At 44.4% G+C, this 144,179-nt stretch overlaps 2 protein-coding genes across 10 annotated transcripts; one reads left to right on the forward strand and one right to left on the reverse strand.

The window, feature by feature from the left end:
* The first annotated feature begins 24,584 nt into the window (after nt 1–24,584).
* Nucleotides 24,585–96,571, forward strand: foxred2 (FAD-dependent oxidoreductase domain containing 2). 6 transcript variants are annotated; one of them, XM_048521229.2, is made up of 10 exons: nt 24,585–24,695; nt 43,074–43,336; nt 44,979–45,519; nt 53,975–54,226; nt 61,075–61,356; nt 65,226–65,392; nt 75,057–75,222; nt 77,058–77,299; nt 77,642–77,812; nt 78,754–96,571. In XM_048521229.2, exons 3-10 carry the CDS (start codon nt 44,987–44,989, stop codon nt 78,852–78,854), a joined length of 1,914 nt encoding a protein of 637 aa, XP_048377186.1. In that variant the 5' UTR covers nt 24,585–24,695; nt 43,074–43,336; nt 44,979–44,986; the 3' UTR covers nt 78,855–96,571. The 6 variants fall into 6 exon arrangements, with proteins under 6 accessions (XP_048377186.1, XP_048377188.1, XP_048377184.1 ...); XM_048521231.2 differs by lacking the exon at nt 24,585–24,695 and adding an exon at nt 26,496–26,732; XM_048521227.2 differs by lacking the exon at nt 24,585–24,695 and adding an exon at nt 40,872–41,076.
* Nucleotides 96,572–101,677: 5,106 nt separating this feature from the next.
* On the reverse strand, nt 101,678–129,795 carry txn2 (thioredoxin 2). 4 transcript variants are annotated; one of them, XM_048521263.2, is made up of 4 exons: nt 129,586–129,795; nt 125,650–125,927; nt 107,737–107,860; nt 101,678–105,222 (listed from the first exon to the last, which is right to left on the reverse strand). In XM_048521263.2, the coding sequence occupies exons 2-4, from the start codon at nt 125,925–125,927 to the stop codon at nt 105,112–105,114; spliced, it is 513 nt and encodes a 170-aa protein (XP_048377220.1). In that variant the 5' UTR covers nt 129,586–129,795; the 3' UTR covers nt 101,678–105,111. The 4 variants fall into 4 exon arrangements, with proteins under 4 accessions (XP_048377220.1, XP_048377219.1, XP_059496432.1 ...); XM_048521262.2 differs by having other exon boundaries at nt 129,539–129,655; XM_059640449.1 differs by lacking the exon at nt 129,586–129,795 and adding an exon at nt 128,898–129,181.
* Between the last annotated feature and the right edge of the window lie 14,384 nt (nt 129,796–144,179).

Raw genomic sequence — 144,179 nt, forward strand, 5'->3', positions numbered from 1 at the left:
CCCAAAGTGAGTCCACCGCCATGTTAGACCCAGCTGCTCTGTGAGCATCCAACAAGCTCACAAGATATATTTAAACCATTTCCCACCCTGAGAGTTCCTCAGGCACTGGGCAATCTGTCAGGTGTGTTAGGCCTTAACTGTCACTTTGGCTATTCGTACACCAGGGGCCTCATCGTTCAACCTGTCTTTTTCCCTATCTGACACCATCCGTAATTACTTGCAAGAAGTTCCCAGACATTTGGTGTGTGTGTCTGTCTGTCTGTGTGAATGTGTGTGTGTGACGGTGTGTGTGTCTGTTGGGATGTGTGCTGGTGTGTGTTGGGATGTGTGTGTTAGGATGTGTGTCGGTGTGTGTGTCTGTTGGGATGTGTGTGTTAGGATGTGTGTCGGTGTGTGTGTGTTGGGATGTGTGTCTGTTGGGATGTGTGTGTGTTAGGATGTGTGTGTTGGGATGTGTGTGTTAGTATGTGTGTCGGTGTGTGTGTGTTGGGATGTGTGTGTGTTAGGATGTGTGTGTTAGGATGTGTGTGTTGGGATGTGTGTGTTGGGATGTGTGTGTTAGTATGTGTGTCGGTGTGTGTGTGTTGGGATGTGTGTGTGTTAGGATGTGTGTCGGTACGTGTGTCTGTTGGGATATGTGTGTGTTAGGATGTGTGTCGGTGTGTGTGTGTTGGGATGTTTTGTTAGGATGCGTGTCGGTGTGTGTGTGTTAGGATGTGTGTCGGTGTGTGTGTGTGTGTGTTGGGATGTGTGTGTTAGGATGTGTGTCGGTGTGTGTGTGTTGGGATGTGTGTGTTAGGATGTGTGTCGGTGTGTGTGTGTTGGGATGTGTGTGTTAGGATGTGTGTCGGTGTGTGTGTGTTGGGATGTGTGTTGGTGCGTGTGTCTGTTGGGATGTGTGTGTGTTAGGATGTGTGTGTTGGGATGTGTGTCGGTGTGTGTGTGTTGGGATGTGTGTGTTAGGATGTGTGTCGGTGTGTGTGTGTTGGGATGTGTGTGTTAGGATGTGTGTCGGTGTGTGTGTGTTGGGATGTGTGTGTTAGGATGTGTGTCGGTGTGTGTGTGTTGGGATGTGTGTCGGTGCGTGTGTCTGTTGGGATGTGTGTGTGTTAGGATGTGTGTGTTGGGATGTGTGTGTTGGGATGTGTGTGTTAGGATGTGTGTGTTAGGATGTGTCTGTTAGGATGTGTCTGTTAGGATGTGTCTGTTAGGATGTGTGTGTTAGGATGTGTGTGTTAGGATGTGTGTGTGTTAGGATGTGTGTGTGTTAGGATGTGTGTGTTGGGATGTGTGTGTTAGGATGTGTGTCGGTGTGTGTGTGTTGGGATGTGTGTGTTAGGATGTGTGTCGGTGTGTGTGTGTTGGGATGTGTGTCGGTGCGTGTGTCTGTTGGGATGTGTGTGTGTTAGGATGTGTGTTGGGATGTGTGTGTTAGGATGTGTGTCGGTGTGTGTGTGTTTGGATGTGTGTGTGTTAGGATGTGTGTGTTAGGATGTGTGTGTTAGGATGTGTGTGTTGGGATGTGTGTGTTGGGATGTGTGTGTTGGGATGTGTGTGTTAGTATGTGTGTCGGTGTGTGTGTGTTGGGATGTGTGTGTGTTAGGATGTGTGTCGGTACGTGTGTCTGTTGGGATATGTGTGTGTTAGGATGTGTGTCGGTGTGTGTGTGTTGGGATGTTTTGTTAGGATGCGTGTCGGTGTGTGTGTGTTAGGATGTGTGTCGGTGTGTGTGTGTGTGTTAGGATGTGTGTCGGTGTGTGTGTGTTGGGATGTGTGTGTTAGGATGTGTGTCGGTGTGTGTGTGTTGGGATGTGTGTGTTAGGATGTGTGTCGGTGTGTGTGTGTTGGGATGTGTGTGTTAGGATGTGTGTCGGTGTGTGTGTGTTGGGATGTGTGTTAGGATGTGTGTCGGTGTGTGTGTGTTGGGATGTGTGTCGGTGCGTGTGTCTGTTGGGATGTGTGTGTGTTAGGATGTGTGTGTTGGGATGTGTGTCGGTGTGTGTGTGTTGGGATGTGTGTGTTAGGATGTGTGTCGGTGTGTGTGTGTTGGGATGTGTGTGTTAGGATGTGTGTCGGTGTGTGTGTGTTGGGATGTGTGTCGGTGCGTGTGTCTGTTGGGATGTGTGTGTGTTAGGATGTGTGTGTTGGGATGTGTGTCGGTGTGTGTGTGTTGGGATGTGTGTGTTAGGATGTGTGTCGGTGTGTGTGTGTTGGGATGTGTGTGTTAGGATGTGTGTCGGTGTGTGTGTGTTGGGATGTGTGTGTTAGGATGTGTGTCGGTGTGTGTGTGTTGGGATGTGTGTCGGTGCGTGTGTCTGTTGGGATGTGTGTGTGTTAGGATGTGTGTGTTGGGATGTGTGTGTTAGGATGTGTGTGTTAGGATGTGTGTGTTAGGATGTGTGTGTGTTAGGATGTGTGTGTTAGGATGTGTGTGTGTTAGGATGTGTGTGTTGGGATGTGTGTGTTAGGATGTGTGTCGGTGTGTGTCTGTTGGGATGTGTGAGTTAGGATGTGTGTCGGTGTGTGTGTGTTGGGATGTGTGTCGGTGCGTGTGTCTGTTGGGATGTGTGTGTGTTAGGATGTGTGTGTTAGGATGTGTGTTGGGATGTGTGTGTTAGGATGTGTGTCGGTGTGTGTGTGTTGGGATGTGTGTGTTAGTATGTGTGTCGGTGTGTGTGTGTTAGGATGTGTGTCGGTGTGTGTCTGTTGGGATGTGTGTGTTAGGATGTGTGTCGGGATGTGTGTGTTAGTACGTGTGTTGGTGTGTGTGTGTTAGTATGTGTTTCGGTGTGTGTGTGTTGGGATGTGTGTGTGTTAGGATGTGTGTGTTAGGATGTGTGTGTTGGGATGTGTGTGTTGGGATGTGTGTGTTGGGATGTGTGTGTTAGTATGTGTGTCGGTGTGTGTGTGTTGGGATGTGTGTGTGTTAGGATGTGTGTCGGTACGTGTGTCTGTTGGGATATGTGTGTGTTAGGATGTGTGTCGGTGTGTGTGTGTTGGGATGTTTTGTTAGGATGCGTGTCGGTGTGTGTGTGTTAGGATGTGTGTCGGTGTGTGTGTGTGTGTTAGGATGTGTGTCGGTGTGTGTGTGTTGGGATGTGTGTGTTAGGATGTGTGTCGGTGTGTGTGTGTTGGGATGTGTGTGTTAGGATGTGTGTCGGTGTGTGTGTGTTGGGATGTGTGTGTTAGGATGTGTGTCGGTGTGTGTCTGTTGGGATGAGTGTGTGTTAGGATGTGTGTGTTGGGATGTGTGTGTTAGGATGTGTGTGTTAGGATGTGTGTGTTAGGATGTGTCTGTTAGGATGTGTCTGTTAGGATGTGTCTGTTAGGATGTGTGTGTTAGGATGTGTGTGTTAGGATGTGTGTGTGTTAGGATGTGTGTGTTGGGATGTGTGTGTTAGGATGTGTGTCGGTGTGTGTCTGTTGGGATGTGTGTGTTAGGATGTGTGTCGGTGTGTGTGTGTTGGGATGTGTGTCGGTGCGTGTGTCTGTTGGGATGTGTGTGTGTTAGGATGTGTGTTGGGATGTGTGTGTTAGGATGTGTGTCGGTGTGTGTGTGTTGGGATGTGTGTGTTAGTATGTGTGTCGGTGTGTGTGTGTTAGGATGTGTGTCGGTGTGTGTCTGTTGGGATGTGTGTGTGTTAGGATGTGTGTCGGGATGTGTGTGTTAGTATGTGTGTTGGTGTGTGTGTGTTAGTATGTGTGTCGGTGTGTGTGTGTTGGGATGTGTGTGTGTTAGGATGTGTGTGTTAGGATGTGTGTGTTAGGATGTGTGTGTTGGGATGTGTGTGTTGGGATGTGTGTGTTGGGATGTGTGTGTTAGTATGTGTGTCGGTGTGTGTGTGTTGGGATGTGTGTGTGTTAGGATGTGTGTCGGTACGTGTGTCTGTTGGGATATGTGTGTGTTAGGATGTGTGTCGGTGTGTGTGTGTTGGGATGTTTTGTTAGGATGCGTGTCGGTGTGTGTGTGTTAGGATGTGTGTCGGTGTGTGTGTGTGTGTTCGGATGTGTGTCGGTGTGTGTGTGTTGGGATGTGTGTGTTAGGATGTGTGTCGGTGTGTGTGTGTTGGGATGTGTGTGTTAGGATGTGTGTCGGTGTGTGTGTGTTGGGATGTGTGTCGGTGCGTGTGTCTGTTGGGATGTGTGTGTGTTAGGATGTGTGTGTTGGGATGTGTGTCGGTGTGTGTGTGTTGGGATGTGTGTGTTAGGATGTGTGTCGGTGTGTGTGTGTTGGGATGTGTGTGTTAGGATGTGTGTCGGTGTGTGTGTGTTGGGATGTGTGTCGGTGCGTGTGTCTGTTGGGATGTGTGTGTGTTAGGATGTGTGTGTTGGGATGAGTGTCGGTGTGTGTGTGTTGGGATGTGTGTGTTAGGATGTGTGTCGGTGTGTGTGTGTTGGGATGTGTGTGTTAGGATGTGTGTCGGTGTGTGTGTGTTGGGATGTGTGTCGGTGCGTGTGTCTGTTGGGATGTGTGTGTGTTAGGATGTGTGTGTTGGGATGTGTGTGTTAGGATGTGTGTGTTAGGATGTGTGTGTTAGGATGTGTGTGTGTTAGGATGTGTGTGTTGGGATGTGTGTGTTAGGATGTGTGTCGGTGTGTGTCTGTTGGGATGTGTGTGTTAGGATGTGTGTCGGTGTGTGTGTGTTGGGATGTGTGTCGGTGCGTGTGTCTGTTGGGATGTGTGTGTGTTAGGATGTGTGTGTTAGGATGTGTGTTGGGATGTGTGTGTTAGGATGTGTGTCGGTGTGTGTGTGTTGGGATGTGTGTGTTAGTATGTGTGTCGGTGTGTGTGTGTTAGGATGTGTGTCGGTGTGTGTCTGTTGGGATGTGTGTGTTAGGATGTGTGTCGGGATGTGTGTGTTAGTATGTGTGTTGGTGTGTGTGTGTTAGTATGTGTTTCGGTGTGTGTGTGTTGGGATGTGTGTGTGTTAGGATGTGTGTGTTAGGATGTGTGTGTTGGGATGTGTGTGTTAGTATGTGTGTCGTTGTGTGTGTGTTGGGATGTGTGTGTGTTAGGATGTGTGTCGGTACGTGTGTCTGTTGGGATATGTGTGTGTTAGGATGTGTGTCGGTGTGTCTGTGTTGGGATGTTTTGTTAGGATGCGTGTCGGTGTGTGTGTGTTAGGATGTGTGTCGGTGTGTGTGTGTGTGTTAGGATGTGTGTCGGTGTGTGTGTGTTGGGATGTGTGTGTTAGGATGTGTGTCGGTGTGTGTGTGTTGGGATGTGTGTGTTAGGATGTGTGTCGGTGTGTGTGTGTTGGGATGTGTGTGTTAGGATGTGTGTCGGTGTGTGTGTGTTGGGATGTGTGTCGGTGCGTGTGTCTGTTGGGATGTGTGTGTTGGGATGTGTGTCGGTGTGTGTGTGTTGGGATGTGTGTGTTAGGATGTGTGTTGGTGTGTGTGTGTTGGGATGTGTGTGTTAGGATGTGTGTCGGTGTGTGTGTGTTGGGATGTGTGTGTTAGGATGTGTGTCGGTGTGTGTGTGTTGGGATGTGTGTCGGTGCGTGTGTCTGTTGGGATGTGTGTGTGTTAGGATGTGTGTGTTGGGATGTGTGTGTTGGGATGTGTGTGTTAGGATGTGTGTGTTAGGATGTGTGTGTTAGGATGTGTCTGTTAGGATGTGTGTGTTAGGATGTGTGTGTTAGGATGTGTGTGTGTTAGGATGTCTGTGTTGGGATGTGTGTGTTAGGATGTGTGTCGGTGTGTGTCTGTTGGGATGTGTGTGTTAGGATGTGTGTCGGTGTGTGTGTGTTGGGATGTGTGTCGGTGCGTGTGTCTGTTGGGATGTGTGTGTGTTAGGATGTGTGTTGGGATGTGTGTGTTAGGATGTGTGTCGGTGTGTGTGTGTTGGGATGTGTGTGTTAGTATGTGTGTCGGTGTGTGTGTGTTAGGATGTGTATCGGTGTGTGTCTGTTGGGATGTGTGTGTGTTAGGATGTGTGTCGGGATGTGTGTGTTAGTATGTGTGTTGGTGTGTGTGTGTTAGTATGTGTGTCGGTGTGTGTGTGTTGGGATGTGTGTGTGTTAGGATGTGTGTCGGTACGTGTGTCTGTTGGGATATGTGTGTGTTAGGATGTGTGTCGGTGTGTGTGTGTTGGGATGTTTTGTTAGGATGCGTGTCGGTGTGTGTGTGTTAGGATGTGTGTCGGTGTGTGTGTGTGTGTTAGGATGTGTGTCGGTGTGTGTGTGTTGGGATGTGTGTGTTAGGATGTGTGTCGGTGTGTGTGTGTTGGGATGTGTGTGTTAGGATGTGTGTCGGTGTGTGTGTGTTGGGATGTGTGTGTTAGGATGTGTGTCGGTGTGTGTGTGTTGGGATGTGTGTCGGTGCGTGTGTCTGTTGGGATGTGTGTGTGTTAGGATGTGTGTGTTGGGATGTGTGTCGGTGTGTGTGTGTTGGGATGTGTGTGTTAGGATGTGTGTCGGTGTGTGTGTGTTGGGATGTGTGTGTTAGGATGTGTGTCGGTGTGTGTGTGTTGGGATGTGTGTGTTAGGATGTGTGTCGGTGTGTGTGTGTTGGGATGTGTGTCGGTGCGTGTGTCTGTTGGGATGTGTGTGTGTTAGGATGTGTGTGTTGGGATGTGTGTGTTAGGATGTGTGTGTTAGGATGTGTCTGTTAGGATGTGTGTGTTAGGATGTGTGTGTTAGGATGTGTGTGTGTTAGGATGTCTGTGTTGGGATGTGTGTGTTAGGATGTGTGTCGGTGTGTGTCTGTTGGGATGTGTGTGTTAGGATGTGTGTCGGTGTGTGTGTGTTGGGATGTGTGTCGGTGCGTGTGTCTGTTGGGATGTGTGTGTGTTAGGATGTGTGTTGGGATGTGTGTGTTAGGATGTGTGTCGGTGTGTGTGTGTTGGGATGTGTGTGTGTTAGGATGTGTGTCGGTACGTGTGTCTGTTGGGATATGTGTGTGTTAGGATGTGTGTCGGTGTGTGTGTGTTGGGATGTTTTGTTAGGATGCGTGTCGGTGTGTGTGTGTTAGGATGTGTGTCGGTGTGTGTGTGTGTGTTAGGATGTGTGTCGGTGTGTGTGTGTTGGGATGTGTGTGTTAGGATGTGTGTCGGTGTGTGTGTGTTGGGATGTGTGTGTTAGGATGTGTGTCGGTGTGTGTGTGTTGGGATGTGTGTGTTAGGATGTGTGTCGGTGTGTGTGTGTTGGGATGTGTGTCGGTGCGTGTGTCTGTTGGGATGTGTGTGTGTTAGGATGTGTGTGTTGGGATGTGTGTCGGTGTGTGTGTGTTGGGATGTGTGTGTTAGGATGTGTGTCGGTGTGTGTGTGTTGGGATGTGTGTGTTAGGATGTGTGTCGGTGTGTGTGTGTTGGGATGTGTGTGTTAGGATGTGTGTCGGTGTGTGTGTGTTGGGATGTGTGTCGGTGCGTGTGTCTGTTGGGATGTGTGTGTGTTAGGATGTGTGTGTTGGGATGTGTGTGTTAGGATGTGTGTGTTAGGATGTGTCTGTTAGGATGTGTGTGTTAGGATGTGTGTGTTAGGATGTGTGTGTGTTAGGATGTCTGTGTTGGGATGTGTGTGTTAGGATGTGTGTCGGTGTGTGTCTGTTGGGATGTGTGTGTTAGGATGTGTGTCGGTGTGTGTGTGTTGGGATGTGTGTCGGTGCGTGTGTCTGTTGGGATGTGTGTGTGTTAGGATGTGTGTTGGGATGTGTGTGTTAGGATGTGTGTCGGTGTGTGTGTGTTGGGATGTGTGTGTTAGTATGTGTGTCGGTGTGTGTGTGTTAGGATGTGTATCGGTGTGTGTCTGTTGGGATGTGTGTGTGTTAGGATGTGTGTCGGGATGTGTGTGTTAGTATGTGTGTTGGTGTGTGTGTGTTAGTATGTGTGTCGGTGTGTGTGTGTTGGGATGTGTGTGTGTTAGGATGTGTGTCGGTACGTGTGTCTGTTGGGATATGTGTGTGTTAGGATGTGTGTCGGTGTGTGTGTGTTGGGATGTGTTTGTTAGGATGCGTGTCGGTGTGTGTGTGTTGGGATGTGTGTGTTAGGATGTGTGTCGGTGTGTGTGTGTGTGTTGGGATGTGTGTGTTGGGATGTGTGTGTTGGGATGTGTGTGTTAGGATGTGTGTGTTAGGATGTGTGTCGGTGTGTGTGTGTTGGGATGTGTGTGTTAGGATGTGTGTCGGTGTGTGTGTGTTGGGATGTGTGTGTTAGGATGTGTGTCGGTGTGTGTGTTGGGATGTGTGTGTTAGGATGTGTGTCGGTGTGTGTGTGTTGGGATGTGTGTCGGTGCGTGTGTCTGTTGGGATGTGTGTGTGTTAGGATGTGTGTGTTAGGATGTGTGTGTTGGGATGTGTGTGTGTTAGGATGTGTGTGTTGGGATGTGTGTGTTAGGATGTGTGCCGGTGTGTGTGTGTTAGTATGTGTGTCGGTGTGTGTGTGTTGGGATGTGTGTGTTAGGATGTGTGTCGGGATGTGTGTGTGTTAGGATGTGTGTCGGTGTGTGTGTTGGGATGTGTGTGTTAGGATGTGTGTCGGTGTGTGTGTGTTGGGATGTGTGTGTTAGGATGTGTGTCGGTGTGTGTGTGTTGGGATGTGTGTGTTGGGATGTGTGTGTTGGGATGTGTGTGTTGGGATGTGTGTGTTAGGATGTGTGTCGGTGTGTGTGTGTTGGGATGTGTGTGTTAGGATGTGTGTCGGTGTGTGTGTGTTGGGATGTGTGTGTTAGAATGTGTGTCGGTGTGTGTGCGTTGGGATGTGTGTGTTAGGATATGTGTCGGTGTGTGTGTGTCGGTGTGTGTGTGTTGGGATGTGTGTGTTAGGATGTGTCTGTTAGGATGTGTCTGTTAGGATGTGTCTGTTAGGATGTGTGTGTTAGGATGTGTGTGTTAGGATGTGTGTGTGTTAGGATGTGTGTGTTGGGATGTGTGTGTTAGGATGTGTGTCGGTGTGTGTGTGTTGGGATGTGTGTGTTGGGATGTGTGTGTTGGGATGTGTGTGTTGGGATGTGTGTGTTGGGATGTGTGTGTTAGGATGTGTGTCGGTGTGTGTGTGTTGGGATGTGTGTGTTAGAATGTGTGTCGGTGTGTGTGTGTTGGGATGTGTGTGTTAGGATATGTGTCGGTGTGTGTGTGTTGGGATGTGTGTGTTAGGATGTGTGTCGGTGTGTGTCTGTTGGGATGTGTGTGTTAGGATGTGTGTCGGTGTGTGTGTGTTGGGATGTGTGTCGGTGCGTGTGTCTGTTGGGATGTGTGTGTGTTAGGATGTGTGTTGGGATGTGTGTGTTAGGATGTGTGTCGGTGTGTGTGTGTTGGGATGTGTGTGTTAGTATGTGTGTCGGTGTGTGTGTGTTGGGATGTGTGTGTGTTAGGATGTGTGTCGGGATGTGTGTGTTAGTATGTGTGTCGGTGTGTGTGTGTTCGTATGTGTGTCGGTGTGTGTGTGTTGGGATGTGTGTGTGTTAGGATGTGTGTCGGTACGTGTGTCTGTTGGGATATGTGTGTGTTAGGATGTGTGTCAGTGTGTGTGTGTTGGGATGTGTTTGTTAGGATGCGTGTCGGTGTGTGTGTGTTGGGATGTGTGTGTTAGGATGTGTGTCGGTGTGTGTCTGTTGGGATGTGTGTGTTAGGATGTGTGTCGGTGTGTGTGTGTTGGGATGTGTGTCGGTGCGTGTGTCTGTTGGGATGTGTGTGTGTTAGGATGTGTGTTGGGATGTGTGTGTTAGGATGTGTGTCGGTGTGTGTGTGTTGGGATGTGTGTGTTAGTATGTGTGTCGGTGTGTGTGTGTTGGGATGTGTGTGTTAGGATGTGTGTCGGTGTGTGTGTGTTGGGATGTGTGTGTTAGGATGTGTGTCGGTGTGTGTGTTGGGATGTGTGTGTTAGGATGTGTGTCGGTGTGTGTGTGTTGGGATGTGTGTCGGTGCGTGTGTCTGTTGGGATGTGTGTGTGTTAGGATGTGTGTGTTGGGATGTGTGTGTGTTAGGATGTGTGTGTTGGGATGTGTGTGTTGGGATGTGTGTGTTAGTATGTGTGTCGGTGTGTGTGTGTTGGGATGTGTGTGTTCGGATGTGTGTCGGGATGTGTGTGTGTTAGGATGCGTGTCGGTGTGTGTGTGTTGGGATGTGTGTGTTAGGATGTGTGTCGGTGTGTGTGTGTGTGTTGGGATGTGTGTGTTAGGATGTGTGTGTTAGGATGTGTGTCGGTGTGTGTGTGTTGGGATGTGTGTGTTGGGATGTGTGTGTTAGGATGTGTGTCGGTGTGTGTGTGTTGGGATGTGTGTGTTAGGATGTGTGTCGGTGTGTGTGTTGGGATGTGTGTGTTAGAATGTGTGTCGGTGTGTGTGTGTTGGGATGTGTGTCGGTGCGTGTGTCTGTTGGGATGTGTGTGTGTTAGGATGTGTGTGTTGGGATGTGTGTGTGTTAGGATGTGTGTGTTAGTATGTGTGTCGATGTGTGTGTGTTGGGATGTGTGTGTTAGGATGTGTGTCAGGATGTGTGTGTGTTAGGATGTGTGTCGGTGTGTGTGTTGGGATGTGTGTGTTAGGATGTGTGTCAGTGTGTGTGTGTTGGGATGTGTGTGTTAGGATGTGTGTTGGGATGTGTGTGTTGGGATGTGTGTGTTGGGATGTGTGTCGGTGTGTGTGTGTTGGGATGTGTGTGTTAGAATGTGTGTCGGTGTGTGTGTGTTGGGATGTGTGTGTTAGGATGTGTGTCGGTGTGTGTCTGTTGGGATGTGTGTGTTCGGATGTGTGTCGGTGTGTGTGTGTTGGGATGTGTGTCGGTGCGTGTGTCTGTTGGGATGTGTGTGTGTTAGGATGTGTGTTGGGATGTGTGTGTTAGGATGTGTGTTGGGATGTGTGTGTTAGGATGTGTGTCGGTGTGTGTGTGTTGGGGTGTGTGTGTTAGTATGTGTGTCGGTGTGTGTGTGTTGGGATGTGTGTGTGTTAGGATGTGTGTCGGTGTGTGTCTGTTGGGATGTGTGTGTGTTAGGATGTGTGTCGGGATGTGTGTGTTAGTATGTGTGTCGGTGTGTGTGTGTTAGTATGTGTGTTGGTGTGTGTGTGTTGGGATGTGTGTGTTAGGATGTGTGTCGGTGTGTGTGTGTTAGTATGTGTGTCGGTGCGTGTGTGTTGGGATGTGTGTGTTAGGATGTGTGTCGGTGTGTGTGTGTTAGTATGTGTGTCGGTGTGTGTGTGTTAGTATGTGTGTCGGTGTGTGTGTGTTAGTATGTGTGTGTGTGTTAGTATGTGTGTCAGTGTGTGTGTCTGTGCAAGTGGTATGTGGAGATGTGTGGATCATTGCATTGGGTGTGAGTGTATGAGGTTGTCCATGAGTGCTGTTGTTTGTGACAGTGGATGAGCATGAATTCCAAAAAGGGCCCTTGCTGACTTTAGGACATTCCAAAGGACTTTGCAATCAGTAACATATTTAGTGACAAGTTGTATTGTAGGAATAAATATTTCGCATGTCCACAAAGATGTAAATTCTGAGGGATTGAGGAGAATGTTATGGTTACACTGGGGAAATGAATTCTTCACATTTGTTACAGAATTCCTATCATTCTCAGATTCCAGGAAGGCACCGCCACTACTTTGTCCAGGGAAAAGGGGGGGGTATGCCATAAATGTAGCCCCAGCCAGTGATGTCCACATCAATTGTCGAGGGTAAGTGAAGCGTGCCAGTGAATACCGTAGAGGCTGGTGGAGGGGCGTTGCCCAATGCTCATAGACCAGTGGAGAATGAGTTTAATTTTTACCACAATGAAAAGTCTCTTGAGAGTGTCCCTGAGTTGGACCATCTCTTGGAAGTGGGTATTTTGCGATGGTGATGGTTTCGGAGTAGCGCTGATCTAGAATGACCATGCACAGTGAAAGCAGGATTAACATTGTGCTGCAACAACAATGAATTGCATTTATATATCACCTTCTGCATAGTAAAATATCCCGAGCTTCAGCTCAAACATGAAACTGAGCCAGAAGATTGTAAGTGAGATAAATGAGGGACAAAGATTCAGGTCTCTGAAAGGACTCAATTCATTACAGGGGCCCCAACCAGAAAAGTGGGACTTCATTCTGTGCTCAACTGCATTCATTTGCACTCATTTGTAGTAATCCGTGTTCCAGAGTAATCATCCAATTACCATTCAATGTATAATAGCGACCAATTAAATCACTGAACCGAAGTGACACTGTGTTTGAACCACATCAATTGAGAAATTATCTTCAAAGCTGTAAAAAATGTTTCAATGTGCATGCAATTGGCCGAGAATAAAGCCGAGAGCAAGATGAAGAACATTGAAGTATTTGTCAGAAAGCTGCCCAGGCACCTAGAAACACTGGAGGATCTTGTGGTGGGAAAATTTGGAATCAGTGATCATAACATCGCCGAGATTTTTCTGAGTCTCAGCCATGGGTTGGGAAAGAACCACATCTTCCTCCACATGCCTTTCTGTGACATGGTGAATATCAATGTGCAGTTCTCCTCCATCACATCCCCACCACCCCCAGCCTACTACCTGGACCCCACCCACACCCAGTACTACCCTCCATTCCACACTGAACTCACCCTCTGACAATTTGCCCCTGCACACCCAGCACTCCCTACCCACAATTCCCCTATAATTATTCCTTCTTCCTGTAGCACATAACCAACCCCCCACAACCCTGCATCACCCCAGTAGAAGGTGGTGACCCTCATGTGCTGCAAACTGATTGGTGAGGAATGGTGGCTTCGGAAAGTTGAGGGGTGCCATTGTTAGGGAATTGGGTCAGTGGAAGGTGAGAGCTCAGGAAGGAGAAGTAAGGTGGCTCTCTCAATGCAGCCCTCCAGAGCAGTGAGGCCTGAGGGAGTGATGGGTCGGAGGGTCTCGACCCTGGAGGAGAGAGGAGGACAGAAGTGTCCCAAGTCCAGGGGAAGAGGGGCCCCTGACCTTAGAGAGGGGTTTGAGCCTGTAGTCTAATGCTGGGGGTGATAGAGGGGGCTCTTGAGCCTTAGGGAGGGAGGGAGAATTTCTGAGTCAAGTAGGAGGAGATACCTAAACCTGGGGGTCAGGTGAAATGAGGAGACAAACAGGCACAGAACGTATAATCAGAGAAATCAAAAGGCTTATTGACCAACCTGCTAATGCTCCACTCCCATCATTTCAATGATTTTTTTCATCATTCTCTCATTATAAATTCTGTGCCTGTGTCTCTTCTCCTCACTTCCCCCATTGAAGTAGCAATGCTCCAATACCATGTGTTTTTAAATAAACCTGTTGAGCTATACCCTGATGTCATGTGATTCCTGACCTTGTCCACACCAGTCCAACACCGGGACCTCCACATCAAGGTGACAGGGGCTGAGCCCCCAGCCGAGGAGAGGGAAGAGTGGGGTACTACGGGAAATGGGGAGATTCTGAGACACATGTCAACTTAATCTGTAGAAAACATTTATTCACAGATCTTTCCCCAACCTTGCTGGTTTCCATGGACACCAGCACAGTCTGGATGTTGGGCAGGACCCCAACGTGGGTGATGGTGACTCCTATTGATCTCCTCGTCATTGCAGAGGGTGAGCTGCAGGTAACGGGGGTGGGGCATGATGTGGGATTTGGTGCCGTCCTAGGACCCACCGCACCCCCAGGGCCAGGGTCCCGCGAGTGAGGTCCCTGAGAACAGTGGCCAAGTGGTCATGGGCTCCTAGGGAGGCAGTCCCAGGTTTTTCACCCAGAGTTGGTCACCCTGTGGGGTGCGGGTACAGAGGTCACCCTGAGGGGAATGGGTACAGAGGTCACCCTGGGGGGAGTGGGTACAGAGGTCACCCTGGGGGGAGTGGGTACAGAGATCACCCTGGGGATGTGGGTTCAGCGGTCACCTTGAGGGAGTGGGTACAGAGATCACCCTGGGGGTGTGGATACAGAGGTTACCCAGGATAGATGTGGGTACAGAGGTCACTATGGGGGGGAGTAGGTACAGAGGTCACCCTGGGGGAGTAGGTACAGAGATCACCCTGCGGGAGTGGGAACAGAGGTCACTGTGGGGGAGTGGGTACAGAGGTCACCCTGGGGGAGTGGGTACAGAGGTATCACAGACGATCAGAAATAGGAGTAGTGCCATTTGATCTGGAAGTGGTGAGAAAAGCCCTCAGGAATAATTTTGAAAATATACAGTAAGACTTGTTTTTCTCCACCAGAAGCTGCGTTTGATGCCTAACACCTGTTTCCACTCCATGACGGTTTTTGAGATGTTTTGGTGAGTCCTGGAGCAGGAGGATCTCAGTGTTTAACCAGCATTTCATTATTGATCCTATTGAAACCTACAAGATCCTGAGGGGACTTCACAAAGTGGATGCTGAGAGAACGAATCTACTCAACTAGGAAGATTGAATTTGAAAAACAGGGTTTCTCATTAAGATAGAGATCAAGAGGGTTGTTTCTTAAGTATCATGAATTTTGCAAGTCTGATGCCAAGATGGCAGAGGAGGTGGGGTCATTGAATTAAGGCAGAGGTCAATTGATTCTTCGCTGAGACAGTAGTTGACGAGCATTAGGCCAATGTGGGAAGGTGAAATTGAAGCCAAAATCAAATCAGCCATGATGTTATTGAATGGCAAAGCAAGGTAGAGGGGCCGAATGGTCTTCTCTTGGTCTTAGTATGTATGTTTGTGTGTTTGCATGTTGGTAGGAAACAGTGGAGTGTGAAAACATTGCGAAAAATTTAAGGAGGGAATTTGAGAACTTGGGGCCCAGATAGCTGAAGCGAGAGCCATCAGTGGTGTGCCAGTGATGTCCAAGAGGTTGAGGCGATGGAGGAGTGTGGAGGTCTCAAAGCTTTGTCAGGCTCAAGGAGCTTGTGGCAATGGGGAAGGATGAGACTGTTAATGGGTCCAAAACAGGATTCCTAGGAGCAGGGCAGTCTCGCTTGATTAGTGAGGGAGCTCATGCGATTTAGGAATCACAGGCCAATCTGCAACCCCCCCGACCAACCCTACCCCAGCACAGATTGTGAAGGGAAAGAGCAGGGACTTACCTTTACGAGGTACCTCTGTGACCTCAGGATTTCCTGAAGTGCCTGCCACAACCCTGAAAGTTTTTATTTCTTCCAAGCACTGCCAATGTTTTAAGAGAAGGAAACGGGGGAAACACCCACATCATGCACAGCAAGATCCCACAAAAAAGCAATGTTGCAACTAGCAGATCATCTATTTTGTTTTGGCGTAAGGGTAAGTATTGACCAGGAAAATGGGAAAATCCCTCCTTTTGCTTGTCTTCAAATTAGTGCCCACCTCCATCAGGCAGGGCAGAGGTCACTGGAGATATATCTCGGTATTGTGCTTGTGGCCTATTTTCTCTGATTCTGAGACTGTGGACCCCTCATCCAATACCTAGAGGTAAAATATTTACTCCATTTTTAGCCTATCAGAATTCCTTAGCGTGGAGCTGTAGACACCTAAAGCAGGAGGAAGCCATTCAACACTTCTGGTCAATGGCTGTTTGTCCATCTCAGTGTTTTCTCCCTCCTATCCCTTGATGCTTTAAATTCTAAACAGTAATCCTGCTTGAGTATATTCAGCAACCCAGCCTCTACAGCATTCTGTAGTAGAGAATTCCACAGTTTCACTGCCCTCTCAGTGAAAATATGTTTCATCATCTTAGTTCTGAATGGTCTACCTTGTCTCTTGAAATTGTGGTCCATAGACTCCCCAGCCAGGGATAATATCCTTCCTGCATCTAGTCCAAGGGTTGGAGGATTTGTGCTCCAGGGAGAGGCTGAATAGACTGGGGCTATTTTCCTCAGACTATCGGAGGCTGAGAAGAGACCTTATAGAAGTTTATAAAATCATCAGGTGCGTGAATAGAGTGAATATTCGAGGTCTAGGAAAGTCCAAAACTAGACACCATTGATTTAAGGTGAGAGGGGAAAGATTTAAGAGGGACTTTGGGGGCAACATTTTCACGCAGAGGGTGGTGCGTGTATGGAATGAGCTGCCAGAGGAAGTGGTGGAGGCTGGTACAATTACAACATTTAAAAGGTATCTGGATGGATACATGAATGGGAAGGTTTTAGAGGGATATGGCCCGCATGCTGGCAAAGGGGATTGGATGAATCTAGAATAGCTGGTTAGTATGAACATGTTGGAGCGAAGGGTCTGTTTCTATGTTGTACATCTCTGTGACTCTAGTCTGTCCAGCCCTGTTTGAATTTTATACATTTCAATCAGATCCCCTCTCATCCTTCAAAACTCTTGTGAATGTAAACCCAATCTCTCCTCATAAGATACTAATTGACCAGAATTAGATGGACACAGCAGGCCAAGCATCATCTTAGGTAAGATGCTGCTTGGCCTGCTGTGTTCATCCAGCTCTACACTTTGTTATCTCGGATTCCCCAGCATCTGCAGTTCCTATTATCTCTCAACAAGAATTATATTTGCTTCAAAGGGATGCAGAACCAGGCTGAACAGAGATTCCTAGATAACAACGTGTAGAGCTGGATGAACACAGCAGGCCAAGCAGCATCTCAGGAGCACAAAAGCTGACGTTTCGGGCCTAGACCCTTCATCTGAGATGCTGCTTGGCCTGCTGTGTTCATCCAGCTTCACCCCATCCCCCTCTCTGATGAAGGGTCTAGGCCCGAAACATCAGCTTTTGTGCTTCTGAGATGCTGCTTGGCCTGCTGTGTTCATCCAGCTCCACACTTTATTATCTTGGATTCTCCAGCATCTGCAGTTCCCATTATCTCTCACACTTTGTTATCTTTGATTCTGCAGCATCTGTAGTGCCCATTATCTCTGTACAGAGATTCCTGTAGGTCCGAGCTGGGGAAAGGATCAATTCAGTGATTGGTTATATGTGGGTAATCAGGCTCATCAGCCTAAAGTCAACGTGGCAAATTAAACCGGGCAAGAGGCCAAAGCTAATCTCAAGAGCTGAAACAACAGAAATATTCACCTTTGAGACTTGTAGTCACTTCCTCATTACAACAACATCCAGCAGATATGGACTAGCAAAAGTTCTCACTGTTAATTCGATATCGATTCTAAACATCTTGTTATCGTTTTCAAATCCCCTCCCAACACAGACCTTCTCAATCACTGGAATCTCCGAAATCACCTTCAGGAATATTCATGAATATACCTGAAATTTTTATTACATTGCAAAAATATACTTTATTCATAAAACATCATTGTGTACATACACAGTTACAGAAGCAATTCTGTAGTGTCTTTGCATATGAATAGCAAACAAACATTGGAATTTGACATTCCATGCAGTTGCAAAAAACCTGAGGCATTTTGTACTTATTTATGTACGTTGAGGCACCGAAAAGGTCTGATATTCCTGATGTTACACGCTCAGTGGTTGTGCCTATGTAACAGCCTCCTAGTTGCTAAAACACAGAAAGATTGCTAACTTGGCCAAACAACAAGGGATGCTGGGTACATTAGCCAAGTGAAACTCTGAAATCACAGAACCTACACGCAAGACACAGTGCAAACACAGCAGACAGGCGCTAAGAATATTAGCGTTATGTAAAAGGAAACACTTATTCTGGACAGACAAAGGAGAGCCCCCAGACAGAAAGGCACTAGGATAACAAGGTGTAGAGCTGGATGAATATAGCAGGCCAGGCAGCATCAGAGGAGCAGGAAAGCTGATATTTTGGGTCGGGACCCTCTGAAGAAGGGCCGAAACATCAGTTTTTCTGCTCCTCTGATGCTGCCTGGCCTGCTGTGTTCCTCCAGCTCCACACTGTTATCTCAGACCCCAGCATTGCTGGTTCTTACTATCTCTGAGAAAGGCACTGGGTCCTACTACACAAAGAAACTAACAGTTTACTTTCTTTCATACCATTAAAATGATTGACTGATTGAATTAAGTGTATCTCCCTGATTGGCCAGAACTATAGAAAGTTCCAGAAAACATTCTGAAGGTATATAAACATGGGCTTACCTGCGGACCTCTCTCTTGGAACTGTGTCAGAATCTCTGGAATCTTTTGAGGCATTCTGACTAGACCAGTATAACAAGAGGCAGAGATAACAAAGTGTGGGCCTGGATGAACACAGCAGGACCAGTAATATCTTAGGAGCAGGAAAGCTGACGTTTCAGGCCTAGACCCTTCATCTGCAGTTCCCATTATCTCTGGCAAGAGGCAGACACCTGTTGACCATCCAGAGAGAGACAGAGAGAGAGCAGCATTGTAGACCCAGAGCCGGAACACAGAGAGCATGACTGTGTAAATTTAAGAGACCCGGAAATTAATTAACCTTAAGGGGCCAAATAGGATTAGGGATATTATTAAAGAGTATTGTAATTTTGTTCCTAATAAAGTGGGAATATTTAGCTTTGGTACAGGCTTGTGTTTGTATTGATTTGACTGCTTTGGTATTGTGGGATATTAACATTTCTGGTCAGAGTTGTCTGTAACTTGTTTAAGTGGGAAAGACAACAGCACCAATATCTTGGATAACAAAATGTGAGGCTGGATGAACACAGCAGGCCAAGCAGCATCTCAGGAGCACAAAAGCTGATGTTTCGGGCCGAGACCCTTCATCAGAAAAGGGGGATGGGGAGAGGGTTCTGGAATAAATAGGGAGAGAGGGGGAGGCGGACCAAAGATGGATAGAGGAGAAGATAGGTGGAGATGAGAGTGTAGGTGGGGAGGTAGGGAGGGGATAGGTCAGTCCGCGGAGGACGGACAGGTCAAGGAGGCGGGATGAGGTTAGTAGGTAGGAAATGGAGGTGCGGCTTGAGGTTGGAGAAGGGGATAGGTGAGAGGAAGAACAGGTTAGGGAGGCGGGGACAAGCTGGGCTGGTTTTGGGATGCGGTGGGGAAAGGGGAGATTTTGAAGCTTGTGAAGTCCACATTGATTCCATTGGGCTGGAGGGTTCCCAAGTGGAATATGAGTTGCTGTTCCTGCAACCTTCAGGTGGCATCGCTGTGGCACTGCAGGAGGCCCAGGTTGGACATGTCGTTTAAGGAATGGGAGGGGGAGTTAAAATGGTTTGCGACTGGGAGGTGCAGTTGTTTGTTGCAAAGCGAGCGGAAGTGTTCTGCAAAGCGGTCCCCAAGCGTCCGCTTGGTTTCCGCTATGTAGAGGAAGCCACATCCCGCCTCCTTGACCTGTCCATCCTCCCCGGACTGACCTATCCCCTCCCTACCTCCCCACCTATACTCTCCTCTCCACCGATCTTCTCCTCTATCCATCTTCGGTCCGCCTCCCCCTCTCTCCCTATTTATTCCAGAACCCTCTCCCCATCCCCCTCTTTGATGAAGGGTCCAGGCCCGAAACGTCAGGCTTTTGTGCTCCTAAGATGCTGCTGGGCCTGCTGTGTTCATCCAGCCTCACACTTTGTTGTCTTGGATTCTCCAGCATCTGCAGTTCCCATTATCTCTGACCCTCAATATCTTGGGCCCTAAATTCTGGAATTCCCGTTTTAAACCTCCCCGATTCTGCGCTTCCTTTAAGATTTTCTTTAAAACCCACCTTTTTGAGACACGATTTTCTGTCACCGCACCTTGGCCTTAAACTTTATGTGCCAAATTCACTGAGAAGTGCTTTAGCTGTGATAAATGTGGTGGTATTATTGTTGTAGTGGTGATTGTTAGTAATGTAACATGATCCAACAGGAATCTGCCTGAATTGACTATACAACAGCTCGTGACTGAGGCAGCAAAAAAAATGCACAAGCTCAAACAGTGACACAGCACAACTCAGAAACCAAGGGTTAGTCAGCAGTTTACTGGGACTTCAGTCTGTCATGACTCAGCAAAGTTTTCTTGGCCACCATTGACTCAGCAAACATAGCCAATGAGGATTGAATCAGCAAAAAATGTCTGCATGGCCAGAGGCTTCACTTAGTCTTTGTGATCAGGGCAGTGTTGGTTCAGGATTCTCTAAAGGTTAACTTGCAGGTAGAGTCCATGATTAAGAAAGCGAATGTAATGTTGTTGTTTATCTCAAGAGGATTGGAATATAAAAGCAGCGATGTGCTTCTAAGACTTTATAAAGCTCTAGTTAGGCCCCATTTAGAATACTGTGTCCAATTTTGGGCCCCACACCTCAGGAAGGACATACTAGCCCCGGAGCATGTCCAGCAGAGATTCACATGAATGATTCCTGGAATGGTAGATTTAACGTATGATGAACGGCTAAGGATCCTGGGATTGTACTCATAAGAGTTTAGAAGGCTGAGGGAAGATCTAATAGAAACTTACAAGTTAATGTATGGTTTAGAAGGGGTGGACACTGGGAAGTTGTTTCTGTTAGGCGGGGAGACTAGGACCCGTGGGCACAGCCTTAAAATTAGAGGGGGGAAATGAGACAACCTTTCTTCAGCCAGCGAGTAGTGGGCTTGTGGAATTCATTGCCACGGAGTGCAGTGGAGGCCAGGACGTTAGATGCCTTCAAGGCAGAGATCGACAAATTCTTGATCTCACAAGGAATCAAGGGCTATGGGGACAGTGCAGGGAAGTGGTGTTGAAATGCCCAACAGCCATGATTTAAATGGCGGAGTGGACTTGATGGGCCAAATGGCCTTACTTCCACTCCTATGTCTTATGGTCTTACAGGAAGATGGATGTGGTTGTTGGAAGTCAATCATCTCAGCTCCAGGATATCTCTGCAGGAACTCCTCAGGGTAGTGTCCTAGGTCCAAACATCTCCAACTGCTCCATCCTTAAAGTCAGAAGTGGGGATGTTCGCTGATGATTGCAGTGTACAGCATCATTCATAAATCCTCAGGTATTGAAGTAGTCTGTGTTCAAATGCAGCAAGGTATGGACTATATCCAGGATTGGGCTGACAGACAACATTTGTGCCACACAAATGCGAGACAATGGCCATCACCAGTAAGAGACAATCTAACCACTACCCCTTGACATTCAATGGTGTTACCATCACTGAATCCCCCGCTATCAACATCCTTGATGTTATCATTGACAAGAGACTCAACTGGACTCACCACATAAACACAGTGACTACAAGAGCAGGCTAGAAGCTGGGAATACTGCAGCAAGTAACTCACCTCCTGCCTCCTCACAGCCTGGCCACCATCTACAAGGCACAAGTCAGGAGTGTGATGGAATACTCCCCACTTGCCTGGATGGGTACAGCCCCAACAACACCCATCCAGGACAAAGCAGCCCACTTGGTTGGCAGTACACTCACGAACATCCATTGCCTCCACTAACAATGCTCAGTAGCAGCAGTGTGCACTATCTACAAGATGCACTGCAGAAACTCCTCAAAGATCCTCAGACAGCACCTTACAAACCCATGACCACTTCTACCTAGAAGGACAGGGCAGCAGATACAAAAGAACACCACAGATGCTGCCAGACCTGCTGAGTTTCTACACATTCTTGGATTTCTGCAGTATTTTGCTTTTACTTACCCAGGAACCAACCTAGTTGATCTTCTCTGAACTGCTTCTAATGCAAGTATGTCAAGAGAGTAAAACTGTGCACAGTACTCCAAATGCAGTTTCAATAAAGCCTTGAACAGCTTCAGGATTTGATTCCTAATGAATACTCTCTATTCCTCCCCACATACTTGGGGAAGTTGTGTTTCTCCTGTTGTAAAAACCCATCTGATTTTCTAAGGACTTTTGGAATGGAAATCTGCCATCTTTATTCAGTCCAACCTACATGTGACTCCTGACCCATGGCAATGTGGTTGACACTTAATTGTCCTCTGGACAATTTGGGATGGGCTATAAATTATGGCCCAGCCGGTGACACCCACATCCCAAGAACAAAAGTCCCCCTTTTCAATGAAGATAAACAGAACTCCCAGATCCATCTGTACCCCAGAGTTTTGTGATCTCTCTCCTTTGAAGTAATATTTGCTTTTCTATTTTTCCTGCTGGAATGGGCACTCTCATTTTTTCACACATTATAATTAGCATTTATTTCAAAGTTTGCACAACCTCAGGACATTCCAAAATGCTATATGGCTAGTGAAGTACTCTCGAGACATCGTCACTATCCCAATTTGGGAACATGGCTGCCAAAATGCGCACAGCAAGATCCCACATTCAGCAATGGGGTAATGAGCAGAAAATCTGATTCTGCAATGGTGGCTTAAGAACATGAATGTAGGAACAGAGTAGGCCTTTAGCCCCTCAAGCCTGCTCCACTATTCAAACATATTGTGGCAATCTATTGCCTAACTCCACATACCTGTCTTTGGCCCAAATCTCTTATTTGTTTAACAAAAATGTTTGTTCCTAGTATATAAAATTAATGCATGATCCAGCATCCACTGCTGTTTGTGGAAAAGAGTTTCAAATATTTACTCCCATTTGTCTGTAGAAATGCTTCCCAACATCTCTCTTGAATGGTCTGGCCCTAATTCTCAGACTAGCCCTTTGGCCCGGACACTGAGCTCCCCTTCTCATCCCTGAAACAATGTTGTTACTTTGATTGCATCTAAGTGGCACCTCTGACACTCCCTCAGTTTGGTTCAAATGATAGTCAGCAGTGTCTTTGGTCTAGCATGACTCTTTCTTTGGAACATTATTTTTTTCTCTACTTTTGTCAAAGGCAAAGTGCAGAGCCAAACACACAGAGGTGTTGTTAATGGCAACGAAAGAGAAAAGGGGAGGTAAAACTGGTGTAAATTAAAGGAAGAGAATCGCTCCTAACTACTAGCAGCAAAGTAAACAAGACATGCTTGTGAGAGAATGGGTGGAGACAATGTAAGATTAATGGAGAAGAGACATAATATGCTCAGTTTCTGAGGTTATGGAGTTCAATATTAACATCCTGAGGATGTAAAGTGCCTCCATGGAAAATAAGGTGTTGTTCCTTGAGCTTGCAAAGGATTATTGTAGCAAGCCCACAGCCAAAATAAAACCCCTACAGACTGGAAGCAGGCCATTCAGCCCATCACGTCCACTCAGATCCACACACCCTTCGTGTCCTATTCCCATAAGCCAGCATTTCCCATAGCTATTCTACCTAGCCTGCACACTATTGGCAAACAGCATGGCCTATCCACCCTAACCTGCACAGCTGTCGAACTGTGAGAGGAAATGCATGCAGCCATGGGGAGAATGTGAAAACTCCACACAGACCGTCACTTGAGGGTAGAATTGAACCCAGGTCCCTGGTGCTATGAGGCAGCAGTTCTAACCACTGAGCCATCGTGCCACCCAAAAATATCAGCTGTGTTTTCCCTCTCCACAGATGCTGAGCTGAAGGTTTTGTCTTATGAGGAAGTTGGCCCTCGTTGGAATTGAGAAGAATGAGATGTGATCTTCCTGAAATATACAATATTCTGAGGGGACTTGACAGGGTGAATGCTGAGGGGGTGATTCCCTTCATGTTTCCATCTACAACTGAAGGGTACAATTTCAGGATGAGGGGTCCCTTATTTAAAACGAGAGGTGACGAGTAACTTCTTCTCTCAGAGTTTGGGGTTTGAGCAAAAGAGTTTGGGTCATTGAATATATTCAAGGCCAAGTTAGACAGAATTTTTATCAATGAAGGTGTTAGAGATTATGTGGGACAGGCACGTAGAATTATGAGAGTGGTGTCATAGAGATAATGTCACTTAACCAGCAAACCAGAGACCCAGGCTAATGTTCTGCGAACATAGGTTCGAATCTTGCCATGGTGGATCGTGACATTTAAATTGATTTCAAAAGTACCAAATCTTGAATAAAAATGCTAGTCTAATGGATATTGTCAATTGTTGTAAAAACCGATCTCGTTCACTTGTGCTTTCCCTTGGGAGGGAAATCTGCTGTCCTTGAAGTAGTAGGAACTGCAGATGCTGGAGAATCTGAGATAACAAAGCGTGGAGCTGGATGAACACCGCAGGCCAAGCAACATCAGAGGAGCAGGAAGGGTGACGTTTCGGGCCTAGACCCTTCTTCAGAAATGATTTTTCTGAAGAAGGGTCTAGACCCAAACGTCAGCCTTCCTGCTGCTCTGATGCTGCTTGGCCTGCGGTGTTCACCCAGCTCCACACCTTGTTATCTCTGCTGTCCTTACCTGTTCTGGCCAACATGGGACTCCAGACCCACAGTGATCTTGTTGACTCTTAACTGCCCTCTGGGCAAATAAGGATGGCCGAAAAATGCTGGCCAATAGTGCCAATATCCCATGAACATATATATATGAAAAAGTTGACCATGAAGTGGTGCAGTAGGTTTGATGGCCCAAATGGACTATCCCTGCTTCTATTTCTTATGTTCAAATTCAGAATTTATTTTCCTGCTGTGCCGAATATCTCTCTAGTTATAACATCAGTTAACAGTGACCTCTAAAAGTCTGAGATCATGTTTTGGTGACTTTGGTACTGAGAGAGAAGGCATCTTTCATAAATTTCAGGAAATGTGAGAGATCAAATCTTAACATCCAGTTTCATTCTTAATGCGAACGGCTCACCCCCTTTCTTTGTTTGTTGCCATTTAGATGCAGGCTACGTGGAACTCCCACTCCGTCTTTTTGTGCTGACCCAGCCTTAGGAGGGCCCCTCTCTCTCTGCCTGGCCTCATGCCCTGTGCTTTCCACAGCTTCTGCAGTTTCAGGTTTCACTGAGTCACGGATATCTGCGAGGAGCATGGAGGAAATTGCTGAGTAAACCTTTGAGTTCTGCAACTGCCTTTTAGCTGATTCAATGCAGGATTCCAGCTTGCGTTGGTTAGTGTGAGTCTGGCACAGATCCCAGTCTGATTCTTGGAATACCGCGGTTGTTTGTCTGCTGTGCACGTACAGTGTGTCACGTAAGCAGAGGTCGTTTCGAAAGTCAAACAGTTGCAAGGTGCATATTTGTACATTGTGTGATAATTGTGCTCCTGAAATGCTGCTGGGCCTGCTGTGTTCATCCAGCCTCACATTTTATTGTCTTGCATATTTGTACATTGTTTTCTTCTCCAGGCCCACGCTGCCTCTGAAACACTCCCTCCAACTTCCTGCAGATCAGTTTTCATGTTAATAAATAGACAGAAATGATCGAGTTTTTCAAAATCATCTGCAGGCTGGACAGATTAGATGGGGAGAAGTTATTCCTGCTCATAAGAGGAACAAAAGCAAAAGGGCTTAGATTTAAAGTGACATGCAATTGAAACAAAGGTAACATGAGAAAGTACACTTCAGCTCACTGAGTAATTAGGCACTGGAAATGTGGTGGAGGCCAGTCAATTGGAGCTTTCAAGAAGGACATTGGATGATTATTTGTGTAGGAATTGCATGCAAGTGTATGGGGGGCGGGGGGGAGACTGGCACAAGGAAATGATCCTTGTTTGAAGAGTCAGGTCAGGCATAATAGGATGAATCGCCTACTTCTGTACTATATCAATCCTATCAGATTAAAAGCTCGGTGGGGGGGGGTAAGCGTACTGGTAGAAAACCAGCTGTATTGAATGACAGAGCAGGCTTGAGGGGCTGAATGGCCTATTCCTTGGTCCTAATTACTACAAGGAGAAGAATTAGCTTTATTGTCACATGCATACAACGAAACGTTTACAAGTCACCGCTTACAGCATCAACTTAGGTACCAAGGTACCTCGGTACAGATTCTTAATTACAAATCCTTAGGGAAAAAATAGAAAAAAATAAGGAAGTAAAAAGTCCAGCAATAAATTAGAAAAATGGAGATACGAGAGTACAGGATAACAGTCCTTCCAACCCAGAACGCGCGGGGCTTCACCTCAAAGCTGGGAGTTCATGTCCACGCTGAGGCCAGGGGTTCGAGTCCACTCTGAGGCTGGGAGTTCATGTCCACTCTGAGGCCAGGAGTTCGACTCCACGCTGAGGCCAGGGGTTCGAGTCCACGCTGAGGCTGGGAGTTCGAGTCCACGCTGAGGCTGGGAGTTCGAGTCCACGCTGAGGCCAGGGGTTCGAGTCCACGCTGAGGCCAGGAGTTCGAGTCCACGCTGAGGCTGGGAGTTCGAGTCCACTCTGAGGCCAGGGGTTCGAGTCCACGCTGAGGCTGGGAGTTCGAGTCCACGCTGAGGCCAGGGGTTCGAGTCCACGCTGAGGCTGGGAGTTCGAGTCCACGCTGAGGCCAGGGGTTCGAGTCCACGCTGAGGCCAGGGGTTTGAGTCCACGCTGAGGCTGGGAGTTCGAGTCCACGCTGTGGCTGGGAGTTCGAGTCCACGCTGAGGCTGGGAGTTCATGTCCACTCTGAGGCTGGGAGTTCGAGTCCACGCTGAGGCCAGGGGTTCGAGTCCACTCTGAGGCCAGGGGTTCGAGTCCACATTGATGCCAGGCGTTCGAGTCCACGCTGAGGCCAGGGGTTCGAGTCCACATTGATGCCAGGCGTTCAAGTCCACTCTGAGGCTGGGAGTTCGAGTCCACGCTGAGGCCGGGAGGTTGAGTCCACGTTGATGCCAGGCGTTTGAGTCCACGCTGAGGCTGGCAATCTGCACTGGCATTCACCCTGGACACTGCTGATGCCATCTGAGGAATGGGAGGTGAAAAGAAAAGGAAAAAAAATGTGAAAGGGCGAGAAGAAAACCAGAAAAAAATGGACAGAGCAGACGAGCTCTGGCTCAGGAGTCCTACTCCAATGCCATTTTGAAATGGCTGAGATCAGTGTGCAAACAGCCTGCATCTTATTACAGTCCTTTCAAATAGCTCTCCAAAGAATATTACATAGGGTTTAAAGCACAGATCATCCTGCCTCCATGGAAGAAGTTTCGTAACATAAATTCTTTCATGGGATATGGGCTTCACTGACAAGGCTGACCTTTGTTGCCCATCGCTAATTGTCCTCGATCTGTATGTCACCATATGGTCATTTCGGAGAACAGTCAATAGTCAACCACATTACTGTGGGTCTGGAGTCTCAGACCAGGTAAGGACAGCAGATTTCCTTTCTTAAGGGCATGAATGAAGCAGATATGGTTTTACAACATAACAAAATAAAACTGCAGATGCTGAAGATCCAAAACAAATAAAAGCGGAAAGTTCTGGAGAAACCCAGCAGGTCTGGGCAGCATCTGTGGAGAGAAAATAGAGTTAATGCTTTGAGAACAGTGACTTTTCTTCAGAATCATTTTCCAACAATTTTATGAACAATTGGGTTTTACAACAATTGACAACAATGTCACGGTCACCATGAGACTAGATTTTAGTTTGGCAATTGCTGCTGTTTTCTGCACTCTAGGGACAGGTCTCAGGATTTTTACTCTGACCTGGACTTGACAGGTAGCCAAGGTTCCAGGCCCATGGCTAGGCCCAGGCACCTGAAGGAGGAAATGTGGCGGTCTCCTAGTGTTGCAGCCTTCTTCAGGCATGTAGGTCTCATACCCCTGTGGACGTCGTTTTTGTCTTCAGCTTCCGTGTGTTCCGGTGGTCTTCCAGGCACTTCCATACAAACGTAGTGGTCTCGGCCTGGTTTGGTGGTCTTCTTCGGTAGAGGCCTCTTGCTCAGTGTTCCAACAGCCCAGAATGGTAGTCTTGTCTAGTCTTCGAATGGCAGTATTGTTGTGCCTGAGCCTTCAGGGTATTCCATCATTCTTTAACTGGCTTTCCCTGATCCCAGGAGCTGTTAACTGAACTGTGATGGAATTTGCCTTAATTTTGCTTTTTTGTTATTATGTGTGACTTCTGTCATTGATGTAGGCGTATTGGTGGGAGACTTCATAGACTCATAGAATCCCTACAGTGTGGAAACAGACCATTTGGCCCAACAGGTTCACACCGCCTCTCGGAACAGCATCCCACCCAGACCCATTTCCCCTACCCCTGCATTTCCCATGTCTAACCCACCTCATCTAAACATCCCCGAACACTACGGTCAATTTAGCATGGCCAATCCATCTAGCCTGCACATCTTTGGATTGTGGGTGGAAACTGGAGCAAACCCACACACATACACGGGGAGAATGTGCAAACTCCACACAGACAGTCGCCCGAGGCTGGAATCGAACCCAGTCCCTGGCGCAGTGCTAACCACTGGGCCACCGTGCTGCCCCAAACTTGTAAAACTTTTCACTGTACTTTTCATGTAAAGTACATGTGACAATAAATTTCTCTTCAGTTCTATTCCATTTGAAGCACTGGGACACTTGAGATCTATTCTTGTAGCTTTTGTTCATTGCTGAAGGGTTGAACATGACCAGTTAAGCCCAGGTCCTGTTTTGGCGCTCACTCACAGGCAGCTGATGCATTCGAATCTGGAAGGCAACACTGGTCACATTTCCTACTGCTTCCCCATGTGAGTATAATCTGATGACAGAGACTGAAACTGCCTTGTGCCTTGGCTTGCTGTTTGTTTGAGGCAACTTGAATATAGTGAAGCAGTTTTGGGGCTGAATAAATAACCTGGAAGTGGGAAGTTAATATTACCCTGTTCGTTGTTAAATCGAATGCTGCAGGCCAGAAAAACTGACCACAAAACCTATTAGGACACCATATTCAACCAACTGCCTCAGTAATTCAGTGAGTCAGCCTAAGAACACTCAGATGAGAGTCTGGTTGTGAGGCCCCTGTAAGGCCTGAGGACAATAATCTAGGCCAGATGGCCTGTTAGAGGGCAGCGCTGTCTGTGAACTCTCAGGTAAGGGTCCCCTCTTCCCTTCTGGCTGGGGTTTGGCAGTTGGGGGAGAGGGCAGGAAGAACAGGGGACTTCCTGCTGACAGCTTGAGCACCATCACAAAACCAGATAAACTTGGTGATAATGGCATTGCTGTTTGTGGGAGCTTGCTGTGTACAAATTTGGCTGCTGTGATTTCACCTTACAACACGTCAAAATGTCCATCGTCTGTAATGTGCGTTGAGTTGTGGAATGCTTGTGAAAAGCGCTGTATAAATGCAAGGGTTTTTTTAATGAACTAGTCACTATCGCCCATTTAAGACTTGTAATAGGACTGTAACTTCAACCCTGTCGTTGCTAGAATGTATTCTAAAGGGCGTGTAGCAACACAAAGAGGAAACCCCATCTGTGAGCTCCTGATGGATATGGTAGAATCACTAGATCATGGCAGACAAGGAGATCGTTCAGCCCATCACTTTGGGGTAACAGCTCCTTTTCCACTGAGGACAATTTGTTGGGCTTCCCCACCAGCTGGTAGGTTTCTCTTGCTCATTCTTCTCTGGCATGAATTCACAAATCACCAGGTTTTATTGAATTCAATTCCACAACCGGCCATGGGAAAACATGACTCTTTGTCCTTTGTCCCCCTGGTTTGAGGACCAAACAGGAGACACAAATTTGTCACGGCCTTTAGCAGCTGGATCCCCAGGTTTAACTTCAGTTCAGAAAGGTTTTACTCCCAGCAAAATGACAAAAGGCAAGAAGACAAATTGTTGAAGGTGGCACATCAGGTTGAGAAAATGGTTGATGCAGCTTCACCACACCTTAGGTTTTATAGAGGCACAGGATGAACCGTGAGGAAGTTAGGATGAACCTTAATCAAACCCTGGATCAGCCTCCACTGGAGTACTACACTCCTGGATAACGCACTGACAGAGGTCAGTACTGAGGGAGTGCCGCACTGTCGGAGGGTCAGTCCTGAGGAGCGATGCACTGTCGGAGGGTCAGTGCTGAGGGAGAGGCGCACTGTCGGAGGGTCAGTGCTGAGGGAGAGCTGCACTGTTGGAGGGTCAGTGCTGAGGGAGAGCCACACTGACGGAGGGTCAGTGCTGAGGGAGCGCCGCACTGTCGGAGGGTGAGTGCTGCAGGAGTTCTGCACTGTCGGAGGGTCAGTGCTGAGGGAGCGCCGTACTGTCAGAGGGACAGTGCTTCGGGAGCGCCGCACTGTCAGAGGGTCAGTGCTGAGGGAGTGCCGCACTGTCGGAGGTTCAGTGCTGAAGGAGCTCCGCACTGTCAGAGGGTCAGTGCTGAGGGAGAGCCGCACTGTCAGAGGGTCAGTGCTCAGGGAGCGCTGCACTGTCAGAGGGTCAGTGCTGAGGGACAGGCGCACTGTCGGAGGAAAAGTGCTTTGGGAGAGCCACACTGTTGGAGGGTCAGTGCTTCAGGAGCGATGAACTGTCGGAGGGTCAGTGCTGAGGGAGAGCCGCACTGTCAGAGGGTCAGTGCTGAGGGAGAGCCGCACTGTCGGAGGGTCAGTGCTGAGGGAGCTCCGCACTGTCAGAGGGTCAGTGCTGAGGGAGCGCTGCACTGTCGGAGGGTCAGTGCTGAAGGAGTGCCACACTGTCAGAGGGTCAGTGCTGAGGGAGAGCCGCACTGTCAGAGGGTCAGTGCTGAGGGAGAGCCGCACTGTCAGAGGGTCAGTGCTGAGGGAGAGCCGCACTGTCGGAGGTTCAGTGCTGATGGAGCTCCGCACTGTCAGAGGGTCAGTGCTGAGGGAGAGCCGCACTGTCAGAGGGTCAGTGCTGAGGGAGCGCCGCACTGTCAGAGGGTCAGTGCTGAGGGAGCGCCGCACTGTCGGAGGGTCAGTGCTGAGGTAGTGCCACACTGTCAGAGGGTCAGCGCTGAGGGAGCGCCGCACTGTTGGAGGGTTAGTGCTGAGGGAGAGCCGCACTGTCGGAGGGTCAGTGCTGAGGGAGAGCTGCACTGTCGGAGGGTCAGTGCTGAGGGAGAGCTGCACTGTAGGAGGGTCAGTGCTGAGGGAGAGCCGCACTGTCAGAGGGTCAGTGCTGAGGGAGTGCCGCACTGTCGGAGTGTCAGTGCTGAGGGAGAGGCGCACTGTCAGAGGGTCAGTGCTGAGGGAGAGCCGCACTGTCAGAGGGTCAGTGCTGCAGGAGTCCTGCACTGTTGGAGGGTCAGTGCTGAGGGAGAGCCGCACTGTCAGAGGGTCAGTGCTGCAGGAGTCCTGCACTTTTGGAGGGTCAGTGCTGTGGGAGCTCCGCACTGTCAGAGAGTCAGTGCTGAGGGAGAGCCGCACTGTCGGAGGGTCAGTGCTGAGGGAGCTCCGCACTGTCAGAGGGTCAGTGCTGAGGGAGCGCTGCACTGTCGGAGGGTCAGTGCTGAAGGAGTGCCACACTGTCAGAGGGTCAGTGCTGAGGGAGAGCCGCACTGTTGGAGGGTCAGTGCTGAGGGAGTGCCGCACTGTCAGAGGGTCAGTGCTGAGGGAGTGCCACACTGTCAGAGGGTCAGTGCTGAGGGAGCGCCGCACTGTCAGAGGGTCAGTGCTGAGGGACAGGCGCACTGTCGGAGGGAAAGTGCTTTGGGAGAGCCACACTGTTGGAGGGTCAGTGCTGACGGAGTGGGCACTGTCAGAGGGTCAGTGCTGAGGGAGTGTTGGACTGTCAGAGGGTCAGTTTGAAAGGAGTGTTGCAATGCTAGAGGATCAGTAATAATGGAGTACTATACTGTTGAAGGTTCTGCACTGACAGAGTGCTGCACTGTTGGAGGGTCGGTGCAGAGGGAGGACTACACTGTTGGAGGGCCGGTGCTGAGGGAGCACTACCCTGTTGGAGGGTCGGTACTGAGGGAGCGCCGCACTGTTGCAGGGTCAGTGTTGAGAGAGAGCTGCACTGTTGGACAGTCAGTGCCAAGGGAGTACAACTCCGAGAGCTGGTTATGAGAAAGGCAGATCGGTGTGAAGGACTTTGTGTATGTAAAGAAAGAGTGGCTTGGAGATGGGATACCAGCCTCTGTGGAAGTTATTTTAGTAGCAGTGAGAGAAAAAAAATCTGCTCCTGAAGAAATTTGCTGGCAACAGTCGTGTTTGAGTTGGGATCAGCATTTCTGGCATCTTGACTTGTTTAATCCTGTTGTTGAAGACTGGGCCCAGTAAGTGGAAAGAGTACCTCATTTTTTCTAGCCAAATGACATCGGGGCAGATGATAAGCAACAACTGATTTTCCTGACAGCTGTGGACCTGCAATTTTCTCGGCTATTAGGAGCCGAATATATTTCCTATCTGCGCAAAGATCTGTCTCAGTGGGTCGAAGATATACAGGTGCTGAGGCAAATAGGTCGAAAGTCAACATCGCAAATTAAACCAGGCAAGAGGCAAAAGCTAATGTCATGAGGTTTTACAACCAAATTCTTTACCTTTGAGACTCATAATTAATAAACACGTTCCTGGTACAACAACATCCCAGCTGATATGGACTAACAGAATTGTTCACTATTAATTCAATACTGACTCTTAATTTCTTGTTATTTTGTCTCTCTGCAATTATACAGGTGGAGTATTGTGTGCAGTCTTAGTCTCCTTTTCTGAGGAAGTTTGTTCTCGTCATGGAGGGAGTACAGTAAAGGTTTACTAGACTAATTCCTGGGATAGCCGGTCTAACCTATGAAAAAGGACTGGATCTGTTAGGATTATATTCACTCGAGTTTAGAAGAATGGGGGATCTCACAGAAGCCTATAAAATTCTAACAGGGTTAGACAGGGTAAACGCAGAAATGATATTCCCTGTGACTGGGGAATCCAGAATCAGGAGTCGCAGCTAAGAATGTTGATCAAGTCATTTAGAACTGAAATAAGGAGAAACTTCTTCACCCAGGGAGTCGGTGCCTTTGGAATTCTCTGGCACAGACAGCGGTTGAGGCCAATGCGTTGAATATTTTCAAGAAAGAGTTAAATATAGTTCTGAGGACTGAAAGGATGAAAAGGTTATGGGGAGAATGTGGGAACAGGGGACTGAGTTGGATGACCAGCCACAGTCACATTCAGTAGCAGAGCAGGCTTAAAGGCTGACGGCCTACTCCTGCTCCTATCTTCTATGTTTCTTTGAGTAGTAGAGGGCACAGGTTTCAAGTATTTTGCAAAAGAAGTAAATTTAAAATGGGAAAAAAAACATTTTCACACAAGGAGTAGTTAGAATCCGGAATGCACGGCCTGGGAATGTGGTGGGGGCAGCTTCAATGGAAATATTCAACAGGGAATTGGATGGTTATTAAAAAATGTGCAGGATTCCAGGGAAAAGACAGGAGATTGGCACAAAGTCATATGGTTAGAGAGTGAGGCCTGACATGATGGACTGAATGGCCTCTCTCCATAATCCTGTGATTCTGTGAAGTAACTGCAGACCCGAAGCAATGAGGTTAACTCTGAACTGCCCCCAGAAAAGTCTGAGCAAGGCCCTCAATTAGGGATGGCCAATCAATGCTGGCCTCGTCAGTGATGACCATATCTTGTGAGAGAATAAAAAAGCCTCTTTAAATCTCTCTAACTGTCTATTTGCTTTAAGATGTTCCTCTTTTACAAAACTGTGATGTTTAAAAATGCCACTGTGTAGTAACATGGCAGCTTGCCAGGTTCAAAGATGGCCGATTTTGGCACACCACAAAGCAGTGGGTTAGAGACGGTGGAGAGAGACAACAGGACTGAATCATCAGGACTACTTTTTAAAGTGTGATGATATAAGTTGAAGCCTCCAGTCCTGGTCTGAGCAGCTCTGGGCTGTAGGGTCCTCCATCCCCTCCTAGGCCCTGTTGGAGCCCACTATTGGACCAAATATCTGCACTGTTTCTGAGCAGTTTTACTTCGTGCTGATCTCCCGCACATTGTTTATCATCCAATACCCTTTTTGAAATAACTCCACAGAGATCAACATCCTATCACCAAGTCACCCTTTATTTAGACTGATCCTTGACACTGATCCGGCTCCCTCTGAGCCAGCTCTCAGAGTGAACAGGATGACTGACACTCCTGTTTATATCTGTCAGCCAGGGTTCCCTGATTAGACCAGGTTAATAGCCCCAATCAGGGAGCTCATATCCTAAGGGGTCCACCTGGCTGACCCTCCCCTTCTGAGTCCAAGAACATAGGACGGTTATTTTAGTTTGTACTTCCTCCTGGGACATTTTAGCTCTGGGTCAGGTTCCTCCAACTCTGTCTCTGATATATACAGTAGCTCACCTCTTGCACTGGGAGTGTCTCAGAAGAAATTCACTCTCCTTTTCAGGCAGGAAAGGCATTGAGGCAGCGATATCTACTGTTTTCAACTCAGATTCCAAGGTATCTTTAACGCTCGATGAGAACCCATGGGCTCTGGAACAGTTGGACAAAGCTATTGAGGAGGCAGGCACATTTTGCTCCGGCACCATTTGCGAGTTTGCGGCTTTCATACGGTCTGTGTGCTTGTTCAGGACCATTGCACCTATCCAAACATTACACATTACTGGACCTGACATCACATTGACCATGCTCCTAAGCCATGTAGGCACATTCTCGTGGCTCCTACATCAAACTTCATCCCCTGAAGTAAACTGTCTTGGTCGCTCACAATGCTTGTGTCCAGCATTGGTGTTCCTGTTGCCATTTCACCCTCCCCAGGCAGGTACAGAAAGATCCAATTTAATCTGGTACAGTGAGGGGTGGTCCTATAATCGAATGGGGACTGGGACAGTTTGGTTTCTAGTGAAGCTGAAAGTTGTTTCTTTAAGACTTGCTTCAAAGTTTGGGCTGCTCTCTCAGCCAGACCATTGGATGATGGATGGTGTGGAGCTCTGCTTATATAATGAAAACCGTTTGACCTTAGGTAAGTGATGATCCATTATCTGGGAGCCTGTGCATTGTAAAAGATGCTCGCAGCTTTCCTACCATTGAAACCATGCTTGACAAATGAACTCTCTACACAACTAGTCATGAACTCTAGTCACTTTGAATGGGCAACCCCAATGACTAAGAACATTGAGCCCATGACAGGACCTGCATAGTTGATGTGTAACCGAGTCCAACATTTACCCGCCATCCCTACAAATGTGGAGGAGCTACTGGCAGTAATTTTTGTTCTTGTTGGCACTCTGGGCACTGCCCCACCCACGTGGCTATGTCTGCATTCAATCCTGGCCACAAGACACAACTTCTCACCAACATCTTCATTTTGGAATCCCCTGGGTGGCCCTGGTGGAGTTCAGCCAATATTTGGCAGTGACCTTTCTTTGGGGCAATCACTCTTGCCCCCCCCCCCCCCCCACCCCCCCCACCCCACTATAATCATGTGCCATCCTCCAGTGTGATCAGGTCACTCCTGGTCCAGAAAGGTTTCCATTCTGGTTGTGAAACTCTGGTTTCTCCCATCACCAGCAGCTGTTTCAGTTTTGCCACGACCCAATCTTTCTGCATCTAAAGTCTGATACTGTCAGCTGTGACTAGGAGTGTGTCCAGAAAATTTAAAACCATTATGGACTCTTCCAGTGGGAGAACCACCAGTGGTGTGTCTGCCAGCAGGAGGTGGCTCAGGGCATCCACATTTGCTACTTAGCCTCCCGGACAGTGTTCCAGCTTGTAATTATATGCACTTAGAATTAGAGCCTACTACTGGATTCAGCCTGAAGCTATGGACAGCACCACCTTGCGCTTTTTAAGTATGCCTAGGAAGGGTTTGTGGTACATTGTTATTATAAATTTGTGTAAAAGTGTTGGTGGACTTGCCACTCTCCTGGCTACCGGCCTAAGAGTTCTCTTACTCAATTTAAGTCCAGTGGGACTCTTTGCTGTCTCGAGTCTGTTTTCGGCAGCAATTACAATGCCTTGATCGTAAAGAAAATTTTGACTATTTGGCTTTGTTTTGGGCTGATCTGGAGTTCATCTGTTTAGCTTCGATTCCCTACAGAATGGAAACAGGCCCTTCAGCCCAACAAGTCCACACCACCCCATGGAGCACACCACCTAGACCCATCCCCCTATAACTCACACACCCCTGAATACTACAGGAAATTTAACATGGCCAATCCACCTAACCTGCACATCTTTGGACTGTGGGAGGAAACCAGAGCACCCGGAGGAAACCCACACAGACAACATGCAAACTCCACACAGACAGTCACCTGAGGCTGGAATTGAACCCAGATCCCTGGTGCTGTGAGGCTGCATTGCTAACCACTGAGCCACCGTGCCACCAAGGTTAGGATATGTCCTCAAGGGGCTATGCAATTTCCTTCACTTGACTGATGTTCCCCAGCTCAGTTGGCCTGGTGAGGGTGTCCACTCCCATCAGAATAATCTGCAACTCGTGCTGCACTTGCTGCATTTTCCCATGATAATGCCAGTTGTAAAACCTGTTTGAAATCTGGTTGGGCTTCAGCTAGTCAGCACTTTGCATGGTTACATCATTAAGTCCACAAACCAAACACACTCTCAGCATCTTATCGAGGGTTAAACAAAAGTCACATGCCTCTGCCAGTTGTCTGAATCTGGTCCAAAATCCTGATTCAGATTCCCCTGGTTCTTGAATTGCCAAGTAAAACTGATAACATCACAGAATTAGAGGAGACTTAGGGTCATGACATTGCTTAACGAAATTCATCAACTGTTGAAAGGTTTTAGTATCTGGTGCCTCAGGGAAAGTCAGGCTCCTCATAACCGAAAAAGCTGCGGGCCTACAAGCTGTCAAGAGAATTACTCATTGGTTTTCATCTGCTCCAATGTCATTTGCCTGGAAAAAAATAACTTTCCACATTCTTTCCGCATGCTGGACCCAGTCTTCGATGTCAGGATTGAACGAATCAAGCTTCCCAAATAACGACATAATGTCAGAAATGCTTACACCAATTCAAAGATGGCTGTTGGAAGTGAATTTCTTAAGGTGTGCTTGTCTGTTGTTATCACTAAGATAACTCCACAGAGGTTGGTATCCTGTCACCAAGTCATTCTTTACTTATATACGGAGACACTTTACATAGATCCAGCTCCCTCAGAGCCAGCCCTCAGGGTGAACACAACCTCTGACTCTCCTGTTATTATCTGTCAGCCAGGACTCCCTGATTGGACCAGATTAACAGCCCCAGTCAGGGAATTCATATTCTATGATGTCCACTTGTCGGACCTTGTTACAATCCAAGTTAGCAGCAGAGTAGGAGGCACAAGCCAGAGATGCTCTGCTCCACCGATTGTTTTCTTTTTCTTTTTCTCAGTTTTTTCTCTCTTCTTGAGTTCTTTCTTTTTAATTGTAACTTTTAAACGTACTTGGAGGGGAATGAAGGAGGCACATCCCAGACCAGGCCAGGAGCAGGAGGGGAGTCCCAGACCAGGCCAGGAGCAGGAGAAGAGTCCCAGACCAGGCCAGGAGCAGGAAGGGAGTCCCAGACCAGGCTGGAGCAGGAGGGGAGTCCTAGACCAGGCTGGAGCGGGAGGGGAGTCCCAGACCAGGCTGGAGTGGGAGGGGAGTCCCAGACCAGGCTGGAGCGGGAGGGGAGTCCCAGACCAGGTTGGAGCGGGAGGACTGTCCCGGACCAGGTTGGAGCGGGAGGGCTGTCCCGGACCAGGTTGGAGCAGGAGGGGTGTCCCGGACCAGGTTGGAGCGGGAGGGGTGTCCCAGACCAGGTTGGAGCGGGAGGGCTGTCCCGGACCAGGTTGGAGCGGGAGGGCTGTCCTGGACCAGGTTGGAGCGGGAGGGGTGTCCCGGACCAGGCTGAAGCGGGAGGGGAGTCCCAGACCAGGTTGGAGTAGGAGGGGAGTTCTGGAGGTGAGTCCCAGACTGGAGGCCATCACTGGGAGACAGGTCCAGGACTGGAGGCTGACACAGGGAGGCAAGGCCCTGTGATTTGAACCCTGGGATTGTCTGGAGACTTGGCCTGGTGCGGTCTGGATGCTCTGGGCTGGTACGGACTCAGGTGAATGGACTGTAAGTACTTGTGTTTTCTTTTCACTCTTATACATGGACTTTTATTTATTATTCTTTCAATTTTGTACCAAATAATTAAGTATCTGTACCTAGATATCTTTAACCTCAGATGGTGCCATACGCAGGGACATTGCAAACTTGTCACAGCATTCATTCAAGTGCATGTGACAATAAAACTAATTCACATCTGTCTGAAATGTCTAATGTATTCATGTCCTTCTTCTTAATTAGTGCCTGGAATTCTACACAATACTTCTGCTGGAGTCTAACTGCTGTTTTAAATATGTTCATCATTATCTGCAGTCCTATTTACGAAGCCTAGAATTCAGTATTAACAGCTTTCTCTCTCCCAGTCCCGATGGTGTTGCATCCCTTTTAGAATCGTTCCCATTTTTTAATACTTACTCACCACATATTTGTCTCAAATTTGAACTGTTAACTCTCTTATGAAATGCCTTGGGATGTTTAGCTAAGTGAAAGCTGCAAATATCAACTGTTGTTGTCATGGTGATGGTTAATGTTGTAACTTGACCAAAAGGAACCTTTGTCGAAACTGGCCATCTGTCAAAAACAGCTCATGACTGAGGATGCAATAAAATGCCCGAACGCAAACAGTGACACAGCACAAATTAGGGACCAAGGGTAAGTCAGCAGTTTGCTGTTACTGTGGGATCTTTGTCCACCGTGACTCAGCAATGTTTGCTCACCCACCATTGACTCAGCAAATGAGGTCAAAAACTAATGAACCAGCAAAACTTGTGCACAGAGGAAAGGTCCATGTACTCTCAGCACATAATGTGCATGTGTTAAAGGAAAAAGCAGTTCAGACCGGATGAAGATTGAACCGGTCTGCACTGGTTTTCATCTGGTCACAGTGGGATTCTAATAGGACGGTTTGAGTTATAAGGACAGAGTGGATGGGCTGAGAGTTTTTTCACTGGAGTGTAAGAGATTGAGGGGTAACGTTATAGCGGTTTAAGGGGTATAGATGAGGTGAATGATAGGTGTCTTTTCCCTAGAGTGGCTTTCAAGACTACGGGGTCTAGTGTTAAAGGCGAGAGGAGAATGGACATGAGGAGCAACTTATTTTACACAGAGATACTGGGAACTGCAGATGCTGGAGAATCCAAGATAACAAAGTGTGGAGCTGGATGAACACAGCAGGCCAAGCAGCATCTCAGGAGCACAAAAGCTGATGTTTTGGGCCTAGACCCTTCATCTAGGCCCGAAACGTCAGCTTTTGTGCTCCTGAGATGCTGCTTGGCCTCCTGTGTTCATCCAGCTTCACACGTTGTTATTTTACACAAACAATGGTTCATGTGTGGAATGAACCTCCAAAGGAAGTGGTAGATGCAGGTATAGTTATTATGTTTAAAAGACTTTGAATACGTACATGAATAAGAAATATTTGTAGGGATATGGGTGAAACACAGGCAGGTATGATTGGTGTAGTTTGAGATTATGGTCAGCATGGATTGTTTGGACCAAAGTGTCTGTTTCTATACTGTATGACTCAACGCCTCTGGCTAGTAATTCTAAAGTGTCTGATTTGTTGAATATCTTTCAGCCAAGTCTCATCTACGGTCCCCACCATCATCACATCTGCACCCATGAACCTTTACTTTATAGTCACTTCTCATGATTAGCAAAAATCCTTTGAGAAGCATGTTCATCGTCTAATTTTAATACTTTTTCTGCAGCAAATTGCAAGAATAACACAACTGACACTTTCAATGGAAATTTGGTCTTGTGGCAAAATGTACACCTTTCTCTTATTGGTTTTTGAGAATAATCTGGTGTCCCTACTATAAGAAGGATGTTGTTAAACTTGAAAGGATTCAGAAAAGATTTACAAGGATGTTGCCAGTGTCAGAGGGTTTGAGCTGCAGGGAGAGGCAGAATAGACTGGGGCTATTTTCCCTGGAGCATTGGAGGCTGGGGTTTGATCGCATAGAAATTTATGGGGGGCATGGATAGGGTGAATAGCCAAGGTCATTTCCCCATGGCAGGGGAATCCAAAACTAGAGGGAACAGGTTTAAGATGAGAGGGAAAGATTTACAAGGGACCTGAGGAGCAACTTTTTCATTGCAGAGGGTGGTGAGTGTATGGAATGAACTGTTAGAGGAATTGGTGGAGGCTGGTACAATTATAACATTGAAAAGGTATCTGGATGGCTATATGAACATATGAAGGATTTATAGAGATTTGAGCCAAAGAGTGGCAAATGGGACTAGATCAGTTTAATATATCTAGTTGGTGCAGATGCAGTTGGACCAAAGGCTCTGTTTCTGTGCTGTAAAACTTTATGATTCTGTGACCTGATCAACTTGCAATATTCCTTTATCACAAAACAAATAAAAAGATCCTCTCATTATCTCAATCATGGACTTTGTGTTTTTATAAATCCCATTATCACTTAACTCAGATTGGATCCACCTGTACCTGTCAAGTGTTTTACAAAGTCTGGTGGGGTGAAAAGGTGCCAACTCCCTCCCTTTACAAATTGCAACATCAATCCCCCAATTCCCTGGATTTCTGCACATCACACACCTTCCCCCTCTGCATCTCTCCTCTGCCAAATACAACACCCTCCTTTGTTCCCTCCCACACCCCATTGCTCCCAGTAACTTTTCATCAGTTCTGAAACTTCTCTCGGATGCTGTCTGACTTCCTGAGTATTTCCAGTATTTTCTGGAAGTTTTTTGGGTCCAATTCATGACACTACACTTTAGGAAGGTCGTGAGGACATTAAACAGAGTCCAGAAGAATGATCCCAGAGATAAGGAACTTCAGTTACGTAGGTAGATTGGAGAAGATGGAACTATTTAACTTTGAGGATAAGGTTGAGAAGAGACTTGATAGAGATGGTCAAGGTCAGGAAGGGTCAGTACAGAGTGGATGGGGAGAAACTTTTCCTATTGTTGGAAGTGTCAAGACCCCAAGGCTATAGATTGATGTAGTTGGCAAAATGCAAAATAAACAATGCGATGGAAGGAAGAAATTTGTAATGTCGGGAGCAGTTCGGATCGGGGACGTCCTGTCTCAGTCTGGGGGAGAGGTGTTTGATCAAGGCTTTGGAGATGGCTTGTATTCTACAAAGGAAAATGGACAGGGTTACAGTAAAGAAGCCAGGTGGAGGAGGCATCAGGTGAACTGCTTCTTTAGATCCCAGTGCTGTCTGTATTCTATTCCACTAACTCTAACATGGCTTGGAAGGGCCGAACGGTCTGACATTCCACCTTTAGCTTTAGTAATACACACAATACACCGCTAGAGGGCAGAGGCTACCGTTTCTATCGCTGGAACGCACAGTTTCTCCGCGTGAAGGGACCGCGCCTACGCTACGCTGACGCACAGACGCACAGCAAGCCCGGGACGTGATGACGGACAGACGCCTTGTTGCCCATGGAAACGGCGGGGCCAGCTCCCGATACAGCGGGCTGCCACGAGATGGTACGACGCACTGACGCAGGACGTGGTGACGCACTGACGCAAGGTTGCCCCGGGAGACTGGCCTAGGTAAACGTCTAGGAGAGGAGCTGCGATTCGGTGGTGGGTCACTGGATGCCGTTGGTCACCCGAGCCTGGGGCTTCTGGCTGCTTGAAAATTTTGGCCCTTTGGATTGGATTGTTACCTCCTCCGCTCACACCACGGGGCGGAGTGACTGAGTACTGGGGATTCGGGGTCTCCGTCCTGTTTGTCCAGGTTAGGATCCTCCATCCTCCCCATCGGCCTGTCATCATTTTCTTTCTGGAGTGATTGAGGGAAGTCGTCTGGATGCATTTAGGACCAAGCTAGAGAGGCAAATGAGGATGAGGGAAGGACTGTACAATGATAGATTTAGTGAAGGAAAGATTTGGGAAGAAGCTTGACTGCAACTGGTATGGACTGGTTGGGCCGAATAGCCTTTTGCTGCCCTTAATTCCATAATCCATACCTCATTCCATTCTGCCCTTCATTAACTTTGCACCCCTTTTCAATGGTACTGAGACTTGCTGCGTTGGGGACAGATACTTGAGCAGTACCCTCATAATTCCCACCAAGAAGGAAAATACATTGACAAACATTGCTGGAAAAGCTCAACAGGTCTGGCAGCATCTGTGGATGGAAATCGGAATTGCCTTTTTGGGTTTGGTGACCCTTCCTCAAAACTGAGTAAATGGGACATAATGGTCTGACTGTTCTTGTCTGCCTCAAAATGCAGCTCCAGCTTGACTACAATATTCATTTCCATTTATTGCTGGATTTTGCCTCTGGGCAAACCTTCAGCAGTGAGCCTGGAGTGTATTTTGGAGGAATGAATGCTGTCAGTGTAGTAAATGTTTACAATACTCTTTGTATTGTCTTAGCTTGGCATAAGAAAACAAGTAGCCTTGCACAATAATCATTTAATTTGTAGAGATTTAATGTAGTAAAATCGTCCCCATGTACTTCACAGGAGTGTCTTGTCAAACAAAATTCAATACCAAACCATATTTGAAAGTAGTATCAGAGATAATAGGAACTGCAGAAGAATCTGGGATAACAAAGTGTAGAGGTGGATGAACACAGCAGGCCAAGCACATCATACTAGACCCTTAGGGTCTAAGCCCGAAACGTCAACTTTTCTGCTCCTAAGATGCTGCTTGGCCTGCTGTGTTCATCCCACTCTACACTTTGTTATCTCATATTTGAAAGTACTAAGGCTGGTGGCCAAAATTTTGGTCAAAGAGGTCAGTCTTAAAGCAACTTAAACCAGGTATGCTGAGATTAAGGATGGGAATTCCATTCAGAGCTTGGGCCCCAGGCAATTGAAGACAATGTTGCCATTTGTGGAGTGTCAAAAACAGGGATGTTCAAGATACCAGAATTGGAAGAATGGTGGAACTCAATGGGTGAAATGTTTGCAGGTGCTTACAGAAATAATCATACCAGATGAAGCCAGTAAGAGAAAACTGCAGCATATAGATGTCAAGGAAATTACAAAAAAAATTCTAATAATCAAGTCAATAATTGTTTATACGTTGGTGTTGTAAAACTGGTCTACAATCTATTTGCTGCCTGACTTGGAGTTTCTCCAGCATTTTCATGTTTGTTTTAAATTTCCAGCATTTTCAGAAATTTGCTTTAATACAATAAAGTTGAGTCTCCCTGATCCTTGCTCACAGCCTTTATCTCTTCCTCTGATGAATGGTCACTGGGCCTGAAATGTTAACTCTGCTTTTTCTCCACAGATGCTACCAGTCATGCTGAGTTTCTCCAGCAATTTCTGTTTGAGTTTCAGACCTCCAGCATCCGCAGTTCTTTGTTTTATTTTATCTTCTGTGTATTTGGTATGCTAGGAAACTGTTCCCACATAGATTAAAACTTCTGTTCATTCGGTATTTATTCACTCCTTTTCCTTCAGCTCTGAATTAAACCTGTAACCACCCTTTCTGTCCTGTTTGGCAGCGTTTATTCTGGTATGGTTCAGATTTTCATCCTGATATGTGCATCTTGCTGAGCATGAGATCAGTATTTACATCTATGTATTGGTGGTACCTCGTTTTACCTCCCTGTCACCTGGTTTTGTGTGCATTGTTACCCTTTCCTTCTGCTTGACCCAGATTCTTTAGTTCTATTCTCATTTCAATTGTAGTGACTTTTCTTGCTTGGCCTCGTTGTGCATGGAGAATCACAGCCATGGTGTCTTGCTCACCTTTTGCATTTTTTTTCAAAACCAGGTATATTGGGCATTGCTGGCAAGGCCATCCTTTGTTGCTCACCTCCAACTGCTGGGAAAAGATGGCGGTGCTTTGTCTTCAGTCAGTGCAGTCCATGTGGTTATCAACAGGTCCATTAGAAAGGGAGTTCCAGGATTTTGACCCAGCTGCAGCGAAGAAACAGCAATATAGATCCAACTCCAATGTAGTGTGACTTGCAGGTGGCCTTGTCCTACTGAGTAGCAGACACCATAAGTTTGGAAGGTGCTGTTGAAGGAGCCTGGGTGAGTTACTGCTTATGTCTTGCAGGTGATACACAATGCTTCCATTGTGCCTCAGTGCTCAAAAAGGAAAGTTTATAGAGTCACAGAATCCCTACAGTGTGGAAACAGGCCCTTTGTCCCAACAAGTCCACACTAACCCTTGGAGCATCCCACCCAGACCCATGCCCCTGTGACACACCTAAGCTACACATCCCTGAACACTACAGACAGTTTAGCATGGCCAATCCACCTAACCTGCACATCGTTGGACGGTGGGAAGAAACTAGAGTACCCAGAGGAAACCCATGCAGACGTGGGAAGAATGTGCAAACTCCAAACAGACAGTCACCTGAGGGTGGAATCGAACGCAGGTCCCTTGCACTGTGAGGCAGCAGTGCAACCACTGCGTCGCCCACTGAACTGCAAATTCTAATCAGTCCCTTAACCATCCCTCTTTCTTACCGTCACACTTTTCATAATTTCTGGTCTCCACCTTTTCAGTGTTTTACACTGCCCAATCATACTTGCCCATCTCCCCTGTTCTTGGTAGCTTTTGTGTTTATGGCCCATCACTGTGCAGTTTGCTATGGGGTAGAAATAACAAATGATCACATAGTGAAAGTGCACCTAGGTAGCAACAACCATAATATGACTAAATTTTATATTCACTTTGAGGGAGAAAAGTGTGGGACAGAGACTTTTCAAATGTAAAGAATGGCGGTCATGAGGATGTGATGCAGACCTGGCTACAATAAATCGGCAAAATAGGGTAAAGGTCAAACAGTAGATTTCAGTGCCATTTTGAGTGAGTAGTGAATGACATCCCCTTGAACAATCAGATGTCAGGCTGAGGCCCACCTTAGTTATTAGCTAACAGGCCTCTGAATAGTGGCCATGGGTTATTTTGCTTCTACTTGTGAAGTAGATGGAAACACAGTTTATCATCTCATTCAAAAGAATGGCACTTAAGGCAGTGCAACACCCTCTCAGTACTTACCCTTAGTACTGCCCCTCAGAGTGCAGCACTCCTAGAACATAACATAGAACAGTACAGCTCAGGAACAGGCTGTTTGGCCTATGATGTTGTGCCAAACCTGACTCCAAATTAAACTAATCCCTTCTGCCTGCCCTTGGTCTGAATCCTCCATCCCTTACACATTCATGTGTTTATCTGAAAGTCTCTTAAACGCCTCTGTTGTATCTGCCTCCACCACCATCCCTGGCAGTGCGTTCCGGACTTCTACCACTCTGTTTAAAATAAAATTTGCCCCTCTCATCTTCTCTGAACTTCCCCCTCCTGCTAGTATCAGACATTTCAGCTCTGGGGGGATAAAAGATTCTGACTGCCAACCTAATAATGACCTACTAAATATGCAAAGTTCCTACAGCTTCGAATAGCATACCTTTTCAACTTCCCTTATAACATTATGGCATTCCCTCTGAACTGCCCTTCTGACAGTGCTGAATGCTGAACTGTCTGTCTGACAGTGCTACAGTCCCTGTGAACTGCCCAACCAACATTGAGGCACTGTCTCTGAACAATCCCTCAAACTGTATGATATTCTTTCTGAACTGCCCGACCAACGGTGGAGCACTGTCTGAACTGCACTGGGATAAAAAACAAATTTCTTCAAAGTGAATATCTTCATTTTATTTTGATTAGGGACCAATATGCCAAAATCATGGATGGGTTGTACCTTCACCATGCTTATGGCAAGTGTCGCCTTTGCCTCTTCCCATGCAACTGCACGAACAGACTACCTGCATCTTGACTACTGTGTAATTGGTGCAGGTCCAGGTGGCCTGCAGATGGCGTACTTTCTACAGCAGTCCCAAAGACACTACCTGGTCTTTGAGCGCAGCAACCTCTCTGGGAGCTTCTTTGTACGTTATCCCCGCCACCGGAAGCTCATCAGTATTAACAAGCAATACACCGGGAAACAAAACAAAGAGTTTAACCTCCGGCATGACTGGAACTCGCTGCTAAGCCATGATGACAATCTACTCTACAAACACTACACCAAAGATTTCTTTCCTCATGCTGACACCATGGTGCACTACTTGAACAACTTTACAAACAGGTTTGACCTGAAGATTCGGTACAACACTGAGATAACATGGATTGAGGCTGAGAAGCACCCCAAGGCTTGGAGTGGACACTACTTTTATCTGACGGATCAGAATGACTACCATTACAGATGCAGGTATGTCAGACAATCTTAGCGTTAACTGTATCAGATCATGCTGGTAGCAGTGAATTTCAGGAAGGATGTGAAGGCATTGGAGAAAGTGTAGAAAAACTTTGCAAGAATAGTTCCAGGAGTGAGGGACTTCATTCCTGTGTATAGATCAGACAGACTGGGATTGTTATCCTTGGAGAAAAAAGGGTGTGAGTAGATTTGATAGAGGTGCTCAAAATCACAAGAGATCCAGAGAGAGCAGATATGGAGAAACTTCTCCCGTTTGAATAAGGATTGTGATCCACAAGAGAGAGATTTATGGGGAATTCCAAAAGTAGCAAAGAGGAAAAGCTTTGTTTTTCCATAGCCAGTGGTTAGTATTTCAATTGTATCGCCTGTGAGTGTGGTGGAAGAGGATTCAGCGAGAGTTTTTGAAAGAGAATTGAGCTTTCCTGAAAAAAGATGCCGGGTCAAAATTTTTCATCTTGTATTCATCAGGACAGATTTGAGAATGCCAAATGTCAAAGGGAGCAACAATTTATATTACATGTGAAAGTTTGCTGATTGGTGGCAGGCAGAGTCTGATCGGTGGACGCATTGAAAAAATGTAGATTCTGGCATGTCTAAGTGAGCCACATGATGAGCCCAACTGGTGATCTTAATTGGATGTTAGTGTAGCGCTTAGCACATTTGGGATTGTTTGGTAAGCATTGTCCAATCATGGAATCACATTCTATGTTGCATTTCTTGAGTATGGCCGGTGCTCGGTGTGTTGCAAATAGCAGAAGGGATGTTCTGAGATAATGGGAAGTGCAGATGCTGGAGAATCCAAGATAACAAAGTGTGGGGCTGGATGAACACAGCAGGCCAAGCAGCATCTTAGGAGCACAAAAGCTGACATTTCGGGCCTAGACCCGTTCTGTTTGATACATTCCATCATTTGCTAGGACATGAATCTTAACTTGCAAATAGGATTTGGATATGTATCTGAAAAGAGAAGATTTGCAGAGTTGTGGGAAAAAGGACCAGGACTTTGTGGGTGATGTGGCGGCTCAGTGGTTAGCGCTGCTGTTTCACATTCCCAGGGATCAGGGTTTTATTCCACACTGTCTGTGTGGAATTTGCACATCCTCCCCATCTTTGCATGGGTTTCTACTGTGTGCCCTGGTTTCTTCCCATAGTACAAAAGATGTTCAGGTTACATGGATTTGCTGCGCTAAATTGTAATTGTTCGGTAGTGTCCAGGGACGAGCAGGCCAGGGGGATTAGATATTGTAAGATGCAGGGTTACAGGAAAAGGATGGGGGCAGGATCTGAGTGGGATGCTGTTTGGACTGTTGGTGTAGATTTATTGGGCCAAATGGCCTCTATGCTATGACTTTGGGACTAGTTGAGTTGTCCTTATGGAGAGCTGGCACAGACAACAGGCTTAATGGCACCTTTCTGTGCTGTGACTATTCCATGTGACTATCCCTCAATGAGTCTACTGGGGAAGAAAAGAGTTTTATTGTGAGAGATTGCTGAAGTTTCTGCTTAAGAACAGGAGGCGGCCAACTGATTCTTTGAGTTTATATTGTCGCTATTCAGTAAGAGCATGACTGATCTCTATTCCATCTGCGTCTACCTGTTTAGCTCCGTATACCTTTATCTCCTTTTCTAACAAAAATAGTTTGCATATCTAAAATTATTAAGATGGTATCTAGTCCTTTTTTCTGGCAGGGAGTACCACGTTTCCACAACTCTTTGCATGAAGATCTGCTTCTGACGTTTGCTCATGAATGACTTGGCTCTGATTTTAAAATCATGTCCCTTTTAACTAGACTCTTTGACTAGTAGAAAGATTTTTCTTCCTTTCTACACTATTGATTCCCTTCTCAAAACCAGCCCAGCTCATCCCCACCTCCCTCACCAGTCCTTCTTCCCACCTATCCCCTCCTCCCACCTCAAGCCCCACCCCCATCTCCTACCTACTAACCTCATCTCACCCCCTTGACCTGTCCGTTCTTCCTGGACTGACCTATCCCCTCCCTACCTCCCCACCTACACTCACCTTTACTGGCTCCATCCCTGCTTCTTTGACCTGTCTGTCTCCTTTTCACCTATCTTCTCCTCTATCCATCTTCTATCTGCCTCCCTCTCTCTCCCTATGTATTTCAGAACCCCCTCCCCCTCCCCCATTTCTGAAGAAGGGTCTAGGCCCGAAACGTCAGCTTCCTTGCTCCTCTGATGCTGCTTGGCCTGCTGTGTTCATCCAGCTCTACACCTTGGTATCCTAGTATTTATTACCTGCCTCTAATTACCCTTGAAAAGGTGGTAGTGAGCCACTGCCTTGAGTCACGCAAAATTTTATGTAAATGTTGTTATTAAGGAAGTTCCAGGACATTGACCTGGTGACAGTGAGGAAATGGCCATATAGTTTCAAGTCAGGGTGGTGTGTGGCTTGGAAGGAAACTTGCAGAGGGTGGTGTTCTTTTGCCCCTGTTACCCTCATTATTCTAAGTGTTTGAGTCCATTGGTTTGGATGGTGCTATTAAAGGAGCCTTGATGATTTGCTGCAGTGCAACGTGTAGAGTCTTGCCAGTCCAGGCCAGTGGGGGTGGCTTTGGGTGTACCTGGATATTCTATCACAGTCCTGGCTTATGTAAATCAACTTCAAGTCAGTTGGTGAGATAGTAAATAAAACAAAATACAGCTTGATTTTGTATAGATCTTATTGATTTGCCTAATCATGCAGTTATCTTTCAACATTCCAGTGTCATGTCTGTCCCCCACTTATATGTGCTCAGAAAATTAATATCCACCACTTGTTTCTTTTAACTTTAACAGTCCATTTGCAAATGTTAAGAAATTGACTGGCAAGACAATATCAACTTGCACCCTGTAGCTGGTTGACAGGGTCTAATGATATAGGAGAGTTACTCACTGCAGAATTGCCAGCCTTTTGACCTCCCTTGTCAACGCAGTGTTTATGTGACTGGTTTAGTTTAGTTTTGTGTCAATATAATAATCCTGAAGGTGTTGATTGTGGGTGGCAATACTGATGAATTATGTTGGGAGATAATTAAATTCTCTTATTGGCAAGGGTCATTGTAAGGCACTTTGGCACAAATATTGCTTTGTTATTATTAGGTCTGATCTTAATATTGTCCAGGGCCTGTTGCATTTGAACACACTGCTTCAGCATCTGAGAAATTGTGAATGATACTCAATATTGTGCAGTCATTAGCATATGTCCACTTCTGACCTATGGTGAAGCAGCTGAAGATGGTTGGGCCTTAAGGAGCTTCTTTAGAGATGTCATAGAGCTGAGATGAATGACCTCTAACTACCATAGCTATTCTTTCACTAAATATGATCTCAACCAATGGAGAGTTTTATTCTTAATTCCCATTTATTCCAGTTTTGCTAGAGTTTTTCAATGCCGTACTTGGTAAAATGCAGCCTTGATGATTTCAAGGGTAGTTCTTTCACACCACCTCGAGTTCAGCTCTTGGACATATTTGATGTGGGCTGTATTTACCTCAGGAACTGAATGATCCTAGCAGAACCATTTGGCGGCACGGTGGCTCAGTGGTTTGCATAGTTGCCTCACAGCACCAGACTCCTGGGTTCAATTCCAGCCTCAGGCGACTGCCTGTGTGGAGTTTATATGTTCTCCCTATGTCTGCGTGGGTTTCTGATGGATGCTCTGGATTCCTCCCACAATCTAACGATCTGCAGTTTAGGTGGACTGGCCATGCTAAATTATCTATAGTGACCAGGATGTGTACGTTAGGTGGATTAGCCATGTGAAATGGAAGGGTTATGGGGATAGGGTAGGGGGAGTGAGTCTAGATGGGATGCTCTTTGGAGATTTGGTGTGGACATGTTGGGCTAAATGGCCTGTTTCCACACTTGGGATTCTATGAACTGGAATTGAGCATCAATCAGTAGATTATTGCTGTGTGAATGCTGCTTCTAGCACTATCTATGACAATTCCTATCTCTTTGATTGAGAGTGGACTAATGACACATTAATTGGCTGAATTGGACTTGTCCTGTCCTGATTTTTGAGGGCAGGACATGCATGGGCAATTTTCCATATTGCTGGGTAAACTGCAGCCTGTACCTGTACTTGAACATCATGGCTGAGAGCACAAGTAGTGTTGGAACTTAAGTCTTCAGAGCTTTTCTTGAAATGTTGTCAGGGCCCATTGCCTTTGCAGTATCCAGCATCTTCACCTGTGTCTTTATCCTGTGGAGTGGATTGTATTGGCTGAAGGTGAGGCTCTGCGATGGTAGAGACCTCCAGATGAGGGCCAAAGTGGCTCATCCATTTGGCCTAATTGCCCAGACGTTAAGGAGACTTTGCAAATTTGTCAGGGCTGAATATGCCTTTGGCTGGGTTGATGCTGATTGGTCCATCTGATGTCATTTATTTTTAACTTTTCTATAGTGTTTTGATATAGTGGAGAGGCTTCCTGGGCCATTTCAGAGGACAATGAACACTCAACCATATTACTGTGTGCCTCAGTCACATGTAGACCAGACCAGGAAAGATTGGCAGGTTTCCTTCTCAAAAGCCTTTATCTGGGTCACAAATGTTCTTTAATGGGAAGCAATGATGGTTCTATAGTTACACCATTATTGAGAGATTAGCATTTAATTCCAGAAATACTCATTAACTGAACTGAAATTCGACCAGCTGCTGTGATGGGATTTGAACCTGTGACCCCAGAGTATTAGCCTGGGCCTTTGGATTATCAGGTCAATGACATTATAACAATGCCACTGGCTGCTGCCGACTCTGCAGAGAAGCATCAGTAATTGAAAGTGTGTTGGAACTGTTCGCTGCAATGTTTTTGAGAAGCGTTCATTTCCCTTCAATCTTTCTTCATGTTATTTTCTGGGAAGATTTGTTTTCCTCACACAGCTCCAGATATCCGCTCGCCTAGAGATCCATTTGCTATTGAGAAAGCTAATGAAAGAAACATTTTAATTTATTTGGTGCATTTCACAACCTCAGGCAATCCCAAAAAGCATTACAGGCAACAAAGTACCTTTTGAAGTGCAACCTGTGTTGTATGTTGGGGAACAAACAGCCAGTTGGTGCATTGCAAGCTCCCACAAACAGTGACACAGTAATGAACAATTAAGGCATTTTAGCAATATTAATAGAGAAATAAATATTATAGATGAAGTTGGAACAAAAGTAAGCCGCTCAGCCCCTTGAGCTTGCTCTGCCATTCAGTATGGTATTGGCTGATCTATTTGTATTCTGGATTTCACATTCCCATCTTCTTCCACACAACGTTTGATTCCTGTTAGGCAAGGGAATCAGTCTACCTTCACCTTTGGAAATATTCAGCAATCCCATCTTCACAGCCTTCCGTGACTGAGCTCCAAAATTGCATATTACTTTGAGTAAGAAAATGTCACCTCATTTATGTCCTAAAAGGGATTCCGCAAGTAATATTGGCCAGTGCAGCAAAGCGAACTCACCCTGCAATCTGAACAGTGAGATGACATCTATTATTTTCTCCTGAGTAGGCAGAACTCTGACTATACAGCACCATGAGGCCGTCATGGGATGCTAACCAGTGAACTGTGATTGATTCCTTTTCCATTGAGAAAGGAATGCTCTGTATGAGATCCTGCAAAAAAATGCCTTTAAGCCTCACTCATTTCTACCCTAATATCAGCCTAGCAAAGTCGAGGAGGATGAAGGAATTTCTGAGCTCAGGCAAGCACTAACCGGATTTAATACTGAGTTGGGTTGCATTACAGTATGTAAGTGGTTAGGTACATTCTAATGTATTGACAGTCAGATGTGTTTTGTAATGTACCTAGTCCAAGATTGTGAGATGTCAGCCCCAGACCAGATAAAAATAAAATCCTTCTGTTTATATCTTTTGACTTTGAACTAAAATAGGTTATAGGTCTTGTGTACACAGGAATAAAACTGCCTTACTGAAGTTGTATAGAGCCTTGGTGAGACCACATTTGGAATATTGTATCAGAGATAATGGGAACTGCAGATGCTGGAGAATCCAAGATAATAAAGTGTGAAGCTGGATGAACACAGCAGGCCCAGCAGCATCTCAGGAGCACAAAAGCTGACGTTTCGGGCCTAGACCCTTCATCAGAGAGGGGGATGGGGAGAGGGAACTGGAATAAATAGGGAGAGAGGGGGAGGCGGACTGAAGATGGAGAGAAAACAAGATAGGTAGAGAGGAGAGTATAGGTGGAGAGGTAGGGAGGGGATAGGTCAGTCCAGGGAAGACGGACAGGTCAAGGAGTTGGGATGAGGTTAGTAGGTAGGAAATGTTCCTCCGTTACATTGACTGTATCGGCGCCGCCTCTTGCTCCCCAGAGGAGCTCAAACAGTTCATCCATTTCACCAACACCTTCCACCCCAACCTCAAGTTCACCTGGGCCATCTCCAACACATCCCTCACCTTCCTGGACCTCTCAGTCTCCATCTCAGGCAACCAGCTAGTAACTGATGTCTATTTCAAGCCCACCGACTCCCACAGCTACCTAGAATACACCTCCTCCCACCCACCCTCCTGCAAAAATTCCATCCCCTATTCCCAATTCCTCCGCCTTCACCACATCTGCTCCCAGGATGAGGCATTCCACCCCTGCACATCCGAGATGTCCAAGTTCTTCAAGGACCGCAACTTTCCCCCCGCAGTGGTCGAGAACGCCCTTGACTGCGTCTCCCACATTTCCCGCAACACATCCCTCACACCCCATCCCGCCACAACCGCCCAAAGACGATGCCCCTCGTTCTCACACACCACCCCACCAACCTCCGGATACAATGTATCATCCTCCGACACTTCCGCCATCTACAATCCGACCCCACCACCGAAGACGTTTTTCCATCCCCACCTTTGTCTGCCTTCTGGAGAGACCACTCTCTCTCCGTGACTCCCTTGTTCGCTCCACACTGCCCTCCAACCCCACCACACCCAGCACCTTCCCCTGCAACCGCAGGAAATGCTACACTTGTCCCCACACCTCCTCCCTCACCCCCATCCCAGGCCCCAAGATGACTTTCCATATTAAGCAGAGGTTCACCTTCACATCTGCCAATGTGGTATACTGTATCCATTGTACCCGGTGTGGCTATCTCTACATTGGGGAAACCAAGCGGAGGCTTGGGGACTGCTTTGCAGAACACCTCCGCTCAGTTCGCAATAAACAACTGCACCTCCCAGTCGCGAACCATTTCAACTCCCCCTCCCATTCTTTAGATGACATGTCCATCATGGGCCTCCTGCAGTGCCCCAATGATGCCACCTGAAGGTTGCAGGAACAGCAACTCATATTCCGCTTGGGAACCCTGCAGCCCAATGGTATCAATGTGGACTTCACCAGCTTCAAAATCTCCCCTTCCCCCACCGCATCCCAAAACCAGCCCAGTTTGTCCCCTCCCCCCACAGCATCACACAACCAGCCCAGCCTGTCTCTCCCTCCCTAACCTGTTCTTCCTCTCACCCATCCCTTCCTCCCACCTCAAGCCGCACCTCCATTTCCTACCTACTAACCTCATCCCGCCTCCTTGACCTGTCCATCTTCCTTGGACAGACCTATCCCCTCCCTACCTCCCCACCTATACTCTCCACCTATCTTCTTTTCTCTCCATCTTCGGTCCGCCTCCCCCTCTCTCCCTATTTATTCCAGAACCCTCTCCCCATCCCCCTCTCTGATGAAGGGTCTAGGCCCAAAATGTCAGCTTTTGTGCTCCTGAGATGCTGCTTGTCCTGCTGTGTTCATCCAGCTTCACACTTTATTATTTTGGAATATTGTACACTGTTTTAGTCAATTTACTAAGGTACTGACATAGAAAATGCTTTGGAGGTTCGCCAGAGTAAATCCTAGGATGACAGGATGGTATTATGAGGAGAAATTGAGAAAACTGGGCCTGTATTTTCTAGCATTTTGGAAAATGAGGGGTGCTCTCCATGAAGCACATAAAGTTCTTACAGGGTTGTTGAAGGTAGGATATTTTCCCTGGCAGGGTATTCTGAATCAGAGGATACAGAACTAGAATGAGGGTAAGTTGTTTAAAACTGAGATGAGAAGGCATTTCTTCACTTAGAGGGTCTTAAAACATTGGAATTCTCTACTCCCAAAGGCTGTGGGAGCCCTATTGTCGAGTACGTTCAAGACAGCAATCCAGCATGATCTGTTTAAATTGTAGAACAGGTTCAATAGGCTAAATAGCCTATTCCTGCTTCTATTTCCTGTAAACCTAAGATTTCCACAAATTGAATAATGCTGACTGTAAAATACCTTTCACTGCTATGGTTCATGCTACCAGCCTTAAGCTGTAAGTGACTGCCATCCTGGCCTCAAAGCCTGTCTCATGTCTGTGTGTTGCCACATGTGTTCAAGAGGATTGTTGAGTGATGAAGATTGACAGGTGAAGGGCACAGCCTTTCTGTTTTAATGACAAGCTGATCATCCTTGGTTCCCTCTTTCCTTTCAGTGTCCTGTTAGTTGCAACTGGAATGTGGGTGCCCAACACGCCTGATTTTCCAGGTTCTGAACATGTCGAGGGCTATGAGAGTGTCTCTGTGGATCCTGCTCACTTTGTTGGGCAGACAGTCCTCATTTTGGGCCGGGGCAATGCGGCGTTCGAGACGGCGGACAACATTGTTGGAGTGACTAACTTTATCCACATGCTGAGCCGGTCCCGGCTACGGCTTGCCTGGGCCACTCACTATGTTGGAGACGTCCGGTAAGTCACATGTGCCCTTAACTCTGCTGTTTGTGGTAGCTTCAATTGTACAAGCTGATCTGATTGAGATTTTAAAGAATCCCTGTCAACTTTCAGTGGTGGGCATTTTCATCAGTGGTGGCTTCACCATTAATTGTATGGCAGGAACAGACAGTCAGACAGCTACATGGATGGATGGATGTCATAAAAGAAACAGTGGTTATGTGTTGTGATTGAATTTGGAATGTGCCACACTGGGAACAGAGGGGACCTTATCTATAGCCCGCATGGATCTTTGTGTTCGTCCATTCCTGGCATCTTTTGGTGACTGTGCCTTTAATTGTCTAACTGTAAGCTTTGGAATCATCTCCTTGAACATCTTTACCTGGCTACCCCAAGACTGTTACGACCATCTAAATTAGGACTGGAAGTAGGTCATTGAGTCCCTCGAGCCAGCTGTAGGATTCAATGAGTCTGTTTGTGTTTTATATTCCATATTCCTTCAGCCCCCATAAGCTTTGACTTGTGCATATTGTTTGACTTCCTTGCTTAAGGGGAATGTATCTTTCTTGGCGTGTATTCAATGACTGTGCATTTTGAACTTAAAATTATACACACACGGACACACAAGTATATATATATCCTTTCCATGACCATCATATCAAGGTTGTTCAGAATTTTATATACGTGGATCAAGTCACCTCTCACTCTTCTAAAGTGAAAACAAACCCAGTCTGTTGCTACCTATTCCTCAGAAGACAACCCACTTATTTATATCTGCTTAAAGCCTACCTCCAATGGTCTAGCCAGCAGTCGTGATATCCCCATGCAAGGCTTCATGTCAAATGCTGTTTGATCTTGTCTATGCAGTGCCTTGGAACATTTTACTGCATTAAAGATGCTACTAAATGCAAGTTGTTGACAGTGGCCTGTTGGTGAAGCAAAAACAGCCAGGATTTTGACCTAAGATTCTCACTGATGATTGCTGCTGGAGAGATTTAAGGTTGTGAAGGGGTTTCGGATTGTAAATATAGAAATATTTGCTCCACATGTGGCAAGACCAAATCCTGGGCCCACAAGATGGCCACTAATCAATCCAACAGGGAATTCAGGAGAATCCTCGTTACTCAAAGGTGAAAATGTGGAATGTGGAACAGTCGGAAGTAGAGCTGAATAACTTTTAAGAAGAATCTAGATTAACATGGGGGAGAAAGTAAAAGGTTATGTTGACAAAGTTAGATGAAAAAAGAGTGGGCAGAGTAGTTCGCGTGGTGACAGTGATGCAGGGAGCATGACAGGAGGTTATCAGCTTCACTGCATCACAGATCATGTACAATGATAGGTTGAGCTGAATTTCTGACATTTAATAATAACATTGGCTTAGTTGTCTGAATTTCACTGTGCACAGTTTCATTGCACCAAGTTTATGGAAGAAAGACTGAGGTGTTTACATACAAAAGCTTTTGAAAGTGGCTGGACCAGTTGGTATGCCTGTTGTTAAATCATACTTTGCAAATTGAGGCATTGTTTTTATACTGAATGGATACTATAATCTCTGAGCCTTTGCCAGACCACACCTGAAGTATTGTGTACAGTTTTGGTGTCCTGATCTTAGGAAGGATATACTTGCTATAGAGGGAGTGCAATGATGGTTCACCAAACTAATTTTTCCAGCTGGAGGGTTTTTTCTGTGAGAAGAGATTGAGGACACTAACATTGTATTCTGTCAAATTTAAAAGAATGCGATGGTATCTCCTTGAAACATACAAATTATTCCAGGCCTTAAAAGGGGAGATGCAGGAAGGACATTTTTTCTGGTTGGGGGCCTCTAGATGCAGTGGTTACGGTTTCAGAATAAGAAATAGGCCGTTTAGAACTGAGATGAGGACAAATTTCTTCACTCAGTGACGAATCTTTGGAATTCTTTACCTCAGACAGCTGTAGAGGATCAGTCCAGCAGATCAATAGATTTTAAGATATCTGAGATATGTTTTTAAAACATTCATTCATGGAATGTGGGCGTCACTGGCTGGGCCAGCATTTACTGCCTAACCTGAATTGCCACTTAAACTGACCAGCTTTCTAGGTCGAGTATAGAGGGCAGTTAAGAGTCAACCACGTTGCTGTAAGTTTGGAGTCACATGTAGGTCAGAGCAAGTAAGAATAGCAGTTTTCCTTTCTTAAAGGGCATTAGTGAACCTGGTGGGGTTTTACAGCAATTGTTACAAGTTGCTACTAGGCTAGTTTGTCAGTTCAGTTTTCTTTGATTCAGATTTCACCATTTGCAGTGGTAGGATTCAAACTCATATATCCCCAGAGCATTTGCCTGGCTCTGTGGTGTACTTGTCAATACCACTACTCCAGCACGAGCTCCACCCACCCAAAAGTTTGGGAAATGGGATTGCACAGGAAAATGGTATTGAAATAGAAGATCAGCCCATAAGACATAGGAGTGGAAGTAAGGCCATTTGGCCCATCGAGTCCACTCCGCCATTTAATCATGGCTGATGGGCATTTCAATTCCATCTCCCTGCACTCTCCCCGTAGCCCTTGATTCCTTGTGAGATCAAGAATTTATCAATCTCTGCCTTGAAGACATTTAACGTCCCGGCTCCACTGCACTCCATGGCAATGAATTCCACAGGCCCACCACACTCTGGCTGAAGAAGTGTCTCCTCATTTACGTTTTAAATTTGCCCCATCTAATTCTAAGGCTGTGCCCATGGGTCCTAGTCTCCCTGCCTAACGGAAACAACCTCCCAGCGTCCACTCTTTCTAAGCCATGCATTATCTTGTAAGTTTCTATTAGATCTCCCCATAACCCTCTAAACTCTAATGAATACACTCCCAGGATCCGCAGCCATTCATTGTACGTTAAGCAGGGGGAAGTCAGTATTTTCAGAAGGGCAGAGGGAAATGTTGTCTCTAAACAGGAAAAGAGGAAATAAACAAACTGAACAATGCACCACATCAACAAAAATCGCAGGTTTGGAAGAGTAACCAGGACCAATACCTGTTTTGTCAGGTTGTGGAGAGCAACTTGAATGTCCTGCTCATTTGACTGCTTTGGTACCAAATCATAAGCACACTCTGTAACAAAGAGATACATTAACTACTGTACATCTGCACATGGCTGGCGATGTTGGAAGGGGTAGGCAGCGAGTACAGCTTTTTAACAGCCCTCGGCGTAACTCTTGCCCCATTACAACAGCTTGGTAAGGTTTCACAATGACAGGAACTGTAAAAACATACTTAACAAGGTTGGCTGTTCATCGGGGGTTGAATGCCAACACTTCTTCATCAGTGGAATAAGGACTTCAGCTGATTCTGGTAGATCCCGAGGAATCGCGTCACAGTCTGGCCTGTCATCCCTTTCCATGCAGAGTTTTATTTGCTGAGAATTTACAGCATCTGAGAAAGGGGACACAGTCAAGTTGTGCAGGCTCAGGGGCTGAATGGCCTACCCTGCTTCTATTTCCTGAGGCCCAAGTGATTATGGATCGCAGGTTTGACCTCTGCTCAAGTATGTGTTCAATTTTGAGCTTCGCGTGTCTGAAAGGATTTCAGTGACAGTGGGAGGGATTTCCTAGAATAAAGGACTATGGAGAGACTGAAAAGGCTAGGATTGGTTTTAAAGCAGTGCAGAGTTTGGGGTAAATTTAATATCGATGATTTCTGAGGGGTTTAACAGAGCAAGTAGGAAGAAATTAGGGGGGGCGTGCAGATGTAATAGGATTGGCAAAACAACAAGAGGGTCAGTGATAATTTAGGCCGATTGGCTTAATCTCGGTTGTTGGTAAAATTCTAGAATCCATCGTTAAGGATGAGATTTCTAAATTCCTGGAAGTGCAGGGTCAGATTAGAACAAGTCAGCATGGATTTAGTAAGGGGAGGTCGTGCCTGACAAACCTGTTAGAATTCTTTGAAGAGGTAACAGGTATGTTAGACCAGGGAAACTCAGTGGATGTTATCTATCTAGACTTCCAAAAGGCCTTTGATAAGGTGCCTCACGGGAGGCTGTTGACTAAGGTGAGGGCCCATGGTGTTCAAGGTGAGCTACTGGCATGGATTGAGGATTGGCTGTCTGACAGAAGGCAGAGAGTTGGGATAAAAGGCTCTTTTTTGGAATGGCAACCAGTGACAAGTGGTGTCCCGCAGGTTTCAGTGTTGGGGTCGCAGCTGTTCACTTTATGTATTAATGATCTGGACGAAGGGACTGAAGTCATTCTGGTGAAGTTTGCCAATGATACGAAGCTGGGTGGACAGGGTTTGCCAATGATACGAAGCTAGGTGGACAGGCAGGTAGCATTGAGGAGGTGGGGAGGCTACAGAAAGATTTGGACAGTTTAGGAGAGTGGTCCAGGAAATGGCTGATGAAATTCAACGTGAGCAAATGTAAGGGTTTGCACTTTGGAAACAAGAGTACAGGCATGGACTATTTTCTAAACGGTGAGAAAATTTATAAAGCCAAAGTACAAAGGGATCTGGGAGTGCTAGTCCAGGATTCTCTAAAGGTTAACTTGCAGGTTGAGTCTGTGATTAAGAAAATGAATGTAATGTTGTCACTTATCTCAAGAGGGTTGGAATATAAAAGCAGCAATGTGCTTCTGAGACTTTATAAAGCACTAGTCAGGCCTCATTTAGAATACTGTGTCCAATTTTGGGCCCCACACCTCAGGAAGGACATACTGACACTGGAGCGTGTCCAGCAGAGATTCACACGGATGATCCCAGGAATGGTAGGCCTAACATATGATGAATGGTTGAGGATCCTGGGATTGTATTCATTAGAGCTTAGAAGGTTGAGGGGAGATCTAATAGAAACATACAAGATAATACATGGCTTAGAAAGAGTGGACGCTGGGAGGTTGTTTCCATTGGTCGAGGAGACTAGGACCCATGGGCACAGCCTTAGAATTAGAGGGGGTAAATTTAAAACGTAAATGAGGAGACACTTCTTCAGCCGGAGAGTGGTGGGCCTGTGGAATTCGTTGCCACGGAGCGCAGTGGAGGCCGGGACATTAAATGTCTTCAAGGCAAAGATTGATAATCTCTAGATCCTGCAGGGAATTAAGGGCTATGGGGAGAGTGCAGGGAGATGGAGTTGAAATGCTCATCAGCCATGATTAAATGGTGGAGTGGACTTGATGGGCCAAATGGCCTTACTTCTGCTCCTATGTCTTATGGTCTTATGATCTTATAATTTGTCCCATTCAGTGAGTTGTCTAATTCGGAAGTGTCCTGCCTGGAAGGATTGTGAAAGCAGTTTTGGTAATAACTTGCAGAACAGTATTGGATAAATCCTTAACAAAATAATCTTTGCTGAGTTAAGGGGAAAGGGCAGTGAATATGAAGCTGATTCAAAAGTTGTTCTAAGAAGCCAGCATAGGCAAGATGGGACAAATGTCTTCCTTTGCAACATTCTGTGCTTCTCAAATGAAGGAAAATTTCTGAAAATCTTCTTCCTTTCAAGTTTAAAAAAAATAAAATTCAGAATGGAGAAACAGGAGGTAGTTTGGCCAACTGAGCTCTCTTTTATTGTTCATTTACTCATGTCATGACTAACCTCTACTTCAACTTACTGTATCCATTGATGTCCTAAAAATCTGTCAGGAGCAGTTTTGAAAATTTAAATGATCCCAGCATTTTGGGGGAGGGAATTCTGCCATCCTTTGTGTGCAAAACTGCTACCTCACCGCATTCCGCTATGGCTGAACTTGAGTTCAAAGATTCTGGCTCCCGTGTTTTGGATTTTCCTATCAAAAATACATACTGTCTACCTTATGGAATCCCTTGAATAGATAAACCCAAAGAAATTCAAAATTGTGCTTTGCAATAACTGTGCATATTAAATCTATTTTTTTTAAAAAGACATATATGTCAAGATCGAGACATTTCATTGGGGTGCCCCATCTAATGATGACTGACAGCTAACTGCCAAGCTTGTTTAAATGTAAAGTCAAGCAGATTGACTCTGGTCAAGATGTTGCCAGGACAATGGCTGTCACCAGTTTTGTTGATTGAAACAGCAATGCCTCTACCAATTATCATCCTCCTCTCATTTGGTAATAACATTGTTTTCCCCCTTATGTTGGTGTTTCTTCTGAATTGTCCTGATGAGTACAAGCTGAAGAGTTTTAACAAACTTTTTTTTTCAGCAGTGATCAAATTCTGTGCTACCAAACAAGCAATGTGAGCTTTGCTGACAGTTCCTAACTGCCTTTGAGAACTGAGTTGTTTGCTAGGCCTTTTTAGAGGGCATTTGAGAGCTAACTGCATTGCTTTGATTCTGGAGTCACATTTAGGTCATGCTGGTTAAGGGCTGCAGATTTCTTTTTGTAGAGGGCATTAATGAACCTGATGGATTTTTGTGATAGTTTCATGCTCATTTACTGAGACTAGCTTTTAATTCTAGATTTTTTTTCAATAATTGAATTTAAATTCCATCAGCTGTCAGAGCAGGATTTGAATCTGTGCTCCTGGATCTTTCGCCCGTACCTCTGGATTACTCATCTGGTGCTGTTACCGCTACACCACCATCTCCTCAAGCTCATCATGATTTATGTTTGAGTTTAAACAGGGCAGTTCCCCATTGGGTCATTGTTTCTTAAGCACTTGAGTGTACAAGTTCTATACTCACTGATGAAGGAGGAGATAACTGGTTCTGTTTTACACATATTGGTTGCACATATTGACCTGTCCCTATGTTTTAATGTATTGCCTCTTACTGTCATTTGTTTTGCTTCCTTAGATTTCACAAGGTCTGTGAGTTTGGAAGTTGCTTGAGCGTTTAACCACACTTAGTGCTTGTAGGTCAAAGAGACCTGTTGCCTTTAGTTCTTCATGTTTCACTCTTGTGTGCACCTCAGGGCTGTGAATAATGCCATGCTGGACACATATCAGCTGAAGTCTCTGGATGGTCTGCTAGAAGGAGACCTGGCCAACATTGCCATTGTACAAGACAGAAAGGGAAAGCTGCGTCTAAGACTGCGATTTCACTTCGATAGGAGCAATGCCTCCCAGGATGTGCTCCACAGCAATGACCAGCGTCTCCTGTCAGTTGAAGAGGCTGATAACTTTTCAGTGCGTCAGTCTTATGACCGTGTCGTCCGCTGCTTGGGGTGGAATTTTGACTTTTCTATTTTTAACAAGTACGTGTAATTGCACTGTCCCTCGAGGAAATGCTGAACCCACCTTTTGTTTATCATTTGTGAAAGGTTAACTTTCCTTTACAAAATTTACCTTCTCAACCTCTCCAATATTGCCTTACTTTCAATTCAGAGTTATCCATTGTTTCATTTCCTCCATTGTTTCATTTCCTCCATTGTTTCATTTCCTCCATTGTTTCATTTCCTCCTTTGTTTCATTTCCTCCTTTGTTTCATTTCCTCCTTTGTTTCATGCTTTCACTTTAATAATTTAGAAGAAAAATTTCCCTTCCTTTCAGGGAGTGAGGACCCAAACTTTCAACATTTCTTAGATGCCCAACTTTTGTCCTTATCCGATTTTTCTTTTCACTTTGTTGTGAACTCAATGTCTCTCTCTAATCTCTAATATTTTAACTAGTTCCCCCAGTTTTCCTGGAGCCCAATGATCCATTCTCAGCCTTCTTCCCTTCCTGTCTCTCAAGCTGGCTGAGCAGTTAAACTCCCGTCTCACCTTTCTCCCCACACCTATGTACATCCTCCAGCATCTTCCCAGTGCACACCACTCACATGCTCCTTGTCTGCACCCATGCATTTTCCCCCTAACACCTACTATTCCTTAACTTCTGCTCTTGTTCTTGTTCAGCCTGGATCCCTTCTGAGAGTTCTTATTCTGTCTCATTATTTGGAAATTGTCAGTTGATGATTGGCCTTGTCTTTTTACATGCCTTTGAATTAGAATTGCTCCGTTTTGTGGGCTCAAATCCCAATTTTGTTACCAAACTGGCTATCAGATAGTACTGCTACTAAAAGGTAAAAACACCTCCACTAACTGGTCAAAGCTGCACCCAGTCCCTTGACAACACCTCATGTCTGTTAGACCATAACCCCACTATTAAACACCGGAGCATTATTGGAGTCATACCTTCCACAAAAGAAGATGGTTGTGGGGTTGTTGGAATGTCAGCCTGCTGGAGTTTCTCAAGGCAGCCGTTTTCAGCTGCTTCATCAATGACCATTAGGTTAGAAGTGCTCATGTTTGCCAACAAACCACTATGTTAGTAATGGTACATGCATCTTCAGGTATTGGTACATTCAGCAAAACCCTGATAGCATTCAGTCTTGGGCTGAGAGGTAGCAAGTAATATTTGTGTCACAGAAGTAGCAGGCACCGATCATCTCCAGAAAGAAAGACTATCCCCTCAATGCTCAACAACATTGTTGTCACTGCATCATTCACTTCCAACATCCAAAAATTTCTGTGTCTACGAAATCAGGTCTGAGGCTGGAATTCTATGACAAATTAGTTGCCTCACTCCCCAGTTATCCACAAGGCATATGTCAGCAGTGTGATGGAATACTTCCCACTTGCCCGAATGAGTGCTTCTCCAACAACACTTAAGAAATTGAATGCCATCCAGGACAAAGCAGCCCTGCTTAATTGCATCCCATCCACCACCGTAAAGATTCATTCTGTTTGCTACTGCACAGACTGGTGGCAATGTGTACCATATACAAGGGGTAATGCGGCAACCAACTAAGGCTTCTTTGATTGGACGTTCCAAATCATCAGTAGTTGCCACCTAGAAGGACAAGTGCAGTAGACACCACCACCTGCAAACCACAGACCAACCTGACTTGCAGTTTCTTGACGTCCCTTCTTTGTCACTAGTTCAATATGCCGGAACTCATTCCCTATCTGCCGACACTAGATAGACTGCAGAGATTCAAAAAGGGGAATTTCTACCCCATTCTTAAGGGGCAATGAATATTGGCCTTGCTGCTGTTATGTACATCCTGTGCAAGAATAAGAAAGTCTCAGACACATAGAAAAGCAAAGAGCCTCATCTTCAGTTCCCAACCCTGCTCAGCCTTTTTGCACCTGGACAGTTTATTTCATTTCAGTTTCTTTTAATGCTTCTTTTTCCTACCTGCAAAGACTTGTGAACTCATCCTGTTGAGACTCGAGAAGACCAGATCTTAGAGCTTTCTCAAGATTGCTATAAAGAGTCGGAAACCTGAAACTCTTCATGTTGCATTCATCATGATTAGCATGCAAGAAACCAGACTTTGGAACTCTCTCTCAATTTGTACAGCATGAAAAGAGGGTGCTGAACGTTTGGATCATGGTTGTAATGGATATGCAGCTTAGAGTCATACAGATGTACAGCACGGAAACAGACCCTTCGGTCCAACTTGTCCGTGCCAACTAGATATCCTAAATTAATCTAGTTCTGTTTGCCAGCATTTGGCCCATGCCCATCTAAACCCATCCTATTCATGTATCCGTACAGATGCCTTTTAAATGTTGTAATTGTACCAGCCTCCACCACTTCCACTGGCAGTTCATTCCATACAATCAACATCCTCTGCATGAAAAAGTTGACCCCTTTAGGATCATTTTAAATCTTGCCCCTTTCACCTTAAACCTGTGCCCTGTAGCTTTGGACTACCCTATCTAGGGGAAGCTACCTTGACTATTCATCTTATTCATGTCCCTCATGATTTTATAAGCCTCTATAAGGTCACCCATCAGCCTCTGATACTGAGGGAAAATAGCCCCAGCCTATTTAGCCTTTCCCTATAGCTCAAACCCTCCAACATCAGAAACATCCTTGCAAATCTTTTCTGAACTGTTTCAATGAGCCATTCATTTGCAAAGAAACTTATGGTCAGTGTATATGGATCATTTAACATATGGTTGAGTGGTGCAAAGAAATCCAAAATGCTCATGATTGAAAGTGAGTATTGAGGCTAGCTTCAGCCATATTAATCCTACTCAGACAAAACCTGATGCAGTGGATAACACACCAACAGTAGGATATATTGGCTTTGGAAGGGGAGTGTAGCATAGGTTTACCAGAATGAAATGTAACCTTGAAGGTTGAAATTATGAGAAGTCATTGCACAAACTAAGGTTATATTTCCTGAAATTTGGAATTAAGGGGTGACCTAACCGTAATTGTCATGGTTTTAAAGCTGAAAAGACAGGGTCAACCCCTGTTTATCTGTTTTAGGGGAATCTAGACCTAGCAGACATAGAGTCAAACCTTACAGGTATGAAATTAAGTAACAACTAACACACCAATAGTAGTCGAAGTTTGGAACGCTTCCCCAAATGACAGTTTTTGCTAAATCAATTGTTCGTTAATTAATAGTTTTCTGTTCACCAGTGGGTGCTAAAAAGAAATGGGGCAGTGGTTATTCTATGAAATCAGGTGACAGATCAGCCATGTTCTCACTGAATGGTGAATGGAACAGGTATGAGAAGCTGAATGGCTTCATCTGTTTAGCTATTCACATGCAGCAAGTGTCTTGTGCACATCCAGTTTACTTGCCTATATCTTTTTCCACCTATTCCTTCCCCTTGTTTATTTCCCTTTAAAATATTATTCCACTGTTGTATTCTCCGGTTTGCAGGATTTTCTGGTTCAGGTGCTTCTGTCACTTGTTTCCTAGTGATCCAGTGTTGGAGTTGCTCCGAGTTACAGTGTAAAAATGAGCTGTCAGGACAGGGAAGGGACCAGGTTCACTCAGTCTGTGCTGAGTAACCCAACTAGCTGCTCAAGATGCTACCATTACACTAGACTAGGAGGGCAGCGGTGGAATCAGCCAAGGCTTGTGCTCCAGGTCACACTTTCGGCAACCTTTGCTCAAAACTATTAGGTTAAGGCCTAATCCAGCTGTGCTGCCCTCCACAGCTGAGCAGCCCACCTGCTCCCAATCAGTGGGCCTCCTACTGGAGGATTGGCTGAAGCTCAAGAAAGAAAGCTCCAGCAAGGTGGTACCATCTTTAAGATGTAAAGGGACAAAAAAAATTGATGAAGGCAACATAAACATTCTTTCCTTCATCGCTGCTGATGTTTTCTCCAACAGTCTTACAAAGCCTAAGAGGGGTCGAGGCCGCACAAACAAATACCCACTGATCAAGGCCACATATGAATCAGAAAGCATGCCTGGAATGTTTATTATTGGGACAGCCGGTCATTCCGTCGATTTCAGGAAGTCAGCTGGTGGGTTCATCCATGGATTCCGCTATACAGGTGAGCATCATGCCTCCTCAAAAAAAATCCATGGCTAGAACCACATCGGCCTTTCAACATTGAAATGGTACTTTCCACTTAAATGGGCCATCTCAGGTGTATATAATTCAAATGAGCCTCTTCCTACTCTACTTCATTTCACTAAATATATCCTTCTACTCCTTTCTCCTCCATGTTCTAATCCTAGCTTCTCCATATATCTACCTGTACTATTTCGCAGATGCTGCTTTTGGTCATCATAGTTGTGGAGTCAATATGGCGCAGAAGTCGACGATTCTGTCTGTTGAGTCTATGCCAGCTTTCTGTAGCACAGTCCATCAGTCCCATTCCCCTACTCTATCCCTACAACCCACCAAATTTATTTCTCTCAAGTGCCTATCCAGTTTCGTTTTGTAATCGTTGACTGTCTTTGCTTCCACCATCTTTGTAGAGAATTAATTCCCTCTCATTCGTACTTGTTGCAGGACATCTTTTTGCAATCTACTTCTGTTTCAATACCTAAACTTTAATTCTGTGTCCCCTAGTCCTTGTACCATCAGATACTGAGAATGGTTCATCTTTGTCTGCATTATTTAGTCAAAACCTTGCACACCTCTCCCAAATTTCTTTCGCTTCAAGGAGCACAACCTCACCTTCTCCTGCCAAACCTTGTAACTAATATCCTCCATCCTTGAAACTATTTGTTAAATCTACTCCACAGTCTCTCCAGGATCCTCACATAATAAGTGTGGTGACCAGAACTGGATGTAATAATCTAGTTATGGCCGAACCAAAGCTTTATATGAGGAGAATTTTTTTCTCTGAGGGTTGTGAATTTGTGAAATTCTTTACTGAGAGGGCTTTAGAGGCCTGCGTCATAGAATGATACAACAGGCCCTTTGGCCCACCATGTCTATACTGAGCAACAAACACCAAACTATGATAATAAAATGTGAGGCTGGATGAACACAGCAGGCCCAGCAGCATCTCAGGAGCACAAAAGCTGACGTTTCGGCCCTGGACCCTTCGTCCAGGCCCGAAACGTCAGCTTTTGTGCTCCTGAGATGCTGCTGGGCCTGCTGTGTTCATCCAGCCTCACATTTTATTATCTTGGATTCTCCAGCATCTGCAGTTCCCATTATCACAAACATCAAACTATACTAATCCCATTTACCTGCACCTGGCCCATAGCCTACTCTGCCCTGGCATTTTAAATGCTCAAAAGATACTTCTTAAATGTAAGAGTTCTTGCATATGACACCCTTTTAGGCAGCATGTTCCATATTTTTACCACCGTCTGGGTGAAAGCATTTCTCCTCCCATACCCTCTGAACCACTTGCTCCTCACCTTAGACAGGTCATTTAAGTATATTCAAGGGTGATGTAAACAGGTTTTTAATCAGTCAGAGAATCGTGGTTTATTGGAAAAGGCAGGAAAATGGAGTGAAGGATCATCAGATAAGTCATGATCTAATTGAATGGCAGAGCAGACTTGATGGACTGAATGGTTTGCTTTTGGTCCTACATGTCATAATTTTATAATTGTTTAGGATAACTTCACTGCATTGGTACTAAATGTCTTTCTGAATAAAGTCCAGGATTTCACGTGTTTAACTAACCACTCGCTCAGTATATCCTGCCACTTCCAAATATTTATGCACATGTATCCCCAGGTCTCTGTCTTTGTGCATGCTTTTTGGAACTGGGCCATTAAGCCTGTATTGCCTTTCTGTATCCCTTCTGCCTATAAACATCACCTCGCACTTGTATGTTAAATTCCATCTGCTACTTGTCTGCCCTTTTTTTGCTGATTATATTCTTTTATAGTCAATTTGTATCCATCTCACTGTTTGGTATGCTTCCAAATTTGGTGTCATCAGCAAATTTTGACATTTTACTCCGCATTACAATATCCAAGTCATTTATATGTATCTAGCAAAGAAGCTATGGTCCTGTTTACCATCACTGTCTACTGTCCTCCAGTCTGGCAAAGCAACCATTTATCACAACTCACTCGTTTTCTGCCCTAATGCAATACTTTTATCCAGATTCTTCATTCTACCCGCTTTCTGGTGGAACTTTTATTTTCTGAATCTCTATTGAATAATTAATTGGTATCTTATAGTTGAATTGTCTAGTTTTGGTCTCATCATAAATGGAAACAACTCCGTTTATCCTCTTTAAACTAAGTTAAGTTTGGTTAAAAAGCAGAGATTTAGTAAAATAACAAAAACTTTTCCCCACTGGATATTGAAATGCCAGAAGTTCACTGCCTGAAATAGTAATTGTATAGGTTAGATAGGTGATTCCAGATGTATTAACGGAGTTTAAATTCGATCCACCAGCTGCCATGGGTGGCACGGTGGCTCAGTGGTTAGCACTGCAGCCTCACAGCGCCAGGGACCCGGGTTCAATTCCAGCCTCAGGTAACTGTCTGTGCGAGTTTGCACATTCTCCCTGTGTCTGCATGGGTTTCCTCCGGGTGCTCCGGTTTCCTCCCACAGTCCGAAGGTGTTCAGGCTAGGTGAATCGGCCATGCTAAATTGCCCGCAGTGTTCAGGAGTGTGTGGGTTATAGGGGTATAGGTCTAGGTGGGATGCTCCAAGGGACGGTATTGACCTGTTGGGCCAAAGGGCCTGTTTCCACACTGTAGGGAATCTAATCAAATCACTGATCAATGCAGCATACCTCCTTTAGGGAGGGGTGGCAGAAATAGCAGATATAGTAATTAGGGGCAGTTTTCCAGGATTGCACGCTGTCTCCCTGACGCCAGGATTAACAATTTCAAATGGGAATCTGCAGACCACTCTTAGCAGGGACATGGGGTGGGGAATGTGTCATATTGGTGCCAATGACGTTGATAGGACCATTGATATGATCCAGCAGGTGAATTTTAGTAAGCTAGCAAGCAGGCTGTTCGCCTCCTGTTAGTGAGTGTTGAAACAGGAACATGGATAGGGTTATGTGGCTGGAGAGATGGTGCAGGAGGGAAGGGCGGTCACAGATAAGAACAGAAGGTGAAATGTATTATTTTTGCAGTCGTCCCGTTCTTAACAGTGCTTAATATTGTTTATTAACCGTTTTTCCCCTTTTAAAAATAGGCAGTGTGTGTTTGTTCAAACTCTGTCTGTGAAGTCCACTTGTTGTACGTTCAAGCGGTGGGAGAAAGGTTCACAGGAAATGCATATTCACACACACACATATCTAGGAAAGAAAGGAAAGGAAGCAAGTTATAAACTGTCTAAAATCAGAGATACTAGAATCTGTTCACGTACTGGAGAGTCAAATAAATCACTATCCACCAGAGGTAGCAAGAAATCAGGTGTTGGAGTCAGAGACAACACAGTGTGGAGCTGGAGGAGCACAGCAGGTCAGGCAGCTTCAAAGGACCAAGAAAGTTGAAGTCTTGGGTCTATTTCTGAAGAAGGGTCCCAACTTTCCTACTCCTCTGCCTGACCTGCTGTACTTCTCCAGCTCCACACAGTGTTATCATTATCCAGTGAAGGTTCTTTCAGTTAACCTTGCACAGAAGTGCCTTTTGCAGTCAAATTGTAGTTGACAGTATAGCAGTTGTAAGATGGGAACTGTTTCACTTCTCAGGCAAAATACAGGATTCTTTCCAGAAATCAGACTTTTGAGAGTTGAGTTTAGAGGTAGGCATCAACAAACCTGAAACTTTTCTGTTGTGGGACAGTAGCCCAGTGATTAGCACTGCTGCCTCAAAGCGCCAGGGACCCAGGTTTGATTCTGCCCTCTGATGACTCTGTGTGGAGTTTGCACATTCTTGCCATGTCTATGTGGGTTTCCTCCAGGTGCTCCGAATTGTCCTGCAGTCCAAAGACGTGCAGGCTTAGGTGTATTGCCATGCTAAATTTCCCATAGTCATTAGAAATGTGCGGGAAAAGTGGACTAGCCATTGGAAAATGTGGATCTACATGATAGGTTGGGTGCTGGATCTGGTTGAGATGGGGTTTGGAGGGTCATTGCAGATGTGAAGGGCTGAACGGCCTCTCTCCGCACTATAGGGATTCTATTATTTTATGCTAGCTGTTCCAGTCATTTGATTTGGCTTCCCACCTTAATCCCTCAGCTAACAAGGTGGGTTTTGATGTCCTGTCTGAGATCAATTGTGTTTTCTGAAAGATATTTATGGAGTCATTAGCATAAACTCAAGCAGTAATAGGTTTTGATGATTTCCTTTGTTCATAACTGGCCAAGGTAGGCATCTTGTCCACTATTCCTTCATGTTGGCTTGGCTGCAATGTCTAGTCAGTGAAAGGAGCGGGACATTCCAGGAGGACGATGTAAGCTTTGGTTATATCGTTATTGCTGATCCGAACTTTGTAGAAATTATCGTCAGCGGGCATTGTGTGATCCCACATAACATCAGTTTTTAAGAACATTTAAGATAGAAATTATTCACTTTACAGAAAACAATTTCTAATCTCTTCCTATGACAGGAAGGTTTTAAGTTTCTGAAACACTGGGACTAGTTCTGGAGGAGGTGGGACCAGTGTCCCTGTGGGTGATTTGCTAAATTTATTTAGGAAGGTTTAAATTAACTTGGTGTGTAGATGGGAGCTACGATGTAGTACTGGAAAAGAGAATCCAAAGGCAACAAGGATGAAACATGTTTTTTATTAAATTCATTAATGAGATGAGAATTCCACTGGCTGGGCCAACGCTTACTATCCAAACCCAATTGCTGTTGAGATGGTGGTAGTGAACTGCCATCTTAAGTGCTTGAGTCAATCTGCTGTTGATAAACCTACAGTGTTGGTTTGGGTTTAGTTGACTTGTTTAAAGTTCGTGGGCCTTGGGATTTAGAAAGTGGTAACAATGTAAAATTCAGAATTTTAATAACTGTTCATGGGTTGAAAGAATCAGCAATAAATCTTTCCAGAATAAATTGTTTCCCGAGATGAATGGGAGACTGTTGATTGGAGATAGCTGTTTGACGGTAAACCCACATTGGACATGTGGGAGTATTTCAAATGGCAGTTGATGGAAGTTCAGGAGTGGCACTTTCCTATGAGAATGAAGGATAGATATGGCAAGTTACGTGAACCTTGGATGACCATGGGTGTTAATGACCTTGGCCAGAAAGAAAAACGAAGCATATGGAAGGCCTAGGAGGTTGGGATCTGACGAAGCCTTTGAAGTATGTAAGGAAAGTAGGAAATAACTTAAACAAGAAGTTAGAAGGGCTAAAAAGGGTCATGTAAAGTTGTTAGCAAACAGGATTAAGGAGAATCCCAAGGTTTTTTATACATATATAAAAAGCAAGAGGGCAGCCAGGGAAAGGGTTGGCCCACTCGAGGACAAAGGAGGGAATCTGTGTGTGAAGCCAGAAGAGGTAGGTGAGGTCTTAAATGAATACCTTATGTTGATATTCAACAAGGGGAAGGAATTGGCAGAGGATTATCTCAGGGAAGGGAGTGTCGATCTTCTAGGCCACGTTTCTATTAAAAAGAAAGAGATGTCATGTCTCTTAAAATGTATTAAGATAGATAAGTCCCTGGGTCCTGAAGGGATATATCCCAGAATACTGAGGGATGCAAGAGAACAAATTGCTGGAATGTTGACAGACACCTTTGTATCCTCTTTGGCCAGAGGTGAGGTCCCACAGGACTGGAGAATAGCCAATGTTGTCCCATTGTTTAGAAAGGGTAACAGGGATAAACCAGGAAATTATAGGCTTGTGAGCCTCATGTCAGTGGGAGGGAAATTATTGGAAAAGATTCTCAGGGACAAGATCTATACGCATTTAGAAGCAAATGGACATATTAGCAATGGACAGCATGGTTTTGTGCGCAGAAGGTCATTCCTCACTAACATAATTGTGTTTTTTGAGGAGGTGATGAAGATGAGTGATGAGGGAAAAGCAGTTGATGTTGTCTATGTGGATTTAAGCAAAATCTTTGAGGACGTTGCTCATGGCTGACTAGTACAAAAGGTGAAGTTACATGGTATTAGGGGTGAGTTGTTGAGATGGATACAGAACTGGCTCAGTCATAGGAGACCCCCCAAGGGTAGTGGGGGAAGGATGCTTTTCAGAATGGAGGGTTGTGACTATTGGTGTTTCAGTGCTGGGATCTCTGTTGTTCATGATCTACATAAATGGTTTGGAAGAAAACATAGCTGGTCTAATTAGTAAATTTCAGGATGATTCAAAAGTTGGTGCAGTTGCAGATAGTGAGGAGGATTGTCAGAGGATACAGCAGAATATAGATCAGTTGAAGACTTGAGCAGAAAAATGGCAGATGGAGTTTAATTCAGACAAATGTGAGTTGGTATATTTTGGAAGGTCAAGTACTGGTAGAAATTATACAGTGAATGGCAGAACCCATAGAATTATTGATATGCAGAGGGATCTGGATGTGCCGATCCACAGATCACTGAAGGTGGCAGCACAGGTAGATAAGGTAGTAAAAAATGCCGATGGCATGCTTGCCTTCGTTGGAAGGGGCATTGAGTACAAGGATAGACAAATTATGCTGCAGCTTTATAGAACTTTAGTTAGGCCACACTTGGAATATTGTGTATAGTTCTGGTCACCACACAATCAGAAGGATGTGGATGCTTTGGACAGTGTATAGAAAAGATTTACTAGGATGTTGCCTGGTATGGGGGACATTAGCTATGAAGAAAGCTTGGGTAGACAGGATTTGTTTTCACTGGAATGCAGGACATTGAGGAGTGACCTGATAGAAGTTTATAAGATTGTGAATGGCATGGATAGAGAAGAAAGTATGAGGCTTTTTCCTAGGAAGGAGGGGTCAGTTACGAGGGAACACAGGGTACAGGTGTGAGAGGGGAAAGTTTAAAAGTCATGTGCGAGGTATGTTTTTCACACAAAGGGTAGTAAGTGCCTGGAATGCACTGCCAGAGGAGATGGTGGAAGATGCACCTGAATGAATATATGAATAGGAAGGGAATTGAGGATACAGATCATGTAAGTATTGTCAATTGACATTCTGTAAATGGACATTTTCAGAACACAGAATAAGCTGTTACGTCCTCATTTAATAACTTGCACAATGTATAAGGTCACTTAGCATGGCTGATGCATCCAACTTGCCCATTTTGGACTGTGGAGGAACCCGGAGCGCCTAGTGGATACCCATGCAGACATGGGGAGACAGTTGCCTGAGGGTGGAATTAAACTGGGACTCTGGCGCTGTGAGGCAGCTGTGCTAACTATTAACCATCCTTGGGAAAAAGGAGTTAAATACAATAAAGTTTAACTAATTGTTTCAGTACTTGTTTGTATGTGAGATTTCTTAAGAAGCCAAATTAAAGGTAGATTGTGGTAATTTACACACAACAGAGTGATTGATGCTATTGATGTACTGGTGGGTAAACGTGAAATCAGGGCAAGATAGCTATGGTGTCAGTAATAATTAACAACAAATTAATGGGGTTGGCATGCATTTAAACTTCGTTACCCCTGAGGCTTCTAGCTGTACAAAGCTGGGAGAGCTCTGCCCTGATATGAATTCCTGACTGCACTACTTCAACCCAGGCTAGAGATTGAGTAATTCTAGCTTTGACCTTGCCTGGGGAGCATAAAGCTAGAGAGTGGCTGAAATTGATTTCATGTCCCTAATTTTTGTTGTTTTGATTATTTGCCCATTACAGTACTCTGGAGAAAGAAAATTTCTGTGGTTATAAATGAGTTCTATTTGCTATAGTTAGTAAATATCTAATTGCTGTCGTGTGTTTTTTGAATAAATTTTCTCTGCTGACTGAACAGACTATGGTAAAATTGGACAGTTGGAAATTCTGCCTTAAGCCTAACCCCACCTCCGTTGGCTGACCCAGTATTGTCAATTGACATTCTGTAAATGGACATTTTCAGAACACAGAATAAGCTGTTACGTCCTCATTTAATAACTTGCACAATGTATAAGGTCACTGGAGAGAGGTCATCATGTGTAAGGTTGCTCATGCAACAAAACAATAACAAGCATAGTGTCTCAGTGATTAGCACTACTGCCTCACAGGGCCAGGGATTTGGGTTCGATTTCATCCTCGGATGACTGTGTGGAGTTTGCACATTCTCCCCACGTCTCCGTGGGTTTCCTCTGGGTGTTCCGTTTCCTCCCACAGTCCAAAGATGTGCAGACGAGGTGGATTGGCCATGCTAAATTGCCTGTAGTGTTCAGGGATGTGTAGACTAGGTGGGTTATGGGGAGATGGGTCTGGTTGGGATGCTCTGAGGGTCATTGTGGACTTGTTGGGCTGAAGGGCCTGTTTCTACTCTGTAGGGATTCTATGATTCGATAAATGATTCTATAAATTTGTTTCTGCTTGCATGTTTCCAATTTTCTAAATAATTTGCCTCCAGAGGTTGTGATTGTCAGGGATTGTAATTGTACCGTACCTTTAAGAGATGTAGTCTATGATATTTCTCTTGCAATATTGCCACAGTGCTGCCGAAATGTCTCCTTCAGGCACACAGTTGGTAAACAGCTTTTGAGTTCTCCCTGGGTGTTCCTTTTTTGTGAGACAAAAGAATCATGAGTGGGCAGGATAAAGGCTCACACAGACCCAGGAAGGCTTTTAGTTTTGTTTTCAGTTAGTTGAGAAGGTTTTTAGCTGGCTGTTGAGCTAAAAGCTTAGGTTTCCAGCTAGTAATGTGGTCTCAGACAGCAAGGCTCCCTCTTAAAAATCAAAAAGGGCAGATTGTTTCTTTCTTTTGGACTGAAGAGAGACATCAGATGAGAACTATAACTGTTTTGCTGAATTATATCTTTGCCAAAGTGTGTGTTTGTGGGATGCTGCCTATTATTGGAACTGTTGATGATTAATGGTTAAATAATACAAGAGTTTAGAGGAATATGGGCCAAATGGGACCAGGTCAGATTGGGATGGCTGGTTGATGCAGACAATTTGGACCGAAAGGTCTGTTTCCATGCTGCATGACTCTGACATTATCTTGTTAAATATTTCAATAGCGTTAAAGTTACTCCAATTTTTGTTCTGTTTTTTAACTGTGTTGTAAGAATAAAGTGTGGTTTGATTAAAGCCAGGTGGTGGACCAATTGAATTACATCTGGAACACAGTGCCTTACACTTGCCTTTAAATAAATATAAAAGTTAGGCTCTAGGCTATCTCCCCCACAATACTCTGTGGGGGAGGTCTGGTCTGGCTGATAACAGTGACTGTCACCCAGTTGTCAATGTTAAAATCCACCATCTTCATATTTCATATATATTTTATGTTTACGGACAGATTTAAAGATCATCTTAAAGGCAGAGAGTTGGAGAATGTACTGAGTGAGTTCCAGAGCTTAGAGGTTAGGCAACTGAAGTATAGCCACTGGTTGTGGAGTGAATAGAAGCAGGAGTGTGCAAGAGGTTAGAATTGGATGAGGAGATACACCTGAGGAATTGTGGAAGTGGAGGAGATTGCTGAGATAGAGAGGTGTGACACCATGAAGGGATTTGAACATAAGGCTGAGAATTTTTAAGTGAAACCTTTACCAGAACAGGACCCAGTTTAAGTCAATGAATGGGACCTGGTGTGAGTTTACAATACAGGCAGTTATTTTGGATGAGTTAAACTTACAAAAGTTGGAAGATGGGAGGCTGACTGATTGCAGATTATCAGATTTCGTTTTGCTGCCTGATTTGTCTAGCCTGCTGTTATAACCTACGGTTTCTGGTTGTCTCTTGCCAGCCCGTGCTGTTCATCACCTCCTGGAGCATCGATACCATGGTACTACCTGGCCGGCCACCACACTGCCCATCATCCATTTGACCAATGCCATAATCAAGCGCATCAACGAGGCCTCTGGTCTTTATCAGATGTTCAGTGTCCTGGCTGACATTGTGCTGCTACGGAAGTGAGTAAGCCTGCACTTTAAAAGATCTAGTTGGGCTCAGGGCAGTATTCACAATCCCAAGACAGCAAGCTGTTCCCTTTCCATTCAGTAAAACATGTGTCACGATGGTTTATACTGAGTTTCCCTGGATGACTTCTATTTGTGATGCAATACACTGTGTTGGATTGAATCCATCTCTTAAACCCATTGTTGCTCACCATGTACTTTCCAACATAAGGTTTCTTGATTATTACCAGAGCAAAATTCTGGCTGAGATTAACCTGGCGATACTGAGTTCTTACCGCTTCTAGACTGAGATCAGCTAACAAGACATAGCTGGCACCTCATGGGAATGTTGAGCTGTACTCTAAACTCCCTATTCTCTAAACTGTCTGGGTCAGTTGGGTTCAGGTTTAAACTATGCATGTTTAATTACCATTACTGGGAGTTCTGAGGAAGAGTCAAATTGGATTGGAACTCTATCTCTGTTTCTTTCTCCATAGATGCTGCCAGATCTGCTGAGTTTCTGCAACAATTTCTGTTTCTGTTACCTACTGCTTATACTGACTTTGAGTCAGTTCATGTATCATTGGCTGGTGACACTAACACAACAGGAAATAGCAACAGAAGGAAATTCGACCAAATGGAAGCTATATCTGATGTTTGGAGACAACACAGTATGGAGATGGAGGAACATGACTGAAAGTTAATGGGATTAATTAAAAACTTTGAGGCCTGACTTTGTCAACTTGCAGTGGAGCATCAATTCGAAAGCTGTTCCACAGTCAGTCCTCCTGGCAACACAAGGCTTTCCTCTGTTTGTTTAATTTTCTGCCCTTGCATTTACCCAGTCTCACCATAGAACTCAAGAAAAGTAGCAGGAATAAGCAAGTTCAGGTCCTCAAGTCTTCCCTGTACTCCATAACATCATGGCTAATCCACCCCAGCCCTCAATGTCTGTTCCTTTCAGCTCCTTGTCGTCCTCAATTCTTTGAGATTTCAAAAATCCACCTACCTCCTCTTTAAGTGCTTTCAGTGATCTAGCCTCCACATCTCTCTGGGATAGAGAATTCCACACATACACGACCCTGTGAGAGAGTGTCTAATTCCATTTCCACTGTTCACTCTTCATCCCCTCACCAAGTTACTTCTATTTGCAGTGCGGGTATTGATAAAGATTGACAGAGGACTATTGATCCATAGACAGCATTACAGTGTGACCCAATCTTTAAAGGTATTGGTGATTTCAGACAGGGTTGAACAAAGATTTCTTTGCTCAGACTGTAAATTCTGTGCTGTGGAGGACTGTTGATACTCAGGTGATGAATATGCTGAAGACTGAGATCAGGAGAATCCTGGGCCCTGAATCAATTAAGACATTGAGGACAAAGTGGAAATTCAACTATTATCATATTGAATGGCACAGCAGTCTCCAGCCCCTTTGTCTTATGTTCTGATGCCCTGAGCTTAGTCTCACTCGGTGTCCATGGTAATGATCAGGGCTGGGAGAGCTAGCTGATTTGCTCTCTTTCTAACCCAGAACACTGAGCCTTGGTTTAATATCTGCAAATTCTGAGCTATTTTGAATGTCACAGTATGATGGTGGGACCATGTGGCTCAGTATTGCCCAGATTGTGTGGTTTCTATACAGAGAGGGAACAATTGCCCATGCTGCTCTTATGGTGACATGCAGTGTGCTGATATACAGTCTTGACTGTAACCAACCCTGTCACTGGGCTACCACAATATTATCTCAATTGTGCTGTCTAGCAAAAGTCATGAGGAGCAAGGTATGCATCCCATACTGAGTGAGCCTTCCTGTGGCTGCTAACATCTATTGTGCTGTTTATTTGCAGAAATGCCACAGAGTTTGAATACCTGGAAGAGTATCCAATTGGAGCACTTCCACATCTTCAGGAAAACACCGGGAGAAATGCAGCAAATGGGCTATTTGTTATTAACCTGGAATATGGGAGCAACTTTTCCAGACCAGAGGCTGATGTTTTCCATCCGAGCCGTTCAGTGGGAGAGCCCAGGCATGCGTGGCTGTCAAACTTCCTCCACCCTGTCATCTACTTCTACAAACGTCTCCCAACAGGTTAGTGTTTCAATCTATTCCATCTCCATCCTTGCAAAGGCAGGATCAGTTCTATACACAGAATCACAGAATTATTACAGTGCAGGAGGAGGCCATAATGCCTGCACCATCTTGTTCCAATCTTGGACTTTACTAGTCCAGTAAAGTTATCACTATGCCAATATTTCCCCCTTATATGGGAAACAGTGTGAGTCCATGCAGATGGAGCAGAGTGCTCCTCTGTATGGGAGTAGTGTAGATCCAGGGGTGGGGAAAGTGGAGTGTGTGCTTTGCAGGTGGCAGTAAACAGGCTTGTTCATGGCTTGACAGGACATAGACTGTAGCTTTTCTGCTTGTTTTCAGAGACCGAGATGATGCAGAGACCAAAATTGTGGCCCCTCCCCCGTCCACATTACATCCATCATGTTGTGGAAGATTTCCTGACTGACTGGACGGCTGCCAAAGCTCACATCCTGCCCCTGCGCCGCTTCTTGGAGAACTGTCTGGACACTGACCTCAGGAGCTTCTTTGCAGGTGTGACATCCTCGTGTGAGAGAATCCTGTTGAACAGGGGCATCTCTATATGGAGGTGCCTTTACCTCGAGCTGTTTGTCCTGTTGTCTGGGGACCATCCCTTTCCCTCTCCATTACCCAGGTTGTCCCTACAGCAAGGGCCCCATGGCTGCTCTGGGTGAGATACTGCCATTCCACATTTGGAAATCTCAATGACTTGAGTTCCCGACCTCTCATGACCCCAGTGTTTCTGTCAATTTTTGTAGGCTCTGCCACTGTTACTACCTGTCTCTGATGAGTTAAAAGGACAGACCTGGGTCTTTGTTCTGTGAAACCCAGGGCCTCTGTGTTATGTTCTGCCCTATCATGGAGCTCGAGGTCTTAGGCCACATTGCTTGGGTGCTGTGGTGTAGATCTCAGACAATGGGCTGGACAATGTAACAACTCACTATTTAGAGTCACTGCTTTGTCTAGTTTGCCTGGGGTATGGTTTTATTCCCATCCTCTTCACCTAGGCAGTGTTCTTCATTTCCAACCCCATTAGCCTGTGTGTCTGCACCTCTGAGTGTGGACTGCACCGTTGTCCTATCCAGTACAGAAGCTGTGAAACCCTGTGCCACTTGTCCATCCCCTTCCCACTAGCGAAGCTCCAGGCCTCCCACAGTGCTCCCCAGCATTGTTAGGGAGTGAGCTGACAGTAGTTCAGGCCTGTATAGAGTGTTCACACTAGGTCAAACAGTGTAGCCAAGGCTGCTGCCATAATTCAGTAAAGGGATTGCACTTCAGAAGATTTTATTACCCATGAAGCGTTTGGTGGCATCATGTGGTTGTGAGAAGCGCTACATGAGTGCAAGCTTGTTTTTTTCTTATTAACTCATTGGTAGAGGTTGTATTTTGATCACAGGAACTGCTGAATTTATGGGAGAGCTTTGGGTTCTAATGAGATTCCATTCCCCCCCCAGAATCCTGCTTCAAGTTTGCTTTGACCAATCCACATGTGCCGCCATTCTGCCACCACGGTTACTTAAACATGCAGGGCTTGCTGGATGTTGAGATCTTCTGACAAGGTTCTGCAGCGGTGGGCCAGCATTCCAGCGACAGCGTCCACAGCCAGCAAGTGCCTGAGCAACAAGGGAGTTTGAAGTGAAACTGTTCAGTGACTGAATGTGTGGCCAGACAGACTGTGCCCTTTATCCAAGTGAGGACTCAGTGCACACAGAGTTACTGGACTGAATGATTCCAGGACACACTTAGTCCTGCTGCCAAGTACAGAGGTTTCAAATAATAACTCCTGCATGATGTATATTCATATGAAAACACAGCCAGACATGTCTGTCAATATCTGGAGGGTGGATTTGTGTTAATAGGTTTGACACTTGTTGGGATTACGGAGGCTACAATTTTAAATGTGTTCCATCACATGTTCGAATGATTAATCTAGTCTTTGAAAAGTCCAAAGCCATGCTTAAAGCTTCACCAGTGCTGATATCAGCACTTTCTGCAAACTTGCCCCTCCTGCACCTTCACAAAGTGGCCCACTAAATCTTTGAAAATCATGGTCAAAACTCACACTGATGTGGAAGCATTCCTCTGGTCGGGAGGCCAGGCTCCATTTCTGGCAAGACTGAATTTTAATGTTCTGGTTTGCATGAGAAATTGCTGCACACAGATTGTTGGCTGATTGTTGCTGCTTATGGGAGTTTGCTGGTTTTCTTGCTTTACAGCTACAATGACACTGAGCTGATTGTATACCATTGGCTATGAAGCACTTCAGAACACACTGGTTTCCTGAAAGTTGTGACAGGAAAGCACCAGCCTGTTAATTCAGGCCAAAGGTTCTGCTGAATGGACGCCTTGCCTACCATGAACACCGCTGTCACTGACACTTCCAACGTTCAGATTGATTGATTGTTTTGTCAGAGGCTACAAGGGATATGGAAGAATGGAGGATAAAGATCAAGTGCAGATCTGTGACCAAACAGAATGGACATCATCGAGGGTTTGAACAGTCTACTCATATTAATCTTGTTAATGAGCAGTTCTTGAATGACTGTAATGCTGTTTGGTTGCTGGAGGTGATGCTGCTGAGCTGCTTATTTGACAAATGGGGGAAGAACCTAGTACAACAGATCTTTCTGAACAGGATATGAATCATTGGTGGTTTAACTAATTGAGGAAGTGCAGAAGACTTCAGGTGGATATTTTTGTTACAGAAATTGGGTACTTGTGGTGCAGAAACAACGTATTCTGCATCAGATAGACATCAATTCACTCAGACTCTTAGACTGGCAGAGCATTGAAAGAGGCCATTCAGCCCATTGTACCTGAGCTTTCTAATTAATGTTAGTCACCTTGCTCCTTCCCAACACACTTGGGAGGGAGGTAAAGAAACCTGAGGACCAGGAACTAGGGTCAGACTGCTGTGACTCTATTTTAGTGCCCAGTGGGTAATTGAGCTGGATAGTGCTTGCTTATTGCTGTTGTTTGCTAAGCATGCCTGTGAACAAACTCGAGTTGTGAGGAGAGAATGGAATTTGATGGTTGCCCCATGCAGTTTTGTAGGGTGCCTAGATGGGATCTTGGTGTATGGAGAAGGGAGCGTGCCAACTATAACCCAGCAGAGGTACATTGTACTCGGCAGGAGTGAGAAAGGTTGGTGAGGACTAAGGATCAGGTTGTAGTCTGCCTCGGCTTTGGACTGTTGCCTCATCGATCTGTAAAAGCTTACGTTTTCACACAAGCCATACATTCTCTAATCACCCTCCACACTTTCTGTATCAACCTTCTTCATCACAGATTCCTTTATTCATATTAAAAATGGGATCTGCAGTGTAAACCTGTGATCTTATAACCGCAGCTGAGACCTCAGCCGTGCCCCAGTCAACTTAATGTACCAGTTTTACTGTAAGCTTTCTATTTAACAATGACATTACGTAAAATATTATATAAACATAAAGACACAACCTGCAGCTTTATAATGAGGAACATATGAAGTCCTTGAGCCGTGGTTCAGTTATTCTTCTAACACTTCCTCTCCTCTGTATTTCCCCATTTTAACCCCCACATTGTAAACTCCCCAGTATCGTATGTTGCATCTATTACAGTTTATTCCTTTGTTGTAATGGCATAAGAGTCAGAGGGAAGATTATTTTTTTAACAATGAGTTATTGAGATCTGGAATAGGCCAGAAGCAGATTGAATAGTAATTTTCAATGTGGAATTTGAAGGTGAATGTTTACAATCTGTGGGGAAGTAGCAAAGGAGAATGGGGCTAACTGGATCATTCTCTGAAAGGGCTGAGACAGATGTAATGGGTTGAATGGCCTGCATTTGCACTTTTACATTACTGTGCTTCATAATGGTGGTGAGGTTTCCATTTGAGCCAGAGGATAGGGGCTACAGGAAAGGAATCCAGTTAATTAGACTCTACAGCAGGGGAAAGCTTCGATTAAATTGTGAATTCATGGGAATAAATGGAAGCCAACACTAAAATCTTTAATGTGATTTTCCACAATCCATCTGTTCAGTTTAACTGTCTGCAGATGTCAATAGCCTTGGCATGCAGAGGTCAAAGGGTTAGGCAGTCTTGCCAGTGAGCTGGCTTTGACTCCTCACTCTAATGCCACATTTTAGAGTGAAAGTGCAAATTCTATAAACATTCTAATCTAGACATTAAAATGTTACATACCTTAATGGGTTCAGTTTATCTCAAATTGAATTGCAGCGACAATACAATCTGATCCATTGCTCAGTAACCAACAGTCAGAGAGAAATATGTGGCTGTACATTTCACCCATCCCCTGCTGCAATTTTAAAGGGTTTTTTTTAAAAAAATCAATATTTAACTCCAGGTAAAGTGATCCATGAAGATTGCCAGGCTGTGTCAAAAGGTCAGACAGCAGCAGATAACACTTCAGACTTGAGATTTTAACCTTGGTGTCGAGGTGTGTAGAAGCTGGGGTAAATTGAAATCTTGAACTGCTGACAACACAAGACAATCAGCCTATTGTCTGATCAATGCTGCAGTCTGTTCCCTTTTCCTTGACTGTGTTCCACCTCTGGGCTTCTGGATTATGTGCTGCGAATGTTTGAACAGGACATATACAGAAAATTACTCGCACTGACAGGACAGTTGGACATCACAACTCAAAGCTAATTAGCGAAATATCTGGTAGCAGAGGTTGGGAGAGGTAGGGATTTTTATTTTAAGAAAGTAGGTTAAGATCTGGAAGACACAGGCTAAAAGTCTGCCGCATGCAACAACAACTTGGATTTTTGTAGCACCTTTATTGTACTGCATCCCTGGCATCAACTCACAAGTGTGATTATTAAGCAGGGTGAAAGCAAGATTTCAGGACAAGGTGGTCAAAAAAAGCTTAGTCAAAGCAATCAGCTGTTTTAACAGACTTACCCCAGACTCTTCACTTGCAACTCTGAAGTTCTTTCCTCCAAAGTCAGTCTTAAAGGGAATCTTAAAAGAGGGAGAGGCTTAGGGAACGAATTCCAGAGTTTAGAGCCCAGAAGCTGAAGATATAGCTGCCCGTGGTGAAGCAGGGACATCCAAGAGATAAGGTTTAATTATAATTTTGGGACAGAAGTTGTATATATGCTTAAAAAAATGGAAGGGCTCTGGGGCTTAGGACTAATTAGAAAATTCTCGCATAAGACCAGTGTGGTGGGCTGGGCCAAATGGCATAATTTGCTGTTTAATTTTGTAAGGAGGGTCAACTCCTGATCTGAGCTTTAATGCATTGAGGTAGAAAATTTGTAAGATTTTAAGACTGAAAGCAAAACTCTAAATGACAAGAATATTAGAACACAAGAAGCAACAGCAGAAGTGGACCATTCAGCCCCTCGCGTCTGCCCTGCTTACTCAAGAAGATCATGGCTGATCTTCAGCTTCACCTCCATTTTCCTGCTAACTCTACGTGATTACCTGAAACAGAAAAAATTTATCTCTCTATGCCTTAAATTTAACAATGATTCATTGACTACCTTCTTAGGAAGAGAAGTTCAAAGATTTTGTTTGCCACCGGCAGTGTAAAACCAGATCACAGAACTATTACAGTGCAGGAGGCCATTCAGTTCGTGCTGTCCACAACAGCTCTATTATCTCGTGCCAATCTCCTGCATTTTCCACGTGTCGTTGCACACCATTACAATCCAAATAATCATTCAGTCCCCTCTTGAAGGCCTCAGTTGAACCTGCCTCCTCCACATTTCCAGGCTGTGCATTCCAGATCCTAACCACTTGGTGTGTGAAAAAGATTTTTCTGTCATCATTTTTTTTGCAAATCACTTTAAATCTATACCTTCTCATTCTTCTTTCTTTTACAAGTAGGAACAGCTTCACACTATTTACTCTGTCCAGTCCATTAATGATTTTGAAAACCTCTAATAAAACTCTTCTCAACCTCTTTCCTCCAGGGAGAAACTGCTTCAGTTTCCTCAACTTAAGTTTCTCATTCCTGGAGCTGTTCTAGCAAATTGCTTCTACATGCTGTCTAATGGGTTCACGCATTTCCTATAATGTAGCACCCACAACTGGACACAGTACTGCAGCTGAGATCTAACAAGTCTGTTGTACAAGTTCAGCATCGCTTCCCTACTGTAGTATTCTGTGATCCGATTAATGAAGCTGGAAATGCTATACTTTATTAACTGCTGTTGGCACCTTCAATGATCAGTGCACATATCCACCCAGATTCCTCTGCTGCTGCACTGCCTTTAAAATTGTAACTGTCCATGTTTATATCGTATTTCAATGCCCTTCTGACCAAAGTGCATCACCTCACGCTTCTCTGTATTGAACCTCATCTGTCCTATATCTACCCAGTCCACTGACTTGCCAGTGTGCTTTCGGAGTTCCACGCTGACCTGGCAGTTTACAATTCTTCCAAGTTGAACGTCATCTGCATATTTGATTTTTAAAAAAAGTGTTAGGGTCAAGAGCAGTCTATTTCAGTCATGTTGACAGCAGAGGAAGCCATTTTTAAGGTCAGATTGTAGGCTTCCCTATAAATCCTGAATATCATAGAGCACAGAACTGTTTGGCTTTTGTGAAATACTCTAGCTACATCTGTACCCATCTAAGGAATGATAGAATACCTACAGTGTGGAAATAGGCCATTCAGCCCAGCAGGTCCACACCACCCCTCTGAACAGGAGCATCCCACCCGAACTCATCCCCGTGTCTAATCCACCTAATCTACACACCCCTAGAAACTACGGGCAATTTAGCACAGTCAGTCCACCTAACCTGAACAGCTTTTGGACTATGGGAGGAAATCAGAGGACCTGTGGAAACTCGTGCAGACATAGGGAGAACATGCAAACTTCACACAGAGGATGGAGTTGAACCCGGGGTCCTGGCGCTCTGGGCAGCAGTGCTAGCTACCATGTCCTCCTATTCATTTGAGGAGCAAGTGTAGATCATTCAATAAGATTGTGGTCTATCTGATGTTAATCTCAACTCTACATTCCTGCTTGTCCTGATAGATTTTCATTCTCATGATAACCTTGGGTTATTCATCCTGGCATGGCCAGAGGAGAAGCATCTTCAAGGTAGGCTTTGCTACTGGATACGCAGATAAGAAATTCCAAAAACTGAAGAGCGTGCATGGAGACACTCACTTGTAGTTCCTGCTTGGCAAAGCTGGACAAGGAGACCGCACTGTCTGTTGGGAGCAGCTATGGACTGTTTACTATAAGCAGTATGATTCTATGGAGAGTGTGTAGTGTGATAAATATAAAAGGGAAATGTGCCTGTCATGTTTAAAGTATGAGTTAACAAAAATAAAACATCGTTTAGTCAATGGTGCTTTTGGTAATTTGTTAGAGTAAGGGTTTTAATTTTTTGCCACACCTCTTCCTCAGTTGGAATCTGGAAGGTTAAATCCCTTTTTAAAACTCTGTATGGGGATTGCAACACTAAAGCTGCAGTCCTGTTCAATCAGATTTTTCTAAATGGAGGCTTTGTTTTGTGAAAGACCCACCACAGGCTGCAACAGGAATATGACAGGTCCACTCACATCTCAGTTCTTGCACAGGTTTTATCTGGAAAACAGGGGAGTTTATATCATTAACCAGTCTGTGGTTTCTAAATCCTTCATGCCTATGTTTCTGTTTTACCCAAAGGATAATATTTTCATGATATGAGCAATGCTGACACTTTCCCTCACCTTCACAACCTTCTGTTTCTATTAAACACAATAATTCGGTTGCAAAAAGAGCTTCATAAAATATCTTCCTTCCTTCCACAAAAGTGTCGAATCTTGCTGGCTTTAGCTCTATGCCTGCTGGTGGCCCCTTGCTTATCATTCAAGTGACGACTTCCTGTGTGTGTTTGGAAACTACTCCTTACTGAGGCCCAGACACCACCCCCCCCACAAACTTAATCCTCCTCCCCGTCAGCATCCAGTGCCATCCATCCCACTGGCACTCACTGGGTGCTGTTTCTGTAACACTGTCTCCTAAATGAGAGTGAGATGCTGCCCCTTCCTAATTCAGGGGGTAAGTGGTGGATTGGAGCAATCCCATCCACTCTTCTGGCTTGTTGCTTCCCAAACAACCTTGAGACAGATTTAATTCTTAAGACTGTAACTCGAACTTTGTGTAAGTGCAGCATCCTATGGTGGGTCTGTGTGTTTTGCTGGTTATTGAGGGGGTGTGTCTGTATATACAGTTAGTTATTGAGGGTGTGTATATGCACAGACTGCGATTGAAGTTGCGTGTGTGTGTGCTTGTTTGATTGGTCACGTACCAAAATGCAGTGAAAAGCTTTGTTTACGAATGGTACATACAGAACAAAAAGATAAAAAAGACTTAGATGCGTACAGGTTACATCGCAGGTTACATTACTTTAAACTAGAGTCCATTAAACAGTCTGATAGAAGAAAGAAAGAAAGAAGCTATCCCTGAACCTGTTTGTACATGTGTTCAGGCTTCTGTATCTCTGCCTGATGGAAGAGGTTGTAGGGGGTCATTATCAGGATGCGATGGGTCTTTGATGATGTTGGCTGCCTTTCAGTGGCACCAAGCCATGTAAATAGAGTTAGAACATAGAACAATACAGCGCAGAACAGGTCCTTCGGCCCTCGATATTGTGCCGACCTGTGAACTAATCTAAGCCCATCCCCCTATACCATCCCATCGTCATCCATATGCTTATCCAAGGGCTGTTTAAATGCCCCTAATGTGGCTGAGTTAACTACATTGGCAGGCAGGATGTTCCACACCCTTACCACGCTCTGAGTAAAGAACCTGCCTCTGACATCTGTCTTAAATCTTAAGACCCCTTGTACAAGATGATGTCATGATCCTCGGAAAAAAGACTCTCCCTGTCCACCCTATCTAATCCTCTGATCATCTTGTATGTCTCTATTAAATCCCCTCTTAGCCTCCTTCTCTCCAATGAGAACAGACCAAAGTCCCTCAGCCTTTCCTCATAAGGCCTTCCCTCCAGAACAGGCAACATCCTGGTAAATCTCCTCTGCACCCTTTCCAATGCTTCCGCATCCTTCCTGTAATAGGGCGACCAGAACTGTACGCAATATTCCAAGTGAGGCCGCGCTAGCGTTTTGTACAGTTGCAGCATGACATCGGCTCTGGAATTCAATCCCTCGACCAAAAAAACCTAACACACCGTTTGCCTTCTTAACAGCATTATCAACCTGGGTGGCAACTTTCAGGAATCCATGTACATGGACACCAAGATCCCTCTGCACATCCACATTACCAAGAATCTTTCCATTCCCGGTATTCTGTCTTCCTATTATTCTTCTCAAAGTGAATCACCTCATATTTATCTGCATTGAACTCCATTTGCCACCTTTCAGCCCAATTCTGCAGTTTATCTGAGTCTCTGCAACCTGCAACATTCTTCCGCATTGTCCACCAGTCCACTGACTAGTGTCATCTGCAAACTCACTAACCCATCCACCTATGCCTGCGTCCAAGTCATTTATAAAAATGACAAACAGCAGTGGTCCTAAAACAGATCCTTGAGGCACACCACAAGTAACCGGACTCCAGGCTGAATACTTTCCGTTAACCACCACTCGTTGCCTTCTTACTGAAAGCCAGTTTCTAATCCAAACTGCGAAATCTCCTCAAACCCGTTCCTCCGTATTTTCTCCAATAGCCTACCATGTGGAACCTTATCAAAGGCTTTACTGAAGTCCATGTACACCACGTCAACTGCCCTACCCTCATCCACATGCTTGGTCACCTTCTCAAAAAACTCAATGAGGTTTGTGAGACACGATCTGCCCTTGACGAATCCATGTTGACTATCTCTAACCAAAATGTTCATGGATGGAGGGTTGGCATCTGTCGTGGTCTGGGTGGTGCACACAACCCCCTGTAGTTTCTTACGGTCCTGGGCACAGCATTTGCCATACCAGGTTGTTTATGCACCCGGACAGTGTGCTTTCAGTGGCACATCAGTAGAAGTTGGTGAGGGACCTTATGGACATCCCAAATTTCCTGAGCCTCCTGAGGGCGAAGAGGCATTGTTGCGCCTTTTTGACTGTTGCATCTAAGTGAGAAATCTAGGACGGATTGTTGGTTATCATCACGCCGAGGAAGGTGATGCTCTTCACACTCTCAACCTCAATTCCATTGATGTAGATCGGGGTGTGTTCACCTCCTTTCTTGCTAAAGTTGATAATCACCTTAAACCTGTGCCCTATAGTTTTGCCCACCACTAGCTGCCCTGACCCTTTAGTTTGCCAACATTGAGAGACAGATTGTTTTCGTTGCACCATGTCACCAAGCCCTCTATCTCCTTTCTGTATTTTGACTCGTCGTTGTTAGATATCTGTCCCATGGTGGTGTTATCAGTGACCTTGTAGATGGCGTTCATTTGGAATTTGGTGACACAGTTGTAGGTGTATAGGGAATACAGGAGGGACCTAAGGACACATCCCTGGGGGGCTCCAGTGTTGAGTGTTGTGGTGGAGAATGTGCAGTTACTTATCCTCACTGATTGCGGTCTATGGGTCAGCAAGCTGAGGATCCAATAGCAGAGGGGAGCTGAGACCAAGGTCATGGTGTTTTGAGATCAGTCTGGGATAATGATGTTGAAGGCGGAGCTGTAGTCAATGCACAGGAGTCTGACATAGGTGTCTTTATTAGAACATAGAACAATACAGCGCAGAACAGACCCTTCGGCCCTCGATGTTGCGCTGACCTGTGAACTAATCTAAGCCCCTCCCCCTACACTATCCCATCCCATTTATTGTCCAGATGTTTTAGGGATGAGAGCAGGGCTAGAGATACGGCATCCTCTGTGGATCTGTGTATATACAGTAAATTATTGAGGGTGAGTATATGCAGTCACTTGTTTGAGTGTCTGTATATGCATTTAGAATATATATGTATATAAAGTCATAGAGCTGTACAGCATGGGAACTGACCATTTGGTCCAACTCATCCATCCTGACCAGGTAATCTAAATTAATTTAGTCCCATTTGCCAGCATTTGGTCCATATCCCTCTCAAACACTTCCTATTTACTTACCCATCCAGATGCCTTTTAAACGTTGCAACTGTACTGGCCTCCACCACTTCCTCTAGCATCTTACTCTCTATCTCTCTATCTCACACACACACACAGACACAAGACTTGTGAAAGTCTGGGTTGAATTTGAATTTGCAGATTCATTCTATTTTGTTCAAAAGCCACACAATTTATAGACAGTCAAGGGGGCATTTTATACATTCATATTTAGAAATAAAACCAGTCTGACTCCAAACTAAAACACAAACAGATTCTAAACAAGACCTCACACCTAAACATGCTATGCCTGGCTTAAAATGTCACCTCTTCTTTACACTGATAAAACCTTTAATTCTCTCAGGACTGCGACTTGAAAGGAATTTGTGGATTTATATACATATTAATCAATTAAAACCTTCTAAAGATTTAACAGCATCTTAGATTTGTTCAGTACATCCTCATCAGTAGTGTGAACCTTTGATATTTTACTTATAAACTCTGTGTCTGATACTGCCTCTCTCACTAACACCTGAAGAAGGAGTGAGGCTCTGAAAGCTTGTGTTTTCAAATAAACCTGTTGGACTATAGCCTGGTGTCATGTGATTTCTGGCTCTGGCAGCACATTTCATACACGCATCATCCTCTGCATGAAAATGTTGCTCCATAGGTCCCTTTTAGATCTTTCCCCTCTCACCTTAAACCTGTGCCCTATAGTTTTGCCCACCACTAGCTGCCCTGAGGAAAAGGCTTTTCACCCTATCCATGCCCCTCATGATTTTATAAACCTCTGTAAGGTCACCCCTCAGCCTCCGACACTCAGGGAAAACAGGCCCAGCCTATTCAGCGTCTCCCTGTAGCTCAAACCCTCCAACCCTGGCAACATCCTCGCAAATCATTTCTGAACCCTTTCGAGTTTCACAATGTTCTTCCTATAGCACGGATACTATAATTGATCACAGTATTCCAAAAGTGGCCAAACCAATATCCTGTGCAGTATATGTATAGTCAGATATCAAAACTGTGTCTATGCAGTCAGTGCTCGGGGTGTGTGTACTGTTAGTCTTGAGGGTGCTTCAAGAGTTAGTCATCAAGAGTGTGTGTATATAGTCAGTTATCAAGGGTATGTCTGTGTGTATGTTTTTATATATAAATACATCAATATATAGCACATGCACACACACACATGTGTGTATATAGTCAGTCATTGAGACTACATGTACGTTTACAGTCAGTTATTGATGGTGTCTTTGTGTATGCAGCCAGTTATTGAAGCTGTGTGTGTGTGTGTACAATCAGTTATCAAGGCTTCACCGTGCATTGTGACGATGCCGTGGCTTTATGAATTTATTTTGTCCTTTTTTTTAAAAGAGAGGTTTTAAGACAGAAATACTGAGCAGTCTCGTTGGAAAGCCAGTAAACAGCTTGTGACGCCTTGGGATTTTTTAAAAAATGGAAAAATAGATACAACTTGGATGGATGTGGCCAGATCTCTCAGACCAGAATTTCTTGGGGTTTTCTTTAGCTTTTAAATTAAGCAGAAGCTGCTGGAGTTTTAAAGAAGTAGAAGCTAATTTTCCCCTCCCTTGGTTGCAGGTTGGGGTTTCTCTTCCTACTGTGGGTGTTGCATGTGAGAAGATTGGATTTCTGAATTTGTCGTTTTGCTCAAGGGGTGTGTTTATGGGAAGTTACTGTTTTGGAACAGTTAATTAGTAATAGTTTTTTTCTGTTCATGTGTGGGACGTGGGTGTCACTGGCTGGCCCATCCCTTGAGAAGGTGGTAGTGAGCTGCCTTCTTGAACTGCTGCATTTCTTCTGCTGTGGGTTGACCCACAATGCTATTTGGGAAGGAACCCCAGAGTTTTGACCCAGTGACAGTGAAGGAACGGCGATATGTTTCCAAGTCAGGGTGGTGGGTGACTTGGAGGGGAACTTGGAGATGGTGGTGTTCCCATGTATCTGCTGCCCTTGTCCTTCTAGATGGAAGTGGTTGTGGGTTTGGAAGGTGCTGTTTGAGAATCTTTGATGAATTTCTGCAGCACATCGTGTAGATAGTATACGCTGCTGCTACCGAGCGTCGGTGGTGGAGGGATTGAATGTGGATGTAGTGCTAATCACGCAGGCTGCTTTGTCCTGGATGGTACAAGCATCTTGAGTGTTGTTGGAGCTGCATTCATCCAGGCAAGTGTTCCATCACACTCCTGACCTGTGCCTTCTACATGGTGGACAGGATGTGAGGAGGCAGGAGGTGAGTTACTTGCTGCAGTATTCCTAGCTTCTGATCTGCTCTTGTAGCTACTGTGTTAATGTGGTGAGCCCAGTTGAGTTTCTGGTCAATGATAACACCCAGGATGTTGATAGTGTGAGATTCAGTGATGGTAACAGCATTGAATGTCAAGAGATGGTGGTTAAATTGTCTCTTATTGGTGATGGTCATAGCCTGGCATTTGTGTGGCGCAACGGTCACTTGCCACTCATCTACACTATCACTATCTACACGATGTGCTGCAGAAATTCATCAAGCCTGGATATTGTCCAGATCTTGTTGCATTTAAAAATGGACTGTATCTGAGGAGTCACAAATGGTGCTGAACATTGTGCAATCATCGGCGAACATCCCCACTTCTGACCTTATGACGGAGGGAAGGTCATTGATGAAGCGCTGAAGATGGCTGGGCCGAAGACACTACCCTGAGGAACTCCTGCAGAAATGTTCTGGAGCTGAGATGATTGACCACCAACAACCACGACCATCTTCCTTTGTGCCAGGTATGACTCTAACCGCTGGAGAGTTTTCCCCTGACATTCATTGATTCTAGTTTTGCTAGGGCTCCTTGATGCTACACTCTGTCAAATGCAGCTTTGATATCAAGGGCTTTCACTCTTACATCAACCTCTGGAATTCAGCTCTTTTGTCCATGTTTGAACCAAGGCTGTAATGAGGTCAGGAGCCAAGTGACCCTGGTGGAACTCAAACTGGGCATCACTGAATAGGCCATTGCTGAGCAGGTGCTGCTTGATAGCACCGTTGATGACACCTTCCATCAATTTACTGATGACCGAGAGGAGACTGATGGGGCGGTGCATGGCTGGGTTGGATTTGTCCTGCTTTTTGTGTACTGGACATACTTGGGCAATTTTCTACATTGTTGGGTAGGTGCCAGTGTTGTAACTGCACTGGAACAGCTTAGCTAGGGGAGCGGCAAGTTTTGGAGCACAAGTCTTCAGTACTATTGCTGGAATGTTGTGAGAGCTGTAGCCTTTGCAGTATCCAGTGTCTCCAACTGTTTCTTGAAATCATGTGGAGTGAATCGAATTGGCTGAAGACTTGTATCTGAAATGCTGGGGACCACTGGAGGAGGCTGAGCTGGACCATCCACTCGGCACTTCTGGCTGACGATTGCTGTGAATGCTTTAGCTTGTCTTTTGCACTGATGTGCTGGACTCTTCCATCATTGAGGATGGGGATATTTGTGGAGCCTCCTCCTCCAGTGAATTGTTTAATTGTCCACCACCATTCACAAGTAAATGTGGCAGGGCTGCAGAGCTTAGATCTGATATGTTGGTTATTAGATCGCTTAGCTCCGTCTGACATTTGCTGCTTTCGCTGTTTCATGTGCAAGTAGTTCTGTTTGGTGGCTTCACCAGGTTGATACCTCACCTTCAGGTATGCTTGGTGCTGCTCCTGGCATAGCCTCCTGCACTCTCCATTGAACCAGGGTTGATCCCCTGGCTTGATGGTAATGGTTGAGTTGGGGATGTGTCAGGCCATGAGGTTACACATTGTGCTGGAGAACAATTCTGCTGCTGATGGCCCACAGCGCCTCATGGATGCCCAGCCTTGAGTTGCTAGATCTGTACAAAGTCTGTTCCATTTAGCACAGTGATAGTGCCACATAACACAATGGAGGGTATCCTCAATGTGAAGGCAGGACTTGATCTCCACAAAGACTATGCGATGGTCACTCATCGATATTGTCATGGACCTGCACCTGGCAGATAATTAAGGACGAGGTCAAGTATACTTTTCCTTCTTGTTGGTTCTGTCACCACCTGCCGCAGACCCAGTCTCGCAGCTATGTCCTTTAGGACCTGACCAGCTCAATCAGTATTACTGATGCTGAGCCACTGTTGGTGGTGGACATTGAAATCCCCCACCCAGAGTACATTTTGTGCCCTTGCCATCCTCAGTGTTTCCACTGTTGCTCAGCATGGAGGAGCACTGATTCATCAGCTGAGGGAGGACAGTATGTGTCAATAAGTAGGAGGTTTCCTTGCCCATATTTAACCTGAAACTATGAAACCACTAGGCCTCCGCCTACCCATTATTACTCTATCTACTATTTGGTTAAGTTTTCCACTAGAGTATAAGTTATTCTAAGTTCTTAGTAAGTGTTGAATAAATGGTGCTTTGCTTAACATTGGGTAATTTGACCAGTTGAATTGCATCTGGAACACGGCATGTTACATTTGCCTTTAAAATAACAAAAAGTTAGGGTCTAGGCTACCTTAAAATATTTTGAGGGGGTTTGGTCTGGTCCAATTTAGCATGTACAGTCACGTGTGTGTGTTCATTTACTGTCAGTCAGTGACTGTATACAGTCGGTATTTGAAGCCACAGTATATTTGCTGAAGATTACTATGTCAGATGGTATCAGCTTCCTGTTGCAATGAGTTCAGTGCTGCTTGTGCAGGCAGTACTTTGTCTCTTACACTCAGATGAATATTACACTCAGTGTCATGGAGAGAGGCTGTTGCATTTCTTTTTTCTGTGGATCATTTCTTCATCTGTGCTCTATGCCTTATGGCTCAACAAGTTAGTAAGAACAGCTACATAGAAAAAAAAGAGTAGGAGTAGGCTGTTTGCCTCGTCGAGCCTGCTCCACCATTCAATATAGTCCTGGCTGATCATCCAACTCAGTGCCCTGTTCCTGCTCTCCCCCTGCACTCTATGATCCCTTTATCCCTTCTCCAGTAGAAACAGAAAATAGGAGCAGGAGGAAGCTAATTGGTACAAATTATTGCACTGCTGGTTCAGTTGGACAGGGAGCAAAATGTTTCTTACACCTCACTCTGGGCCAGAGTGATAGTGACTAAGCAGGGTGCCCACTCTGATGAGTTCTGGTGAGTCCCACTCAGAAAGCTTGGTAAACCGGTGAGTTCTGTGATGCCCTGTGCAGTTGAACAGCATCTGCAGTGGCCTTTGCTGTCCAGTTGAGGGACTGGCACTGCAATCCAGTAAAAGAAAGGTGACACAGTGGCTCAGTGGTTAGCACTGCTGCCTCACAGCACCAGGGACCCAGGTTTGATTCCACCCTTAAGTGACTGTTTGGAGTTTGCACATTCTCCCTGTGTCTGTCTGGGTTTCCTCTGGGTGCTCTGATTTCCTCCCACCGTCCAAAGATGTGCAGGATAGGTCAATTGGTTGTACTAAATTGCCCGTGGTGTCCAGGGATGTTTAGGTTAGGTGGGTTATACATGGGGAAAAGCAGGGGAATGGGTCTGGGTGGGATGGTCTTCAGGTGGGGGGTGTGGACTTGTTGGGCCGAAAGTCCTGTTCCCACACTGTGGGGACAACTTCAAATACCTGGGGAATTGCGACAGCTCACACGACTCCATTGAAATTCCAAGATAGTTAGCCAGAAGCTGCAAATCTCTCTCCTCCTGTTCTGTCTTGTCCAGAAATACATGTCATTAATTCCAGCTGCCACGCTGGGGTTGGTGTTTGGGCTTGTTTCTTTCCAGCCTTTGCCACACCTTCCCTCATTGATTGCCGGCTGTCCTTCGCTGGGAGACAGTAAAAATGAGCTTAGAACAGGAGCGCTGAAAGGCAACCCCTCCTACAGTCCCAATCCAATTTCAATGCCCCCCTCACTGCTATCCAGCAGAACAGTTAATGTAGCAGAACCCATGGCTCAGCAATCATGTGGTGCTAAATGCCAGCCCTATAAGTGCCTGCATCATCAGTTCTGATCCCTGTTGTGGGAACGTGAAACTGAATTTAATAAACCTGGGTTGGCACTGATTATGTATGCGCATACACGAAAGCTGTGTATTGTTATAGAAACACAACTAGGTCACTCTGTCCTTCAGGGAGAGTGACCTACCCATAGTGGCTTCGATATGACTCATCTCCCCCACGGTCTGGTTCATCTTTCTTGCCCTGGTATAACTAGGGTGGAGCTGTAAACCAGCCTTGCCAGTTTTGCCAACTCCCTAAGAACAACTTTAAAAATAAAATGAAGATTAAAAATAAATGGGATCTCAGTGAATACAGGGAGAAAGCTACCTCAGTGCTACCTCGAACTGCCAGCCTGTCACTGCTTTAATGCCCCGTAAATCATTTCACAAGGTTACACCTCTGTCTAAGGTCAGTCCCGAAGACAATGCATTCCTTCCTCCTGCCGGAGATTTAAATGTGGACTTTATTGAGAATGGAAGCTGTGGATTGATCTCACTCCCTGCAATGACAGAGCTTGGGGCTACAAGTCTCACTCAGTTTCAGCCTGTTGCTGAAGGAGAGATCTGGTTTGGACATCTAACCCTGCAGACAGCTTCCTCAGTTCTGGCCCCTGGGCATGCTGACCCTGACTGCCCCATTTTCCAATGGCTGACTTGTTCTGAGCACACTGTTCTTGCAGGCATTGATGGAATTTCAGAATTGCCAGGGTAACAGACAGACAAATCATTGCTACTGCCTATCTACCGATTTCATCTGGGATGTATGGAGCTCAAGTAAAGACTGGACGAGCTTAAATGTAATGCCTCTGCAGTCAAATAGCCAACTAGTAATCATCTCAAAGTTTACAACATGGTATTACCAACTAGCTGAAGCCTTGAGGAGATAGTTCTTTTTATTCATTCATGGAATGAGGGCATCGCTGGCAAGGCAACATTTATTGCCCATCCCTAATTGCCTAGAGGGCAGTTAAGAGTCAACTGCATTGCTGTGGTCTGGAGTCACATGTAGGACAGATGAGGTAAGGATGGCAGTTTCCTTCCCTGAAGGACATTGGTGAACCAGACGGGTTTTTCTTGACAATCGGCAACAGATTCATAGTCATCATTAGATTCTTAATTCCAGATATTTATTGAATTCAAATTCCACCATCTGCAGTGGCAGGTTTCAAACCTGGGTTCCCAGAATGTAGTCTGGGTCCCTGGATAAACAGCCTCGCAATACCACAAGGCCATTGCCTCCCCTATCAACTGCACAGCAGCAGTGGAACTGAACCCCAAAGTATAAGCTGCTGGATCTGAATTCTGGTGGGAGTTTGGTGCTTGGGGTATCACTCCCCCACCGAGTCAGTGCCTGGGCAATTTCCCCCAATCAGACTTGGTGCCTGGGGAACCATACCCCAGTGAGAGTTGGTTGCAGGGGAATGATTTCCCTGGTGAGAGTCGGTTGCTGGGGAGCCGCTCCCCATTTAAGAGTTGGTCCCTGGGGAATGGTGCCCTGATGAATGTTGGTTCATGGGGAACCATAACGTAGTGAGAATAAACTTCCAGGGGGAGAACCCCCATGACAGTAACTTACCTGAGAACCTGCACCCCTAAAACATTCGCCATTTGTATTAGTTATCTGTTATGGGCAAACCCAGAGGCAAAGTAAGCTGTAATATTAAAACAGGCAAGCTGCAACGGGATATAGACAGCCAAAATGAATTGTTGCTGAGCTTGCAGATGGAGTGTATTGTGGGATAATGTCAGGATATTCACTTTGGCAGGAATAAGAGAAAAACAGAATATATTTTAAACCATGAATAACTTTTATAAAGTCTGTGTTCGGAGAAATGTGTGTACCTTTGTAGATGAAAAACAGAAAGTTAACATGGAGGTAGATCAAGTAATTAACAAGAAAAGGGCATGCTGGTCTTTATTCCAAGACTCTATGACTCTAACTGAACTGCAAGTGAGAGTCTTTTTACAAATGTAGAGGTCTTTCATGAAACAACAGCCTGAGTACTGAGCGCAATTCCAGGGAATTCTAAGGAAGGATGTATTTGCCTCAGAGGGGGTGCAGTGGGATATTTGAGAGATTGGTACGTGCGATCTCAGAGAGCCTTGCTGTGATGAGGCTAATTAAATGGTGGCACGGTGGCTCAGTGGTTAGCACTGCAGCCTCACAGCACCAGGGACCCAGGTTCGATTCCAGCCTCGGGCGAATGTCTGTGTGGAGTTTGCACATTCTCCCCGTGTCTGCGTGAGTTTCCTCCCACAGTCCAAAAATGTGCAGGCTAGGTGGATCGGCCATGCTAAATTGCCCGTAGTGTTCAGGGATGTGTGAGTTATAAGGGAATGGGTCTGGGTGGGATGCTTCAAGGGGAGGTGTGGACTTGTTGGGCCGAAGGGCCTGTTTCCACACTGTAGGGAATCTAATCTAAATGGAGCCTACCCTCTCTGCAGTTTAGAAGATAAACAATTCCATTGAAACATAGGATTTTAAGATGGCTTGACAAAGTTAAACACTTGAGAGGCTTGTTTCACTTGGGAAAGTTAGAACCAGATATTTATCAGTTCAGAATAAAGAGTTGGCCATTTAGGACCAAAGTGAAGAGAAACTTCTTCACTCGGAGTGTTGTGAATCTTTGGAATTTTCATTCCCCAGAGAGCTGTGAATCCTTGGTCGTTGACTATGTTCAAGACTGAGCTAGACTTTAGGACACTAACAGAACTGGGGGCAGGGAGATCAGACAAGAAGGTGCATGTGAGGTCAAAGTTTGGCTGCGATATTTTAAAAATTGTGTGGTAGGCTCCAGGGCATCCTCCTGTGTTTATTCTTATCTGCCTCCAGATAATAAAGTTCCATTGATGGTACAGAGTTTACATTTCACAAGAACATTAGGTTTGAAATCAGCAAAGAGCATTGGACCTGCTACCAATCAGTTGCCATGCTGCAACCTGCTCAGGTCTATTGATGAAAACAGAGAAGCTACAGATAATGGTGGAAAGAATGATAACAGTACACAAAGAATCATTTCTGAAGACAGATATGGGGCTGCTTGATGGATTGTGAGGGGTCATGTAGAGACTGCCATCAAGCTATTTATTGCATTCTTCGACATGTAATAAGCTCTCCGTTTATTGTTGCATGCTCTCACTGTGGAAACACAAGCTTGAATCTCCTGGGTAACTTCCATCTGCAGATTAAACCTCACTGTCATCTTGGAAATCCCTAGAGTGGGATTCCCTGTGATATAATGAATAAACATTGTAGGGATGGACTGGCTTCAAACTTTATCCTGTGCTGACTAAATGACTGTGGCCAGGATGACAGGGTGTCTGTGACAACTGACATCTGGCCCCAGATGGGCAGTGAAAAAACGCAGTTAGTTTTATTTTTCAAAGACAAACTAGAATCAATATCTGTTGCGATACCTAGCGTAGCTAATCAGCACGTTAGTACTCGGTAGTTAAATATGTCTACTCTTATATGACATCCCAGATGCCATTTATAGAATTGACCCTGAAATCATTGAACAAAGGGCACACGGTCCTACTGATCAGGGCTGGGCCCAATAGCCATGTTCTGAAAACAGTGCGTCAACACCATTGATTGAACTGATGCAGAGAGAGTTAGTATAGAGTCATGGATGTCTATAGCACACGAAAAGGCTGTTCAGCTCATTGAGTCTGCACCCGTCAAAAACAAGCTCTTCTCCTTAGTTAAGGCGTCAATTACAAGGATACAAAACATTAAAACGAAAGAGGGAATTTGAAGGGAAGCTTTTCCATCCAAAAGGGTGGTGGTGGTGGTCTGCAATGCTCTGCCTGGAAGGGAGTTAAGGTGGGATACTTCTAAAAAATACTGAATGAGCACTTTAAGTGTCATAACATTCAAGGCTGAGGGTCTCATCTGTAACAGTATGATTCCGTGATTATAAGCATCTAACTGTTCTAATCCCAATTTCTAGCATTTGGTCTTCTATACCTTGACATTGTGAGTGCACATCCAAATACTTCTCAAATTTTATGAGGATTTCTGCCTCTACCTCCCTTAACAAGCAATGAGTTCCTGATTCCCACCACCCTTTGGGTGAAAGAGATAACAAAGTGTGGGGTTGGATGAAGACAGCAGGCCAAGCAGCATCTTAGGAGCACAAAAGCTGACGTTTCAGGCCTAGACCCTTCATCAGAAAAGGGGGATGGGGAGAGGGTTCTGAAATAAATAGGGAGAGAGGGGGAGGCGGATCAAAGGTGGATAGAGGAGAGGATAGGTGGAGAGGAGACAGACAAGTTAAAGGGGTGGGGATGAAGCCTGTAGAGGTGAGTATTAATGGGGAGGTAGGGAGGGGATAGGTCAGTCCGGGGAGGATGTACAGGTCAAGGGGGTGGGATGAGGTTAGGAGGTAGGGAATGGAGGTGCGGCTTGAGGTGGGAGGAGAGGATAGGTGAGAGAAAGAACAGGTTAGGGAGGTGGGGACAAGCTGGGCTGGTTTTGGGATGCAGTGGGGGGAGGGGAGATTTTGAAGTTGGTGAAGCTCAATGGCATCAATGTGGATTTCACAAGCTTCAAAATCTCCCCTCCCCCCACTGCATCCCGAAACCAGCCCAGCTCGTCCCCACCTCCCTAACCTGTCCCCATTCCCCTTTTCTGATTAAGGGTCTAGGCCCAAAATGTCAGCTTTTGTGCTCCTGAGATGCTGCTTGGCCTGCTGTGTTCATCCAGCTCCACACTTTGTTATCTCAGATTCTTCAGCATCTGCAGTTCCCATTATCTCCTTTGGGTGAAACTTTGTTTTCCTCACATCCCCTCTATACCTCCTGCCCTCCACCTTAAATCTATGCTTCCCTTGTCATTGATCCTTCCACCAAAGTAAGGAAAAGTCCTTCCTGTTGACCTTATGTATATTTTAACTGGGCTTTATCCAATCCCCACTGTTCTGTCCTGTGTAAGATTGCATTGTGTAAGGGCGTTGGACCCTGGACCAACCTCGTGATTATGTCACAGAGTTGCATATCACTTGACTATAAATAGCAGAGTGAATAGAGTTAGAACACTTTAGAATGAGAATCAGTCATGAGAGCATGAGGACATGAACACCCAAAGAAAATAGAATAAACCTTACCTAAAGTAAAAATATGTCAGAGCCTGGTATAGTGGTGATTAGCATGCCTAATTTTAGTATATACTAAATAGTGTTATGTAATGAGACCACCAGCGGGTAGTGGCAGTGAGGGGGGTCTGATTAAGAAATTGAATGGACCCTCACTGGAAAAGAAACGGTGTCTTTGGTGGGAGAATGGCAGACGTGAAGAGGATGGCAGACAGAAAAAGGATTCCAAAATTGAATTTATTATAGGCTCTATTGTATGTACATACATCATTGTTTAATCATAATTTCCCTTCATGTTTGACATGGCCTGATGCCAGGGAATAAAGAAATACTCCTTCATCTTTGGACTGCCCATGTGTTCAAAATTCATTTAACAGTAATTTTGAAGTCTAAGCCTGAAGACAGTTATGATTTTGTCTTCTGCTTGACCAGTCTTCTGAACTGAAAGTTATAATGTGGCATCACGCCATACAACAAAAGATTTGATCAGTTAGGATGAACTCTCTACTGGCTGAGGTTACTTTCTTTATAATTCTACGCAAAGTCACTCATTTACTTCCTGTAATGATTTTGTGATAAGGATAAGCTTTGTTGCAAGTGGGAGGAACAATATTGAATATTAAGTTTAATAGATGTTACTTGTAGGCATGCTTTCCAGATTCCAGTTTGAACAACACTCGAAGAGTCACTTCCTTGTGACTGGTAGAGGTGGTAGGGTCAGAGCAATTTTCCCAGCATCTCTTCCACCAGATTTTAACATACGTAAAATCTCATTGCTAAGTTTCAGAGTCACTGATCTAAACAACAAATATATCAGTCAGCCCAGTACACGCCCTGTCATGCTAACATCTCTGCCTCAGCCAGATAAGCAGGAGAGTCAGGCTTAGGAGTTCAAAGTGTGTGCAAAGCTGGCACCAAAAATGCTGGCACCAAATCAACTTCTTGACTTTTGTGATTGAACTTCCAAGTAAGAGAGTTCCTGAGTAAACTAGAACACTAACAAATTGACCAACTTCACTAATTAGGCTGGGCTGGGTGCTGATCAGGAGTCTCAGATACTTTCCATCTAAATTCAGATGGCAATTATCTGGACCTTAGGTAACAGAAACAACATAGGTACAAGAGTCCCATAAACAACTTTCATTCATATCATGACCGATATGTAGTCTCACTCTATCTACCAGTCTAATTTCTCTCTGCAGATGCTGCCTGATTGACTTGTGCACCCCTCTTTATTTATTTATTTCTGAGCTTCCCTCCCCCCTCCTCACTTCTGAAGGGTCCCGGCCTGAAATGGCAACTTTCCTGTTCCTCTGACGCTCCCTGGCCTCCTGTGTTCCTCCACCTCCACATTGTGTTATCTCTGACTCAAGCATCTGCCATCCTTGCTATTGCTAAAACGTTCCCTGCTTATCATATTGGCAATTTGAGAGAGTTTGCTTTATAAATATTGACTGTTTTTCCTACGATGATTGTGCTACAAGTATTTCTGTGCAATACTGAAACTCTGTTCACACTGATAGTGAAAGGTGCTACAGAAGTGCAAGTCTTTTCCCAAAGTAAGCCTTCAAATTTAACTCTTTAGCTAAGTCCTTTGTCATCTATACTCAGTTTAAGCTTCACAGTACAGGTGCTGTCACTTCTGCAAAGCATCTATTGTAATAAGGTAAAGATGATATAGTCTTACCGGACTATAGGGCTGCTATCTGATTAGAGAGTTGACTAGCAGTGGTTTAGCCTGAGGATCTCCATGCCTCAGGCGGGGGATGGTCGAGAAGACGACTCCTTCAAATGGTAACCTCAGCCAGTGCAGGAAATAAACCAATACTATTGGTGTTACTCTGCATCACAAGCCAGATTACCAGCCAACTGAGCTAATTGACCCCCATATCTGTTTTTACATTCACTCATTGGATGTGGGATTCACTGGCTAGGCCAGAATTTGTTGCTGATTCATAACTGCCCTTGAGGTTATGGTGATGGGCGGCCTCCTTGAGCTGCTGCAATCCATTTGGTGTAGGTAGGCCCACAATGTCATGATGGAGGTAGCACTAGAGTTTTGACCCAATGACAGTGAAAAAGTGGTGATACATTTCCAAGTCAGGATGGCATTATCCCCATATATTTGTTGCCCTTGTCTTGGAATATATTGTTTATGTGCAATATAAATATAAATTATTGTTGATCTGGATTTCATCCAATGGTTTTCCCCTGCTAATCCACAGCTACAAAGCCTAAGGACCACCATCTTCATCCAGGCTTAGATCAGATAATCAAGTCCTTAACACGACAGGAAAATGAGGATGAAAGGACATCACAACAAGGGAACAATTAATTTGCTGTGAAAGTTTATTCATTATATATCTGTTTCATTGGTGGCAAAGTTTAACATTTCAAAAAAATTCAATGTGGAATTTAGTTACAAAGTGAGCAGTATGCAAATCACCAGTAAATAAGCTCAGTTTAATGATTAAAATCCTTAAATCCTCAAACCCACCCCCAAGCTCTGCATCAACAGAGAGTGAGGCAGAAGGCCATCTTCTACTGGTGACAAAAGTCTGAGCCAGTGTATTGAAGAAGTGGATGTCAGCCTTCGGGAAATAATATTTGAAGGATGACAGCACTATTGGAAAGGATCTGCAACGTACTTGATCGTCGGAAACAGGTGATAGGAAGGTCTAAAATTCACAAGTTAAACCTGGTGACTACCAGATCATCAAGAAGAAAAGCAACCAAAACTAGACTAGAGAAGACACTGCATTTTCAAACACTGGAGCTGAGACACCTGTTAGCAAAATGATCAGATACAAAGGAACGGAATTCTGTCCTTCAGTTAATTTGATGGAACATTTGGGATTAATTGAACAGGAGTTAAATTCAAACACTGAAAATACAGTCACTCCAGCTCCCCCCCCACCTCAGGAGGTGACCATGGGGATTATCAAAAACTGACTTCTGTCCCTGTCCATTATTGACTCCTGGATCTTCCCTTAACTGAACTTGAACCAGAGGCATCTGTTCCTCACAATCATATCTGTTTGAAGCTCAATTATACATGTACAAAAATCAGTACATTTCATTCAAAGCACTGGAGATCAGGCAAACCAAAAGGTTTAGACCTACAATAGAACATTATGCAGTCAAGCCAGATTCGTCCCTTGATTCACTCCATTATTCAACAAAAAGGTCACTAACAAATTAAGTGGAATCCTGGCCCATTTCCCCCCACTTCATCCTCATTGTTTGGCTCGGGTTGCCAAGGTCAGTTTACTACATCATTTTTGCTATTCCAGAGATCAGCTAAGATATTTAAACCCAAGGACTTTTCCTAACTTGCAAAATATTTCAATACTGTATTAAAAATTATACTCAGTGAATTCCATCCAGCTAGATACATAGTGAAGGTCTCAGTCCACCAACATTTCATAAGTTTGATTTTAGTATGTTACAGTAAGCTATGTTAACTAATATGTGGCACACCATACATTCATAGACCAGGTTTGAACACTATTTTGATTTCAGACTCTGGCAGAAAGCTCCCTTAAAGTGAATATGTGGCTGGCTCTCAGCTTCCTTAAACACATGCTGTTTATTCAGGAGGAGTTCTGAATCATTATTTCAGATAAAGTTTTGTTGACAAGATGGATTATATTCCATTATTTACATTGTACAGTACAACAGGAGAATACTCCATTAATAAAGCACTGTGTGGCAGGATGTAGTTATGATCACTCGCTGTTTGCTCCTGCAGAGAGAAACAAACGAAATCATCAGACTGCTCCTTTATCAACTGAGCTGAGGAGAGGGGCAGAACCAGCTGAACAAAGTGCAAAGGGAAACAATGGAACCAGGGGCTGATGTGTGCTACTTCTGCTTTAAGCACCATTGACTTTTACAAATTTTGACGTTTATATCATTTTTCAAAAGGTTGTTTCAACTTCACCCAACTCCGCATTTAGAAACCAGTTGGTTCCACCAAAATACTCCACACATCTAGTTTCATTGCACTGGACATACTTCAGGATTGCATACTGCTTTAATGTGCCAGTCACAATTTGATTTAATGTGCTTGCGGATGGCCAGTACTGGGAGATTAATTTATGCTGACAACACAGCAATTAAAAGATACATTTTCAGGTTAAGCTGTCTCCTGAAGCATTGTTCACATGGCCATTCCTCACAGGGCTCAGACTAAGTATCCATCAGGCTATTTAAGTATGTGCTACAGGACAGCAAGTCATTATCTATTCTCCTCCTATCTCAGGGATAAAGGCTCACTAAGTTGTGGCTCTATCCAAGTGAACAGAGGAAGGAATGAACTGGAGATCACCAATCCTGCTGGTCTAGTACTGCTTCCTGTATCCCCTGTAAATTGATTCATGCATCCACTGTGCCAGGGAGTAAGGACACAATCTTTGTTTTTCAGTTCTCTCAAACCACAAACTACTTGAGCGTAACCACCTGGGAAACCTGCCAGACTAACAATGGACAAGGGGAGGGCAACCTTCTTCTCCTGCCAAGTTTCACTTCTCCTTCATACACAACAGACAGAAAAGTGGCACTGCACATGCCAGAGGCCACAGCTTTTTGGGCAGGTTAGGAAAGTGGACATAGAAAATAAGTTTATTACAATTGTCCATGAAGCAAGACCACCAATAAAAAGCTTTTCTGCAGTCCTTATAATCATAATTCTAATATTCTGTCTTCATTAGCATACCTTTGTCAAACCCCAATTTCTTACGAATTTGTCAGGCAGTATTGAGCAGCAGAGCTTACCACGATTGACACAGAATTCAGAAATTAATTTTAAGCAACACTCAGTGACTGCTTGTTGACCCATTCCCAGACCAGACGAAAGAAAACAGCAGATATACAAGTAAAATTATCCAAAGAAACTGCAGGATGTGTTTCAATTGCTCTCTTTGCAGGAGACAGAGATTAGGAACACAGCTTTGTAAGTATCCAGGTCACTGACTCTAATGGGACTCTCCTGATGACTGAGCTAGAACTGATTTTGTGATTCTGTTTTTTTAAAAATAGATGAAATTTTTCCTCGCTCCTGCTGCTAATCCAAATAGTCAGCTATCAGGACTTGTCATTGTGTCCGTGCCCTGCAGCTGCTTTCTCAGCTTCTTCTTGGTGCAGGGCGCTCAGTGCAAATCAGGTCACAGATTGTGATCGACAGTGAACTCCTCAACCTCAGCTTTCTGGGATGAGACACTGACACTGAGGCACGGTCAGACACAGAGCAATGCTGGTGTAGGCTACAGAACAAAGCACTTCTCAGATATTCAGGAGATACTGAGGGAGTGGATGTGGGGAGAGGGCACTTAAGGTTCAGAGAGAGTTGGGGGAAATAGTTGGAGTGCAGTGGATTGAATATCACGCATTGGCTTCTAAAGTTAAAGTATTGTAGATAGAGCAGAGTATGGAGAAGTAACGACAGTACTGTCACAATGAGGTTCTATAGTCTGCAGGGCACCATGGGGTGGACGGAGTAGACTCTGTTTCATTGTGACTCGGGTGCACTAGTGGCTAAAGATTTCAGAAAAGGACAGAGGACAACAGCCTCAGTTATGACAAGATTTATTAGCTTTTGGTGTGGATGGAGGCAGAATTCTCAACCACACAGATGGTTAGGCATAGCATCTCTGGCTTACTTTACAGAACAGAGAGGGAACATCTGGTTGGAAAATGGAGAATCACTTGACAGTCACCCCACAGCCTTTGTATAAAACCTTTACAGGCAATCAGTCCAGTCAATATCAAAGCAGTTTCTTGATGAAAACTTCCAGCTCATCTTCACTTTTGACACCAGAGAATTTGCCCATGGCACACCCATCCTTCATGGCAATTACAGTTGGGACCACAGTCACCTGCAAATCATTGAGGAAAACACAGGAATTTTACATTTGCATTCATGCAGCTGAAAGTTGCATGTAGATCAGAGCTGTTGTTTATTGGTAAGCAGCTCAGAAGTGTTATCAACTTGGTGAGAAATCATGGAAGCATGCAGCACAGCAGGTTATTCAGTCAATCATGCCCACAGTAGTTGTTTGAAAGATCTATCCAATTAGTCGCTATTCTAATCTGCAATTCTTCCCCACTTCAAATTTAGTCAAATCTCAGTCACCTATTGACTGGGCTTCTAACCACACAGTGCAGTCCAGATCATGACAATTCACTGTAGTAAAAATTCTCATTCCCTCTGGCTCCTTTGTCATTGAGATGTACAACATGGAAAAAGACACATTAAATCTGTGTCCTCTGCTTGCTCTGATCAGTGGGGAAACTCACCCAATTTGTTCAATCAAAATCCTTCATGATTTTGTACATTTTTATTTAAATCTCTTCTGTTCCAAGGAGATCACCTGCTGAATTTCTAGTCTCTCAGCATAACTGAAATGGAAGGGGGACGTCGCTAGACCATGGCTAGAGATAGTAGAAACCTAGAATTGTATTTCATTTTAGTATCTTTCAAAACATTTCAAATGCAATGACTAGCAACAGACATTTGGTGTACCACATAATGCTGATGACAGCAATTGTGCTCACGTTCTGCTCAACCAGTTTTGCTACTGTTGAGGGAAATTGTCAGCGGGTATGTACGTGCATACACCCACTGAAGCATCTGGACAGAAGGATGGACTTTGTTTTTAATGTTTCGCTTAAAGAACAATATCACAATAAGCAGCACTCACTCAGTGGCAAATTGCTGACACTTGACATTCCTGGGTAAGGCACTAACCTGTAGCCTTTAAATCCTCAGGAAAACCACACCTCTAACTCAAGTCAAACTGTCACCAAGGTCACTCAACCAATGAAACAGGGCACAGGTTTCCAGTTGTGCCATGGAGAGGGCTTTTCCAGGTTGCTCCAAAGATTGCCTGGAGTCAGTTTCCCCAAGGAACTCTCACCCTTGGCTCCCCACAGGAGCACAGAGAGTAGATTGAACACTAACCTAAAATCAGTCAAAACGTTATGGGCTTCCTGCTTGGCTGGGAAAGAGAGACAAAGAAACGAAGGTGGCAGAAAGCAAAGATTATCTGTGTTTATGGTGCCAGCTGTACTATTTTTAGGTACAGGAGCATCACAAAATCACACTGGCCTATTGCTTTAATCTCCCATAGCTTACTGAGCACACTGCAAATTTGTCTGATAGCCTCGATTTAAACCTGAAGTTCTGTAATTATGACATATCCTTGGGATTTCAAAATCTGCCTGTAAGTACTGTCTGAAAGGGTGGTGGGAGGAGATTGAAGAAATTTGAATAAATACTTGGAAAACAGTTTGCAGGGCTGAGGGCAATAAACAAGCAGAGAGAATAAATGGACAACCTTCAAAAGGCATGTTGGGTCAAATAATTTTTGTAATGTTTTATTCTATTCTATGTCTTTCTCATCGCTACTAGTCTCAATGTTTCTGTAAGTACTGCTGTAGAGCATCAAGGAAGTATGCCTTGACTTTCTGCAATGAGAGCCCGAGCCTCGCACATATGGTCCCTCAACAGTCCCAAACATAAATTCAGCAGCATGACAAAAATAAAACCGACATTTTCCAATCACTGGTGACTTGCTCTGTACCTCAACTTCTAGGAATTCAGTTCAGGTCAAACATTTTCTTCCAGATTTACTGCGTTCTCCAATCAGGAATGTAGGTGAGATACACAATCAACAGACTGGATTGAACCCAAATTAAACAGGTCCATTTAGCTGCTCCTGGGCGAGTCAGTGAGCTTCAATTCAGGGCAGCCGACTGTGAAAGCACAGATGCTGTGTATTTTGGTTAGATAAGGTTCAGTTAGCACAGGGAGGACAGTTTAAGAACGCCTGTACAAAATGGAGCACAAAATACTCAGCTATGAATACACAGATTTCTTTCTCCGTGTTAATTTGGCATGAAACGCTAAATTGGGCTTTATTCAGACGTGTATGATATACTGGGAGAGTGCCTGGGTGTTCTTGCAGTCAACTAATTCAACATACTCTCATGGATGTAAACTGAATCACCATTCCCCATCTCCATAACCTCCTCCAGTATTCCAACCCTTCAAGATCCTTGCTTTCATCCAAGTGTGACCTCTTGCTTGTACATATATATTTAAACATGCCAGAATATTTACTCACTGTGTCTGGGGGAAATGTGGAAATCAGTCAGAAAGTGCTAAAAATCTATCAGTTGAAGATGGTGGAGGGACAGGGTCAGTATTCATCCTTTAAATGAAGAAGTGTTGCCTCAAGAAACAATGCTGTGTTTTCACAAGGAACATTATATCCTATACATTTATTGCCCTGTTGTTCTAGTTCAGGGTATATTTCATAAGTGTTGGGGTAGGTATCTCAATCAAATCTTTTTGTACAGTTTTCAGTAATGTGATCACATGCTCATACCTGATACTCCATGGCAAGATCTGTGTGTTCATCTATGTCTATCTTTGCCATTATGACATTCCCTTTCTGTTTTGCCACCAACTTCTCGAGTCTTGGTCCAAGAACGCGGCAAGGGCCGCACCAACTGATGGAGCAAACAGAAACAAGGATAATATTTATTTTTGTAAAGAGCGTCTTTTTGTTTTTATTTTTGTGAAGAGTTTTAAAACCAGCAGTTGCAGAGATTGCTGCATGGTTTAAAAAGTAGTAACTTGATACTCATTGTGAACACTGCTTAGATAGGTGTGGGTTACAGCTATGTTTGCAGACGAACTGAAGTCAAAGGGCTGAGTACAAATGGAGTTTTGCTTGGCAAAAAGTAGCAATGGTTGGTAACTGGTCACTAATCCTGCTTGCTAACAATTATGCGATTAGCTTTCAGGTACGTGAGCAGGTTGGGGCTGTGAATAAGATAGGGCAAATCCTTCAGGCCACTAGCAGCTTAGGAACTCCATTTTCTGCAGTAAGCCATTTTAAGCCTGAAGAAAACCAGTTCGTCTATCCTTCAGCATTTTCTGTAATATGCAACATTTTTGATTAATAAGTCAGAGAGACTTTTAAGTGAAGCAGCCATTCTGTCTCTGGTAAACCAGTGAAAGCATCTGGAGAAGGATAACGGAGAAGCAGCCTTTAACCAGCACAAGATCATTTCAGTAACCTTTGTGAACAGGAACCACTGAACTGTTCTACCATTTTTCCTCCGTCAACAACCCATGTTTATAAAGGGAGTTTATAAGGGGATTAAGGTTTTAATTAGTAGTGTTATATGCAGATGCCTCATAACTGTTTACCTGTGCAGAGTCTAATTATTTGCGTTGAATACCGATTCTTGTTAAGTACAGAAACCTGGCCAATGCTTTCTGTCAATCCCTGGGTTGGAAAAACAGGTAAATTGGGCAATCTCTGCATGTTTTTGAATCCTTAATTTTTGTGATGATTTCAGAAAGTGTGATTTGACTTCCAGTGTGCTACCCCAGTAAGACGTAACACTTTGAGATTAAATCTCTCAAGAGTCCAATCACATCTAGGTCACAGTTTGCAGGAACTTTTTGCATTTTGTGTAAATTCTCATTTGTCACAAGATTTGGTTCCGTCGTTACAGAGGAGAACACGAATTATGTCCCAAAAATATTAGCAAACACAGAGGCTGATGACAGTAAGGGTCTGGTGAGAGGGAGGAACTGGAGTAAATTGATATTAGGGAAGCTGATTGGATCAAAGACCATTAAATCCCCAGAATCCAATAATCTACATCATAGAATACTTAAGGAAGATGCCCTAGGAATAGCAAATGTATGGGTGCACATCATTCAAGATTCTACACATTCTTGAACAGTTCCGATGGATTGCAAGGTAGCTAATGTAACCCTGCTTATATATAAAAAAAAGATATTGACTGGGAACACTGTAGTTCGAGTACTATAGATGGGTCAGTTTTTGTCCAGAGTGTGCAGGAGGGCTTCCTGACACAGTATGTAGATAGGCCAACAAGGGGCGAAGCCACATTAGATTTGGTACTGGGTAATGAGCCCGGCCAGGTGTTAGATTTGGAAGTAGGTAAGCACTTTGGTGATAGCGATCACAATTCTGTTACGTTTACTTTAGTGATGGAAAGGGATAGATGTATACCACTGGGCAAGAGTTATAGCTGGGGGAAAGGCAATTACGATGAGATTAGGCAAGATTTAGGGAGCATAGAATAGGGAAGGAAACTGCAGGGGATGGGCACATTAGAAATGTGGAGCTTATTCAAGGAAAAGCTCTTGTGTGTCCTAGATAAATATGTACCTGTCAGGCAGGGAGGAAGCTGTAGAGTGCGGGAGCCATGGTTTACGAAGGAGGTGGAATCTCTGGTCAAGAGGAAGAAGAAGGGTTATGTTAGGATGAGATGTGAAGGCTCAGTTAGGGCACTTGAGGGCTACGAGGTAGCCCAGAAAGACCTAAAAGGGAGAGCTCAGAAGAGACAGGTGGAGACATGAGAAGTTGTTGGTGGATAGGATCAGGGTAAACCCTAAGGCTTTCTTTAGGTATTTAAGGAATAAAAGAATGACGAAAGTAAAATTAGGCCCAATCAAGGATAGTAGTGGTAAGTTGTGTGTGGAGTCAGATGAGATAGGGGAAGCGCTAAATGAATATTTTTCAACAGTATTCACTCTAGAAAACGACAATGTTGTCGAGGAGAATACTGAGATACAGGCTACTAGACTAGGTGGGATTGAAGTTCATAAGGAAGAGGTATTAGAAATCCTTCAGAAGGTGAAGATAGATAAGTCCCCTGGGCCGGATGGGATTTAACCTAGGATCCTCTGGGAAGCCAGGGAGGAGATTGCCGAGCCTTTGGCATTGATCTTTAATTTGTCATTGTCTACAGGAATAGTGCCAGATGACTGGAGGATAGCAAATGTGGTTCCCCTGTTCAAGAAGGGGAGTAGAGACAACCCTGGTAATTATAGACCAGTGAGCCTTACCTCAGTTGTTGGTAAAGTGTTGGAAAAGGTTATAAGGGATAGGATTTATAATCATCTAGAAAAGAATAAATTGATTAGGGATAGTCAGCACGGTTTTGTGAAGGGAAGGTCGTGCCTCACAAACCTTATTGAGTTCTTTGAGAAGGTAGGTGAGAGTAAACCGGTTGATGTGGCGTATATGGATTTCAGCAAGGCGTTCGATAAGGTTCCCCACAATAGGCTATTGTACAAAATGCGGAGGAATGGAATTGTGGGAGATATAGCAGTTTGGATCAGAAATTGGCTTGCTGAAAGAAAACAGAGGGTGGTAGTTGATGGGAAATGTTCATCCTGGAGACCAGTTACTAGTGGTGTACCGCAAGGGTCGGTGTTGGGTCCACTGCTGTTTGTCATTTTTATAAATGACCTGGATGAGGGCGTAGAAGGATGGGTTAGTAAATTTGCAGACGACACTAAGATAGGTGGAGTTGTGGATAGTGACGAAGGATGCTGTAGGTTGCAGAGAGACATAAATAAGCTACAGAGCTGGGCTGAGAGGTGGCAAATGGAGTTTAATGCAGACAAGTGTGAGGTGATGCACTTTGGTAGGAGTAACCAGAAGGCAAAGTACAGGGCTAATGGTAAGATTCTTAGTAGTGTAGATGAGCAGAGAGATCTCGGTGTCCATGTACACAGATCCTTGAAAGTTGCCACCCAAGTTGACAGGGCTGTTAAGAAGGCATACAGTGTTTTAGCTTTTATTAAAAGAGGGATCGAGTTCCAGAACCAAGAGGTTATGGTGAAGCTGTACAAAACTCTGGTGCGGCCGCACTTGGAGTATTGTGTACAGTTCTGGTCACCACATTATAAGAAGGATGTGGAAGCTTTGGAAAGGGTGCAGAGGAGATTTACTAGGATGTTGCCTGGTATGGAGGGAAGGTCTTACGAGGACAGGCTGACGGACTTGAGGCTGTTTTCATTAGAGAGAAGAAGGTTGAGAGGTGACTTAATTGAAACATATAAAATAATCAGAGGGTTAGATAGGGTGGATAGGGAGAGCCTTTTTCCTAGGATGGTGACGGCGAGCACAAGGGGGCATAGCTTTAAATTGAGGGGTGAAAGATATCGGACAGATGTCAGAGGTGGTTTCTTTAATCAGAGAGTAGTAAGGGAATGAAACGTTTTGCCTGCAACGGTAGTAGATTCGCCAACTTTAGGTACATTTAAGTCGTCATTGGACAAGCATATGGACGTACATGGAATAGTGTAGGTTAGATGGGCTTGAGATCGGTATGACAGGTCAGCACAACATCGAGGGCCAAAGGGCCTCGACTGTGCTGTAATGTTCTATTCTATTAGTTAGATAGAAAACAATTGACCGGTTAAACTGACATGATTAGTGGGGAAAAACACTAGAATCCTTTATAAAAGATTTAATAGCAGACATTTGGAAAACTGTGACAGGATTGGACAGTGTCAGCATGGATTTATGAAAAGGAAAATCATGCTTGACAAATCTACTAGAATTTTAAGGGATGTAACTGGTAGAGTTGATAAGAGGGATCCATTTGATGTTGTTTATTTGGACTTTCATAAGGCTTTTGAGAAGGTCTTAAGAGATTAGCATGTAAAAATTAAAACACACGGAATTGGGAGCAGTGTATTGACGTGGATAGAAAACTGGTTTGCAAACAGAACATAAACAGTCAGAGTAAAACAGACTTTTACTGAGCGATAAACAGTGACTAGGAGGGTAACACAGATCAATGCTTGGACCCCAGTTATTCACAATATGTACTAATGATTCAGAATGTAATACCTCCAAGTTGCAGATGACACAAAGCTGGGTGAGAGTGTGACTATGAGGAGAATGCAGAGATGCTTCAGTGTGATTTAGATAAGTTGAGTGAGTAGGGAAATGCATGGCAGAAATATGTTGTAGATAAATGCACAGTTAAAGAGAGGGTAGCTTAAAGTTATTCTATTACATTCTAAATTCCAGGGAATAAATTCCAAATTTATGTAATCTCCCCCTTATAGTTTCACAACTGGATTCCATGTATCATTCTGGTAAACGTATGCTGCATTCACTCCAAAAATCATATATTTTAAGATATGGTGCCCAGAACTGCCAAGTTATTCCAGGTGAGGTCAGCAGAAGCATCAAATTTTACCTCTTTGTACTCCAGATGAGACATAAAAAGCCAGTATTCCAAGAGACGTTTGATTTTTTTGTACCTGCTGTTGACAATTTAATAGTCTGCAGTTATAGATGCTTGGGATTCTTCAGACCTCCCAATGCTTCTAGATTTTCACCATTTAAAAATATCCAAAGTCACCTGTCTGTACTGAAACTGAGTCCACCTGTTCACGTAATCTGTTAGTAACTTTGAAATTGTGCACCACTTACAATGCTATGTTTACGTCAAAAGTTGTACACATGGCTTTCTATTAATGACTTGGGTAATGGAATAAAAATAGTCGAGATCCCTTCAAGACACCATTAATCACATCCTACCCATTGGACTACATTATCTCCCTCTCCTGCCTCCTGCCAATCTCAACTGATTCAGTAATCTCTCAGTTTCACGAACTTCAATTTTGGCTAACACTTTCTTAGCAGAAGCTGTGTTAAATGTTTCAGGACATCCATGTCAATTGTATCTGTGGACATTGCCTTGTCCACTATTTTTGTCACTCCTACTTAAAACAGGGAATTTATAGGTAATTTGTCGTCAGGAAATTATATTAGATATTTGTTTGAGAAGTAAGGTCTTGCAAGTTTTATCTATTGTTTACAAATCCATGCTAACTGTCTTGAGACAGTTGAAAATTTAAAGCATCAGTGACTCTATCTTAAATTATGAGTGTGGTGCATTACACTTCATTCAGGGAGTCCAGGTTGCTTTGGCAACATGCACTTTGTTTGCATACACCACTGGTACTGATGGTAGAGGCTCCAACTCCCTTGCCGTCACATGGCTTGACTAGGAATCTCTCCTGCTCTTGCTGCCTGCCACTGGCATATGTTGGAAGGATTTACAGGTGGATTTTCAACCTCTTTGGTCGCTCTATGAGCTCACCTTCCTTGGCCATCAGGACCCGACAGAAGCCTTAAACGTGGAATCTGTTGCTCAGATGTAAGAGGTTTCCCACTATGACAACAGACCATACTCCTGAAATAAATACTCTAGTAATTTCTTGACAGACAGTTGGCTTACTTGCCTATAATTCCCTGCTTTCTCTCCCACCCTCCTTAAGTAAGTAGGAGTGATATGTAATTCTCCCACGTAAAGGAACATTTCCCATGTATTGGGTTGGACCCTAGGATCACTGCAAAGTGACTCATGCAGACTAAACCACTGCACAGTGAGTGTGTCTTCATGCTCTCCTGCTATTGACAACATCTCTCATTTATTGCATCACCTAGAGGTACAAGGCGGCTAATGGGAATATGAGTCTTCAAGATCCTTCTCCCCATTTTAGACATGGGCATATAATGTCATTCCTTTGTCATCCCTGGATCAAAATTCTGGAACTCCATCCGTAATGGCATTGTGCAAGACCCTACAAATATAATGACATCAGTGGCTCAAGGCAATGGTCACCACCACCACCTTCAAGGATAACTAGGGTTTGGGAATAAACGGTAGTATTACCAAAGCGCTCAGCTTAACAACTGTTATAAAATGGATTAAATCCAGTTTTGAAAGTGCAGCCCAGTAAGAACCAAATTGAAAATACTCGAACATTAATTAGCATTCACCAGGTAATTCCACTTCAAGGGCAGTTCAGCTGCTGTGAAAGATGGAGTTTATCCACTTTGTTGTACAGCTTAAAAGAGTTTACATTAGCTTCTAACCCACAGCACGATTGAACTGGGACTGCACAATGGTAACAGCTGAAAAATATTATGTTTCCCTGCAGGAACATCTCTCATCTGGATGAACACAAACATTCACAAAACAAGCAGCAATTAAGACAAAGGATCAGTACTTCCTTTATTTCTGTTCACAGGAGGTTCAAACTTCCTCTTTCTTTCACTTAGATACAACTCTATATATTTCACATTAACACAACAGGTAGGAAATATTGAAATCTTTCCAAGCGGGATATTGCACTTCCTTTTTTCATTAATACAGCCTCCAGGCTGGGGGAAGTTTAAAAAAAAACATATCCCTCTGCCCTCTTCTGAAAGCAATGCTCATGGTATAATGCTCAAAAGCATCTGTAAATCCCCACTACTTCAGCAGAGTGGCTATTCAGCCTAAATGAACCAGATCAGCAAGCGCTGGCAGGATATTCCTGCTGTCTATAAGAACTAGTTATTTATTTTCATAAAAGTAAATAATAATTATGGCTAGTGTCCTTGAATTCTTGCAAGAATACTGATTGCAAAGGTCTTGTATTCTGTGCTATAGTATTAGCTGTGACTCTAAGTAGCATTTGCACTATTGCATAACGTGGCCACTGGTTCAAGTTGAGCACACCTGTGCTAACAAGCATAGTACCGAGGCAGCATGACACTGTTGACAGTGCCATCATTCAGGACAAGGCATGGGAATGGATGTATTGCAGGTAATGTTACTGTGCTCGAAAACCAGATCCTGATCCAGATAACAGTTCAAATCTCATCACAGCTATTAGTTACAGTCTACAACAAAAAACCAAACTAGCATCATTAATGAAACCACTATATTTTTCCAAAGGAACAAAAGGAAAGAAAATCTGTCACCCTTACACAGATTACACTCATGATTATAGCCAATTTGATTAATTCAACATAACATTAAGAAACTGTTGCAAACAGCAAACTCAAAGGTTTTGGCCACTGGTAACATCCTGGTTGTATTGCTGAAATGGTATGAACTTTGTTAAAGAGGTCCAGCATGGCTACAACACTACCCAGATATGTCCTGTTCACAAATCTAATCTAACCAATTACTATCTCATTCTTCTAACTATCAAATGTCAACAAGTAATGGATAGGTCCAAGGACAGAGGTACCAAGCAACATTTATACATAATAACCTCAGAGTTCTTCAGGGTTGCTTCTCAAGCCCAACCATTAGGAAGCCCACTTCAATGAACTTCCTTTCAACCTAAAGTCAGAGGCAGGGAACGCTCACTGATACTTGCAGCGCTCCATCCATTCAAACTCCACAGATGAAGTAGGCTGCACCCATAGAGGGCGTGGCCTAGACAATATTCAGGCTTGGGGTGATGGGTGTCATGAATGTTACTTGCTACTTAAGTGCCAGAAAATTACCAACTTTAAGAGGAAACAATTTAACCACCTCTCTGCAAAATTCAGTGGGCATTGTCACTACTGAATACCCTACCATCAACACCCTTGTGAGTTTCAGAAACTATGACCAGCCATTCAAATACTGTTGCTACAAGAACAGGTCAGAAGCTGCAATAAAGTAACTCACCTGCTGTCTTTCCCAACCTTGTCCATCATCTAACTGGCACAAGTCAGGTGTGATGGAATACTCTACACCTGCTTGGATGATTATAGCTCCAATAACAAAGAGCCAGAGAGTTCTACAGCATGGAAACAGACACTTTGGTCCAAATTATCCACGCAGTGTACCAATCAGACCCCAAAAATCAGCACCTGTAATTCTTTTTGAGATTTTACTTTCTTGCAATTCTGGCCTAATGAATGCAAGGCTAAAAGCTTTGACAGTTCATTTCTTTCTTCAGCAATGTTTATTCAAGGAGATGGCTCAGCACCAGCTTCTCAGAATAATCAATCAGAAATAGGCAATTTATGCTGGCAGTGTCAGTGGCACTGACACCCACCTTACATGAACTAATTTAAAAAAAACAAGATTGTATCTGCTCTCTCAGGTAAACATAAAAAAACTCCCATGATAACAGCAGGATATGCTCTTTGGTGTGCTGACCAATATTTATCCGCAATGATCGTGACAAAAATAGAGACAATTAGATTATAATTGTCAGCAAAGGCTTATCCCAGTGAGAAAGAAAGACTCACGAGATGGATGACGATATAACAAGCTTAACTAAATGGCTAAATATGCTCAGGGTCATATCAAATTGATAAAAAAAATGTACTAACCTGCACAAATCAAATGATCAGATTTTAAGAACCAGCATAGAATGATTAGAATTTTTTTTTTCTAAAGCAGAGAAAGAGCACAGGAGAAAGCTAGCTAGTAAAATAAAACAAATAGTATGAGCTTCTACAAGTATTTAAATTAGAAACAAAACTAAAGCAAGTATTGGTCCTCAAAGAATGTCTTGAGATTGATATTAGAAAATGAGGAAGTGGTGGAAGACAGGTATTTTCTGTTTATCTTCACAGTAAAAGCCTGAGAAATTCCCCAAAAAATTTGAAAATCAAGAGCTAAATGGAAGAGGGGTACTTAAAATCTCCACCGTGGGAAAAAAATACTAGGAAAATGATTAGATCTAAAGTCTGACAGATGACCTCTATCCTAAGGTATTAAAAGACATGGCTGCAGAAATAATCAAATCTTGTAAAATTCCATAGATTCTAAACAGAGGATAACAAAGAGAGAAATAAGGACGGAGAGGATCAAATATGAAGGTAGGCTAGCTAGTAATATTAGAAATGATAGTAAAAGCTTCTTTCAATACATAAGAAACAAACGAGAGGCAAAAACAGACATTGGGCCGCTGCAAATTGATGTTGGAAGGCTAGTGACGGGACATAAGGAAATAGCTGAAGAACTTAATAAGTACTTTGCGTCAGTCTTCACAGTGGAAGACATGAGTAGTATGCCAACAATTAGGGAATAGTCAGGGGGCAGAGTTGAGTATGGTAGGCATTACAAAAGAGAAAGTGCTAGAAAAGCTAAAAGGTCTAAAAATTGATAAATCCCCTGGCCCCGATGGGCTACATCCTAGAGTTCTGAGGGAGGTGGCTGAGGAAATAGCGGAGGCTTTGGTTGTGATCTTTCAAAAGTCACTGGAGTCAGGGAAAGTCCCAGATGATTGGAAAATTGCTGTTGTAACCCCTTGTTTAAGAAAGGATCAAGGCAAAAGATGGAAAATTACAGGCCGATTAGCCTAACCTCAGTAGTTGGTAAAATTCTAGAATCCATTGTCAAGTAGGAGATTTCTAAATTCCCGGAAGTGCCTGGTCAGATTAGAACAAGTCAGCATGGATTTAGTAAGGGAAGGTTGTGCTTGACAAACCTGTTAGAATTCTTTGAAGAGGTAACAAGTATGTTAGACCAGGGAAACCCAGTAGATGTTATCTATCTAGACTTCCAAAAGGCCTTTGATATAGTGCCTCACGGGAGGCTGCTGAGCAAGGTGAGGGCCCATGGTGTTCGAGGTGAGCTACTGGCTTGGATTGAGGATTGGCTGTCTGACAGAATGCAGAGAGTTGGGATAAAAGGCTCTTTTTTGGAATGGCAACCAGTGACAAGTGGTGTCCCGCAGGTTTCAGTGTTGGGGCCGCAGCTGTTCACTTTATATATTAATGATCTTGAAGAAGGCACTGGGTGCATTCTGGCGAAGTTTGCCGATGATACGAAGATAGGTGGACAGGCAGGTAGTACTGAGGAGGTGGGGAAGCTGCAGAAAGATTTAGACAGTTTAGGAGAGTGGTCCAGGAAATGGCTGATGAAATTCAAAGTGAGCAAATGTGAGGTTTTACACTTTGGAAAAAAGAATACAGGCATGGACTATTTTCTAAATGGTAAGAAAATTCACAAAGCAGAAGTACAAAGGGATCTGGGAGTGCTGGTCCAGGATTCTCTAAAGGTTAACTTGCAGGTAGAGTCTGTGATTAAGAAAGCGAATGTAATGTTGTCATTTATCTCAAGAGGGTTGGCATGTAAAAGTAGTGACGTGCTTCTGAGACTTTATAAAGCTCTGGTTAGGCCCCATTTAGAATACTGTGTCCAATTTTGGGCCCCACACCTCAGGAAGGACATACTAGCCCTGGAGCATGTCCAGTGGAGATTCACACGACCGATCCCTGGAATGGTAGATTTAACGTATGATAAACAGCTAAGGATCCTGGGATAGTACTCATTAGAATTTGGAAGGTTGAGGGGAAATCTAATAGAAACTTACAAGTTAATGTATGGCTTAGAAGGGGTGGATGCTGGGAAATTGTTTCCGTTAGGCGCGGAGACTAGGACCCGTGGGCACAGCCTTAAAATTAGAGGGGGTAAATTTAAAACGGAAATGAGACGACATTTCTTCAGCCAGAGAGTGGTGGGCTTGTGGAATTCATTGCCACGGAGTGCAGTAGAGGCCGGGACGTTAGATGCCTTCAAGGCAGAGATCAACAAATTCTTGATCTCACAGGAATCGAGGGCTATGGGGAAGAGTGCAGGGAAGTGGAGTTGAAATGCCCATCAGCCATGATTTAAATGGCGGAGTGGACTTGATGGGCCAAATGGCCTTACTTGCACTCCTATGTCTTATGGTCTTATTCTGGGAAGATCCCAGCAGATAACTGAGGTAAAACTTCCATTGAAAAGAGAGACATACAGAAAGCACAAAACTGTATCCTAATTAAGAATCAGGAAATTGATAGAATCTGTGATTTAGCAGTATTGGCAGGATACTTAGAAAATTATAATTTGATGAGTGCTGACATATCTTTCTTTGTAAAGGGGAAATTGTGTTTGGCTAATTTAACAGAATTTTTTGAAGAAACAACAAGCAAAGGTGGATAATGTTGAACCAGTAGATATGGTATATTTGGATTTCCAAAAGGCACTTGGCAAGTGCCACATCAAAATTTACTATCCATGAAAAGAGCACATCATGTATCAGGTAACCTATTATGATGGATAAATGATTGGTTAGTTAACAGGAAGTAATTGGGATAAATTTTTTTTTTCAGTTTGGCATGCTTTAGTTAGCAAATTGCCACAGGGATCTGCGCTGGGGCCTCAACTATTTACAACCAATATCAACAATATGGATAAACAGACCAAATACATAGCAGCTAAATCAAAACCAAAAGAATTGTGGATGCTGGAAATCAGAAACAAAAACAGAAATTGTTGGAAAAACTCAGCAGGTCTGGAGCATCTGTGGAGAGAAATCAGAGTTAATATTTCAGGTCCAGTGGCCCTTTCTGAGAACTGACAGTAGCTAGGGAACGGATTTTCTGCAGAAGACAGGGTTGGGGGAGGAGATAAGGAGTAAACAATGAGTGCAGATAGAGCTCAAAGAAAGAGAAGAACAGTTGGACAGAAAAAGGAGTGGATAATGATCAGCCTAGCAGAATGAATAGCTACTAATGGGGACTATTCGTGGCGAGCAATGGGTTGCATATAATAGGAGACCATGTGATCACGAGGCTGGAGCGAGGGGACAAGGCAGAAGATGCCGCAAGCCCTAAAACTGCTGAATTTGATATTGAGTCCAGAAGGCAGGAAATGAGGTACTGTTCTTCCAGCATACACTGAGCTTTGCTGGAGCACTGCAGCAGGCATGAGACAGAGATGTTGGCCAGGAAACAAGATGGTGTTCAGAGATAATGGGAACTGCAGATGCTGGAGAATCCAAAATGACGAAGTGTGAAGCTGGATGAACACAGCAGGCCAAGGTCTAGGCCCGAAACATCAGCTTTTGTGCTCCCGAGATACTGCTTGGCCTGCTGTGTTCATCTAGCTTCACACTTTGTCATCAAACAAGATGGTGCGTTGAAGCTGAATTTAGTATATTAAATTTCCCAATGACAACAACATTGGTAGGAGGATTTGAGAAGAGATAGAGAATCTGTAAACGGAAATAGACACTTAAATTAGTAGGAAAAGTTTGGCAGATGGAAATCAAAATATAAACTTGTTCACTTTGGCAGGAGTGTCCTGGTATATGAATTGTGAAAAGTTAATCTGTAGGTGCAAATGATTAGCAAGTAAAAGGGATTGTTGATGCTTACCGAAAGGGTAATGAAATATAAAAGTAGGGACGTTTTAACGCAGCTGCAGTCTTGGTGAGACCACATCTACAGTACTGTGTACAACTTTGTTTTCCTTATTTGAAAATAGATATTTGAATATAAATGTGAAACAGTTTAGAGAATATTCAATTGACTCATGCCCGCATGAAGGGTTTTCCTTCAGTAGAAAAGTTGAACAGGTTGAGCTTATCCATTTGTGTACAGAGCATGACAGATGACCTTTATGAAGCATACATGATTGTAAGGAGTGGGGAGAGAGCAATCTCGAAGATATGAATGGCCTATTCCTGCTTCTCAGTGTTCCTATAAAAATCTGCTTATCTGCTCATTATCAATATTGCTATTTGTGGGATTTTCCTGTGCACACTTACCATCTTCTACAACGCAATTGTGACTCTACTCCCATCAGCTGTGAAGGAGAACCTCTGGAAGTTCTGGAGGTTGTGAACAGCATTACATGAATGCACATGTTCCCTTTCTTCAGAAGGATAGAATATTTTGTACCAGTAAAGTCAAAGGAAGGCTCAAAAGGGGTCATTTCAGTATAATTACAACCACATTCCTCACGAGGAGACATGACAACTGGCTGACAGATAAGGTTGTCCTGAGGACTATATGACAGTTTGAGTTCAGAATCACACAGTAATACACCTCAACCACCATTCCCACTGCACTATGCCACATTTAATGCCAGTTTGCTCATATAACTTCATCAATTTGATTGCCAAGAAAATATTCCACAGCAAATGGATTGCAGTCCACTGCAATTTCTTTTGGAGAAAGTTGGACAAAAAATTGAGAAGGTTAATTATGACAATGACATTGAAAGGAAGCCAGAGTGGAACTGAAGTGCAGTGCCAAGTATTGCACTTAGTATACTTCCAAGCTTGGTTTTGAAAGCACAAACAGCTGTCAAGGTAAAAAGGAATGCTGAGCGGTTAAGAACTTCTTCAGTGTTACAGGTACACAAAGAGTAATAGAGTACAAAGGAGAGTTCACCAGGGAAAAGAGTACAGGAAATAAGTGGGGACCAGTGCTATAATTTTCATAAAACATTCCATTTACATAATACCTCACAGTTCTAAAATATCATATCCTATTTGTATAGTGCGTGAAAAGCCAAGACCAAGTTCAGGATTGGTTGGGAGACTCAAAGTCAAATTATCTGTTGGCATTCACTGGATTCAGGTGGGAAAAAACAATCAGTTTAAGAGTCAACCAAGGACATTTACGAACGAAGGGGTATTGGGTCTCAAAGGATTACAGTTGGCATCTACAATTTCTTCTCCAATTCTCACAGCACCTTAGAAATATATTGCTTGAATTGATATTGGGTTGAAACCTGGGTCTCCCCACTGAACAGCACACTATGTTGGAACAATTCGCAGCCACTCTTTGAAGGGGAATTACTGATAGGCAATAAATACCAACATTACCAGTGACTACTACACTTCCGAAAAAATTTAGACTTTTCTTAGCCCCTTAGCTATGGCTCTGCAGTTCTTGGTTTGACTTTCAACATGGTTAACAGTTTTCAGGTGATGCCATATAGGGTTAAAATTCAGTTAAATCTGGGAGCAGCATAGCCATTACCTGGAAGAAACAGTTTTTGAAAGCATAGCCCGGGGAGGACCAGGGATCAAATTCCAGCTTTTACAGCTGAAAGGACTCTTTCTCCTTCTCTCTTTCTGCGCTGCAGGAAAGCAGATTAGTTCAGACATGCTTTCTGCCTCAGAGGTACAAACCCAAAACATTAAAAAAAAACTAAACTCAGCACAAATGAGCACTCACCTCAATCTGTGTACAACAGGTGTGGAAAATAAGACATGGAAATTCATGACCAATCTACTACTTTAGAAGAGCATTTGCTTTGTGTGCACAGATAACAGTGTTTTTTAAATTAGATTAGATTCCCTACAGTGTGGAAACAGGCCGTTCGGCCCAACAAGTCCACATCGCCCCTTGGAGCATCCCATTCAGATCCATCCCCCTATAATCCACACACCCCTGAATACTACGGGCAATTTAGCATGGCCGATCCACCTAGCTTGCACATTTTTGGACTGTGGGATGAAACCAGAGCACCCGGCAGAAACCCACGCAGACACGGGGAGAATGTGTAAACGCCACACAGACAGTTACTCGAGGCTGGAATTGAAGCCAGGACCCTGGTGCTGTGAGGCTGCAGTGCTAACCAGTGAACCACTGTGCTGCCCTGTCTCAGACAAAGCTCCCTGCTCCTGTCAAGTGAGTCACAAAAAAACAGGAACAAGTAGAAAAGGGACACCATTTACCTAGCAGGTGTTGCTCAATCCAATTCCAAAGTGTCATTTTTGGGGAAGCCACGGTGGCTCAGTAGTTAGCACTGCTGCCTCACAGCGCCAGGGACCTGGCCTCAATTCCAACCTCAGGCAACTGTTTGTATGAAGTCTGCACATTCCTCTGGGTGCTCCAGTTTCTTCCCACAGTCCAGAGATGTGCAAGTTAGGCAAATTGACCCTGCTAAATTGCCCGTAGTGTCCAGGGATGTATAGGCTACTTGGATTAGCTATGGGAGGTGCAGGGTTAGGGTGAGCTGCTCATCAGAGGATCATCAGTGTGGACTTGTTGAGCTAAATGGCATGTTTCCACACAATAGGGATTCTACGATTCACCTGCCCTGCCACTGCTTTCTGAGCCCACATCAAAAAAAAACTTGTATTTACCTTGTGCTTTTCCTGCCCTCAGCATACTCCAAGGAGTGTTATGGTCAATTAAGTACTGCTGAGGTATTAACCCTGTAATTTTGCACATTATCACACTTGTATTTGGGTGGTTGCTAATGACCAGATACACTAACTGAATGATCTTGGTTGAGGATAAATATTGGTCTTAGTTTTACAACTGATTTCAAAGACTGCCCCTGAAATGGGCAGATTTCCTTCAATACCACTTTCTAATGTTTAAGTTTTTGATGTGAGATTTGAACCCACAAGTCTCTCATCAATTTTCTTTTAACCACATTCAAATCTGTATCTGCCACAATTTCAGGAATGAAGTGCATTCCAAATCACAACTATTGTTTGTATAAACATTTTTCTCATGTTGCCTCTGATTCTTTTGCCAATCAACTTAAAATAAAATTAAACCTGCTTCATTTTATCATCAATCCTTTAGCTTTTGAAACCAGTTTCTATTTATTCAATGTAAACCCTTCATAACATTATACATCTTCATCAAAGCTTCTTAGATCCAAGGAATGCAACCTCAAATTTTTTGCAAGCCTCCATCCCTGGAGCCATACAGTCATATAGCACAGAAACAGGCCCTTCGGTCCAACCAGTCCATACCGACCATAATCCCAAACTGAACTAGTCCCATCTGCCTGCACTTGGCCCATATCCCTCCAAACACCTCTTATTCATGTACTGATCCAAATGTCTTTTCAATGTTTTAATTGTATTTGCATCCACCGCTTCCTCTAAAAGTTAACTTCACTCGAACCACTCTTCAACCTCCTACACTGGTGAAAAAAAGGCCCAGCCTATCCAGCCTCTCATTATAATTCAAACTTTCTATTCCCAGCAACATCCTGGTAAATTTCTTCTGAACCCTGTCTAGCTTAACAATATCCTACCTCTCATTCACAATTCAAATTTTAACAATTGACATGTTGACTATAACAGCATCCTTTACATTTGTCTCCTGTTCTTACACAGCCATAAGCTAGAGATTTCACATTTATTTTCAATTAATTCATTACCTCAATGATTTCAACTTTTCCTGGTTCACACATAATTGAGTATTCCATTGTTCTTTGCAGCTTTCTTCTCCAACCACCCTTTTGGAGCTTCCTTCTTTACCGCCCACCTTGCAGCTCCTTCTTTGACTCCCTTGAGAAGTGCATCATTTGTCCCTCTCTTACAGCATCTCCTCTTTTCACCCCACCCCACCAACCTCAGCTGACAGCAATCTAGCCCAGAGCCATGCTCAGCAGCAGTTCCTCATTGATCCTGTCTTTCTCGCTCCTGGGATCAATCTTGCTCTGACTGGCTGCTTTTAAGGGGGTGGACTGCTGGCTGAGACATTGCCTTGTTTTGCTTCCCTCACTTAAAGAGGCATAGAGCCCTGTGTAAGTACATGAATAGTAAAGGTTGGGAGGGATTTGGGCCAGGAACAGGCAGGTGGGATTAGTTTAGCTTGGGATTATGTTCAGCATGGACTGGTTGAACTGAAAGGTGTGCTTCTATTTTGTTTGGCTGTATAACTTCTCCAATCCCTGATTCTCAGTAAAAAAAGTCTTGGAAAATTTAGTTCATTTTACAAGTCTCTGAACGATCCTCAGTTCTTAGAATGGTGCAAAAGGGGCTTATGAGGATCTTCAGTTGTGTTGATTAGTAAATGTGCAGATGACAAAGGTTGGTGGAATTGCAGATAGTGATGAGGACCATCAGAAGATATAGCAGGATATAAATCGGTTGGTGACTCGGGCAGAGAGATGACAGATAAGAGTTTAATTCAGAAATTGTGAGGTAATGCATTTTGGAAGGTCTAATCCAGTTGGAAAATATACAGTAAAGGGCAGAACCCTTAAAAGTACTGATAGGCAGAGGGGATATGGGTGTACAGGTACCCAGGTCACTGAAAGTGGCAACGCAGGTAGAGAAGGTAGTCGACAAGGCATACGGTATGCTTGCCTTCATCGGACAAGGCATCGAGTTTAAAAATTGGCAGGTAATGTTGAAGCTTTATAGAACTTCAGTTAGGCCATATTTGGACTACTGTGTTCAATTCTGGTCACCACACTAGTAAAAGTATGTGGTGGTTTCAGAGAGGGTACAGAAAAGATTTACCAGGATGTTGCCAGGTATGAAGGGCACTAGCTATGAGGAAGGGTTGGACAGACTTGAGTTGTTCTCACTGGAATGACGGAGGTTGAGGGGTGACCTGATAGGGGTCTACAAAATTGTGAAGGGCATGAACAGAGTGGACAGTCAGAAGCTTTATCCCAGGGTGGAAGAGTCAGTTACTAGGGGGCATAGGTTTAGGTGTGAGGGGCAAGGTTTAAAGGTGATATATGAGGCAAGTTTTACATGAATAGGATGCGAATAGAGGGACACGGTCCACGGAAGGGTGGGTAGGGGGTTTTAGTTGCGACAGGATGTTGGTGCAGGCTTGGAGGGCCAAAGGGCCTGTTCTTGTGATGTAATTTTCTTTGTTCTTTGGAGAACTAAAAAAGCTGATGTCCTCCTTACAGCAGAGGTGGATATGAAAAAATTTAACAAAAGTTTAAAATCTTTCAAGGTTTTTATGACAGCAGTAAAGGACCAACGGTTTCTCTTCACAAAACTGAAGTCACCCTCAACTCTCACTAACATTGGTCTGCTCGGTTAAGCCCACCAGCACATTACCTCTGGGCAGACCACTGCACTTAGGCAATGACCACATTGTCAAGCATTGCCCAAAATGTAGTGATGAAGGTGCATAAACCCATCAAGAAATGGAACAAAGTCAACTCACCTTGCGTGGAAATCCACCAGAACCAGTTTTTTGTTGTTCAGAACTCGGTCAGTGAAATCTGTCTTGTTCTGTACATTGAAAGTGTCACTACAGGCTGGAGAATCACAAAACCCTCTGGAGAAAGGTGAACCTGCTTGATGTATGAAGGAAGGCTTGTGGCTATGCCAGGAGAGTGTGTTCAGGCTGGGCAACAAAGCTGAGGGTGGAGAGCACACTGAGCCACAGGATTTCCTCAGGTTTGGGCAGATGAGTCTCCTCAGCAAGAGCCTTTGAGCCATCTGTAAAAGCAGCCTGTTAGTGTCAGAACCTGCAGACAATTTTAAATGTTGAACTACAGCAACAGCCTCCAGTTACCTCACTTTAAATAAGGTCCAGTCAATTTTTCAATTGATCAGAATGACAGCATTACACAACTGTTGAATAAACGGTATCAATCCATGCAACAAGCAATGTTCCATCCTGACCAGTGACATTCACAGATAATATACCTGCTTGGTGGCAAATTGTGTCTCAAATTAGATCTTGTTTTTTATTTCATAGGGTGCGGGCAGTGCTGGTTAGACCAGGAGTTAAAAGCTGCATGCTTGAAAATGCAATCCATGTGGTGCTTAGTACATCACTCCATTTGCTGGGAAGATGTGAGGGAACGGTGATAAAGTTCAAAATCAGAATGGCGTGAGACTTGGGTAGGACTTGCAGGTGGTAGTGTTCCAGTAGAATGCAGTATATTCACAGGCTTGTGTTGTACCTTCACACATTTGTTTTGATAATAGTGGGGATGTGTTGGAAGAATTACTAGTCTGACTATAAGCCCAATGAACCAAGTCATGAATGTTCCTTCTATGGTCAACTATTCCCAAAGTTGGGCTTGAAACCAGAGCCTCTGGCTATGAACACCACCCAGTAAGCCATATTAGCATTGCCCCAGTTTGGAGACAATCAGTGAGTGGCAACCAGTGTCTATACGTGGAGACTAAGCAAGGACAGAACTGGACTTAACTGTGACTGAAAGCAAATAGTTTGCCTCTTCTGAACAGCACACATGGATGAAATATTCTGGGCACCCGATAGTGGTAGCATCTCAAGGGGTTGAATGGTTTAACTCAGTTTGTATTTATATGTAGCTGCTCCCTAGAAATGAATTAATACTATCCCAGCTAAGGACGCCAGCAGAGTGCAAATCATCAATGTCTCTGCAACCTAGAACAGCAGAAGATCAGACCAGGGACTTAGCCAATCAATAGGATTTATTACAATGCAGGAAAGTTACATCAGTCATAAGAGAACAGTGCTTCCACAGCCTGTACAAATTCACGTCAGGGCATTTCTATTGAAGCTTGAAGCTTCTGTTGTCTTGCAGGGACAAGAATATTCCATTGAGGGAGAAAACAAAAATCAAGCAGATCACATGGATTAATTCTAATCATCATTTAAATATCACAGACATACTACAGCAATTGCACAGGACTAAGTTCAGAGAGATAAGAACATGGGACTTCAGATGAGATGTACATCATTCACCACCACCCCCCACGAGATCTTTAAATTTCAATCAAAAATAAAACCAGTCTCCTCTATCTTCTGGTGAAGAGAATGCTGCATTCCAACAACCCTCAGAAAAGATTTCATCTTCATTTCTGTATTAAAAGGGAGTCAGGCACAAACAATTTGTAACGCACAAAGAACAAAGAGCAGAGGACTAGCATTACAGCTCATCATACAGCGATTAGAGTAAGCAGCCACTCTCTGAACATCCTATTATCAGACCACACACTGGTCTACCAAAAAATGATGATGCCACAGATTGGGGCAGCATGGTGGCTCAGTGGTTAGCACTGCTACCTCACAGACCAGGAACCCGGGTTTGATTCCAGCCTCAGGTGACTGTGTGGAGTTTGCACATGCTCCCTTGTGTCCGAGTGAGCTTCCTCTAGGTACTCCTGTTTCCCCCCACAGTCCAAAGATAAGCAGGTTAGGTGGACTGGCCTTGCTATATTATCTATAGTGACCAGAAATGTGTGGGCTTGGTGGATTAGTCATGGGAAAATGGAGGGTTATGGGGCAAAGGTAAGGCCTAGGTTGGATGATCTTCAGAAAGGCGGTGTGGATTCAATGAGCTGAATAGCATCTTTCCACACTGTAGGGATCTGATGATTCTATCAAGGATTCAGCTTGTTTTTTGCTAAACTCAATAAAGGGAGTTTGTTCAATGGGCCACCTTGCTCCTACTGAGTTTTTCAACCTATTGGGAAGAAAGCAATTTGTCATGGTTTGGCAAATAATTGGACCTGCCTGTGTGCCCAAAGTGTCACAGACGCCCAGAAACAAACCACTTCATTTATTCACTTGTAGGACGTGGGCACTTGCCAGTCCTTGAGTTGCTGTTGATGAGCCACATTCCTGAACTACTACAATCCATATGCTATAGGTACAATGCTGTTGGGATAGGGGGAAAGACAGTGAAGTCAGGATACTGAGTGGCTTGAAGGGGTATTTGAAGGTGGTCTTGCTCCCATTTATCTTCCGCCCTTGTGATAGTGGTTGTGGGTTTGGAAGATGCTGTCTAAAGATCTTTAGCAAATTTCTGCAGGGCATCTTGTAGACAGTACACATTGCTGCTACAAACATTGGTGATAGAGTGATTGAATGTTTGTTAATAATGATGCAATCAAGCAGCGTTTTGCCCTGGATGGTGTCATGCTTCACTCATCCAGGCAAGCAGGGAATATTCCATCATATTCTTGGCTTGTGCTATGTAGATAATGGACAGGCTTCAGGGAGTCATGTGGTGAGTTACTCTGACCTGCTCTTGTAGGGACTGCGTTTATGTGGAGAGTCCTGTTCAGTTTCTATTCAATGATAACCCCCAGGATGTTGATAGTTGGAGACGCAGTGCTGGTAATGGCATTGAATGTCAAGTTAGACTTTCTCTTATTGGAAATGGTTACTGCCTGACAGTTGTGTGGTACAAATGTTTCCTTGCCACTTTTTGGCCCCAATCCTGGATGTTGTCCTGGTCTTACTGCAGTGGGCAGCTTCGGTATCTGAGATCTCTCAAATAGCACTGAAAATTGCTTTCTGGTAGCTGCACATTTCCACGTCAGACCTTATTTTATAGCTTGCTTTATTCAAAGTGACTGCAAGCCAGTCTGATTGGCTACAGGAATTCCAATCACATTACATCTTCAGCAGATATTCACAGAGGGTCACTGCATTACAATGAAGGAGCAAGAAGCAATTTGACTCACCCCACATGCATCCTGGATTCAACATTTTTCTCCCACTCCAAGACCATCCCAGCTGACAGTTACAAATCCAATAGGCTGGAAATCAATATTTAACACTCCTACACTGATTATTGCCACAGTAGTCCATCTACAGGTAATTGTTAACTTTCTCTACAAACCAACAAAGGCCTTATCTGTCCCTCTCCTTGAGTTTCTCTCCACGCACACACTACACCAGGTTTATGTATGTTCTCTACCCTCAAGGCATTCAAAAGTCAATCATTTTCCTGTGGAACTGGAGAAACGTGCAGGTCAAAGCAGGCAAGGTTAACAATTCATTTACCCTCTCTGAAGGACATGGATTGGGTTTTTATGACAGTCCGTGATTGTTACATAATCTACGATAGCCACCGTTACAAAGGCCACCTTTCAATGCCAGACCTTGTAAACTGAATTTGAATTCCAATTGCTGCCAATGACAGGATTTTAACCAGAGTCCCCAGAACATTAACCTGGACCTCTAGGTCACTAGACAATTACATTACCACAATACCACCTTCTCCCATTTACTTCTCTCTCCCGCCCCCACCATAAGACTTTTATTACTTTTCTCGCTCTCTTCCCTCTCCGAATTTTTATTCTTTTTCCGTTTTCTCTCTCACCTCTCCAGCTTCCACACGAGGCCAAAGTACCTTCCGGTTTAACTTACGTCACGTCCTGGAAACTGTTTCCCAAGTTTCTTCACGATATTGGAATCGGCGCAACTGCGCAGATGTATCAGTGATAATGGGAACTGCAGATGCTGGAGAATCCAAGTAGTTCCTTTGTTTAGGGATGGACCGGGCTGACAGTTTGCTCCTTTCGATTTGTAAATGGGGGGAAGGTGGGCAGAGGTCGACTGAGATACAAAGGAGATTGGGGAGGAGAGAGGTGACCATCATCTTTGTAAAGGATCTCGTGGGCGGTGTTAAGTATCACGTGGTGTGTCATCCAACCCCGCCCACTGCCCTCTGCTGCTTTGACCCTTGTGGCTGATGCTTTGATTTTGCAGTGTCTTCGAGTGGCTTATTAGACAGTTACAAATTATATTGATGTGCCCAACAACTACAAGCTGCTAAAACAAAATCATAGGGTGGAAATGACTTGTCATTTTACACATTAGATACAAATGCCCAGAGCTAACTAATAACATCTTCATTTAGTCTAAAAATAGAAGAAACTCAACAGGTCCGTCACCATCTGGAGAGAGAAATAGAGTTAACATTTTGAGTACAATATTTCCCAGTACTATTTGTGATGTTCAGTACCTGAAGTACTTTATTTAAACACATTTGCTGATTTTAAAGTGACTCACATAGAGTCATACAGCACAGAAACGGACCCTTTAGCCCAACATGCCCATGTCGACCAGGTTTCCTAAACTGATCTAGTCCCATTTGGCTCATATTCCTCTAAATCTTTCCATCCATGCATCTGTCCAAGTGCTTGTACTCACCTCTGCCACTTTTCTGACAGCTCATTCCATGCACACACACCACCTGTATGAATAAGTTGTCCCTCGGGGATCCTTTTAAATTCTTCCCCTCTCACCTTGAATCTATGCCCTCTAGTTTTGGACTTCGCTGAGAGAAATACCTTGGTTATTCACCTTATTTATGCCCTTCATGATTTTATAAAACTCCATAACCTCACCCCTCAGCTTCCTACACTCCAGAGGAAAAAAGTCCCAGCCTATTCAGGCTGTCATAACTCAAACCCTCCAGTCATGGTAAGATCCTAGTAAATCCTTTTTGCACCCTTTCCAGTTTAATCACAGCCTTCCTATAGCAGGGTGGCCAGAATTGTACGCTTTACTCCAAATGTGGCCCTACCAATATCTTGTACAGTTGTAACATAACATCCCAACTCCTGTACTCAATGTGCCAAATGTCTTCTTCATCACCCTGTCTACCTGTGACACCACTTTCAAGAAATTATGTATCTGCACCCCTAGGTCTCCCTATTTGACAACACTCCCCTGGGCCCTACCAATAAACGTAAAGTCATGCCCTGTTTTGTCTTACCAAAATGCGACATTTATCTCAATTAAACTCCACTGCCATCTCTTGGTCTACTGGCCCAGTCTATCAAGATCCCGTTGTACTCTTAGATAACCTTCTTCACTAAGGTTTTAGAGTAGATTTGTGGCTGAGGTTGTGGATGTTGTGGTTTGTTCGCTTGCCAAGCTGGCTCGTTATTCCACAGACGTTTCATTACCCTGCAGGGTAACTGTTTCAATACCACCAGTTCAATTGGGACAACACCGGGATCCTGGGACAGGCGAAGCAGAGACAAGCACGGGAATTCCTAGAAGCCTGGTTCTCCACTAAGAAAGCCATTAATAAACATTTAGAGCTAGACACTGTATACACACCATTGCGAAGGAAAACCGGAAGTGAGGTAACCCAGATCAACGGATACCAGAGTTTAAATGACAGGTGGGAAACCACAACAGCACTTCATCAGAGGCTGCACTGATTATGTTACCCAAGAGGGCAATGAAATATCTGCGGAACAACAAACTAGCTCGTTGAGCCAACGAATCACAACAACCTTCTTCACCGTCCACTATACCACCAATTTTTGCTGGTGATATGCCAGCAAAGTTTGTAACCATGCCTACTATATTCTCATCCAAATCATTTACATAAATGATGAACAACATTCATCACCTAGCAGTAATCCTTGCATCACACTGTGATCACAGACCTCCAGTCTGAACAACAATCCTGTACCACAACCAACTGCCTCCTATCGTCAACCCAATTTTGATTCCAATTGGCTAGCTTTCCCTGGATCACATGTGATTTACCCTCACAAACCAGCCCACCATGCTGAACCTTGTTGAAGACTTGCTAAAAACCGTGTAGACTTCCTTCCATTGACTCAGTCTACATTTCCCTCTGTCTCGGGAAAGCAGCCAACATCATCAAAGACCTCTCCCACTCCAGTCATACTCTCTTCCACCCTCTTCCATTGGGCAGAAGATAGATAAGTTTGCAAGCATGTGTCACTGAATTTAAGAACAGCTTATTCCTCGCGCTTATCATACTTATGAATGGATTTCTCTGATATTAGAATTAATCTTTCTCAGCATCTTCTCTGTAGCTGTAACACTATATTCTGCATTCTGTTCTGTTATACTGATTGTACCCCTGGATGTATGATTTGTCTGGTTAGCACGTAAAACAAATTTTCCACTGTATCTCAGTACATGTGACAATAATGAATCAAATCAAATCAAATCTGCCTTCATCTTTCTTATCGGTCACCTCTTCAAAAAATTCAATCAAATTTATGAGTCACGACTTCCCACACATAAAGCCATGATGACTATCCCTAATCAGTCCTTGCCTTTCCAAATGCATGTAGGCCCCATCTCTCAGAATCCCCTCAACAACTTACCTATCGCTGACATCAGGCTCACAGGCCTGAGTTACCTGACTTTTCCTTCCAGCCTTTCTTTAATAAAGGCACAACATTTGCCATCCTCCAGTCTTCCAGCACCTCCCCTATGAGCATCGATGATACAAATATCTCGGCTGAGGGCATTGGAATTTCCTCCCAAGCTTCCAACAATTTCCTGGGATACATTTGATCAGGTTCCAGGGATTTATCTACCTTTATGCATTTTAAGGTCTCCAGCATTTCTTCTTCTGTAATGTGGACTTCCCAAAACCAGCCCAGCTTGTCCCCTCCCCCCATTGCATCCCAAAACCAGCCCAGCTCGTCCCCGCCTCCCTAACCTGATCTTCCTCTCACCTATCCCCTCCTCCCAGCTCTAGCCGCATCTCCATCTCCTACCTACTAACCTCATCCTGCCTCCTTGACCTATCCATCCTCCCCAGACTGACCTATCCCCTCCCTACCTCCCCACCTATACTCTCCTCTCCACCTATCTTCTCCTCTATCCATCTTTGGTCCGCCTCCCCCTCTCTCCCTATTTATTTCAGAACCCTCTCCCCATCCCCCTCCCTGATGAAGGGTCTAGGCCTGAAACGTCAGCTTTAGTGCTCCTGAGATACTGCTTGGCCTGCTGTGTTCATCCAGCCCCACACTTTGTTATCTTTTCAAGACATCACTGTTTATTTCCCTGAGTCCTTAGCTTCCATGTCTTTCTACCTAGACTGTATTGAGGACACCCCTTGCTAATGTTGTTTGTGTCTCACCACAAATGCATAGGGAGTTTGTACTAAAGACAATCATAGAATCTCTACAGTTTGGAAGCAGGCCATTCAGTCTATCGAGTCCATACTGAAATTTCAAAGAGCATACCACCCAGATCCACACCCCCCGACTCTATCCCTGTAACTCTGTATTTCCTTTGACTAGTCCACCTAGCCTGCACATTCCTGGATAGGCAATTTAGTACGGCCAATCCAGCTGACCTGCACGTCTTTGGACTGTCAGAGGAAACTGGAGCACCTAGAGGAAACCCATGCAAATACAAGGAGAATGTGCAAATTCCACACAGAAAGTTACCAAAAGGTGGAATTGAACCCAGGTTCTGGGCAGCGGTACTAACCATGGTTCAGTTTCACATTGCATTCCCTGTCAGTACGCAAGGTGCCCTTGAGAATCAAATGATCCCCCAGTAGGAGAATTCCAAGAGAAAATTAAATGACTCTGAAACAGCCCCTAGCAGAATCCCAGTCACCCAGAACCACAAATTGTTAGGTCAATCAAATCTGTTTGCTGATTCTCCCCTCTTCTGTTCCATATCATGAAACAGATATTCCCCAATCTATGCCTATATATTTATACAATGACATGTCTTCAGGTACGGTGGTGTCGGCAAAGTAGGTAGTGTTCAGTCTCCTGATCCCGTACGCTCCAGGCCATTTGCATCCTTCTCTCCCTCCATCCTTTTTGGACTTTTTCTTTCCCGTTTTTTCTTTTCATCTTCTAACAACGTGGGGAAGCTGGAACAGTGTGGGTGGGGCATTGGCTGCAGGGGCGGCAGTGCTTGGAGCAAGGAATCCTGGCTGTGGGTGGCTTGGAGTGTGGACTCATGGATTAGGCCGGTCATTGGCTGCGGGGTGGCAGTGCCCGGAGTGAAGACTTATGGCTGCAGTAGGACCAGAGCGTGGACTCAGCAGGTCTTTGGTTGCAGCAGTTGCGGTGCCTAAAGCAAGGACACCAGACAGTGGAAGACCTGCATCAGAGATAATGGGAACTGCAAATGCTGGAGAATCGAAGATAATAAAATGTCAGGCTGGATGAACACAGCAGGCCAAGCAGCATCTCAGATGAAGGGTCTAGGCCCGAAACGTCAGCTTTTGTGCTCCTGAGATGCAGCTTGGCCTGCTGTGTTCATCCAGTTTCACACTTTATTATCCGTGGAAGACGTGTAGCTTGGATACGTGGACTTGGCAGGTCATCACTAGCGGCAATAGCAGTGCCTGGAGCAGGGACTTGTGGCAGATGCGGTGCCTGGAGTGGGGACCTCTGTTGGGGTATGCTTGAAGTGTGGACTCTTGGCAGGGTCGTTATTGCTGTACCCAGAAGAAGGACACCTCACAGAAGCCCTGGGGCTGTGCCTGAAGAGCCCTTGTACAGAAGATGAACTCTGTTCCAAAACTTTATTCTGTGCCATAATAATTCTGTGATTTCATCCAGGTCAAGTCTCAAGATCATATAAAGGTATATAAATAGATTAATATATGTGTTTATTTATAAATATTTATAAGTAAACTAAATTAATTCTAAACATTTGTATTATGTGCAGTTCATCCTATAAATCAGGTTAACTGAGAACTGCATTCAGAACAGATACATCAATTTGATTTCTGTCTAGTTGTCTTGTATAGACCTGTCAGTTCCAAGCAACATTTCTGGCCTTAGGAATTCAGTAGCTCTTCCATACATTCCATGCCTCACTCTTTAGTCTGCGCCTTTTTCTCTCAGTACACCAACCATAACATGTAGTTTTCTAACCTACCAAATCTTCCCACAGCTTAAGACAGCAACAGCTACTGTTCTTAAAAAGAAGTTTACTCATGTCGAATGCTGATGTATGTGTCAGAAAGCTTTTGTTGTCTGGCACTAAGAACTGCAGAGAAATCAAGGAAGTTGTATTTATATAGTACCTTTCATGACCTCAGTACATAGCCAATTAAACATTTTTTCATTGAAGTGTAGATGTTGCAGTATTGTTGGAAAAGTTACAGCTGATTGATGCACAGCACAATTCCACAAGCAGCAGCATAACATGCCAGCTGTACCTTTTTAGTTGTACTCTTGCCTCTGAGTCAGGAAGTTAGGACAGGGCATTTGTCCTTGAGATGGGGATATGGGATTTTTTTTGTATCCACCTGAGAGGGCAAGTAGGGCTTTGGTTTAAATGAGACAGCTCCTCTGATGGTATAGCATTCCCTCAGCATTCCATGAGGACCGGCCTTGACTTTGTATTTAGGTTTCTATAGTAAAACGCGATCTCATGATCTTCAGATATAGAGGTAAGAGAGTGCTACCAACTGAGCCATGTCTGCTATCTATCTGCTGCTGGATAGTATCAAAGGTGAAGTTGTTGCTCATCCAACTCTGACAGTTCAGGAAAAGCTTCCATTGGCCATTGATGTACGTTATTTTGAACCCACATCAGAATACAGACAGCAACCAGAGCTAGAGGGTCTAGGCTCGAAACGTCAGCTTTTGTGCTCCTAAGATGCTGCTTGGCCTGCTGTGTTCATCGAGCTTCACACTTTGTAATCTCAGAATACAGACAGGCTGCCGTTGGAGTAGATAACCTGATGAAGATAGAGAGAAAATTGAGACAGATTTTGGGGAGAGAATAGCCTTTGATAGTGTCACTGGACTAGCAGTCTCACTGGACCTGTGTTCAGACTTAGTAGGAACTGCAAATGTTGGAGAATCTGAGATAACGAGTTGTAGATTGGATGAACACAGTAGGCATTTTAGGAGCAGGAAAGCCGATGTTTTGGGCCTAGACCCTTCTAGCTTCCTGCTCCTATGATGCTGCTTGGCCTGCTGTGTTCATCCAGCTCTATACCTCGTTATCTCTGTGTTCAGACTTGTAGTTTTAAGGCTGGATTAAATGTCAGGCATAATTTAGAGCTAGCACACTCACCTCTGAGTCAGAAGGTTATAGGCTCAAATCTTATTCCAGAAGTCTTTGTTTCCAATTTTCAGCATCCACAGTTCTTTGTTTCTATTTTTGTAAGAAACTATAGATCAATTAGTTTAATGTCTGTCTTTGGGAAATTTGTTAGCATCCATTATTAAAGAAGTAATAACAGGACATTTGGAAAGTCAAAATGTAAACCATCAGTGTCAGCATGTTTGACTAATTAGCTAAGAGTTTTTCAAAGACATAATGACAAAAGTAGATAATGGGGGTCTCATGGATATAATATATCTGGACATCCAGAAGGCAATTGATAAGAGCCACACAAAAGGTTAATAGGCAAGGTAAGATTGCATGGGGTTAGGGGTAATTCAAGGGCTATTTAACCCTCAATCATTTAGCTGCACTGAAGTACTACTTCTTGCAGGCTTCTTCCAAGCCCTCATAGTTTACCCCAACACTGACCCAATGATCTTGTCACTCTCTCAGCTCTCCATGACTTCTTCTCAGCCCTGACCACCCAGCTAATCAACTGCTTTTAACATCTTTACGTAAGACAGCTATTCAGCACTCTGAACATGGAATACCCAGTTTCGGTACATCTAGAGAGTGTCCCAGAGCTGCTTTTAGTGACCTCTGAACTATTCTGAGTGACCTTCCAAAAAACTTGTAAGAAACACTTCCCTTTTTGCAGGGCACAATTGAATTCTGCCAACCAGCTACCCTTGGAACTAAGTCGTTCCATCATCATTACATTTTCACAGAATGCTGGAAATGAATTTCTTTACTAGTGAAATCAGAAATTGAGAGAAACCCCCATAAAATAGTGAGTGAGGGCTGCAAGCTCACATGTTCCATGTAAAACTAAAACACAGACTTCTCCAAGCCATGGAAGTTACAGGCAACCAGGGATCCCACGTAATACTCTCTATCCCAAACCTGTTATGTGACAATGGTAGCATTTCCAGAAAGAGAGGCTTCCATCTAGGATCTGTCTCCTCTGGACAATGAGGCATTATGTTATACTGTGTCTGGATATCTAATGCGATCAAGGAAGTTGAGGGAACATAAGAGAGTATCCGTGTAGGAAACCCCTCAGCTGACACAGAAGGGATCTCCAAGAGAAAGGTCCAAAAGTAGGGTTGAGCCTCCTGTGGGATGTTTTGGAGACTTGTACTGGCAAGAATTTCTGGCAAAATGAAAGGGATCAACACAGACAGGAATGGCTCACATGCTTGTGCCAATTAGAATTGAGCTAGGTAACACATTCTTGAGGAGCTTGATGGTTTTAGCAATGTGTTGGATGCTTCTCAGGAACATGCTTTGTGCCAGCTCTTTCAGTGGTATTTGGCCCCTTCCTCCAACATCCAGTACATTCTCAGCTCTAGTTGCTCTGGGCTGCCCACATGCTCTCCACCCCCAGCTATGCAAACACATACTGATGGAAATGTAGATTTCTGAACAATAACTCCTGGACATTCACAGCCATTCCTGCTGAAAATACAGCAGCTGGCAGCACCTATGCTCCAGACCCTTATTTGTTCCTGTTAAAAGACAAGTAGCTCTTGCAAATATCTGTAGATCCCCTCCCAAGTAAATAAACTGGAACTGCAGGTTATGCTGTCGATGCAAGAAATACACTGAGTGTGAGAACCAAGAAGGTTTGACATACATATCTTCACTCAGGGTCTGAAGATTGAAAATCAGTGCTTAGTAAACACCATCATCAGACTACCATTTTAAAGTGGGGGACTTAGCACCAGAGCAGAGACCTACTGCATATTTTCATTCAAAACAAAATTGACAAACTGCCTCTTTACCTTGATGTAAAATTTAAGACTATGGACCAAAGTGACAAACCAGTATCAGAGCACATTGGCTACTAGTTTATCAATGACCAGCGCTTGACCCCTTCTCATGACAATGAATCATAGCAAAAATTACTTACAGAGATATTGAACTTTCAAGTAAGATATGTCGTTTTTGCTCATGTTAAAAAAGGACAGACCAATCAGAGGTGGCTGAGAGTATAATTCAGTGACTGTCTGGAAAATTCCTGTAGGAATTTCACCCAGCCTCAAGAAATCTAGAACGTTGCACTTGGAAGGGATCAAAAAATTTCAAAGAAAGAGATACAATGCAAAAACCTGAATCATCTCTGGTGACAACAAAGTGTGAAGCTGGATGAACACCGCAGGCCAAGCAGCCATGTGCTCCTGAGATGCTGCTTGGCCTGCTGTGTTCATCCAGCTTCACACTTTGTTATCTTGGATTCTCCAGCATCTGCAGTTCCCACTATCTCATCATCTCTGGTGAGTTACATTATGCTCATAATGTGACATAAATGAAAGTAGCCTGGGTGAAACACGTCTTGTGTTGCACTCTGCCATGAATACATGAAAAGTGGTTGAAAACCAACTGCACCTCTGGTGTGTGTGCATTAGTCTGTTGTTCTCGCGCTGACGTGCTGTTTTGTGGCTCTCATGCTACTGGGCTAAAGAATGGTGTGAAAGTTACTGGTGACAGTACCTACAAGACACTCTAGCACTTGCAGTTAAAGAGAAAAGGAATACAAAGTCTCTCTTGCTCAGTAAGTTGCCAGTCATAAGTGACAGATGAACAGGAAACCAGACAACTCCTCTCAGAAAATGCATAGGGCAGGTGCTTTTGTGGTGCAGTAGCAGTGTATCTACCCCTGAGACGGGAGGCCTGGGTTAAAGTCACACCTGCTCCAGAGGTGTGTTGTAACATCTCTGAATAGGCTGATTAGAAAGTATGCCAGAATACTAACCCTGGTTTGATCACAGTGCCTTGTTTTGCATTCTTGCACTCTTACATTCTTAGCAACATGCACATTAATATAAAAATTAGAAAATGTCAGAAATGCTCCATAGTTCAGACAGTATCTATGGAGAGAGAAACAGAGTTAATATTTCAGGTCAACAGTCTGTCGTCAGATCTGGATAAAGTTAGAGATGTAATGGTTTGTATACGTGATATCTTAAATGCAATTACACACTTCTTCAAGGACTAAGTGATCTCCTTATTCCTCCTATCAAAATGCAACACTTCACACTTACCTGTATGGAAATTACGTACACACCCAATTTTCAGTGTAGTAATAGCTTGTATTTTGTCAGTTTTCTTCAGTATTTATCTGAAGAATTTTTCTTCAGTATTTATAGAGAGCATGAGCAGCTGGAGGTTATTGTACACTTTGGTATCAATGACATAGGTCCTGCAGACTGAATATAGGGGTTTAGGCAGGAGGTTATAAAGCATGACCTCATGGGTAGTAATTGCCCAGTGCAACATGCTGTTGAGAGTAGGAATAGGGGAATAGGGAAGATGAATGCATGGCTGAGGAGCTGGTTCTGGGGGCAGAGATTCAAATTTTTGGTTCATTGGAATCTCTTCTGGGGCAGAAGTGACATGTATACGAGGAACGGTTGCACCTAAACTGGATGGAGACCAATATTCTGCTGGGCAGGTTTCCTGGAGCTACTTAGGAGGATTTAACCTAGTCTGGAAGGGGCTGGAACTCTCAGTATTAGTGAGACAAGAAGAGAGGGTTGATGCTGTTGAATGAGACCAAGTAAAATAGAGAAGGCAGGCAAGAGCACAGCAGATAATGAGGGAAAACTGATGAATTAAACTGCATTTATTCCAATCCAAGAGGCCTGACGGGAAAGGCAGATGAACTCAGGGGATGGATGGGAAGGTGGGACTGGGATATCATAGCTATTGTAGAAACATGGCTGAGGGAGGGACAGGACTGGCAGTTCAATGTTCTGGAGTACAGATGCAAAGAAAGGATAGAAACAGAGGCGGGGGGGCAGTGAGAGATGTTTTTGATTAGGGAAACATTAGGGCAGTCCTTAAGACAGGGGGATTGTCCAGCAAAACCAAACAGGTGAAACTCAGAAATAAGAAGGGGGTGATCACTTTGGTGGGATTGTACTACACATCCCCCAATTGTCAGCAGAAAATTGAGGAGCAAATTTGTAGGAACATCACAGATATCTGTAAGTATAATACGGTCAAATAGCAGGGAATTTTAACTTTCCAAACATAGACTTGTATTGCAATAGTATTCAGTTCTTAGATGAGGAGGAATTTGTTAAGTGTGTTCAAGAAAACTTTCTCAATCAATATGTAGATGGCTCAACTAAAGAAGGGGCAAAATTTGACTCCCTCTTGAGGAGTAAGGCAAGGCAAGTGAATGAGGTGTCAGTGGGGGAACACTTTGGGACCAGTGACCATAATTCTATTAGTTTTAAAATAGTTGTGGAAAAGGAGAGGCCTGGTCCACAAGTTAAAGTTCTAAATTGGGGCATGACCAATTTTGATGGTATTAGGCAGGAGCCTTAAAAAGTTGCACTGATGATGTTACCCAGCAGGGTAATGAAATGTCTGAGGAAAAGTGAACCAGCTCAGCAAGCCAACCAACCACAATAGACTGGAGGGTGGCTAATGTTGTGCCATTATTTATGAAAGAGTGCAATGAAAAGCGAGAGAACGTCAGACCAGTGAGCCTGATTTCAGCAGTTGGTAAACTGTTGGAAGGAATTCTGAGAGGCAGGGCCTATATGCATTTGGAAAGGAAAGAACTGATTCAGGATCATCAGTATGGCTTTGTGCATGGAAAATCATGTCTCATAAACTTGACTGAGTTTTTTAAAGAAGTGACCAAAAAGATAGATGAAGGTAGAGTGGTAGATGTTGTCTACATGGACTTTAGCAGACCATTGACAAAGTTCTGCATGGTCAACTGGCTAGTAAGATTAGATCTCATGAGATCCAGGGAGAACTAGTCAGTGGAACACAAAATTGGCTTGATGGGAGGAAGCAGATGGTAAAGGGTTATAATTTAGACTGGACACCTGTGACCAGCAGAGTGCCACAAGAATTAGTGCTGAGTTTGTTATTGTTTGTCATTTGTATAGGCAGCTTAGATGAGAATATAGGAGGCATGGTTAGTAAGTTCACAGATAATACCAAAATTGGTAGTATCGTGGACAGTGAAGATAGCTATCTAAGAATACAACAGGATCTTGATCAACTGGGCCTGTGGCTGAGAAATGGCGGATGGAGTTCACATGTGAGTTGTTTCATTTTGGTATGATAAACCAGGACAGGACTTATACAGTTAATCGTAGAATCATAGAATCTCTACAGAATGGAAGCACGCCAATTGGCACATCGAGTCCACACCAACCCTCTAAAGAGCATCCCATCCAGATCCAATCTCCTTCCTTATCCCTGTAATCCTGCATTTCCCCTGGCTAATCTACCTAATCTGCACATTTTTGGACTTAATGATAGGGCTCTGGGGAGTGTTCCTGAACAGAGAGACCTAGGGTTGCAGCTGTATATTTCCTTGAAAGTGGTGTTACAGATAGTCAGGGTGGTGAGGAAGATGTTCGGTACACTTGCTTTCATTGACCAGAGAACTGAGTACAGGAGTTGGGATGTCACACTCTGGCTGTGCAAGACATTGATAAGGCCACATTTGGAGTACCATGTACAATTCTGGTAGCCCTGCCGTATGTAGGATGTTATTAAACCGGAAACTGTGCAAAAAAATTTACAAGATGTTACCAAGACTGGAGGGTTTGAGTTATAAGAAGAGGCTGGATAGGCCAGGACCTTTTTCCCTGGAGCATAAGACACTGAGGCGTGACTTTGTAGAAGTTAATAAAATAATGAGAGACATAGATAATGTGAATAGCCAAGCTCTTTTCCCCAGGCTAGGGGAGTCCAAAACTAGAGGACATGAATTTAATGTGAGAGAGAAAAGATTTAAAAGGGGCCTGAGGGGCAACAGAGATGGTGCGTATATGGAATGAGCTGCCAGAGGAAGTGGTAGAAGTGAGAACAATTACAACATTTAAAAGATATTTGAACAGGTCTGCATATAGGAAAGGTTTAGATGAATATTGGCCAATTGCAGGCAAACAGGACTAATTCAGTTTAAGGAACCTGGTTAGCATGGATTAGTTGGGCCAAAGATTCTGTTTCCATGCTGTATTGCTCAATGACTTACTTCCTCAGTACCTCAAGTCCTCAGCAGTCTATGGGCTAAAGCATTACAGGTTGAAACAGCTTGCGGCTGAGCTTTGGAATCATGAGGTCTATAATGTATTAGGTGGCTTAAGGCCAAGTTATCTCCCCAGATCAGGTGTGTGATAGAATGTGTGAAAGTCAATCTGTCACGTCTGTGATTGTCAAGAATGTGTCAGTGTTGTAACTTGTCTTTGTGGGAAGTGGGACTGAACTTCTGAGGTCAACATAACCATGTTAATAAAATAACTGAAAGAGAACAGAGGAGTGCATTTTGTTTAACAAAGTGTGAAGCTGGATGAACACAGCAGGCCAAGCAGCATCTCAGGAGCACAAAGGCTGACATTTCAGGCCTAGACTCTTCATCAGAGAGGGGGATGGGGGGAGGGAACTGGAATAAATAGGGAGAGAGGGGGAGGCAGACCGAAGATGGAGAGAAAAGAAGATAGGTGGAGAGGAGAGTATAGTTGGGGAGGTAGGGAGGGGAGAGGTCAGTCCAGGGAAGACAGACAGGTCAAGGAGGCAGGTTGAGGTTAGTAGGTAGGAAGTGGAGGTGCAGCTTGAGGTGGGAGGAAGGGATAGTGAGAGGAAGAACAGGTTAGGGAGGTGGGGACAGGTTGGACTGGTTTTGGGATGCAGTGGGGGGGAAGGGGAGATTTTGAAGCTTGTGAAGAATCCTCTCCCCATCCCCCTCTCTGATGAAGGGTCTAGGCTCGAAACGTCAGCTTTTGTGCTCCTGAGATGCTGCTTGGCCTGCTGTGTTCATCCAGCCTCACATTTTATTATCTTGGATTCTCCAGCATCTGCAGTTCCCATTATCTCTGGTGCATTTTGTTTGTTCACTTTAACATATCTTTGTTTCACTCTGTTTTATTGGTGGCATGTCTGGAATCAAACATAATTTTGTGGTGTAGTAGTCATATCTACTCCTGGGCCAGAAGGTCCAGATTCAAGCCCCACTTGCCCCAAAGCTGTGTCATAACTTGTCCAAACATGTTGGTTAAAATAACTAAAAATGGCTTTACAAATAATTTTACAACTGGACAGTAACACTGCTGTAAAAATTATGAATATGGTCTCCATGATCTTGAATTGCAGATCAGGCTCATGGGGATGAATGGTCTCCTATAGCTATGTTCCTATCATCCAGTATTGAGCTGATCCTGCATTCTACAACTGTATGTGCATAGCTCAATATTCCCTGTAAAGACATAAATTCAAATGAAAAACAATCAAACAGTGAATAACAGAAGTTTCAGCATTGCTTTCCCTGCAGTCTGAATAAAACATCTACTCCCTGTTGCTGAGTAGCCAGCTTACTACCAACTCTGCCTAGTCTCCAGTCTCTATCTGCTCTAATTTCTGTCTATGCAGTGTACTATGCAGATATAGGAAATACATGGTATCAGTCCAGGAGAACATCTGGGAAATAGCAAGCACGACATAGTAAAATAAAATTTTTTGCCTGAGAAAGACATAAAGAAGGCTAAAGCCAAAGTAATAAACTGAAAAAAGATTTTACTGAGGACAAAAATGAAACGTGGGAAGAATGAAAATGGCAAGGGATATCAAAAGCCTTTGAAAATCCAAGTACATTGTATCTTTTTCATTGCTATTATCTATGCATTCTGTTATTTCTCAGAAGAATTCAGTGGAATCATGGATTTCCTACAATGTGGAAGCAGACTGTTTGGTCCATCAATTTCACACTGACCCTCCAAACAGCATCACACCCAGATGCACCCCCCTATCCTGGTATCCCAGCATTTATATGGTTAATCCACCCAGTCTGCATATCGCTGGCTGCTATGGGAAATTTTGCAAGGTCAGCCTACCTCACCTGCATATCTTTGGACTGTGGGAGGAAACTGGAGCACCTAGAGGAAACCCACATAGACACAGGGAGAATGTGCAACTCCACGACGACAGTCGCCCCCAAGTTAGAATTGAACCTGGGTCACCTGGCACTGTGAGGCAGGAGTACAAACCACAGAGCCACCATGCAGCCCTGGTACAGTTGGTCAACAATGACTTCAGCTTTTAAAATCCATATTCACAATATTTTTGTTTCTTGATATTTTACTTTGAGCAAAAATTTTATTTGACCACCAGCC

This window comes from Stegostoma tigrinum, chromosome 38, assembly GCF_030684315.1.
Source record: "Stegostoma tigrinum isolate sSteTig4 chromosome 38, sSteTig4.hap1, whole genome shotgun sequence".
Taxonomy (NCBI): domain Eukaryota; kingdom Metazoa; phylum Chordata; class Chondrichthyes; order Orectolobiformes; family Stegostomatidae; genus Stegostoma; species Stegostoma tigrinum.

Coding starts and splice junctions, on each gene's coding strand:
- foxred2 (XM_048521229.2), top strand. CDS start 44,987: ATGCCAAAATCATGGATGGGTTGTACCTTCACCATGCTTATGGCAAGT. Junction 54,227..61,074: donor CACTATGTTGGAGACGTCCG/GTAAGTCACATG, acceptor TGTGCACCTCAG/GGCTGTGAATAATGCCATGC. Junction 75,223..77,057: donor GACATTGTGCTGCTACGGAA/GTGAGTAAGCCT, acceptor GTTTATTTGCAG/AAATGCCACAGAGTTTGAAT.
- txn2 (XM_048521263.2), bottom strand. CDS start 125,927: ATGGCTCAAAGGCTCTTGCTGAGGAGACTCATCTGCCCAAACCTGAGG. Junction 107,861..125,649: donor CTGGTGGATTTCCACGCAAG/GTGAGTTGACTT, acceptor TTGCTCCATCAG/TTGGTGCGGCCCTTGCCGCG. Junction 105,223..107,736: donor ATCTTGCCATGGAGTATCAG/GTATGAGCATGT, acceptor AATGATTTGCAG/GTGACTGTGGTCCCAACTGT.